The sequence below is a fragment of the Natator depressus genome, chromosome 24, assembly GCF_965152275.1.
Source record: "Natator depressus isolate rNatDep1 chromosome 24, rNatDep2.hap1, whole genome shotgun sequence".
Lineage (NCBI taxonomy): Eukaryota > Metazoa > Chordata > Testudines > Cheloniidae > Natator > Natator depressus.
The window spans coordinates 15286980-15427643 of NC_134257.1; the positions used below are offsets into that span (position 1 = coordinate 15286980).

Sequence of the window (140664 nt, forward strand, 5' to 3'; positions counted from 1 at the left end):
ACTCCGTCACTGAGGCCTGTGTGACCTGGGGCAAATCCTGCATCTCACGGGGCCTCGGTTCCCACCCGGGCAACATGGGAATAAATAACTCTGCCGGAGTCGGAGTGTGAGCGCCTAGGGCACCTGGGGACCCTGATCTCGGCCGGGGTCCGGGCAGCACCCGGCACCTGGGGACCCTGATCTCGGCCGGGGTCTGGGCAGCACCCGGCACCTGGGGACCCTGATCTCGGCCGGGGTCCGGGCAGCACCCGGCACCTGGGGACCCTGATCTCGGCCGGGGTCTGGGCAGAGCCTGCTGGGCTCAGAAGCAAGGGCGGCTGACTGGAGCAGTTGGGGCTGCAGGTTGGGATTGAGGGGCACCGGCAGAGCTGGGGGTGTCTCTAGATTGGGGGAGCCCCACTGGGGATGGGAGTGGGGCTGAGACTTTGTGGCCCAAGTTGGGAAGCTTTCTTCAGCCTGTTGGATGAAGTGCCCCCCCTCCCCGGCTGCCAGAGGGCCCCACCCAAGGCCCTTTGAGCCCAGGGGAAGGAGCCGCACAATGGTGCTAACCAGGCGCCAACTGGGCTGTGATCGACACCCCATGGGGCTGGACAGGTGGGAGGGGCTGGGCCCCACCATTGTCCGGAGGGTTTATGGCCCCTCAGCTCTGTCTGTCTGCACCCAGCCCCAGTGCAGCTCCCACAGACTGCGGGCTGTGCCCCAGCTCAGCCAGGTCCCAGCCCAGGGGCCAACAGGACCCACAGGTGAGGGGCTGCAGGTGTTGGCAGTTTGCAAAGGGGGCGGGGGCTGGAATCCTGTGAAGCTTCCTGGCCTGTTTGTGGATCACTGCAGACCCAGCCCCAGAGCCTCAGGGGGTCTTCAGATTGGGGGTTGGGGACTGTGAGCTGGCCGGGAAAGAGATCAGCACCCCGCAGGCTGAGAGCTGAGCTGGCCCTTTAGACACCGGGCAAATCCAGGCCTGGGCTGCAGTGGGCTGGGGGGGCACCATCGGAGCTGTGGGTGGGGGGAGCCCAGGGCTGGGCTAGCAGGGGGCTGCGGGTTGGGAGTGAGGGGCACCAGCTGAGCAGTGTGGAGAGCCCAGGGCTGCGTTCCCTACCTCTGCCCCACGCCATCCCCGCTACTGGGGCTTGTTCAGCAGTTCCCCCCTTGCAGAGCAGGGCTGGGCGGAGCGAGGCCTCTGGAGGTGCCGCCAGGACTCGGGGGTGTGGGGGTCTCGTCCCACAGGGGCAGGATGCTGTTTGAGGAGCTCGACCCCCGGCATGGCCTGTGGGATGAGGATGGCGAGAGCAGCGAGTCGGAGGAGGAAGAAGCCTTGGGGTCGGACTGGGCAGAGGACAGGGGCTGGTGAGAGCTGGGGTTGGAGGAGACGGGAGGGGGGGGGCGCTGCTGAGAGCTGGGTTTGGAGGAGATGGGGGCTGGGGGGCAGTAGGATGTGGGCAGCGGGGGGTGGGACAGATGGTCCATGAAGCTGAGCAGGTCTCTTCTCCCACCCACAGGCTGCAAGAGGAGCCCAGGGTGGGTCACGGCCTCCCCCATCCATGTAACAAGTCTACGAGGCCTCAGCCATGTCGCCGGCAGCTCTTCTCCCCCTGCAGGCCCTGGCCCCACAACCCTGCCCCAGGCCAGGGCTCGCTCCCTGGCTGGGCAGGTAGGTTGGCAGCAGAGGGCGTCGGGGTTGATAGATACCAGGCATGTGGGGCTTGTCTCACCCAGTCCATGTCTGTGCTGTGGGGAGCGGGGCGTGGGCACAGAAGGGGGTTCTGTGCTGGGGGGCTCAGTAGGGGTCACGGTGCTGTGGGGAGCAAGGGCTCCGTAGGAGTCACAGTGCTGCGGGGAGTGGGGTGGGGGGCTCCGTAGTGGTCACGGTGCTGTGTGGAGCGAGGGCTCCATAGGGGTCACGGTGCTGCGGGGAGCGGAGCGAGGGCTCGGTAGGGGGCGCTCTCCCCTTGCGGTCAGTGCTGGCCCCAGTGCAGCACTCGAGGGAGCTATGCAGTGGAGTGGGGGGCTCTCCCTGCAGACCCATCGTCGCCTCCAGGGCGAGGCGAGAGACCCCTGCATAAACGGTTGCCGGCCTCCACCCCAGAGGCAGCCGCATCCCAGCGCTGGGCTAGAACTGCCAGGCCAGGGAAGTGATCTGTACCGACGGGTATTTATCAGGTTCCTGAGCATCCACCGGCGCTCATGGGGAATCCCCCCTGTTTCAAGGGCACCTTTCTGGAGCTGGGCTGAATCGTGAGCCGCCAGGCACTGATCTCTGGGCTCCCCCAGCTGGGCTGGCACGACTGGCACCAAACCCGACAGCGTCTGCGACCCCGGCTGCCTACGAGAGCTCCTGGGAGCCGGGGACGGTAACTGAGGAGATCTGTGAATAAGGGAGAGTCAGAAACAGGGCTTTGCAGCTCATGGGCCCAGCTGGGGGCTGCGGGTCGGGAGTGAGGGGCTCCGGCAGAGCTGGGGTGTGGGGAGCCCAGGGCTGGGACAGCAGGGGGCTCTGGGTCGGAATGAGGGGCGCTGGTAAAGCTGGGAGGGGAGCCCAGGCCTGGGGTAGCAAGATCTGTGGGTCAGGAGTGAGGGGCACCAGCAGAGTTGGGTGTGGGGAGCCCAGGGCTGGGACAGGGGGCTGCAGGTCAGGAGTGGGGGGGCACCAGCAGAGCTGGGGGGAGCCCAGGGCTGGACTAGCAGGGGCTGCAGGTCGGGAGTGAGGGGCACCGGCAGAGCTGGGGGGCTGCTTGTCCTGATCTCTCTGCTCTCCCCTCTGCAGGGTCACTCGCTCTCCACCCGGACGCTCTCCCATCCCTCCTTCTACCCCTACTATGCGGCTTTGTCTCGCGCCACACCAGGGACCCATCCAGTGCCCCATGGGGACCGGCCCCAGGGCTCTGGCCTGCAGGGGGGCCCAGCCATTGGATCAGGTAAGAGTCCAAGTGGGGTATGCGGGGGGAAGGGAATCTCCCTCTCTGTGGCTGGTTCAGCCCTGGGCCCTGTGGGGAAGGGCAGGGTTCTGTGCGGGAGGGGGAGACACCCTCCCCCCGCCCACGGTCTCACCTTCCCCTTCTCTGCTCCAGGTCTCCTGCTTCCCATTAGTTCCAGTGAATTCTTCTACACGGATCCCCTGATGCCCCCAGGGCACCGGGTCTACAACTACCTCTCCCACCCCTCCCAGCAGGTACGGTGCCCCCAGGGGGAGGCAGGGCACAGCGGGTGGGTCCCTTCTCCCCAGCGTTGGCCAAAATGGTGGCTTGGATGTCTTAAGACCCCATAATGTCATGTGGCAGGCAGTTCTGCAGGCTAGTTCTAAACATTATCCTGCCCCAGGAGTTACACAGGGTTAAATCCCAATAACAGCAGGTGGCTGGGACTTCCCCTGCTGCAATGAGTTCCACAGGTTAGCATCATGCAGCAGGCACATCTGCAGCTTAACCATAATAGTAGACTGCTCAAGTGGCTCCCATGGGTTAAATTCCTTTACTAGTAATGTGGCAGGGAGTTCCACAGGTTAACCCTACTAATAGCTTCCGCTAGAGTGTTCTGTGGTTGAACCCTCAGTCATGTTGTGTGGCATGCAGCTCCACAGGCTAACCCTCAGGGGTGTCGGTAGTTAACCCTCCCCACAATATCATGTGGCAGGGAGTTCTGCACGTAACTTTCCCCCCTTCAGCCAGGTAAATAACCTCCCTCTTGTCTGTTCCCTCCAGGTCTGTCAGAGTCTCCGTCTCAGCACCCCAGACCCCATCATGTCGGTCCGTGAGGCTTCTCCTCCTCCCTGCTTCCTGCCCCGCAGTGGCATGAAGTGGCTCTCGCAGGCAGAGTACAACGCGGTCAATGCCCTGCTGGAGCTGCCATATGAGGAGCCGGCCTGCAACCCTGGGGAGGGCTCGCCCAGAACCCAGCTCCTCCTGTCAGCCGTGGAACCGGAGTATGGCCGGGTGGTCACCCAGGAGGCCGCTAATGTCCTGCTCAGCCTGCACAGCTCCCCAGACACACTGGGGGAGCTTCTGGGGGGCCCTGAACCCCCAGCACTTCCCCATGGCCTTGGGTCTGTCATGCTAGGGGCCTTCTTCCCCCACGGGGCTGCAGGGGAACCAGCACTTTAATTCTCGCACCCCCTTTCCCCAGTGATGGTCAGTTCCAAAGGTCAGGGCTACCAGTAACGTGGCGGGGAATCCCAAAGGCCATCCCTCCCCCTAATGACATTCCTCAGAGTTTTTTACCTAAGTTAAACCTGAGCCGCCACATGTAGCAGGGGGTTCCACTGGCTAAGTCCTAGTTGCCTCAGCAAGTTTTCCATAGGCTAAAATGCATCCTAATATCCTGTGGCAGGGAGTTCAGCAGGTTATCCTGGCTATTTGCCTGCCCAATGGTCTGTCCAAGGTTTACAGCCCAGTCAAACATCATGTAGCAGGGAACGCCCAAGACCATGTGGCAGGAAGTCTCTCAGACCATCAGCCTGCCTTTGGGAGTTTTCTGTGGGTTAATCCCAGTCATATATCCTTTGGCAGGGAGTCCCACAGTTTACCCCTTGATTACCTGTCTCAGGAATTAAATCCCTGATATAATATCTTTGGGTACTTCAGTTTAACTCTGCTACCATCCTAAAGCAGGGAGTCCTGCTGGTTCACCATACCATGGGTTAAACCTCTGCAACATCCTGTGGCAGGGAGTTCCACAGGTAAACCCAGCTGGCAACCTGGCAAAGGGCTTTTTCAACAGGCCCATGCCATTGTTACCCTGCAGCAGGTAGTTCTACAGGTTGACACACCCGCTGGGTGTCATTTGGCCATGTGTGGAAGAGCCAGGTTTGACGATGTGAAGGGACAATTTTGTGCCTCTTTGCTGTGGAACAGTGTTGTCAAGTGTGGACTTATTTGTAACTTTTTCTGTTCAGTTTCTTTCGTGTTAATAAATGAGAGTTCCAGGGGGACGTAAAACCCAATGTGCTACGTCTTTAAATCCAGTTCAGATCCAGCCCCAGGGAGGGGAACTGGCTGGCCCAGGGGAGCAGGGAATGGGACACGGGGCCTTTCCCCTCTAGGGGTATCGGCTCCCCTCCAGCCGCAGGACGGGGGACTGGCTGGCTCGGGAGGCTCAGAGGATCTAGCCCAGTTAGCAGCCTCCCCTCCCTGCTGCCCTGAAGTGTCACAATCCTCAGTGCTGGGGGTGGGGGGAATTCAACATTTTCTTCCTGACCCCTGGAGCATGAGGGTGAATCCCCCTCCCCAGCTACAAGGACTCGGGGACAGGGCTCCACCTCCCAAGGCTCTTTATTGCAATTGGTCCAGAAGGGGGGGGGTCTCATCCAGCCAGCGCCCAGCTCGGGGTCCTGGCTGGCTCAGGGGTCCTTGTCAACACTGGGCAGGTCGCCGCCTCTCCTGGCACCGTAGCCTCCTCCCCATCTTCTCCATCACGGCGTCCAGAAGGTGCAGCACATCAGCCAGCGCAGCATCGCCAGAGCCCGTGGGCCTGTGTTCATCTGCCTTGGGTGTGACCTGGGGCTGGGGAGGAGACAAAAATGGGGGGGAAGGGAGCTATGGATCAGCCCCTGCAGGCTCCCAATCCCTGGGATTGAACCTCTATGTGGAGGGCAGATGGACAGCTTAACCCCAAAAGCAACCAGGCTGAGCCCTGTCCAATCCCAGCACTATCATGTGGTGGGTAGTCCCACAGGTTAACCCCAATAATAAACGACTAGCAGGGAGTTTGTATAATCAGTGTGGCACCCCATCACACCATTCCCCCTCCCCATGGGCACTAAACTCCCCCACTTCTCAACAGGCCAAGGGCATGTACTCCAGGCTTGCAACAAGGAATTCCCTGTGTTAATTCCTTTTATAAGCCAGTAGCAGGGTGTCCCCAAATATATCCCACAGCCAGGACCTCCATTTAGCCATACTAATAGCCCAGTGGCAGGGAGTTTCGCAGGTCAACCATCCCACTAACCCTCTGCCAGGTAGTCCCACAGGTTAACCCCACTAATTACCAAGTGGTAGGCAGCTGTGTAGGAGAAACCCTCTAATGGCAGGGAGTCCCACAGGTTAACCCTCTAATAACCCACTGGCAGGGAGTCCCACAGGTTAACCATCTAATAATCCAGTGGCAGGGAGTCCCACAGGTTAACCCCACTAATGACCAAGTTTAAGGCCCGGCAGGTCTCCAGGCACCTCCATGCTGCCACCCAATGGCAGCTGTAACCAGGTCGTGCTCCACGGCCCATGACCCGTTACAGACACAGACCATGGGAAGTCCCGCCTCAAGGGATCTGACAGGCAGCAGCCTTCTGGCTCCTGATTGGCTCCCCGTCCTATGTACACCCCAGGGGGGTTCCAGAAAGGGTGCAGGGAACAGTGTGGGTCTGCTGTAGCCATCACAACCATCCCTGCTCCTGAACTGGCTTTGACCTTGTATCCTGACCTGGACCCGAAAACCTGCCTCGAACTCTGACCCTGGATATCGACCCCGGCCTGGAACCTGCCTATGACTCTGCTGCTATTCCCAGCCTCAAGCTGGACCCTGCTGCCCTTGTCGGGATGCTGCCACCAAGTGGCAGGGAGTCCGGCAGGAGACCCCCTCCAGGAGGCCAGTGACAGGAAGCCCCACAGGTTAACCTCGTACTGTCAGACCACTGGCAGGGAGTCTTGTAGGTTAATCCTACTAATAATCCAATGGCAGGGAGTCCCACAGAGAACAGCTCCACTAACAATCCAGTGGCAGGGAGTCCCACAGGGTAAACTCCACTAACAATCCAGTGGCTGGGAGTCCCATGGGCTCACCCAGTTAAACTCAGTCCCTGACTTACTTTCTCTGGAGAGCGGCCCCACCGGGGGAGCAGGATTGTGATGGTCAGGGCACCCAGTACCAGGGTGAGGGCCAGGGGCCAATAGGCCAGGCCAGGCCAGCCCAGGGCCCCTGCTGCTATCCCCAGGGCCGGCTGGGATTGCAGAGGGGTCTCCCCTGGGTCTGGCTCCATCCCCACTTGGTACCACGTGGGACGCTGCCCATGGGTCCCGCCCCATAGACCCCACCACTGAACACTCAGCAGCAGGCAGAGCTCCCCTTGGCCCATGGCTCAGCCACCCACACCCGGGACCAGGACCCGAAGTGTCGGTTCCGAGCCAGCTTCTGGAACCTCCAGTTGCTCAGTGATACGCAAACAGCAGTGACCTCAATGGCAAGGGGGGGGGGGGGGCTGCGGGTCAGGATTGAGGGGCACGAGAGGAGCTGGGGGCCGGGGAGCCTGGGGCCGGGCGAGCAGGGTCCTGCGGGTCGGGACTGAGGGGCACTGGGGGACAGGGAGCCAGGGGACGGGCGAGCAGGGGGCTGCGGGTCGGGACTGAGGGGCACTGTGGGGGGGAGGAACCCCTGGCCAAGCCCAGCCACTTGGTTCTAGGGCTGTTCAAGTCCCCTAACAGTTTTCACTCCGTCTGAGACCTTCTCTAGGGCCCCCCCACCGGATCTCTCTAATGCAAGGTCAGGGGATCCACACTCGCACAGTCAGAAACTCGATTGCAAAAAAACCATGAAGGTTTTTCTCTTCAGGAATCTTTCTAAGCAACATCCCATCTTCTCTCTGCTCTGCAGAAGCATTGCTCCGTGCAGCCGTGACAAACTCCTTCTAAGTTTCACTTACACCCAGAATCACCTCTGGCCCATTAAGACTTTCACATAATCCCCTTTCCGGCAAGCTGCTGAACTCCATGGTCAAAGGCTTGGAGGTGGCACGCTCTTTCCCTCTGCGGCATCCCTCCCTGGCAGTAGGCAGGGTACCACGCCCAAGCTTGGGAACACTTCTTTCCTGATGTTCAGCCCGGTCCAGAACCACCTCTGGGACAATGGACAAATCCCAGTGTAAGGGGACTGTTGCCCCCTTACTAACAGTCAATGGGCGTGTTTTAGTTGCTAGCCCCCAGTACTAAAAAGGGGGAAGGGTCGATGGGGAATCAGGACCCTGAGGCTGACAGCCCCCAGGAACAATGGGGAGAGGCCAATGCTCCAGGTCAGCCTGAATGACAGGGCGGGCGAGCAGGCTAATCAGGGAGTCAGGAGGCCAGGGAGGTCCTGTCCTCCGTGTGAGCTGGATTTGCCTGGGTCAGACAGAGTGGGGCTGAGCTAAGGAGAAAGCAGGGGCCCAAGCTGAGCTGGGGAGCAGAGCTGGGCCAGCCCCAGAGAGAGCAGACCCTGTCCTGGGAGCAGAGCTTCAGCCCCAAAGGCAGAGGCCCAGCCCAGAGAGAGCAGACTTGCCCTGGGAGCAGAGCTGCAGCAACCAGAGCCAGAGGGGCCAGAGAAGCAGCCCAGGAAGCAGGTCAGTGCTGCGAGCAGAGTCACAGAAGCAGCCTGCAGAGCAGACTTGCCCCGGGAGCAGAGCTGCAGCAACCAGAGCCAGAGGGGCCAGAGAAGCAGCCCAGGGAGCTGGAGGCAGGAGCAGCAGCAGAGACCGAGCGGTGCAGCTGGGGCTGGAGCCGTCCGGAGCTGGGTGCGGTGAGCAGCGGGGGAGAGCGAGGGGGACCCTGGGCAGCGGGCCCAGCACAGGGAGACACCTCAGCCAAGAGGCTCTGCAGGCCAGGCTTGGATCGTAACCCCGACAGGGCGGGGGCGACACTGGGAAGAAGGGTCCTGCCACTTAGCACCTGAGAGCGTGTGGCCACCACCAGAGCAAGTGTCCAACCCACAGCATCCCTGCAGCACAGCCAGGGCCTGAGCAGGAGGCCTGGGACTTACAAGGAACAGACTGTGAACTGCCCTGACGTTCCAGAGACACTGTTTGTGATGTTCCCTGCCACAGAGCGGGGTGATGTGTTTCCTTTAACCTTTCCCATTATTCCTTATTCTTTTTAAAATTAATTGTTGATTAAATAATTTGCATTTGCTTTAACTTGTATGTAATGGTCAGTGGGTCAGAGAAGTGCCCAGTGCAGAGAGAGTACCCCGGAGTGGGGACACCCTAGCCCCTGTCCTAGGTGACCACAGCAGGGTTGAGGGTCGAGCCCCCCAGGAATCCTGGGCCCAGCCTTGTTGGGGTTACGAGGACTCTGCCAGACAGGAGAGTGGAAGGGGAGTCCTCAAGGGCAGGGAGGCCACTGGGTAAAGGAAGCGGGGGCAAGGACTCAGGTCCTTTCGCTAGCCCACTTCACCGTGGTAGTGCAGAAGCCAGGAAAATTCCCCACAAGAGCGGGACTATTCCCCCGCTTACACCAGCATAAGCTGGGAGGGTCCTTCCCAGACAAAGGGCTGGAGGTTCACTCTCCTTCTTCAGCAGGGACACTGCGATTTGCAACAGGCCACCAACTGGAAACAGTCTATCCCTCAACAGATAAGCTGGTGTTTTCCACAAACAGCGGCTCCTCGCACTGAATTACTTTAAGCAAAACACTTCTACTTTGTTCAGGCTCGTTTTTACAAACTTCACTTGCCAACAATTCATCACTCACCAAAAATCTACCCTTTCCTTCCTCAGTTAGGGCTTTAACCTAGACACAGACAACTGCTTAGAGCCAGACACGCCCTCCACCTTCACAAATCTCCCTGTTACTAACAGATAACATAGCAAGTTCCCATTCATACTCTCTCTGGGACTGGGTTATCACATTAACTTGACTGAACATAGCTTTAATATCACTCCCAATACAAAGATCTGTAGGCAATAACTTCCTTGCACCAGCTATAACTTTATGTTTAACGCTGTTCCATTCAAGGTGGATTCTGACTAAAGGAACACACAGTAAACTCATAGTAAACTCATAGAGGAGTTCACGCTCTTATCTGGTAACTAATCTTCCTCTCTGACAAGATCTGCTTTAACTAGAGTGATGTTAGAAGCTGTAACTTGCCCTAAAAAGCTTTTACCATTGACTTTTACACTCTTTAGGAATTTTCTCTTATAACCCCCATAAGTAGCACTGGCCCACAGGTTACCTCCTTCAGATCTTACAGTAACAGCATTTACATAAAAGATGGCAGTGTTGGGGGATATTTGGTTACCCTCTTTCTGGTCAAAGTTCTTTAGCAGATTTTTCAGTTAACACCTGGACTCGCTACAGCCTCAGTTATGGAGTAATTTCTTCCAAACCCTCAGGGATTCATAGATATAATGAACAAAATGACAAAGAAACTTTAATAACAAAAGGGATACCATACATTGAGCTCAAAGACAAGGGACATGGGATTCTTTAAAGAAAAGAACAAGAATGTTCCTGTTTAGCTGTTCATTTATGGTCCATTGTGAGAACCAAAACCAGAAATATGTCACCCAAGGACGCCCCCTCCACCAGGAACTTCCAGGCTTTCCCAATTGCTACCCATAGTGGGACAAATCTGGAGCAATCCTAAACAGGGACAGAATCAGGACAGCAGGTTGCAAGAAACCCACTGAACCCCCTTTCTCAGCTCCAACGTCAGCAGAGATTTCAGGGTATTTTAGTGTAATTTACTGATTTACAGAACGTTCCTGAGGCTTGTTTCCTTGAACAGAGCTGGTCACACCCCTGAACAACACAGTTATACTGACCTAATTTCCTAGCAGAGACCTGACCTATGTACCTTTGTGGATCTAGGCCAAATTGCCTATGGGCAAGTCCCTCTTGAAGAGGCCTTGACTAAAGCACCAAGAAGTGGATCTCTCTGGGACTCTACTTAAAATACTGTTTTCTTTTCCTGCGTCAGCCTCTGGACTTTTTAACTTGAGGAAACTTCTAATGCAAAGCATGAACTCAAAAGACGGCCTGCTCATTACCCAGCTTTCTGTGCAGCTGCTCTGCAACAGAAAGAAAACTCAGAAAAGATTTGATTGCTCAGGGGGGAAAAGGAAGCTTGAACACCCACAACGTGCTTGAATACACAGTCCCCTGAATGACGGTCCGTGCAGCTCCTGAATGGAGTGACTGGAACTCTGTATTGGGGCAGTCTCATGGGGCACGCTTATACATCAGTGACTCACCCCTAGACATCAGCACCTCTTGCTATGGCCATTTGGAATATGGGAGAGGGAATTTAATGTCATTTTTTCCAACCTTTGCAGTTTGGGTAGTTGAACTATCGTGTTCAGGAAGGGCAGGGACAGCTTGGCAGGATTGTGTGGCCACAACCTTAGCAAAGCTTTTTCCTGAAAGACAGCACAAGCCCGAGAGAGTAGAAGAAATACATCGCCTAGTAATGCCCACACTCCCAGCGTCTGAACATTCAGGCTTTTTTCTAGAAGTGGTTTGGTCAGTGAGGAATCAAATGCCCTGGTTCTATCCAAGCCGTTCTCAACAAGACAATAATAGCACATCAGAATGAGAGGAACGCCAAGCAGAAAATAACTTTACGTGGATTGAACAGTGTTTGTTTACTATCAATATGAGGACATCTTCTACCTTGGACTGATTATTTAATCATCAAAAAAGAAACAGACCCAATTTGTGCAAAGTGTGATTTGTAAAGACTTTTAAATGGCTCCACTTTTGATGATCTACTGCATCACATGAATGATACTGTCACTTTCAACAGCATTTATTAAGCTCACGGTCACGCTCCTATATGTCTGTCATTTTCTGTTCCCTTTGCCTTCATTCCACCACACCTGGGTCCCTATCTATCAGGGTCTGACCCTAGAGGCTGCTAGAGTCCTCCTTGATCATAGAGAAGAGTGAAAAACAGGCTACCCAAGCCATAGGGCAAGGAAATGGCCTTTTCCATCTCAATCATTCCCTTTTCTCTATGGTTTGACAGTACAAAGATTGTAGCATTTAAGGTCACAGAGACGGCCCAGTAGAACGTCTGCAGGATGACAATAGTCTTCCAGGGTCATAATGACTGGGGTGTGTGAGGCTAGAGGGAGTGAATATAACCAACTGGGGAAAAGGCCGGGGGGAAGCCCATGACCGCCTTCCAAAATTGCAACTAGGAAATTAAAAGGAAATAAACAAGGAATAAATATGCTTCATTTACAATAAGTAAAAGTTAGGCTTCAAAGGAGCGGAGAGGGAAGTTCCATAACCAGTCTCACTGTCAGTAACACTTTAAAAAACTCCCTCGCCTCTCTCATGCTCTTTTCTTCTCCCTTTTCTTTCATTTGATTCAGTTTTACACCCCATTGTCTCTGGCCCTTGTTTTCCATCCCTGTTTATTTCCCTGCATTCCCCTCAGTCTTCTCTGTTCCCGATCACAGACCACTCCACCTCACCTTGCCAGTTCTCTCCCCTGAGTTTATCTTCTCACCTCTTGCTGCCCGCTGAGCTCGATGGCTTTGCTTTCACTCTTCACTTCAGCCTCCCTCCACCTCCCCCTTGCGTCTCTGTTTATTTCCTTTATTTTTCTTTTCCCTTCCAGAAAACCCCAAACTCTTTCCCACCCTAGCATCCCTTTCCTTGAGGGCATGGAGGTCACACGCTTCAGTCACTGGGTCTCCTTCTCCCAGGCTCCCTGCTGGTGCGGAGCCTCCATCTTTCCCCCAAGGACCCAAACCCTAATTAATTAATTAACTCTGCGTCCCTGCCACCTCCACAGCTTCCTGTCCCTTGCCCAGCTATTAATTCTGCCCCCAGCCCCCACATCACTTCTGCCTCCTGTCCCTCCATCCGTTCTGACCCCGCCGCCCCCACATCTGCCCCTTGGGGCCCATCTGCTCCTCCTGCAGCTCCAGGGGTTCTTCACCCCCCCCTCTTCCCATCCCTGGGGCTGCAGGGGGGTGTGGTGGGGGGAGGAGTTCCCAGGTGTCACAGAGATGAGGTATCAGGGGTTGGGTAGACACGATTCCTCCAGGGTCATAAAGATGAGGCAGGAAGCTAGACAACTGAGAGTCCTCCAGGGTCATAGATACTAGGATGATGGTGGCTAGAGAAGCCCTTTTTTTTTTTAATTCCCAGAGGGCAACTCCCCCAATATCTCAGTGACCCAGTCTGACCCAGGATCCCCAGAGTCCTCCTGGACCATAGAGGACAGTGACAAACAGGCGGGACAATCCATGGCGCAATGAGATTGATTTTTCTGCCTCAAGCACTCCCTGATCTCTGTGGTTTGACAGTCCGGACCTGAGACCCCAGGAGCCTTCAGGAAGACTGGTGTCCTCCAGGGTCATGGAGACTAGTATGTGTGAGGCTAGAGAGGCCGATACACCGTGGAATATTCCCCCTATGTCTCAGGGACACAGTCTGAACTGGGTTTCCAACCCCACTGAGAGCCAGGGGCGGATTCTCTCCCCATTGAAAGATGCTGGTGGGAAAGTAAAGATCGGAGTCTCGTTATCAGCGTCGAAAAATGTCACCTGCCCACATTCATAGTCCAGTGAAACCCGGATCCTCCTGGGGACCCAGCTCAGGGGCAGGGGGGTCACAGGGGAGGTGAGAGCCTGGTACTGACCCCACCAACACTGCTCCACTGCCCAGATCCCGCCCTCAGGGTTATAACTGATCCCTTCCTTCCTCTTCACAGACTCTCTGGCCGCCCCCACAGCCCAAAACAATCCATCCCCCACCTCCACCTCCCAGGAGTGTATCCCTGAGGTGAATCCCTCATAGCCCAGCACACAGGGATCAGCGTCAAATCTCTCAGGATTGTCGGGCAGATCCTGCCATGTGTCTCCCCATCTCACACTTTTCCGATCCTCAGACAGGACGAGTTCAGGATGAGCCGTATCTGGATCCAGGGTCACATTCGCTGGAGAGAGAGAGAATCAGAGCGTTAAAAGCAGAGCTCAGCCCTGGAGGAGTCTGGGACCATGTCTTACCGTCCCCAGCCGACCCGTTCTGGCTGGGACATTCCAGGATCCCTGGAAGCTGCCTCGGCCCTGGGGACCTGAGATGTCACTTCAGTTCCTCAGCCTGTATAATGGAAACCACTTCTGTACCTTCTACTTTGGTTATAGAGGCTGCAGCTTTTAATTAGGAGGGTCCAGAGGAGGCAGGTACCAACTTGGCACCCCAGAGGGAAGTTCCCTCCCCTAAATGCATCCTCCACTCCCAGGCCAGGGAGCAGAGACGAAAACGCAGCACTGGGAAGGGAGCCAATGAATGAAGGTCAGTGAGCAGGAAGTGGCGTTAGGTGGGGCAGTCCCTTTCCCTGCCCAGAGAGAAGAGAGGTCTGGAAGTGGCAGGATTAGAGAAACAAAAAGAAAAGGTTTCAGAGTAGCAGCCGTGTTAGTCTGTATTCGCAAAAAGAAAAGGCGGACTTGTGGCACCTTAGAGATGAACACATTTATTTGAGCATAAGCTTTCGTGAGCTACAGCTCACTTCATCGGATGCATTCAGTGGAAAATACAGTGGGGAGATTTATATACACAGAGAACATGAAACAATGGGTGTTACCATACACACTGTAAGGAGAGTGATCACTTAAGATGAGCTATTACCAGCAGGAGAGCGGGGGGGGGGGGGCGGGGGGGGAACCTTTTGCAGTGATAATCAAGGTGGGCCATTTCCAGCAGTTGACAAGAATGTCTGAGAAACAGTAGGGGGTGGTGGGGGGGAATAAACATGGGGAAATAGTTTTACTTTGTGTAATGACCCATCCACTCCCAGTCTCTATTCAAGCCTAAGTCAATTGTATCCAGTTTGCAAATTAATTCTAATTCAGCAGTCTCTCCTTGGAGTCTGTTTTTGAAGTCTTTTTGTTGAAGAATTGTCACTTTTAGGTCTGTAATCGAGTGATCAGAGGCTCGTTCACCTGCACATTCCCTCATACTGGGAATGAGGGGCGATTAGCAGGTTATCTCAAGTGCTTATATACAAATGCACAAAGCCTTGGAAACAAGCAGGGAGAACTGGAGGTCCTGGTGATGTCAAGGAACTATGACGTGATTGGAATAACAGAGACTTGGTGGGATAACTCATATGACTGGAGTACAGTCATGGATGGTTATAAACTGTTCAGGAAGGACAGGCAGGGCAGAAAAGGTGGGGGAGTAGCACTGTATGTAAGGGAGCAGTATGACTGCTCAGAGCTCCGGTACGAAACTGTGGAAAAACCTGAGTGTCTCTGGATTAAGTTTAGAAGTGTGAGCAACAAGAGTGATGTAGTGGTGGGAGTCTGCTATAGACCACCGGACCAGGCGGATGAGGTGGATGAGGCTTTCTTCCGGCAACTCACGGAAGCTACTAGATCGCATGCCCTGATTCTCATGGGTGACTTTAATTTTCCTGATATCTGCTGGGAGAGCAATACAGCGGTGCATAGACAATCCAGGAAGTTTTTGGAAAGCGTAGGGGACAATTTCCTGGCGCAAGTGCTAGGGGAGCCAACTGGGGGGGCGCTTTTCTTGACCTGCTGCTCACAAACCGGGTAGAATTAGTGGGGGAAGCAAAAGTGGATGGGAATCTGGGAGGCAGTGACCATGAGTTGGTTGAGTTCAGGATCCTGACGCAGGGAAGAAAGGTAAGCAGCAGGATACGGACCCTGGACTTCAGGAAAGCAGACTTCGACTCCCTCAGGGAACAGATGGCCAGGATCCCCTGGGGGACTAACATGAAGGGGAAGGGAGTCCAGGAGAGCTGGCTGTATTTCAAGGAATCCCTGTTGAGGTTACAGGGACAAACCATCCCGATGAGTCGAAAGAATAGTAAATATGGCAGGCGACCAGCTTGGCTTAATGGTGAAATCCTAGCGGATCTTAAACATAAAAAAGAAGCTTACAAGAAGTGGAAGGTTGGACATATGACCAGGGAAGAGTATAAAAATATTGCTCGGGCATGTAGGAAAGATATCAGGAGGGCCAAATCACACCTGGAGCTGCAGCTAGCAAGAGATGTCAAGAGTAACAAGAAGGGTTTCTTCAGGTATGTTGGCAACAAGAAGAAAGCCAAGGAAAGTGTGGGCCCCTTACTGAATGAGGGAGGCAACCTAGTGACAGAGGATGTGGAAAAAGCTAATGTACTCAATGCTTTTTTTGCCTCTGTTTTCACTAACAAGGTCAGCTCCCAGACTGCTGCGCTGGGCATCACAGAATGGGGAAGAGATGGCCAGCCCTCTGTGGAGATAGAGGTGGTTAGGGACTATTTAGAAAAGCTGGACGTGCACAAGTCCATGGGGCCGGACGAGTTACATCCGAGAGTGCTGAAGGAATTGGCGGCTGTGATTGCAGAACCCTTGGCCATTATCTTTGAAAACTCGTGGCGAACGGGGGAAGTCCCGGATGACTGGAAAAAGGCTAATGTAGTGCCCATCTTTAAAAAAGGGAAGAAGGAGGATCCTGGGAACTACAGGCCAGTCAGCCTCACCTCAGTCCCTGGAAAAATCATGGAGCAGGTCCTCAAAGAATCAATCCTGAAGCACTTACATGAGAGGAAAGTGATCAGGAACAGTCAGCATGGATTCACCAAGGGAAGGTCATGCCTGACTAATCTAATCGCCTTTTATGATGAGATTACTGGTTCTGTGGATGAAGGGAAAGCAGTGGATGTATTGTTTCTTGACTTTAGCAAAGCTTTTGACACGGTCTCCCACAGTATTCTTGTCAGCAAGTTAAGGAAGTATGGGCTGGATGAATGCACTATAAGGTGGGTAGAAAGTTGGCTAGATTGTCGGGCTCAACGGGTAGTGATCAATGGCTCCATGTCTAGTTGGCAGCCGGTGTCAAGTGGAGTGCCCCAGGGGTCGGTCCTGGGGCCGGTTTTGTTCAATATCTTCATAAATGATCTGGAGGATGGTGTGGATTGCACTCTCAGCAAATTTGCAGATGATACTAAACTGGGAGGAGTGGTAGATACGCTGGAGGGGAGGGATAGGATACAGAAGGACCTAGACAAATTGGAGGATTGGGCCAAAAGAAATCTGATGAGGTTCAATAAGGATAAGTGCAGGGTCCTGCACTTAGGATGGAAGAATCCAATGCACCGCTACAGACTAGGGACCGAATGGCTAGGCAGCAGTTCTGCGGAAAAGGACCTAGGGGTGACAGTGGACGAGAAGCTGGATATGAGTCAACAGTGTGCCCTTGTTGCCAAGAAGGCCAATGGCATTTTGGGATGTATAAGTAGGGGCATAGCGAGCAGATCGAGGGACGTGATCGTTCCCCTCTATTCGACACTGGTGAGGCCTCATCTGGAGTACTGTGTCCAGTTTTGGGCCCCACACTACAAGAAGGATGTGGAGAAATTGGAGAGAGTCCAGCGAAGGGCAACAAAAATGATTAGGGGTCTAGAGCACATGACTTATGAAGAGAGGCTGAGGGAGCTGGGATTGTTTAGTCTGCAGAAGAGAAGAATGAGGGGGGATTTGATAGCTGCTTTCAACTACCTGAAAGGGGGTTCCAAAGAGGATGGCTCTAGACTGTTCTCAATGGTAGCAGATGACAGAACGAGGAGTAATGGTCTCAAGTTGCAATGGGGGAGGTTTAGATTGGATATTAGGAAAAACTTTTTCACTAAGAGGGTGGTGAAACACTGGAATGCGTTACCTAGGGAGGTGGTAGAATCTCCTTCCTTAGAGGTTTTTAAGGTCAGGCTTGACAAAGCCCTGGCTGGGATGATTTAACTGGGAATTGGTCCTGCTTCGAGCAGGGGGTTGGACTAGATGACCTTCTGGGGTCCCTTCCAACCCTGATATTCTATGATTCTATGATTCTATGATCTACCAATGTGATCTATACCATCATGTGCCAGCAATGCCCCTCTGCCATGTACATTGGCCAAACTGGACAGTCTCTACGTAAAACAATAAACGGACACAAATCAGACGTCAAGAATTATAACATTCAAAAACCAGTCAAAGAACACTTCAATCTCTCTGATCACTCAATTACAGACCTAAAAGTGGCAATACTTCAACAAAAAAACTTCAAAAACAGACTCCAACGAGAGATTGCTGAATTGGAATTAATTTGCAAACTGGATACAATTAACTAGGTTTGAATAGAGACTGGGAGTGGATAGGTCATTACACAAAGTAAAACTATTTCCCCATGTTTATTTCCCCCCCTATACCCCCCACTATTCCTCAGACGTTCTTGTCAACTGCTGGAAATGGCCCACCTTGATTATCAGTACAAAAGGTCGTCCCCCCTTCCCTCCCAGCCCGCTCTCCTGCTGGTAATAGCTCATCTTAAGTGATCACTCTCCTTACAGTGTGTATGGTAACACCCATTGTTTCATGTTCTCTGTGTATATAAATCTCCCCACTGTATTTTCCACTGAATGCATCCGATGAAGTGAGCTGTAGCTCACGAAAGCTTATGCTCAAATAAATGTGTTAGTCTCTAAGGTGCCACAAGTCCTCCTTTTCTTTTTGCGAATACAGACTAACACGGCTGCTACTCTGAAACCTGTCATTAGAGAGACAGCATCTCCCCAGTCCACAAAGCAGCTTCAATGAGAAAGCCAAGTCCTGCCCAAAGGAAAGGTGGGATGCTGGAGAAGAGCCATGGGGTGAGTCTCTCCCCCAGGTGAAAAGGGGAAGGATGTGACAGCCATGAGGAGAGAGATTTCTCTACTGATCGCCCGGTTGGATCATATTAAAGAAGTTCTGTATTAAAATCACAAATGAGTTTGATTCCCCATAGTTTAAATTCCAGGGTATTACTAATTAAGAGGTCTCTTGGTTTTTGGTACTGTTTCTCTCCCTCTGTGTGTGAAACTTGCAAGCTGCTAATTGTGTTAGTACATTCTAAGACAGAGTCTGTTCTCAAAGCAATTCACAGAGAGAGAGACTCAAAGCAACAGAAACAGCACTCAGAGACTCCCCGCCCTTTTGTTGTATTAACAATTGTGATTAAAATAGAGATAGAGGATGTATGTGGATGGATGCTTGGTGTGGATAATAACTGAATGATCAGGGAGGTGCCAGCCTAAGAATCCAGTGTCCATCGGCTGAAGAAGGCGTCAAGTGGAAATAACCAGAGGACCCCTGGAGGGCAGACTGGAATCCACCCAACAGCCTCAAGAATGGGAGAACCAAAGAACAAGATAACGTCTAGCAGCAGGGAGCCGTCAGGAATGTGCTATCTGCTGATTGATTCAGCAACAGCATGATGAAGCAATTTGCATAGATGGCATAGGAAGAAATTCCTATAAAAATAGACTCTAAAAAGTGAGAACTTTGGGGTCTGATTCTGCAAACCAACTTCCAGGAGCATCAGATGAGCATCTGACAAGGCCCTGCTCCCTCCTCATGTCCAGGCCACCCGGCCAGTGGCTTGGCATGAGCAACTCTAAGGCTGGTAACTATGATAACAACTTTGCAGAACCTGTGTGTGTGTGTGTGTGTATGAATGAATGACTGTGTGAATAAATATGAGATTGAATGGAATGTTATAGCTGTAATTAACTGCTTACTATGATTCTTTCTGTATTCACAATAAATGTGGTATTTTGCCTTTTTCCCTTTAATAAGATCCTGTTGGTTTTTATTTTATTGGTACAACATTTTGGTGGAGAATTGCGAAAGGGGGAATATTGGTAAAAAACCTCAGTTATTGTAAATATTGGTGTGCACACCGCCAGCTCTAGTGAGCTAGGCATTTCTATTAGGTTAACCAGATCTGCTGGCCTCCGAGAAGGTAGCAGGGGACCTGCTGGCCTCCGAGAAGGTAGCAGGGGACCTGCTGGCCTCCGAGAAGGTAGCAGGAAAAACAGATTAAACCAGACCTGCTGGCCTCCGAGAAGGTAGCAGGGGACCTGCTGGCCTCCGAGACGGTAGCAGGGAAAACAGACTAAACCAGACCTGCTGGCCTCCGAGAAGGTAGCAGGGGACCTGCTGGCCTCCGAGAAGGTAGCAGGGGAGAACAGGTTAACCGGACCTGCTGGCCTCCGAGAAGGTAGCAGGGAGAAATAGGTTAACCAGACCTGCTGGCCTCCAGGAAGGTAGCAGGGGACCTGCTGGCCTCCGGGAAGGTAGCAGGGGAAAAACGCATAGATTAAGCTATGATTTCAGAATCTAGGCTGTGTCACTTGCTAAGTAATACCAGCAGTGACAAAGAGATTGAAATATCCATGTTAAGATGTTTAAAAGAAAACAGGGTAAGCCAGTACCAGAGGGAGGAATGGAGTCAGAAGGAACTCCAACCTCACCTTTTGTTAAAGAAATTACACCTTTTAAACAAATCCTTCAAAAATTTGGGCACAGTCCTTGGACTAAACAAGCCCTAGCTGATGTCTGCACTATTTCGGACCTAGAGGATAGATTGGCTCAGTATATCCTCATATACAAACCCTTCTAGTGCTGCCAAAAGAGATGCAGCAGCAATTTGGTTGTTGTGGGAGGCATGTAAGGATTCTTCCCTCCACTTGTCTTCATGTAAAGAAGAAAAGGCACAAACGGAAAAGGGAGCAGACAATTGGAAGGTGCTGGCTACAAATACCCAAAGCCAGCTGAAAATAGTGAAAGAGGCACTCCAGGAATACAAAAAGAGTGAAAAAGTTAACTCTGCAGAGGCTGGAGGGAATTAAGCAGCTAAACTTTGTGAAAATGTTAAAAAGGAAAAGTGTTAGAGAAAGAGCATTCTTGGTTTCTTTGCAGCCATTCTGAAAGAAAAATGGGCCCTTTTCCAAAGGAATGTCTGTAAATTAGCCAGGCAAAAATAAACTATCTGATTAAAATCATTTGACTGGACAATTTAGTCAAATTTGCTAAAAGAACATAAGAGGATTCTATTGGAACTTAGCTGCCTCAAATGTATAAAGGGAATGTAAGATGTAAAAAAACCAGAGCAGTGTGGAAGGGATGTTAAAGAAAATGTGTATGTATCTATCTCTGTGTGTGTAAATATGTAAAGTTCTAAGGACCAGTTGGTTTTGTTTTTGTTTTAAATAATGCCACTAAAAATCCATTTGACTCTTTAATTCAAAGTTACAAAACTGACAGACCTTTTTGCTAGACACAGGTAATTAGTGTTGTTTGGCTTTGGGATTTGGCATTTAACCCTTAAAAGGTAACTCAATGCTTTACAAAATTTAAAATGTTTTTAAGTTGTGGCTGCAGCAGGGCAGTCAAAATCAGGAGAATATAAAAAAAAAAATTCTGGATTCTTTTTGTTTGTTTGTTTTTTTGTTTGTTTGTTTTTGTAACAAAATAGCAGATGAGAGTTGTAGTAAAAAAAAAAAAAATTAAAAAAAGACAGTGCCCCTCTGAAGCAACAGCAGGGGTGAGGTGCACAAAACAAAAAGAAGCAATGTTAGAAACACTGAGTCTTAAAATGGCTCTGAGTAATCAGACTGTCACTTTGATAAAGGTACATGAAACCTCTGTAAGCAAAAAAAGAAATAGTGACACCTTATGTAAAAATGGATCTGGATAATGTTATAGAAGTTAAACTATGGAAGGAATGTGCATTTGCCCCAGAACATGTGCAGGGTATATTGTAGAAGGGGCAAAAGAAATGCAAACATATCATGCTACTTAATTAAAATGCTATTCGGGCTCCAAAGGGAGCCACAATAGGTTGGGTTTTCTTTTTCAGATTGCTGTGTGTTTTGGAAGCAGAAGTTAAAAGTAATCAAAACTCTGGTGAAAGTTGATGGTGTCCCTTTTAAGATAGAGTCTCTGAGCTGCTGATGGCTTTAAATCCAAAAGCAGGAAGCTTCTGTGAAAATGCAAATGACCTAAATGATAAAGGAAGGAAAGAACTAGCAGCACAAAGGAGCTGCAGATAAAGGACATACCTGGTCAGCAAACAAATTGTCTAAATAAAAGGCATGGGATAACAAGATAATTTTAATAAATTTAATGATAATAAGTATCCCTGTAACAACGTATAGTGTGTATGATTTTTGGAAAAACCCTTTAAGGTCGTATGGTAATGATGCTTCTCAGTTATTACCTGTAAATAAAACTTAAAGCTTAACACAGCAGGAAAAACATTATAAACTTGGTCTTCTGTATAAGAAGGAAAACTCAGGGATTTAATGACTAAACAGTGGGATAATTTTCCCATAATCCTTAAAAGATAAAAGCCATTGAAACCTGGCCTGCCTATAGAACAAAAACAGAAAAATGTGGGGGCAATTCCTCTGTTTTGCCTGCAATCAGCAACGGTATTTGTAAAAGAAATATTTTAAGCAATAATCTGCCACCCCAAAAGGGGTAGAAACATGTTCTTTTTGTCTTTCAGAAAATCAGGAAAAGCTAATGCCAGCTGAAAAGCAACCCAATACCATGAATCTACTGTCACAATAGAAATTGTGTTTTGTGTTCTATGTTTTGTCTTGTGTTTTGTCTTGTTGCTAGCACTGTTGTGTGTTTAAAAAAAAAAAAATACTGAAGACCTGCAGGAACTTAAAAATAAATTAAGTTTTCTGTCCCAGCTACAGGACAGCCTGATACAAAAACAAGTACATGCCAATGTAGACTTGGTCCAAATTGGTCTGGGTAACCTAAAAGGCCAATGGAATCTTTGGTAATGGCTTAATAATTTTATTAAGATAATGTTGAAATAAGAAACGGTACAGAGTTCAAGCATAGAAGTTTCTGGTTGTCAGGGGATAAGGTACAGATTATCAAGGGGTGTAAAATTCGATTTAGGAGCTGGTGGAGTAAGGATCACATAATAATCTGCAATCTCCCCGACTGGGGGTAAAAGTTTAACCGGTCAGAGTACAGACATTGAGATATGGGGTAAGTTATCCACACAATACTACCACATGGCTTATCCATAAGAAAAAATATATATATATTAGAAATAGGAAACTACACAGCCGTAGCTCTGGGATGCACTGAAATGCAGATACTTGCACTAGCTACTTTGGAACATGAAATGTTCTGGGTCATACTGGGAAATATTAAGGGTTTGATGCATTTGTTAAAAAAGAAAGAGATCATTGTTTGACACTTATCAATATGAATGGATGCAATATGTTTCCAGTATTGTAAAACCAGACTTGTTAATGGGAGAAATTGTTGTCAAAATTGCACACCAACAGTCCCTGGAGGCAAAGGTATTGAAGGTTAACCCACTCCCCATATTACACGTGGGATCCTTCTGGCTACCCTGGACCTCGAGCCAGTGGGCTGGGGAGGGAGGGAAGCTATTGGACACTAGAGGTTGTACCGAATGGACTCCTCAAAAGTGGGTGTGACTCACCTTGCCTGTTGCCCCTGAACCTTGTAGTAAAGATACATCACTAGGATCGTGTATGTGGCATGAATTGGAATCACAAACTCAAATTGCCTCACAGTACCTTCTCTTGAATAGGCTACATAGAAAGTGACACTGACGATTATAAATCTTAGTGTCAAAAGGGGGATTATGTTGGATCATATTAAAGAAGTTCTGTATTAAAATCACAAATGAGTTTGATTCCCCATAGTTTAAATTCCAGGGTATTACTAATTAAGAGGTCTCTTGGTTTTTGGTACTGTTTCTCTCCCTCTGTGTGTGAAACTTGCAAGCTGCTAATTGCGTTAGTACATTCTAAGACAGAGTCTGTTCTCAAAGCAATTCACAGAGAGAGAGACTCAAAGCAACAGAAACAGCACTCAGAGACTCCCCGCCCTTTTGTTGTATTAACAATTGTGATTAAAATAGAGATAGAGGATGTATGTGGATGGATGCTTGGTGTGGATAATAACTGAATGATCAGGGAGGTGCCAGCCTAAGAATCCAGTGTCCATCGGCTGAAGAAGGCATCAAGTGGAAATAACCAGAGGACCCCTGGAGGGCAGACTGGAATCCACCCAACAGCCTCAAGAATGGGAGAACCAAAGAACAAGATAACATCTAGCAGCAGGGAGCCGTCAGGAATGTGCCATCTGCTGATTGATTCAGCAACAGCATGATGAAGCAATTTGCATAGACTGGCATAGGAAGAAATTCCTATAAAAATAGACTCTAAGAAGTGAGAACTTTGGGGTCTGATTCTGCAAACCAACTTCCAGGAGCATCAGATGAGCATCTGACAAGGCCCTGCTCCCTCCTCATGTCCAGGCCACCTGGCCAGTGGCTTGGCATGAGCAACTCTAAGGCTGGTAACTATGATAACAACTTTGCAGAACCTGTGTGTGTGTGTGTGTGTGTATGAATGAATGACTGTGTGAATAAATATGAGATTGAATGGAATGTTATAGCTGTAACTAACTGCTTACTATGATTCTTTCTGTATTCACAATAAATGTGGTATTTTGCCTTTTTCCCTTTAATAAGATCCTGCTGGTTTTTATTTTATTGGTACAAAAGCCCTGAACGTAATATTAGACAGAAACGTCAATGTCAGTACAAATGACCAGGCCACAATTAAGAAGGTTCGGATGCTGGCCAATGAGAGAGTCTGGTTATTGGTGCGTGGGAGAGTTGTTTTCATGGAAATTTTCAGTTAATCGAAGGAAAGTCTCCACCAGAGCTTACCCTTTGGCTGAGCACCCAGAGATCCCCCCTTCCCTGCTCTAGCTCAGATGGCAAAGAATCTGGAGGGGAAAAGGGTGGAAGAGATTAGGTACATGGTCTCTGAAAACACCATTTTGGGGATCTGCCTCTCCCTCCTAAGTGAATCACAGAATCATAGAATATCAGGGTTGGAAGAGACCTCAGGAGGTCATCTAGTCCCAACCTCCTGCTCAAAGCACGACCAACCCCAACTAAATCATCCCAGCCAGGGCTTTGTCAAGCTGGGCCTTAAAAACTTTTAAGGATGGCGATTCCACCACCGCCCTAGGTAACCCATTCCAGTGCTTCACCACCCTCCTAGTGAAATAGTGTTTCCTAATATCCAACCTAGACCTCCCCACGGCAACTTGAGACCATTGCTCCTTGTTCTGTCATCTGCCACCATGGAGAACAGCCAAGCTCCATCCTCCTTGGAACCCCTCTTCATGTAGTTTAAGGCTGCTATCAAATCCCCTGCACTCTTCTCTTCTGCAGACTAAATAATGCCAGTTCCCTCAGCCTCTCCTCGTAAATCAGGTGCCCCAGCCCCCTAATCATTTTTGTTGCCTTCCGCTGGACTGTCTCCAATTTGTCCACATCCTTTCTGTAGTGGGGGGCCCAAAACTGGACGCAATACTCCAGATGTGGCCTCACCAGTGCTGAATAGAGGGGAATAGTCACTTCCCTCGATCTGCTGGCAATGCTCCTACTCATGCCGCCCAATATGCCATTAGCCTTCTTGGAAACAAGGGCACACCGTTGACTCATATCCAGCTTCTCGTCCACTGTAATCCCCAGGTCCTTTTCTGCAAAACCGCCGCTTAGCCAGTCAGTCCTCAAACTGTAGTGGTATATGGGATTTTTCCTTCCTATGTGCAGGACTCTGCACTTGCCCTTGTTGAACCTCATCAGATTTCTTTTGACCCAATCCTCCAGTTTCTCTAGGTCACTCTGGGCCATATCCCTACCCTCCAGCATATCTACCTCTCCCCCCAGTTTAGTGTCATCCGCGAACTTTTCGAGGGTGCAATCCATACTATCATCCAGATCACGAGTGTGTGTGTGTGTGTGTGTTTGCTTGCTGAGGAAGTATCCGAGCGTGTGTTTGCTGGGAGGGCAGTGAGAGAGCCTGAGTGAGTGTCTGATTGGCTGCTAGCCTGCAGGGGGCGGGCATTAGGGTGTCTGTCTGTTTGCGTCAGGGAAGCCTGGCTATTTAAAAATAGCCAGAGCCTCGCGAACTAGCTGAGCGGCAGCGAACCAGCTGAGCAGCGGGGACAGCAGAGCAGCTCACAGCAGGAGTTTGCCTGGGAGTTCGCCTGGAGTGAGCCCAGGGAGGCTTACATCTTGCAAACGTCTCTGAGGACGCTCATAGTAGGTAGGTGATATGGAAGGGGGGGGTTCAGCTGTTGTGACCTGCACTGGATGTGCCATGTTTGTCTTTCTTCCACAGGACAGAAGCGGCTTTGTCTGTACAAAGTGCAAGCTGGTCTCCATATTGGAAGAGAAGATTGAAGGTCTGGAACAACAGATAACGACCCTGCGTTGCATACGAGAAACTGAGGATTTTCTGGACAAAACACAGGATAGGCTTCTAGGGGCACAAAGCTCTAAAGATATAGAGCAGGTGGCACAGAGGAGCCAAGAGGCCAGTGAGGAAGCTTGGCAACATGTGACCTCCAGAAGAGGTAAGCGGAATGTCCGGGTTCCAGTAACACAGACACAGGTAACTAACCGCTTTCATGTTCTCTCCACAGGTACCATTGCGGAGAGTGGACCAGATGATATGTCTGGGGGGAGAAAGCAGAAGGAGACTCCGCTGGTTGGAAGGCATGAGATGCGATGTCCTGAGGTTGGGGGTTCCACGACCACCACTCCCAAGAGGAGAAGGCGGGTGGTGGTGGTCGGGGACTCTCTCCTCCGGGGGACTGAGTCATCTATCTGCCGCCCTGACCGGGAAAACCGAGAAGTCTGCTGCTTGCCAGGGGCTAAGATTCGTGATGTGACGGAGAGACTGCCGAGACTCATCAAGCCCTCGGATCGCTACCCCTTCCTGCTTCTCCACGTGGGCACCAATGATACTGCCAAGAATGACCTTGAGCGGATCACTGCGGACTACGTGGCTCTGGGAAGAAGGATAAAGGAGTTGGAGGCGCAAGTGGTCTTCTCGTCCATCCTCCCCGTGGAAGGAAAAGGCCTGGGTAGGGACCGTCGAATCGTGGAAGTCAACGAATGGCTACGCAGGTGGTGTCGGAGAGAAGGCTTTGGATTCTTTGACCATGGGATGGTGTTCCATGAAGGAGGAGTGCTGGGCAGAGACGGGCTCCATCTTACGAAGAGAGGGAAGAGCATCTTTGCCAGCAGGCTGGCTAACCTAGTGAGGAGGGCTTTAAACTAGGTTCACCGGGGGAAGGAGACCAAAGCCCTGAGGTAAGTGGGAAAGCGGGATACCGGGAGGAAGCACAGGCAGGAATGTCTGTGAGGGGAGGGCTCCTGCCTCATACTGGGAATGAGGGGCGATCAACAGGTTATCTCAAGTGCTTATATACAAATGCACAAAGCCTTGGAAACAAGCAGGGAGAACTGGAGGTCCTGGTGATGTCAAGGAACTATGACGTGATTGGAATAACAGAGACTTGGTGGGATAACTCACATGACTGGAGTACAGTCATGGATGGTTATAAACTGTTCAGGAAGGACAGGCAGGGCAGAAAAGGTGGGGGAGTAGCACTGTATGTAAGGGAGCAGTATGACTGCTCAGAGCTCCGGTACGAAACTGTGGAAAAACCTGAGTGTCTCTGGATTAAGTTTAGAAGTGTGAGCAACAAGAGTGATGTAGTGGTGGGAGTCTGCTATAGACCACCGGACCAGGGGGATGAGGTGGATGAGGCTTTCTTCCGGCAACTCACGGAAGCTACTAGATCGCATGCCCTGATTCTCATGGGTGACTTTAATTTTCCTGATATCTGCTGGGAGAGCAATACAGCGGTGCATAGACAATCCAGGAAGATTTTGGAAAGCGTAGGGGACAATTTTCTGGCGCAAGTGCTAGGGGAGCCAACTAGGGGGGGCGCTTTTCTTGACCTGCTGCTCACAAACCGGGTAGAATTAGTGGGGGAAGCAAAAGTGGATGGGAATCTGGGAGGCAGTGACCATGAGTTGGTTGAGTTCAGGATCCTGACGCAGGGAAGAAAGGTAAGCAGCAGGATACGGACCCTGGACTTCAGGAAAGCAGACTTCGACTCCCTCAGGGAACGGATGGCCAGGATCCCCTGGGGGACTATCATGAAGGGGAAGGGAGTCCAGGAGAGCTGGCTGTATTTCAAGGAATCCCTGTTGAGGTTACAGGGACAAACCATCCCGATGAGTCGAAAGAATAGTAAACATGGCAAGCGACCAGCTTGGCTTAATGGTGAAATCCTAGCGGATCTTAAACATAAAAAAGAAGCTTACAAGAAGTGGAAGGTTGGACATATGACCAGGGAAGAGTATAAAAATATTGCTCGGGCATGTAGGAAAGATATAAGGAGGGCCAAATCGCACCTGGAGCTGCAGCTAGCAAGAGATGTCAAGAGTAACAAGAAGGGTTTCTTCAGGTATGTTGGCAACAAGAAGAAAGCCAAGGAAAGTGTGGGCCCCTTACTGAATGAGGGAGGCAACCTAGTGACAGAGGATGTGGAAAAAGCTAATGTACTCAATGCTTTTTTTGCCTCTGTTTTCACTAACAAGGTCAGCTCCCAGACTGCTGCGCTGGGCATCACAGAATGGGGAAGAGATGGCCAGCCCTCTGTGGAGATAGAGGTGGTTAGGGACTATTTAGAAAAGCTGGACGTGCACAAGTCCATGGGGCCGGACGAGTTACATCCGAGAGTGCTGAAGGAATTGGCGGCTGTGATTGCAGAGCCCTTGGCCATTATCTTTGAAAACTCGTGGCGAACGGGGGAAGTCCCGGATGACTGGAAAAAGGCTAATGTAGTGCCAATCTTTAAAAAAGGGAAGAAGGAGGATCCTGGGAACTACAGGCCGGTCAGCCTCACCTCAGTCCCTGGAAAAATCATGGAGCAGGTCCTCAAAGAATCAATCCTGAAGCACTTACATGAGAGGAAAGTGATCAGGAACAGTCAGCATGGATTCACCAAGGGAAGGTCATGCCTGACTAATCTAATCGCCTTTTATGATGAGATTACTGGTTCTGTGGATGAAGGGAAAGCAGTGGATGTATTGTTTCTTGACTTTAGCAAAGCTTTTGACACGGTCTCCCACAGTATTCTTGTCAGCAAGTTAAAGAAGTATGGGCTGGATGAATGCACTATAAGGTGGGTAGAAAGCTGGCTAGATTGTCGGGCTCAACGGGTAGTGATCAATGGCTCCATGTCTAGTTGGCAGCCGGTGTCAAGTGGAGTGCCCCAGGGGTCGGTCCTGGGGCCGGTTTTGTTCAATATCTTCATAAATGATCTGGAGGATGGTGTGGATTGCACTCTCAGCAAATTTGCAGATGATACTAAACTGGGAGGAGTGGTAGATACGCTGGAGGGGAGGGATAGGATACAGAAGGACCTAGACAAATTGGAGGATTGGGCCAAAAGAAATCTGATGAGGTTCAATAAGGATAAGTGCAGGGTCCTGCACTTAGGATGGAAGAATCCAATGCACCGCTACAGACTAGGGACCGAATGGCTAGGCAGCAGTTCTGCGGAAAAGGACCTAGGGGTGACAGTGGACGAGAAGCTGGATATGAGTCAACAGTGTGCCCTTGTTGCCAAGAAGGCCAATGGCATTTTGGGATGTATAAGTAGGGGCATAGCCAGCAGATCGAGGGATGTGATCGTTCCCCTCTATTCGACACTGGTGAGGCCTCATCTGGAGTACTGTGTCCAGTTTTGGGCCCCACACTACAAGAAGGATGTGGATAAATTGGAGAGAGTCCAGCGAAGGGCAACAAAAATGATTAGGGGTCTAGAGCACATGACTTATGAGGAGAGGCTGAGGGAGCTGGGATTGTTTAGTCTGCAGAAGAGAAGAATGAGGGGGGATTTGATAGCTGCTTTCAACTACCTGAAAGGGGGTTCCAAAGAGGATGGCTCTAGACTGTTCTCAATGGTAGCAGATGACAGAACGAGGAGTAATGGTCTCAAGTTGCAATGGGGGAGGTTTAGATTGGATATTAGGAAAAACTTTTTCACTAAGAGGGTGGTGAAACACTGGAATGCGTTACCTAGGGAGGTGGTAGAATCTCCTTCCTTAGAGGTTTTTAAGGTCAGGCTTGACAAAGCCCTGGCTGGGATGATTTAACTGGGAATTGGTCCTGCTTCGAGCAGGGGGTTGGACTAGATGACCTTCTGGGGTCCCTTCCAACCCTGATATTCTATGATTCTATCATTAATGAAGATGTTGAACAAAACCGGCCCTAGGACCCACCCCTGGGGCACTTCGCTTGATACTCGCTGCCAATTGGACATCGAGCCATTGATCACTACCTGTTGAGCTCGACAATCTACCAGCTTTCTATCCACCTTATAGTCCATTCATCCAATCCATACTTTTTTAACTTGCTGGCAAGAATACTGTGGGAGACCGTATCTAAAGGTTTGCTAAAGTCAAGATATATCACATCCACTGCTTTCCCCATATCCACAGAGCCCGTTCTCTCATCATAGAAGGCAATCATGTTGGTCAGGCATGACTTGCCCTTGGTGAATCCATGCTGACTGTTCCTGATCACTTTCCTCTCCTCCAAGTGCTTCAAAATGGATTCCCTGAGGACCTGCTCCATGATTTTTCCAGGGACTGAGGTGAGGCTGACCGGTCTGTAGTTCCCCGGGTTCTCCTTCTTCCCTTTTTTAAAGATGGGCACTACATTAGCCTTTTTCCAGTCGTCCGGGACCTCCCCCGATCACCACACGTTTTCAAAGATAATGGCCAATGGCTCTGCAATCACATCAGCCAGCTCTCTCAGCACCCTCGGACGCATTTCATCCAGCCCCATGGACTTGTGCATGTCCAGCGTTTCTAATTAGTCCTTAACCTGTTCTTTCTCCACAGAGGGCTGCTCACCTCCTCCCCATACTGTGTTGCCCAGTGCAGCAGTCTGGGAGCTGATCTTGTCTGTGAAGACCGAGGCAAAAAAAAGCATTGAGTATTTCAGCTTTGTCCACATCCTCTGTCACTAGGTTGCCTTCCCCCATTCAGTAAGGGGCCCACACTTTCCTTGACCACCTTCTTGTTGCTAACATACCTGTAGAAACCCTTCTTGTTACCCTTCACATCCCTTGCTAGCTGCAACTCCAGTTGTACTTTGGCATTCCTGATTACACCCCTGCATGCTCGAGCAATATTTTCATACTCCTCCCTAGTCATCTGTCCAAGTTTCCACTTCTTGTAAGCTTCCTTTTTGTGTTTATGCTCACTGAAGACTTCTCTGTTAAGCCAAGCTGGTCGCCTGCCATATTTGCAATTCTTTCTGCACATCGGGATGGTTTGTTCCTGCACCCTTAATAAGGCTTCTTTAAAATACAGACAGCTCTCCTGGACTCCTTTCCCCCTCATATTAGCCTCCCAGGGGATTCTGCCCATCAGTTCCCTGTAGGAGTCTAAGTCTGCTTTTCTGAAGTCCAGGGACCGTATTCTGCTGCTCTCCTTTCTTCCTTTTGTGAGGATCCTGAACTCAACCATCTTGTGGTCACTGCTGCCCAGGTTGCCACCCACTTCTATTTCCCCTACCAATTCTTCCGTGTTTGTGAGCAGCAGGTCAAGAGAAGCACAGCCCACAGTTGGTTCCTCCAGCACTTGCACCAGGAAGTTGTCCCCAACACTCTCCAAAACTTCCTGGATTGTCTGTGCACTGCTGTATTGCTCTCCCAGCAGATGGCAGGGTGACTGAAGTCCCCCATGAGAACCAGGGCCTGTCATGTGGAAACTCCTGTTGTTGTCTGAAGAAAGCCTCGTCTACCTCATCCTCCTGGTCTGGTGGCCTATAGCACATGCCCACCACGACATCACCCTTGTTGCTCTCGCCTCTAAACTTAACCCAAAGACTTTCAACAGGCTTTTCTCCAGTTTCATACTGGCACTCTGGGCAATCAGACTGCTCTCTTACATACAATGCAACTCCTCCACCTTTTCCCCCGACCTGTCCTTCCTGAACAGCTTATACCATCCACGACAGTGCTCCAGTCATGTGAGTTACCCCACCAAGTCTCTGTTATTCCAATCACATCATAGTTCCTTGACTGTGCCAGGACTTCCAGTTCTCCCAGCTTGTTTCCCAGGCTTCTTGCATTCATTACAGGCACCTAAGATAACTAGCTGATTGCCCTGCTTTCTCAGTATGAATCAGGAGGCCTCCCCTGTTGCACCCTCCTCCTAGTGTTTCCTCCTGGTATCCCACTTCCCCACTTACCTCTGGGCTTAGGTCTCCATTCCCTGGCAAACCTAGTTTGAAGCCCTCCTAACTAGGTTAGCAAGCCTGCCTGAGAAGATGCTCTTCCCTCTCTTTGTTACATGGATCCCATCTCTTCCTAGCAATCCTTCTTCCTGGAACAACATCCCATGGTCGAAGAATCCAAAGCCCTCTCTCCGACACCACCTGCATAACCATGCATTTACCTCCACAATTGGACGGTCCTTACCTAGGCCTTTTCCTTCTCCAGGGCAGATGGACGAGAACATGACTTGTGCCTCAAACTCCTTTATCCTTCTTCCCAGAGCCATGTAGTCTGCAGTGACCCACTCAAGGTTATTCTTGGCAGTATCATTGGTGCCCACGTGGAGAAGAAGGAAGGGGTAGAGGTCCGAGGGCTTGATCAGTCTCGGCAGACAATTGGTCACATCCTGAATTCTAGCTCCAGGCAAGCAGCACGCTGCTCGAGTCTCCCGGTCTGGACGGCAGATGGATGACTCCGTCCCCCTTAGGAGGGAGTCCCCGACCACCACCACCCGTCCTCCTCTTGGGAGTGGTGGTCAGCGATCTCCCATCCCTAGGACAATGCATCCCATGCCCTCTGTTCGATGGGGTCTCCTTCTGATCCATTCCCTCTGATAACTCTTCCAAATCGTTCTCTGCCATAGTACCTGTGCAGACAGCCTGAAAATGTTTCCTTACCTCTATCTGCATTGCAGGTACATGGGTTCTCTTCTTTCTTCTTCTGGAGGTCACATGCTGCCAGTTTTCTTCCCCGTTCTGCACTGCTCTCTCTGATTCTTCAGCATGCTGTGCCTGCAGTGCCAAACGCTGGCTTCTCTCCAGAAAATCTTCATTTTCTCTGATGCAACTCAGGGTCGATACTTGGTACTTGAGTGCATGAGGCCAAGCAGAGATGCCCAGACAGTTCCTCCCCCTGGCTGCTGGAGCTGCTACGGTGGCTTCAGAAACTGCCTCTCTCCCTGGTTCCCGGCTGCATCTTCCTGCTGGGGCTGCTTCTCTCTCAGGATTAGAGGAAGGTCAAAACCTGAAGTTGCAGGGAGGGGAGTAAGAGGAGGGAGCCAACAGATATAAACCCCAGGGGAAAGCATGTGCTGAGCCCGTCCTGGCAGCTCTTCTCACTAGCCTGGGAGAAGTGAAGGGAAGGATATTAGAGAAGAACCTCTCAAGGCCAGAGAGTGGTGAAGAGGAGGTGGCCTTGGGAGGGGTAGCTCCTTCCCCAGCCGAGAGAGAAGGGAGGAGGTACCAGCATCAGAGGGAGAAGTGAGCAGTTCAAAGGGGAGAGCTCAGCCCAGCCCTGCTGAAAAGAAAGGTAGGAATGTTGGTGAGGAGCAACGGGAGAGAGCCCCACCCTCACTCAGGGGAAAGAAGAAGAATGTGGCAACCCTCTCAACTGAATATTTCAAAGGCATGTGGATGTGCCTGGAAAAGCCAGGGTCAGCGTTAAGGCCCTTTGTGTGTAGGCGAGAGAGTATTTCTCTTCATCGGCATGGGCATGAACTCAGCACCCATGCTAGAGTCAGGATTGTTTGTTTGACATTTGCTTGGGATCTCTTCACTATTTCATGTTTGTATTTTTAGTTTTAGGGGGAGTGTCGTGGTCAGGGTTGGTTTCATTGGGAACTTGAGCTACGAGTTCATGAAAATGTTTTCATGGGATTTTCCTCTTCATTTAAAGATAATCTCCATGTGAAATCTCACCTGGTCTGTCTGATCCCAGGGATTTCCCTCTTTTTACCTCCAGTTCAGAGCGCAGCATGTCTGGAGGGGGAAAGGATAAAAGAGATGAGATTTCACGCTGTTCTCTTTATAGTGACATCCCCATTCTTAACTGACATAACTTTGTTTTAATTACACGAGAGAAAAATTTGGAGAGACAGAGACACTCCCAGATCTTTAATAAAAGCTAATCTGAAACATTCTATTTTCTCTTTCGTTCAGGCATCTCAAATCAACTGAACCAATGTCCATTAACCCTCAAAAACACCCAAGGATATATTATGTGGAAGATAGATTTCCTGTTCACTCATCCTCCAGACCCCAGTTGGGTTGTCTCATTCTCCTTTTGCATGTTGTCATAACCTAGGCCCAGATCCTGCAAAGAGTTTAGCATGACAGAACAAGGAGCAGTGGTCTCAAGTTGCAGTGGGGGAGGTCTAGGTTGGATATTAGGAAACACTGTTTCACTAGGAGGCTGGTGAAGCACTGGAATGGGTTACCTAGGGAGGTGGTGGAATCTCCATCCTTCAAGGTTTTCAAGGCCCGGCTTGACAAAGCCCTGGCTGGGATAATTTAGTTGGGGTTGGTCCTGCTTTGAGCAGGGGGTTGGACTAAATGACCTCCTGAGGTCTCTTCCAACCCTAATCGTCTATGATTCTATGAACGCAACTTTACACTCCTGGGCTCACTGGACATTAATGAGATTTTGCAGGCTTAGGGCCCTGAATTGCAAGCTCTTTGGATCAATTTACTCGGTATCTGTACAGAGCTCAGCACAGTGGGGCCCTCATCCTCCTTAGATGTAAAAATGAATAATAATAAAATCATTTTATAGCTGTGGAAACTGAGGCAGGGAGAGGGTTGGCTCAATGGGCCTGATTCACCCCGTGTTGGTAAAGTGATGGGGGACGCAGCTTGTGGTTCCCCTATTCAGTAGCTGCAGGGGCTGGTGCAGACTTTGGCACAGGCTAGGGAAGCCTTGTGGTCCAGCCCGAGTGGCGTTGCCAGGGAGCAGAGTATCAAAGGCACAGCTTTACCCTGGTCACACCCCTCTATCCCTGCTCCACCCTGCCCTCAGCAACCCCACTCTGTTCCCACCCACCCAGCAAGGAACGCTCCTTGAGCACGAGAGGCTCCTGTCCTGGAGTGATTCACCCGCCCTGTAGTTGGGAGAGAGAAACTGAGGCACCCGGATCTTGCCATATTTTCATCTAAATGATTTTACCAAAGCTCATCAAGTGAATCAAACTGAGACATCCTGTTGCCTGGGTCCCTACTACATACGGTCAGTTTCTCTACTTTCTGTTTTTTATTAAATAGATACACACTGGAATAACGAACCAACTGGCTAACTCCACCCACAGTCCCAGAGACACACTCCGATTTCTCCTCCTAGATTCCTTCTTGGTACCTTTGAACTTCTTCATAGTCTCTGGTAGAGCAAAATTTTTCTGGGAGAAATCGCTGAATCTCTTTTCCAGCTCAGCAGAAAGCCCCACTGGCTGCTGGAACTTCCCCATCTCACACCTGGAAAGAGAGAATTTCACATTATACTATTTCATTTACTGATTCGTTATCATCCCTTTCTAGTGGAAGTTGCTGCTCTGAAGGACCTGGAGTTAGAATTCCTCTGCTTCTCCCAGCCTCAGAGCAGGGGCAGCACAGGCCAAAGGCCCCATTAATATTCTTCAACTCTAGCCTGCAGAGAGCAGATCTGAGGATAAAAGAGGAATCGAGTCTCCAGGGCCAGTTCTCTCCTTGACTTCTATGCACTAATACTGGTATGTTCCCATATTTCTTGCACTGAGTGTTATGGGATCTTTCTTCCAGGCAGTAGACTGAGACCTCAGCTCCACGGAAATCAGCTCATTCCACACAGAACTCCAAATGGTCCTCGGGTGCGAAAGAATCTTGATTCCTGCTGATCAGGGCATGATTGTACCCCGTGCCGTGGAGGTGAAAGGCCCATATTCTACCCCCAGAATCCTGAGGCAGCCAGTCCCCAGGGATGTATCATATCTAGGAAATCCTTTAGGTCAGTCTTTCCCACTGACTAGACAGTTCCAGAGTCTTGTATAGAAGGATAGAACCTCAGGATTAAGTTCATCGCAGAGACTTGTATGCAAAATGTGACCCTGCCACACACATTTTGCTGGAGAACTTTGGGGAGATGTGTTGTTAACATGGTCTCCAAGCCCTTTCCCAGCACTGTGAAGCACAACGGGGAGTGAGTGAGAGCCACGTACCTGCTCAAGGTGCGTCTGACATCCTAGAGGGAAGAGAGAGAGAGAGAGAAAACAATCTCAGTCCCTCATGGCGCACCCTGGGGTACTCAGGAAAGGGATTTTGCAGCTCAGGGGAAAAGAGGCACTGCCCTGGCCCCAGGGCCGTGCATTGGCTGATTTAATGTAATCTCTAACATAAATGAATCTGTAACCCTTGCAAGAGCAACAATAATTCACATTTCATGAATGCGCACACTGAGTTACACCGTGATCTCTGACTGCTGGACACCAGTGCCCATGAGTCAGGAGTTGTGTTGGGCTTTGGGATAGTTTTAACTCAGTCTCACCTGCAGGAATTCACTCGCTGGCTTCTGACACTTCCCCTCCATCTCACTAATCAGGTCACTGAGACAGGAAATCCCCTCAGAGAGTTTAGTGACATTTTCATTCTGTATCTTCACAATCTCCTTTTCCAGGTTTTCCAGCTGGGCCAGCAGACGTCGCTCTTGTTCCTCCAGGAAGTTCCTCAGCTGCTGAAATTCAGCCACAATCTTCTGCCTCTCGGTTTGTGTCTGTAGCTGTGTTTTTAGAAAAGGAAGGGACATAGAGGGAGCCTAGGGTCCTTTCACATAGTGCTGAGTGAGAGAGAATTTCTTTACAAACTCTGTGATGGCTGACACGTCACTAACACTGCAGTTACTAAGGAGAGGATTTTCTAAACCTTCCCATTTGTTCCTAATATCTCTTAATGGGATATTTCCATGTCTGACATCAGTGGCGCTGGAACAATTTCTAGAGTGGGGGTGTTGAGCTGCGTCCCCCCTTGTCCCTGTTGGCTGGGACCACAGCTGGGGGCGGCTGCAGAGCTCCAGGCACGGGGCCGGCGGCCGGGATCCCGGGTGGCAGCGGGGCCCCCGGGCTCGGGCTGGTGGCCGGGACTCCGGTGTGGGGCGCAAAGCCTAGGGGTGCTGCAGCACCCTCTGCACCCCTACTTCCTGCACCTATGTCTGACATGGGCAGGACAGTGTGTTATCAGAGGCCTACGTCAATCCTGATCCAGAGCAGCAGGAGGCAGGACTCAGCCCTACATTAACAGAGATGCCAGGGGAGAAAAAAGAATGAAACAACTCAACAATATGAGAAATGCCTGCAGGCGGCAGACAGCCTGCCTGGGATCTAGTCAGTTCAGCTGGGGGGGGAGATTTATGAAAGCCACAAGGGCTAGAAAATTAACTCATTAATTTGGAATGGGAGCTTAGAGTCTGAGGCATATGAGTCGGTCCTGATCCTGGGAAAGGACTTCTCAGGCCCTGTGTATGTATGTATGAGTGCACACACACGAATCCAACACAGCAATCCATGGTCATGGAGCAACGCACACTAGCCCGCACTCCCCAAGGCCACAGAGCAATAGGCCTACAAACACACCTCCCATCGCAAGTCCCTGCGGGGTTAATAGCAGCGGGCACCTACCAGGTACTCCTGGCTTTTCCCCTCGCCAGTCACTTTAAATCCCAGCAGCTTCTCTCTCTCTTCCCTCAGAGTCTCCAAATGGGCCTGAATCTTTCCCTGGAGAAACTGAAATAAGTTGGCTGGTTCCATTCCGAGGGTTGAGAGCATGTGTGTAGTGTGTGTGTGTTGAGAGCATGTGTGTAGTGGGTGTTTTTTCACCCAATGCTCAGTCGGTGACTGTTGGCCTGTAGCAGGGCACTCACCCTCTCCTGTGAAAGGCTAGGCTGATTGGGGAAAGCAGCCACAGCTGAGGCCATGACCCAATCTGGCCACACCTGGCCCTATAAAAGGGAGGTGAGCCGGGCATTGAGGCAATCTCTCTCTAGCTCTGGAGAGAACGGCCAGCTCCAGCTCCAGCTCCAGCTCCAGCTCCAGCTCCAGCTCCAGCTCCAGCTCCAGCTCCAGCTCCAGCTCCAGCTCCAGCTCCCCTGACTGCAGGCCTTGTGCAAAGCCTACTGGGGATGCAGAGGGGCAGCCCGGGGATAGGCAGAGGCAGCTTGTCCTACCCCATTGCCAATGATGAGTAGCTATTACAGACTACGGTCTGCCCCAGTGAGCGGGGCTAGATGATGCCTGGCAGTAGCCACTGAGGCAAGGTGGGTTTAGAGGTTGGGGGGTCCCCTGGGAGGGGAGACCCAGACTGTAGGTTACTGCTGGGGCAGAACCCTGAGGTAAAGGGGCACTGGGGTCCAGGAGGGACATGGGGGTCTTGAGGCAGGTGAGCCACTGGCCTGCTGAGGGTGCTCTGGGCTGGACAAGAACTAATTCCCAAAATGACCAGCAGGAGGTGCTGTGCCAGTGAGTCTCAACCTTGCTACATGGCCTTACTAGGTTTATGACATCAGGGACACCAAGGAAATGAATTCTCATTCATGGAGACTGGGAGTGTTTTATATTCAGTCAGTTTAGAATTATTTGGCCTGACTTAAATCAGTGGAGAAAGCTGGAGACACAGGGTGGTGAATCAAAAATCAATTTTTTTAGACAGTTTAACTAACAAAGTGTGATTCTAACCCTGGTGGCTTCTGGGGTTTGTAATACGGTCTGGGTTGCTCCCAGGAGCCCAGCTCCCTCTGAATTTCAGCCCTGAACCCCTGGGGATTGGACAGGTCTAAGCACTAGGGCAAAGCCCACTAGCCGTGGTGATTTGTGTTGTGAGAAGTTGGTCTATGGTGTCCCAAACCCTTTCATTCGCAGTGGCCTCTGGGGAGCTGTCTGGACCCCCTTTCTGTGTGAATGCCAGTTACTTGGGGTCCACACAACATTTAGCACTGCGATCTCCTCTAGTACGGCCGGCAGCTGAATGTAATCACTCATGGGGCAACACGGGAACGTAGAATCCCAGTGGGAAACTTCATCTCACTGCTGGGCCTGGGGCCTTTAGCAAGGAGTCTTTTCCCTCTTAATGGCTGCACTTTGTCACTGCTTAGCGCTGCTGGGGAGGCAGCACGGCCTTGTGATTAGGGCCCTGGTTTGGGCCTGAGGAAAGCTGGGTTCTGTTCACAGCTCTGCCGGTGACCCTGGGCAAGTCCCTGCTTCTGTTTCCCCTCCCATTCTTGGCTGTCTTGTCTGGTTAGGCTTTAAACTGCTTAGGGCAGGGATTGTCCCTTGCTGTGTTTTGTGCGGGGGCCCAGCACAGTCAAGGTCGGGTCTTGTTTGGGGTCTGCAGGGGCTGCTGGGACGCAAAGAACAGCGATAATGCAGATGACAATACACATCAGTTATAAAAACAGCAGCTTGTAACTTCCCCTGCTCCAATCTGAGGACAACATGCCGATGAAGATCGGGCTGCAGCTTCTGTGACTTAAACCTCTTGGATCCTTTCGCCTGTTCATTTGAGGGGAAAGTTGCCTTATTTCCCCAGTGGGAAGTGGTTTGGAAATGGTGTCAGAAACGTTGCCCACATCCAGCCTCTTGGCTTTACAGCGTATAAGGGTGCAGTTACAGCAAAGGCTGTCAGGGAGAGAGATTGCGTCTGACCCGTAAATTGGGTTGAAATTACCCTGTCATTAAAATTCAATTTGAATGAATTAGACCGGCCAGTGCTTCCCTACCTTGTACTCCTGGGCAGCCTCCTCTATGGGCACTACCGTGTGAGCTCTGTGAGCCCGGGATCTGTCGCACACCACGCAGATCCGGGTTTGGTCCTCTTCACAGAACAGTTTGAGAGGCTCCCGGTGCTCGCCACACGCGCTCTCCCCTCCTGCATCCTTCATCACCCGTAGACTCAGCCGTTTGGCTAGTTCGAGGACATTCGCCAGGGGCCGGTTTGGCCTCAGGTTTCTCTGCTGAGTGGTTTCTCTGCACTGAGGACAGGGGAAGCTTGTATCCCGACCCTCCCAGCACTGGTTGATGCAGGCTCGGCAGAAACTGTGCCCACAGTCTATAACCACTGGGTCTTTAAAATACTTCCCACAGATGGGGCAGCTAGCTTCATCCTGGAGACGGTTCACGGGGTTCTCTGCGGCCATGGCTCCCTCTGGACACTGCTACTGGGTTAGTTTCACTTTCCCGAGCTCAGAAATCCACCCTGCTCGGAGCAGCAACTGGGCGTCTCCCTGCTCAGGACTGACTCATGCTGTTTGCGGAGCTGGAACGAGTCCAACGGTAACATAAATGCCCCATGATCCAAATGGATCCCTCCTGCTTCCTTCAGGATTCGGGCTGATCCGTCCCTTCCAACGCACAGACTCTCTGGCCACCCTCGCAGCCCGGTATTCACCCCCACCCCACCCTAGGAATGTCTCTCCGAGGTGAATCCTGCACAGGCCAGCACACGGGGACCAAATCTCTCAGGATTGCTGGGCAGATCTTGCATGTCTCACACTTTTCCAAGGGAGTGCTGGCCTCTCCCCAGTGACCCTGGGGATCTGTCCATCTGACCCAGACCCTTTCTCGGCGCTTCCCATGTCTCTTGGGATTGGGAGAGAGCCATCCAAAAAACCCCACCATGTTTCAGTAAGGGGCCAACATCCCCCTTGACATGAGCACAGCGAGTGTCAGCTAAAACCAGCAGTCACTTTTGACAAATGAGGCCAGGATGATTCACTACGTAATTCCATGGTTGTCCACCTATGTTCAAAGGAGCAGTTGCTTGGAGTGTGTGTTGAACTGGCAGGTTACTCTGGGTGGGATTCACAAAGGGATTTAGGTGCTGAGCCTCCATTGAAATCCATGGTAGTTAGTTGCCTAAATACCTTTGTGAATCCCACGCTCAAGTGCCTGATCAGATCATTGTCTCCACAGAGACGCTGTGGACTTGTTTAAGAATGAAAAGCTTTTTGTTTGTTTTGAAGAACAGACTTTAAAAAAAAAAAAAATTCTGAAAAATTGTCAGCAGTATCACGATTTTCTTTTGTGAGCATTTTGATCAACTCTGTTCTAGAAATTGTACCAATGTCCCCACTCAAAAAATCGTTTTTTTCTGATAGAAAAGCTTTGGCAACCATTTTGATAGAACATCAATGAAAATTGTGGGGGAAATGTCATGAAAACAATAAATTGGGTGTATTTGGAACTCTGCAAAATAAATTCAGCGTTGACATTTTGAAATCTTTCACAAAGCAGCTTTCCTTTGCTCTGACCAGCTCTTTCCTGCCTCTTCTTTACAAATCCTGGCTTTTCATTAGAAAGCTCACAGCTTGGAAAGCAGCTGTAAAAAGAGAAAACAGCTCTTGTGAATGAGCAAGTGCCCAGGAGGCTCCAGCAAGTGCTCAGTGGGACCAAGAGTGGCCTGTACCTGAGCCATACTATCATAGCTGCATAATATGGTGGTTGCATGAATAATGTAAAGGACGACTGACAAAGAACAAGAAAATCACACTTATTCAAGTTTCAGAGTAGCAGCCGTGTTAGTCTGTATTCGCAAAAAGAAAAGGAGGACTTGTGGCACCTTAGAGACTAACCAATTTATTTGAGCATGAGCTTTTGTGAGCTACAGCATCCGATGAAGTGAGCTGTAGCTCACGAAAGCTCATGCTCAAATAAATTGGTTAGTCTCTAAGGTGCCACAAGTCCTCCTTTTCTTTTCACTGTTATTCAAATTCACATGTTGAAAACATGGCACTGGACCATGGGGATTTTCTACCTTGTAGCTCTGGGCAGCCTCCCTTAATGGGATGGGAGAGCGCTGTCCCTGGGTCTCTAGCACTTGCACATAGCAGGGCCTGAGCCTTTCCACAGAGGAATTTGAAAGCTGCTTTGTGGTTTCACACCCTTTTGCCTCCTCCTGGCTTTCTCACTGATTGGCTGGATTGTTCAGCTCTGTCAACCCTGGTGGCCATGTCATTCAAGAATCATAGAAGATTAGGGTTGGAAGAGACCTCAGGAGGTCATCTAGTCCAACCCCCTGCTCCACGCAGGACCAACACCCACTAAATCATCCCAGCCAGGTTTTTGTTAGGGGTGGCTTAATTATGTCAGGGGAGACAGCTCACCTGCCAGCACTGAGTGGCTACACGGGAGACCTCACAGCTGGGCCGCTGTAAGATCTGTAGTGTAGGCAGAGCCCCAGTGTTTGTTGCTTTTGTCTGCATGCCAAATGGATTGCAGGATTGCCCTTCTCTGCTGCAGTTAGCTGTTTCTGGGCAACTCCCTGTGTTAATGTATCAGTTCTAGGTGTTAACACACTCTCTTGGTTTTTCACTTTGAAATTCTTTTTTATCTGCTCCCCTGCAGTCTACCTGCAGCTGTCTCTTAAGGTGCTCTGTTAACCGGACCGTTTTCTCCTTCATCTGATTTACCAGTCTGGTGAAAATATTGTTTGCTACTTCTCCCTCCTGGTCACTTTGTGATTCCGAATGTCTGCATTGCAGGACCCATTCCAATCCTTCCATGTTCCATTTTTTAATTTTTGCTTGGGCCATCATTTTCCATTTCTGTTCCCATTCTTCAGACACTATATCAGCACTGGAAGCCTGTTACCCAACAAGATTTCTAACAGGGGATGTCACTTCTCTTTTATTGCAGATTTTCTACTGCTGTTTCCAATTTTCTATTCTGTTCCTCTGATTGCTGTAACATATATCTCGGGACTGCTTGCTGCCCAGCTAGGAGGGCGGGAACTTTCCAGGGCTCTGTTGATGCTCTTCTGTCTTTTAATTCTTGTTTGTTTGTTCCTGTTACTTACCTTGTCAATTTTGTGGCATGTTGTCTTAACCATTGAACAGGCCTGATGGCCAGAGTTTGCAATATTGTACATTTCTTACTTATTATTTTTCAAGGCTACAGTCTCTGCCCTGGTCTTAGCGATTCCGGTCTGTTTCTTCCCCACTTTGGTTTTTAAACTCATATGGACTGGGTTTTTTTAGTTACCCAGCACATCCAAAACTGATCAAACTTTGTGGGGATTTGAGCTAGGAAATCCCCTAATCCCTTCCCTTCATCGTTTTCTGTCATGTTAGATTGCAACCCCTACAACAGTCAGCTTGTCACTTATTGTATCAGAGGTCAGGATCACCAGTGCTGTTAAGTGCTGAGGGCTGGAATGTTATTGCCAAGTAACACCATTCAGGGGCTGCTTTGAGCTATTACAGCTGCTCAGTGTTTCTGTTCCTGGAACTCCAATGTTGTTAACACGAGGATAGAATGTGGCTTGCTAATTTGGCAGACCTCAATGTTATTCATAAAGAATGACCACAGGCACAGTTTGGTGACGAAGGCACTTAGCCAGGTTTTTTGCCCACAAGGCCCAGTACTACTGCCCTGACTCTGTGGTTACAGGCACACTAACACATGAGTGCCCATTGGCAAGGATCGGCTCAGTCAGCAGCAGGAGTCTGCTATCCCCAAGGCCACACAAAGGGTTAAGGCGAGGTACACCGACATTTATAGACTGAGACAAACAATTTACGTGTTTTCATGACATCTGCTTGTTACCTCCCCTTGTATCGTGCTCCAGGTGTCTGAGGCAAAACATCCCTGTTCATCATTTCTGTCAAACCCACTTATCTAGTGTTAGGTCAGGATGCTCCTGGGCTAATCTTTTGAAGTATGTTCATGCCCAGTATCTGTTGCTTCTTAGGAGTGCCTGTGTTTTAGCAACTCTAATAGTACCTTTACCAAGGTCATGCATCGGACGGTGAACTTTTAAGCATCTGTTTTAATCCGTGGCCTGACTTTGATTCCTGGTATGGCCTGACTTTGCTGACTCTGGTTCAGGACTCAGATCTTTCATCAGGCCCTGTGCTCCAGGCTGTCTTTCTCTCCTACAAATGGTTTACGTATTCTTGTGGACCAGGATTGTGTGTAAATTCTCTAGGGAGGAGATGTGACAGATGTGAGACCTGGGTGTTCAAAGGACTACATTGAAAATGTGCCAGACAGGAATTAACTTTTGGGACAATAAATGTAAACTGGATTTCCTGGGGAATCCCTAGAGAAAGGTTTGTGCAAATCTCCCAACTCCAGTTATGCAGAAACCCAGCATTATGAAGCTATGCCTTAAGGAGAGGATGATTGTCTGCTGATCAGCTGTGCCCAGAGGCTGGAGATCAAAGACCTAGGCTGATCTGCTTAGTCTCTGTTGTAACCATGGGGTTACCAGTTTTGGGGTTTGAAGGACTGACACATACCAGAGCCCAAGGTTGGATTTGGGGTGATCGCTCGTAAGCTTTTTAGCATGTGTGTTGCATCTTTTATTGTTTTTAGTGTTTTCTCTGTAATGCTTTCACCTTAAGAATAAATGCTCTTGCTTATAAAGAGCTGGGTGTTAACTTATAACTGCAGGCAGTGCTTGTGGAGAGAAAGCAAAGTGCAGATGCTGGATATCGCAGTGTAGGCAGGCAACCGTGCAGCCTTACAGATTTCCTGGTCAGGAGAGAGTGAGATGTGAGTCTCTGCCCAAAAGAGATGGGGTCTGGCAGCCTAAAGTGGGTCCTTGTATGTGCTCCTCCAAGGGCCCCTATTCCCACCAATCCCCTTGCCACTCACCCCCATGTCTCCCTCACAGAAGTCCCTCTCCTCTCCCCCTGTTCCGACCTACTCTTCCACCTCTAATCACGAGCATTTGCTTGTGTAATTTATTTTCTTTTCAAAAGAATTGTTTCAGCGTCTTTCAAATATTCTGCTGTGTTCAGATTACATTTCCCCAAAATAACCTTCCCCACCTTTGATAGGGGCAGATTGGAGCAAAATGGCAGCTATTTTTATGTCAGATTTCTCCTCTGGGTTGGATTTGAGCTCTCAGTGCCTGGGGTGAATCTCACATTCAAATACCTTAACAGAGATCAGACAGGAACTACATGAAGATGGGGTTACGGTGAAGAGCAGATATCAGTGTCTGAGGGTAAAATACAGCAATAGAATGTTTGTGATTATCGCTCAGCAAAAGCCTTAAACCCCAGGAAATTCAGAGTTAAGGTTACATTTCAGAGCAATCCAATCCTGCCAGGGCATGAAGTGTACACTTAAGGCACTCAAAAAACCCTTAACTCTGCCCGGTAGTGACACTAGGTGATACCACAGGATTGTGATTAAAGAATTTTAGTGTGTGGGCCCCAGATGAGACTAAACAGATTTGTTAGACACAATAGGTGTTTTCCCTCTCAGGGTGCCACCTGCACTGGGCTGTTCCTCTTATTGTCAATGGCCCAGCAGCAAGGAGGCAAATACAATTCTATCAGTTATAAGGTGTCCATTTCAGATTTCAGGGCAGTGTCTGTTTGTTCTGCACTGAGGCCCAGATCCAAGGAGAGGCTGAGCTGTGGCTCCGTTTTGATTTGTGCATGTTCAGCAGCTCCCAGAATTGGGTCCAAAGCAGGGCTTAAATTCGTAGGGAGTATTTCCCGGAGTGCCTCCCGTGTCCCCCCCGCATGCCCTCTCCGCTGCAACATTCTATAACACGGTGACAGGTTGGGTCACAGAAACCCCCTTGGGGGGCTGCCACCTGATGTGCGGAAACTACCTCTGAACCTGTTTTCCCTGCCAGCGTGGGACTTCAGTGCCCTGCCTGGTTGTGCCAGACACGCCAACCTGCTACAAACAAAGACCCAGATCTGAACCATGTCCCCCCAAAAGCTGCAGGCTTAACTGAAAACAGCTTAAGAAGTGCTCCTGTCTCCAGCACTCAGATACCCAACTCACAATGGGGTCCAAACCCCAAATAAATCCATTTTATCCTGTATAAAGCTTATACAGGGTAAACTCATAAATTGATTGCCCTCTATAACACTGATAGAGAGAGAGAGGAACAGCAGTTTGCCCCCCACCCCCACTCCCCAGTATGAATACTTACCCTGGGTTAATTAATAAGTAAAAAGTGATTTTATTAAGTACAGAAAGTAGGATTTAAGTGGTTCCAAGTAATAGGCAGAACAAAGTGAATTACCAAGCAAAATAAAATAAAACACACAAGTCTAAGCCTAATACAGTAAGAAAACTGAATACAAATAAAATCTCACCCTCAGATGTTTCAAGCAGCTTCTTTCACAGACTGGACGCCTTCCTAGTCTGGGCACAATCCTTTACCCGGTACAGCCCTTGCTCCAGCTCAGGTGGTAGCTAGGGGATTTCTCATGACTGCAGCCCCCTCTGTTCTGTTCCACCCCCTTATATAGCTTTTGCATAAGGCGGGAATCCTTTGTCCCTCTCTGCGGTCCCACCCCCTGCTTCTAAATGGAAAAGTACCAGGTTAAAGATGGATTCCAGTTCGGGTGACATGATCACATGTCACTGTAAGACTTCATTACTCACTTGCCAGCACACAGGTATACAGGAAGACTTACAAGTAAAACAGAGCCATCTACAGTCAATTGTTCTAGTCGATGGGAGCCATCAAGATTCCAAACCACCATTCATAGAATACCAGGGTTGGAAGGGACCTCAGGAGGCCATCTAGTCCAACCCCCTGCTCAAAGCAGGACCAATCCCAAATGGCTCCCTCAAGGATTGAACTCACAACCCTGGGTTTAGCAGGCCAATGCTCAAACCACTGAGCTATCCCTCCCCCCATTAATGGCCCAACTTTGCTTAACTACACTAGGACCTCAGAGTTATATTTCAAGTTTCAGATCCAAGAGGGACACATTTATACAAATGCGATGACCACGCTCCGTAGATTATAAGCTTTGTAATGATACCTTGCAAGAGACTTTTTGCATGAAGCACACTCCAGTTACAGTGTATTCACACTCATTAGCATATTTTGATAAAATCATATAGAGTGCAACGTCACAAACCCCTCCGGGTGGGGTGGGGGGGGGGTTTGAGAATATTTACTGGAGCTCTGCTCCAGGCAGCTCTGGCTGAATTTAAGCCTGGAAAATATTTCCATATTTCCTCGTCCTGTTGTAAAAGCGTTGCCACGGGCCGTGGGGGAGGGGCAGGTGCTGTTTGCAGCCCAGTCCTTGAGCTATTTGTAGCTCATGACAGGGACAGGTAAGCGCTGGGGATTTCATAAATACCTTAATAGTTCTTGGAGAGTTTTCATCTCGCAGTCCCATAAAACACTCACCAGTACACCTTGGCCACCTCCTGAGAGTCGTGGGATGGGAAGGTCTCTGTGCTTCCAGATTTGCCTCTGGGCTGAAATCGCCCTGTGTGGGTCTCCGCCTGAAGTTCCCTCCCTGGATAATTTGGGGAGGAGGCAGAGACGTTCCCTAGAAAGGGTTGTTTTCCCCTGGGGACGGATGATGAGCAGGGTCACATCCTCACTGACACAGCAGCCTGCGCGGACCATGGGAACTCTGGCTGTGCCTGAATGCCAGGGGGCGAGTGCCGGAGACGAGGGGCCAGGGGGAGCAAGAGGGGTACTCGGGGGGGGGGGGGTGAGAAATACAGAGGGGCCAAGAGAGAGACAGAAACACAGAATGAATCAGTGACTGAAACACAAAGTTCTCCCAACCCAGATCTGCTCCTCACAGGTGTTCGGTGGGACAGGGCAGTTCCATGGCCTCATGGGCAGCACTCTGGACTCTGAATCCAGTGTCCTGCATTGACGCCTTTGGATTGTTTTAATTTCATTGTTATTTTGTGGCCTTGTTTGGCTTAACTTGGACTTTGCTGAAATGGATTGACATTTTCATTTCATTTAGTTTTTCCCTTTATGTCGCTCTCTCGTCTGTCCATTTCAGGAATTATTATCCAATGGGCAGCAGCAAGAACTGACACAGACCTTGTTCACACCGTACTGCGGCGTGGTAAGGAACACACCTGGAGCTGGAATGGCAGCAGTAGACAATGAGCGACAGGGGGAGGTTGTTTTTCTCAAATCACACAAGGGCGCCCCTGTAGCTCGCTGTACATTCCAGCCTCCCTGTGGCTGTCCTGACCAGCTGGGCTGTGGGACTGTCATCACTCATTTTAATAACAATGTGATTGTAACAGAATAGGATTGAAATTAAACCAGTGGCAGCAGGGAAAGGGAAACCTGAGGGAGGTCCCAGGAATCAAACCCAGTGTGACATTCTATACCTTGGGGGGGGGGCTCTTGTGACCCCCCCATATTCCTCATCTGTTTATAATGGTGATATTGCATACAAAGCATGCCATGTGAGGTGTCAGGGAAAAGGTTATGATCGGCTGAAAGTCACTGTTTTATCTAAATATGTATATCAGTGCATATGAAGTTATGAGATTGTGTTGTATGGTGTGCCCTTGTTGCCAAGAAGGCAAACGCCATATTGGGATGCATTAGTAGGAGCATTGCCAGCAGATCGAGGGACGTGATTATTCCCCTCTGTTTGGCACTGGTGTGGCCACATCTGGAGTTTTGCATCCAGTTCCCCCTCTACAGAAGGGATGTGGACAAATTGGAGAGAGTCCAGCGGAGGGCAACAAAAATGATTAGGGGACTGGAACACATGAGTTATGAGGAGAAGCTGAGGGAACTGGGATTGTTTAGTCTGCGGAAGACCAGAGTGAGGGGGGATTTGATAGCTGCTTTCAACTACCTGAAAGGGGTCTCCAAAGAGGATGGATCTAGACTGTTCTCAGTGGGGGCAGATGACAGAACGAGGAGTAATGGTCTCAAGTTGCAGTGGGGGAGGTTTAGGTTGGATATTAGGAAAAACTTTTTCACTAGGAGGGTGGTGAAGCACTGGAATGCGTTACCTAGGGAGGTGGTGGAATCTCCTTCCTTGGAAGTTTTTAAGGTCAGGCTTGACAAAGCCCTGGCTGGGATGATTTAGTTGGGGATTGGTCCTGCTTTGAGCAGGGGGTTGGACTAGATGACCTCCTGAGGTCCCTTCCAACCCTGATATTCTATGAACACTATGCGGTCCCACCAGTCTGTGCTTGTTTCCCAGGCCCAGAATTGGCATTCCATGGCATGAGCCTGACCCATTGCCACCAGGATGGCCAAACTGCCGGGGCCCGTGCTTTGAGAGAAGTCTGTGTCCGTGTCCTCATCACTCTCATCGCTGCGCTGCCGTCGCCTCCTCGCCTGCTTTTGCAGGTTCTGGTTCTGCGTATACTGCAGGATAACGCACGAGGTGTTTACAATGCTCATAACTGCCGTGGTGATCTGAGCGGGCTCCACGCTTGCCGTGGTATGGTGTCTGCAGGAGAGCAGAGTTGCAGGGGAAGCGGTGGTTGGATGACCAGTTTTGCAGACGTACTGCACCGTCTGCTGCCAGGACACAACAGCTGAGCGGGCTGCAGGCTTGCCGTGGCATGGCGAGACAAGAGCAGCCGAGCAGAGCTGCAGCGGAAGCGGCCCTGCGAGACCACCAGGAGAGCAGAGTGCCAGTGGAAGCAGTGGATGACAATGGCCATATAGAGGACCTGCAAGGTGGATTCGTAGCATCAGGAGAGCGGAAGAGCAGAGTGCCAGCAGAAGCGGTCATTCGATGATGACGGTTTGCAGTCCTACTGCACTGTCTGCTGAAAGCAGTATGGCGCCTGCCTGGAAAAAAGGTGCAAAACGATTGTCTGCCATTGCTTTCAAGGCGGGAGGGGCGACGGATGACATGTACCCGAAACCACCCACGACAATGTTTTTTTGCCCCATCAGGCACTGGGAGCTTAACCCAGAATTCCAATGGGCGGTGGAGACTGCAGGAACTGTGGGACAGCTACCCACAGTGCAACGCTCCGAAAGTCGATGCTAGCCACAGTACTATGGACGCACTCCACCGACTTAGTGCGCTTAGTGGGGACACACACAATGTTGGACTCCGAGGCAGGAGTTTTGCTCATGGTCAGATGTGTTTGAGTCATGGTTATGGTGTTTTCCCAAATTAATGCCAATTTTCCACCCCCTTTTTTATTAAAAGGTTTCTCTGCTGTACACAGGCTCAGTGCTCGTGAGTGGGGAAGTACTGTCTCTTAGATGCGCCCAGGGGTGGTGGTTAATTTTCCCAGATCACTGGGTGGGGGCTTGAGCTGGTTCTGTGCTTTGTTGTTAAGAGGGACTCCTGGTTTTTGAGCCCAGCCCTTGTTGGTGCCGACTCCACCTGGTTACAGAATCATGAACTCTTATTTCATGGTCACCTTCACCCAAGCTGCCTTCCACCTTCAGATTCTCAACCAGTTCCTCCCTGTTTGTCAGAATCAAACCCCAAACAGCCTCTCCCCTAGTCACTTTCTCCACCTCCCGTAATAAAAAAACTCGTCTCCAGCAGAGCAGGTCCCATGGGAACCGGAGCTTCCACAGCCAATCACGTCTCACTTGCCCTTTCCTCTGCAGACACAGAGTCAGCTCAGCCCAGAGAAGCTGGGCTCTGCACCATGAGGCTTCCCCAGGAACGGCTCCCAGATGGGCCAAGACCCCCTAAGGGACAAACCCCTGCAGCCCCTTGTCCTCATTCATATCTCCTGTCCTTGGGGATCTTGTGAGGGCTGTAGGGCAAGAGCCCTGTTCCTGCTGGCTTTAGGAGAGAGGTGGCTGGAGGCATCTGGACATCAGGAAACCTGGAGGAAGAGCAGGGGCATATTCCCACCAGTCACTGCTGCTCCAAGGGAAATACGCTCTGTGCATCCCCCCCAACTAGCCACCAGGAGTCACTGCTGCTCCCATGGTAGGGTGGGGTGGGGGGAGGACACACTCTGTGCATTACCCCGACTGGCCACCAGGTGTCACTGCTGCTCCGAGGCTGACATGCTGCAGGATGGTGTGAATCGGAGCAGGGTCAGTTCCAAGGGTCAGATTTCCAGACGTGTGCAGGGCACAGCAGCCCCCATCAGGAACAAAGAGGATTTCTCCGTCCCCCCTGGGGAACAAGGGGAGCGGCTGGATGCTGGGGGGGTTGGAGAATCCTGTGGGAATCGTGCATCTCATGAGTGTGGTGTGGCCGCCCCAGTGGCCGAATGCGTCCCTGCTGTGCGCAGCGCGGCTGGGCCGAGTCCTCCCCTCCCAGAGCATCTGCCCCAGCGAGGGACCAGGCTCAGCTCCGAGCTGGCTGGAACAGCTCGTTCCCTGCCTTGTGCCTGGCGCAGCTCGCACTCAGCAGCACGGGCACAGAGGTACAGTGTCCCCCCGACAGCCAGTGCGTTCTGGGACTCCAGACGAATGTGTCCCTTAGAGCCCAGCACCATCACCGGGAGCAGGGGCTTTGGGGTAAGTCCCATGTGCAGAGCACTGCATCATGGGAAGGAGTCAGTCAGCGGGATGGGCTGAACCATGACTGCCCGGTGGCTCCTCGCCCATCCTGGGAACCAGCTTCCAGGGCCTGGCACTGGGGGCATTGGGCCTGCGCTGGAGACACCATCCCACGTGTCGCTACCAATCCTGTGACCAGCTGTGACAGCTGCAGTGTGGGGATCCCAGGTGCTGGGAGCAGGACACCAGCCCCGAATGTTCAGAAATTGCAAGTCAGACCCAAAACATCATGAGATTTTTTACAAAACCCACAAGTTTGGTCCAAAAATCATGAGATATTTTTGAGAAGCTGACACTGTGGGTTTTGGTTTCTGAACATCCCCTGCCCCGGTGCGTGTGTGTCAGAGACAATGACTGTGCCCGGCTCTCCCCGACGTACAGAGTAGGTGACTCTGACTCTCGTGGCTGCTGGGTAGAAAGGAGCTTCTAGCTTCTCCCCAGACCCCCACATGATAATTAATTAATTTTCTGTTCCCTGCCCAGCCCCACAGCTGCCCCTCCCCGAGACCAGCCATTAATTGCACACCCCCAGCCCCACATCGGCTCTGCCCCCCAAATCCCACTGCTGCTCCTCCTGCAGCTCTCGGGGGGGGGGGTCTTGTCCCCTCTCCCCCTCCCCTACCCAAACACTCCTCTGCCTCCTGAGGGGAGGGGGAGAGAGCTGCCTGTCTCCCGCAGCAGCTCTGATTGGCTGCCCTTCCCCAGGAGGTGGGGCAGTGGGTATTTCTGATGGAGCAACAGTGACACCTGGTGGCCAGTCTGGGTAACGTTTCCTTCATTAGAACAGCAGTCTTCAGAGTAACAGCCGTGTTAGTCTGTATTCGCAAAAAGAAAAGGAGGACTTGTGGCACCTTAGAGACTAACCAATTTATTTGAGCATAAGCTTTCGTGAGCCACAGCTCACTTCATCAGATGCATACTGTGGAAAGTGTAGAAGATCTTTTTATATACACACAAAGCATGAAAAAATACCTCCTCCCACCCCCCTCTCCTGCTTCTAATAGCTTATCTAAAGTGACCACTCTCCTTACAATGTGTATGATAATCAAGGTGGGACATTTCCAGCACAAATCCAGAGTTTAACAAGAACGTCTGGGGGGGGGGGGGGGGAGGTAGGAAAAAACAAGGGGAAATAGGTTACCTTGCATAATGACTTAGCCACTCCCAGTCTCTATTCAAGCCTAAATTAATTGTATCAAATTAGCAAATGAATTCCAATTCAACAGTTTCTCGCTGGAGTCTGGATTTGAAGTTTTTTTGTTGTAATATCACAACATTTCCAGCACAAATCCAGAGTTTAACAAGAACATCGGGGCGGGGGGGAGAGCTCAGTGGTTTAAGCATTGGCCTGCTAAACCCAGCGTTGTGAGTTCAATCCTTGAGGGGGCCATTTAGGGATCTGGGGCAAAAAAAAAAAAATTGGGGATTGGTCCTGCTTTGAGCAGGGGGTTGGACTAGATGATCTCCTGAGGTCCCTTCCAGCCCTGAGATTCTATGATTCTAACTTTCATGTCTGTAATCGCATGACCAGAGAGATTGAAGTGTTCTCCGACTGGTTTATGAATGTTATAATTCTTGACATCTGATTTGTGTCCATTTACTCTTTTACGTAGAGACTGTCCAGTTTGACCAATGTACATGGCAGAGGGGCATTGCTGGCAGATGATGGCATATATCACATTGGTGGATGTGCAGGTGACAGTGACACCCAGTGTCTAATTAGGGTAATGCACAGAGTGTATTTTCTAGGTGGAACAGCAGGGACTGTGCATTGCATGTTACTGCTGCTTCTTTAGGTAATAATATCTGAATGTAGAGCGGGAGCGCTGGGAGCCAGGACTCCTGGTTTCCATTGTGAGCTCGATGTCTGCAGCTGTTGTGCAATCTTGAGCAAGTCACTTATTTTCTCTGTGCTGTGAAAGGGGGAATCCTGCTCCTTTGAGGTCTGTGGCACAAATCCCGCCAGCTCCACTGGGAGCAGCGCTGTGCCCGAGAGGCCGACAGGGTTAATTCGTATGTAGAAGGCTCTGTGGTGAAAGGCTCAGGAGAGAAGAGTTCATTATTAGGCAGGAATTATGGGGCTGTGGGAGCAAGACAAACAGTTCACAAGACGGTGAGAAATCGTGTGTGAGGGGAGGGGACCTTAATTTTGTCTTATGATTGAAGAACAAACCTGAGTATGCGACCGGGAGATTCTTCCCCTGAGACTCAGGCCGGTTTCTCTGATTCCCAGACCAGCCTGGATTCTCTCCAAGGTCCGATCCCGACCTCATCCCCCGGGGATCCGAGCACTCTCCGGTCGGGTGTTAACTGAGGTGACTGACGTCTGTCAGGTGTGATTCGGTGCCTCTCATCCTCTCTCTGCGCTGTGCGTGCAGTGGGGTGGTTTGTTCTGGGGGGTGTCACGGGCTGGCCGGCCCTTTGAGGCAAGCCAAGCTCAGCCTGCCCTGTGAGCTGGCAGCTAGCCCCCCACTGGTGGTGACAGGGCGACTTAATGATAATTAGTGACCCCAGCTGGGCCAGGGCCAGGAGAAGACGATACAAGGGAGGGGGAACCCAGTTAGGGGCAGACCCAGGGGGGAGGAGTGGGAGCCCTGGGGTCTGAAGTCCATGAGAGAGGCAGGTACCAGAGGGAGCTCTCTGCTGGCTTCTGCTGGAGGGCAAAGGGACTGAGTGAGGCCGTAGCTCATTTACATATCAAGTGTGGATGGTTTGGGAACATCGGGGTTAAATGTGGCTACGTTTTGTACTTGGGCTGATACTCTGGAGGGTTCCCTGGTGGGAACCAGCTGGGCAAAGCCTGAACAGTGACTGAGTTCAGGGTCTATGTTCACCTAAAGACTCTGGTGCAGGCTCCCTGTCCTAACTGCTGAAATCATCCTAAGAGCCCCAGAACGGTGGAGTGGTGGCAGCGTTAGGTTTAAGGTCCAATGGACGTGTCCCCACACAGGTTTACAACCACTTCAGACATCATCAGAGCAGGACGTGGGTAGAGCCCCAGGGACCCTGATTCTCCTGCAGCTACAGACTGTGAGCGAGGGGCTGGGAGGCAGAACAAACTGGATCAGCCGCTCAGGGGCCAATTGGTCGGGGCTGTGACAGGTGCGCCCGGAGACAGTAGCTGGGGGAAGGTGTTGAACTGTAAACATTTGTCCCAGCTCACCCCGTTCTTCCCCAGGAGCCGCGCCTGTTTGGACTCGCTGTGGGCTACATTGGCACAAGCCAAGCCGCAGACCAAGCTGCCCACGGCTGGCATCACAGGGCTAAAAGGGGAAGTTGTTCTGACCCTGTTACCCCAAGTCAGCTGCCTCCAGGGTCCACTGCGAGCTTCAGCGAGCCAAGAAACGGCTTCTTCTGATAATGCCCCAAGAGAACGCTCCATACAGAGACCTGACACCAGCTATTGCTGCTGCTCTAGAGGAGCTGGTTGATTCTCTGCTCTAAGCACCAGCCCCCAGGGGTTAGCCTCCCTGCATGATGGGAGAACCCCCATGGGGCCTCAGGCTCATTAGTTCTAGCAGTGTCTACCCTGGAGCTTTGGTTGGCTGGATGTGGGGAAAGCCCCAGCAGGCTGATTGGGAGTCCTGGTTCCCACCCCCCTCCAGCAGACCCCACTCCCTTCAACACCCTCAGCTGGGGATGGAACCCCGGGGCCCTGACTCTGACTCGCCGCCTTTCACCGCTCTCCCTGCACTGTCCGGTTCCGCAAGGGAAGAAGCCTGGAGCCTCCTCCATGGAGACTGGATGGGCTCCGAGGGAGGCTGGCGGAAGCAATTGCCCTGGGCAAGGACAGTTGCAGGTGCTCGCAGGCGGGGCCCGGGGCCTGGCCAGGGCTTGCTGGATCTTTCTGTCCCACATGACTGAAGAGGAAACCAGGACTTGGAAACCAGCCAGACTTGATTTCCTGGAAACCACGTGGGGAACTAGAAGCAGCCCCCCAACCCCCCTCCCCCGGGTGTGGCCTCCCTTAGCGGTCTGCAGCGTTTTCATCTTCCAGCAGCCTCCTGCGAGCCGAGAGATCCTGCTCACCCCCTTCCCCCAAGAGCAGCGAGGGCGGCTTTTGCAAGCGTGCGGCTTTTGCGAGCGTGCAGCGAACGCGCTAGGGCCTCCTGGGGAGCAGGCTGGTGGCCCCGGGGGAAAGCAGCTGTTCCGAGCAGCCGCACACTGTACCTGTGTAACACTGACAGACCCTGGTCAGCCACAGGCAGGATCGAACCTGGGACCTCTGGAGCTTAGTGCATCAGCTTCTACTGCGTGAGCTAAAAGCTAACGGGCTCTTAGCTAAGGCTGTAGAGCAAACTCAATACTCTCTGTCTCTCGCCATGGTCTTGGTGCTACTAGATGGGACCGAACACCACACCCACAAGCTGTGTAGGTTACACCTGCACCTCTTCTGCCCACATGCCCTGCCCCACCGGTGGCTCCCTGCAGTCTCTCTCCTCATCTCCTTTTCACTCAGACGTCCTTCCCTCCTCGGCGGTCCCCCTTCCGCCCTCCCCGGGGCCCCCTCGTGGGCGTCCGCGGGCCGCCTCAGGCCGCACAAGTCTTTGAACCACCGCCTTCCCCGGGCCGCGAGGCTCGCGGAGAGCTCTAGGTACCTGGCTCCTGGGTGAGGGAAACGGTTCCGATCCCTCTGGGGCGTCCCCCCCCGCCGCCCCTTCCCGCCTACCGGGGTAGGCGGGTTGAGCGACGGACGGACGGCACGTGGAGTAGTGCCCGGCACCCGCCAGCTGGCTCCACGTTACCTCGGGGGGGCATCGTCCCAGAGGGCGCGCCGGGAAGCCGCTGCCACGGCCTCGCCCCACTCCCAGGGATCCGGGGTTTCCCTCTGTTCCCGGCGTGCCTGGGAGGGCAGACGTGATTGGGGCCACCGCCGTGTTTTTGCATCCACCCCGCGTGCGCCATCCCGGCCGCGCACCCCGACGTCGGGCTCCCCGTCCAGGGTCGGTCGCCCACGGCCCGGTCCCCCGTCCTTCCCCACGCCGCTGAAGCGCACGCGGAGGGACGGTCCCAGCGACCGGGGGCAGACCGCACGGGCGGGCAGCCTCTCCGAAGAGGGCAGGCGGCTCGGGTACGCGCACGGAGGGGATGGGCGCGATGGTGGCCCGGCAGCAGACCGGCGCGGATGGAGGAGACCCCCTCTGCCGACCTCGGTCCCGGCCGGCCCCTCCCAGCCGCCTGGGGGGGGGAGGCGCGGGGCAAGCGCGGAGGGGGCGCCCTGCCCTCCCTGCGCCCGGGACCCCGCCGCCGGGGTCCCATCCTGCACGCGGGGAGGCGTCCGAGGCCTCGGTCGTGAAAGCTGCGACGCCGTCGGGGGACCCCGAGCCGGCCGACCGCAACCCCCGTTAATGATCCTTCCGCAGGTTCACCTACGGAAACCTTGTTACAACTTTTACTTCCTCTAGATAGTCAAGTTCGACCGTCTTCTCCGTAGTCAAGGTTGCTCTTAATTAGTATGATTTTGAGTTCTTAGGGGAGGATCTGCAGCTGTTTCTTTCTCGTCCCTTTGGCTCAACTCCTTATCTCGTCCTTGGGGCGTATGCCTTTGCTTTAGGGTCGTCAATCTGCCATCCGAGTGATTGATCATAAAGTTGGTGCCTCTTGACTCCTCCCCTCCCTTCTTGACCATCCAGCCCAGCTGTCCTGGCTCAGTTAATTACCATACACTCTTCACTCACACCAAACTGTAAATAAGGCAATGACACCTCCTGGGCGTGGTGCTCTGTCCTGTTTGGTGGCACCAAGATCACTGAGAGAGAGAGAAAATGAGCCCAGAGGTCCCAGGTTCAATCTCGCCTGCTGACAACTGGGGTCTGTCGGCTTTACACCAACTCTGACTTTCTCTCCTAACGGAAGCTTTAGAAGCAGAGAGCCAAGCAACGTCCACTCCTTCGCTCTGCCAGGACAGCAGACACGCCGCTGCAGATGAGATCTCCCTTTACCACCCCCTCTCTGATTCATAGCCCGGACGTCCCCAGTCTGAGCTGGCTATGGGGGGCCGGGATTGCCCCCATGGCGCACTGCTCTGGTTTGCATCATGGCTCTCTTGGAGCCCACGGCAGCTGCCAAGTGGGTAACACACTTGATAGGTAAGAAACATTAAACATGAAGCAGTTATGCCAACCGAACCAAAGTCAGGCCAATAAAGGTTGCTGGGAAAGTCCCTGAAGGAGATAAGTAGAATGAAAGAATGCTTGTTTACGTTGCAGGGAGTAAGAAAAGAAGGGAGGCCTGCATTCCTGCATTTTTGTACCAGATGTTCTGGGAACAGTTTGGTGAGGTACGGGGGGGGGGGTTGGGGAGGGCACTGTTTTACACTCCCTGTTCTTGTGTTATCTCTGTTTTTAACTCCTCGTCTCCTGGCTGACACCCATACCGATAAGAAAGTTAGTGAAGCATTACGATTTGCTAAAAGTTATCTACAATAAGGGGGTAGAAGTGCATGCATAATAGAGAGAGAGGATTTTAACTAACATGAGGGGGGTGGGCTGCTTTATGAATAAATCTGTGACGCAACGGGACTGTCTATAAAAACCTATTTGTTTTACTTAGCAGCTGCTGGTTCTCTTTGGAGACGGGCTGCTGTCTATTGTTGTGTGCACTCTTCAATAAAGAGCTTTGTGTTCGGACCTTGCTGGTGTTGCCTGTCTCTCTGCGGTCAGACAACGAACCGTGCCGTCTGGGGTTCGAGTCCTCGACACCCTGATGTACTTTGCACACCCTCTACCACAGCAGTGCCCCTGTACGTCACCACCGCTGGCCTCTGCCGGGCGGGGGAGCCACCCTGAGAAGGAGGGACCCTGCAGCTGGGAAGGAGGGACTGTGGGACAGCCAGGATTCTTTAATTGACTGCACTCTTTTATTAAAAAAATTACGTCCAAGCAGATCTGAGATTCCCAATTCTTCATCAACAGTGAGAGACAGTCCCTGCCCCAGCTGAGATCAGGGCCCCGTTGTGCTGGGCACGGCTGAGACGCAGCGAGAGACAGTCCTGTTCTGAATCGCTCGCAGTGCAAAGAGAGAAGACAAAGGCCGCGCGGGTCAGCAGAGAAGGGAGGGGGTTTCCCCAATGTCCATATGACAGAACTGGCAAGAGGACGCGGCCTCTCTGACTCCCGGCCCAGTGCTGTACCTACTGGACTCCTGGATATAGGGGGCCTGCTCCAGCTCCTTCCCTGGCTCCGGGCAGCCCCTCGCTGCCTGATGTTAAGGAAAAATCATGAGAGCGGCTGAAAACCCGGAGATTTTAAAAAAGAATCCAGGCGGGGCCAGGCCTAGTAGCTTCCTGGCATCTGGGCCTCCAGGGCCTGCCCTGCCCTGCGTTTCTCCACACTGGCGGGGCCACAAGCCTGGGTAGCCAGGAGTTTCCCATCCTCCTGAGACTCCGGGCACCGGGGATGGAAGCCAGAACTGTCACAATGAAGATACAAGAGACGCCCTCGGCTCCGCCGCACCGAACTCGCCCTGCGCGGCTGTCAGCTTCAAGTAGGGTAACCAGATGTTCTGATTTTATAGGGACAGTCCCGATATTCGGGGTTTTTTCTTATATAGGCTCCTATTACCTCCCATCCCCTGTCCTGATTTTTCACACTTGCTGTCTGGTCACCCTAGCTTCAAGGGATTTCGGCTCCTGATTTCTGTCAGTTCCAAAGGGAGTTAGGAGCTGAAATACCTCTGAAGGTCGGAGCCCTTTTTTCAGTAGCGAAGGCAACGCTGCTGGGTGCTTTGGGAGTCACCCTCCAGCGCTTTCGAGAGGCAGGAAAGAACTCGCTGTGGCTAGTCTGTGGTGCTTTGTTCTTTCCTCTTTCTGCGCTGAAACGTGCTCAAAACATGCCTGAGCTGGAGACACAAAAGCTGCCGGCTTTCTTATGAGGCCTGGGACCTTCCTGGCTTTGCCTGGGCGCTTTCAGTGCATTGAAATCAGGAAGAGCAGCGGGAAAACATTTTTTAATGTATAAATAGGGCCATCGGACTGGCCAGACAGGCTCAGCCCAGAGGCCCTTTGCGCTGTGTCCTGCCTCTGTTAGTGACGGTACCTGATGTTTCAGTAGCAGGTTAGGGAGAGTCTGACTCGGGGTCAGTTCCTTCCTGACAGCCGAGAGTTAGAGGTTGGTTCATGCCATGGAGCATAAGAGTGTTTAATCTTTTCAAACTTAAAAAAAAATTCTTCTCTAATGTCATTCTGGCTCTCCTCATTAGCCATATAAATGTCAGATCCCTTTTCTGGGTCTTGCTGGGTTCTTGCCTCAGCAAGATCATGTGGCAGTGAGTTCCACAGACAAATTCTGGGATTATATGAAACAACATGCCCTCTACTCCATTTCCAAGGGGCTGCCTCTCAGTTCCATTGCACACCCCCTTGTCCTTGCACTTGGGATCCAGGTGGGGAACCGCTTTCACCCCCTCGCTCGCGCTCTCTGCTTTGTTTCCCAGCCCTGCGATGCTCTCCCTGTTCTTCAGCACAGAGAGCGAAAGGGAGAGGCTCGTGCGCGCCAGCCAGTCGCTGCTCGACTCCCTGCAAGGATGCATCTCGGCCACCCGCGCGCTGCTCTGCATCCTCACCCAGCACCTTGACACCAGCGTGCCCCTCAACCCGGTGGGGGGCGACGTCGGTGTGGGGGAGAACCTGGAGCGCCTGCTACAGGCGGCACAGGAGATGCACGCAGGAGCAGACGGACAGACACGTGCAGAAGAACACCAGCCGGGACCTGTACGCCCGCATGGCCTCCCCCCACACCTCGCTGCAGGAGAAGGGGGCCATTGTCCGGGACTTCCACCAGGCCACCCTGGGGATCTTCGGCAGCGTGGGTGGCCCCGTGGTGGCCGTGCTGCTGCGGAACGCCAGCCTCTCCGAGCGGCTGGAGGCGGCTCTGCAGGAGGCGGAGGCCTCCCCGGTGCTGCGCCTGCCGATGGACGCCCTGCGCCGGAGCAGTGAGGAGATCGCCAGGGCCGTGTCTGCTTGTGCCGCCCCTGGGGGCCCAGCTGGGGAAACGGCTGCAGGGCCCCCCGAGAACGGCCCCTTCTCCGGGACCGGTGTGGTGCAGAGCCTGGGCGACTACCTGCCCGATGCCCTCACGGGGCGCTGTGCTAGGAACGCCCTGGCAGCAGCCGCCGGGCACCTGGAGGAGGCGCTCCGGGCTCTGGCACCGGCCTGCAAGTCTTTCCAGTTGGCGGCTGCCGCAGCTGAGGTCTACGTGGCCCTGATCACGGAGCAGCAGCCGGGAACGGGAGAGGGGCTGGGCCAGAATCCTCCCGGCGTCGCCCACTGAGCTGAGCAGGCAAAGCCATGACAGCGCCCCCCTCGGCGTGGCACACGCACCGGCAGGCTCCGCCCTGGGCTCTGCGCTGGTTAACGAGCCCGGCACAGCCCAGCATGTGGGGCTGGCAGCCAGGAACCACAGCAAATAAAGGGACCCGAGCAAAACCGTGGGCCTGAGTCTTAGTGGTTTGTCCCGGCTGGCGTGCTGGCCCACCCGCCTTCGAACCAGACTCCCCTCCCGGCCCCTGGTGTAAATCAGGAGTGACTCGGGGGTGGGGGCGATTCCCCTCTCTGATGTAAATTAGGAGTAACTCCATGGGTGTCAAGGGGCTGATTCCCCCTCCCTCTGGTGTAAAGCAGGAATAACTCCCTTGGACTCAATGGGGCTGATTCCACCTCACTCACCCTGGTGTAACTCCAGGAGGTCAATAGGGCCAATTCCCCTCTGTGATGTAAATCCAGAGTAACTCCATAGGTGTCAAGATGCCATTTCCCCCTCCCCGGTGTAAACTAGGAGTAACTCCACTGGAGTCAATGGGCCCGATTCCCTCTTACTCACCCTGGTGTAAATCAGGAGTAATGCAAAAAATGCCATTTTCAAAAACGATTTTTGGGTTCAACTAAAACAAAAACATTCGAGGTTTTGGTTAGAAATCGGGAAGAAAGGCAGCGAATATTCTCCTGCCACGTTTAAAATACTGAAACCTGCTGGGTTTTAACCGGAAAACAAAAACCTGAGCCACAAATATTCCGGTTCCTGCTTTTTCTGCCCTTTTTTTTTTTTTTTTTTTGGTGGGGGGAGGGGCACTGAAAAAACAAAATTTTCCAAACCCGTTTTTGGTAAAAAAATGGTTCTGGAGGGGAGGGGGGTGGGTCAAAAGTTGGTGATTTGGTGTTTTTTAAAACTTCCCTTTTTTTTTTTTTAAACAAATGAAAAAAGTTTGAAAACCGTCACCTGATTTTTCTTTTTACGTCGAAAAGGACCCATTGGTCCCAGCTTTGGTTCCCGTTTTCTCCCAGGTTTTGCAAACCGCCTCGGTTCACGTGCAAACAGGGAGCCCAGATGTCCGGACATCAGGGGCTTGGTGTCAGCCAGGCAACTAAACCTCCCCCTCCCCCCAAAACAAGTGTCCCGTTGTTCACACTCCATCCCTGGTCCCCGTCCTGCCAAGCACAAACACGACCTGCCAACGGCCCCGTTGAACTGATCCCCGCAATGGGCTCTCCAAAGACCCCAGCTCCCCGTGTCAGGTGGGGGGTCCTGGGGCTGGAGAGCGGGTCCCAAGTCCCAGCCCCCCACCTCTGCACAAAGCCAACTCTCCCTCCTCGGGGGGCAGGGTCGACTCCTGGCTCCCCTGCCCCATAACAAGAGCACTGCACGGGCCTAACGCAGGCCAAGTCCGGCTCAGACCCTCCAATGGGGGTTACACAGACCCCTCCCGCCCCTTGGCTTGACCCACAACGACTGTCCCCCACCAACGCAGCCCCCAACCCTGCCTTGCACTCCGTGCACTGGCAGCTCCCCCTGCTGGGCCCGTTCTGTGGTTTCAGCCCCAGGCCAGGCGTTCACATGGCATCCGCTTCAAGCAGCTCCTGGTTTGGGTGCCCACTGCCCTCGCTCCGGGCTCCAGCCTTCTGCCCCCACTTCTGCCAGCATTTCCTCCCCAAATTTCCCTCGCTGCCCACATCCCGCTCCCCAAATCTCCTCCTCTCCTCCCGTCCCACTCCCCAAATCTCCTATGCTGCCCCCTCCCCACCCACCCCGCCCTGCTCTCCTTCCGCTCATTGGGTCAACCCCCCCATCATTTTTGAGTTTGGCCAACGGCGGTGGGGGGGTGTGATGGGGGGAAGGATTAAGAAGATCCTGGCGCACCCGCCATTTATTTAAGTTTTTGGAAACTAATATTTTTAATGGAACACCCACCATTTGAACCCAAAATGTCCCCATTGCCAAATGGTTGAAGCCATCATTTAAATATCTATGTATCTATCTATCCCCATACACTCCCTCTACCTATCTATCTATCTATCTATCTATCTATCTGTCTATCTAAAGTTTGACCCACAAGTGTTCTTGGTCCAGTTTTTCGCTCTGTGTGCCAGGGGGCGACCTGTGGCCTATTCTGGGACCTCCTACCCCCCCAAGGCTGGGCAGACTCAGGAGTCCAGCCCCACAGGGCAGCCAGGGGCGGGTGTGAGTCTGAGCTCATTCCCCAGCGGGGGATGGTCAGGTCTGGGCATTGACCCGGCCCGTGGCGCTTTGCCTGGGCTGGACCAGACCCACCCGCCCTACAGCAGGCCAGCCCCCATTAGGGTCTCACTGTGTCACCGGGGAAGCCACGCGGCTTCACCATCTCTTGGGACCGAACCTCAGCGCCTCCAGCCCCCTCCCTCCAGCAACTCCGCCTTAGTTGGGCATCTGAGGGAGACGTGCACCCCCAAAGGGGGCACTGCCCCCCCAGCATCTGCTGGGGCTCTCAGCCAGCGGGGGAAGGGCAGGAGGGTTTGTTAGGTGGCTGCACCCAGCATGGCCAGTCCTCGGTCAGCCCAGAGAGCCGGAAGCTACAGCCTGGGCCATGGGCAGCTCCGAGCCCCAGCCAAGTGTGTCCGCCCTTGGCTCCCGCTCTTCCAGCTGGCTTCCTGCAAGGGGGGGGTCACCCTGGGCGTTAGTTGCTAGGTCAGAAATGTCCCGGCAGGTTGGCTTTGCCATTGTCTTCATGGACTCGCCAGTGACACTGGCCCCAAGTCGAGACAGCCAGGGATCAGCACCCCTGGGTGGCAGCCTGCCCGAGAGAAAACAGCCCCTAGGGGCCAGCGCAGCACATATGGGAAACTGAGGCACACACGGTCTTCATACAAAGTAGTGCAGACACTTTCCACTGCGCTACTCCATGCAGGTACAACCTGAGACTCACAGGAAACATGCGTGAGCAGAGCTCCCTTGACTGCTGGCTGGCATGGACACAACCATGGGACTGAGTAACTCCCCCGCCCCCACGTGTCTTGGGTGTGAGGGAACACACACACACACACACACACACACACAGAGCAGGGCTTGTCCCCTCTAACACACACTCACACAGCAACTCTATGTCCAAAGGGTTCCTATGTCACTGTGCATCAGATAAGCGCCTCCCCCCCAGAGATTCCCCTCATGTGACTGGGGTATGTGTCCCAGCCTGCCGGGTGAAGTGGTGTCCAATGGTTATAGCAGGGGGGCTGGGAGCCAGGACACCTGGGTTCTGTCCCAGCTCTGGGAGGAGAGGGGAGTGGGGTCTAGTGCTTAGAGTAGGAGACTGTGTGCCAGGACTCACCGCAGCTGGAGGGTTTTCGGCAGTTCTGCCAGGGTCATTACACGTTTGCAGGCCCATCTTCCAGTCCCTGCCCGGCCCCACTCACCCTAATGTGTGGCAATGAGGAGGCACCAGGCACATGATGGTTGCGGGAAAGGAGAGGGGAGGAGATCTGAGGCCCAGGATCAGGACCCAAGCCCATGTGTCCACCCCTGGCTTGTTGGCTCTGGGCCATGGCCCAGCCCCTCACCCACGTTCCCTGCCATTCCCCTGCGCTGGACCCACAGCTTGAAGTCTTGGGATTTCCCAGCCTGGCCCCAGGTGCTCCGTGCGCTGATTGGAGTCACCCTGGGGTAAATCAGGAGTAATGCAATGGGAGCCAATTCCCCTCTTCCTCACCTGGGGGTAAATCATTTCTGTAGTTCTTCTCAGAACACTCCCCAATTTATCCAATGTCCTGTTTGATGCGTGGCTCCCCCCCAGAGCCAGGCACAGTCTCCAGTCAGGGTCTCCCCCATGCTGTATCCAGAGGGGACCCCACCTCCCAGCTCCTACTCTCTAATCCCCTGCTTCTCCGGCCCAGGGCCGCACTTGATCTCTCACTCCGGTGCAGTGGGTTCCTGTGGCGCACTAGGGAGCAGGGCAGATGGCCCTGGGAATGTTGCAGGGCAGTTTTACTGGGACTGTCTGCATTGGGGATGGGATAGCAGGAAATGACTTTACTTGGGGGACGATACCTGAGCCTGTAACCTGAGCCAGGAGGGGGGTTGGGGCCAGCTGACACCTTTTCTGGGAAACTGGACAAAGGCTGGAGGAGGAGCCTGGGGGAGGGCTGGGTGAGACAGCTGGAGTGGGTTTCAGTTTGGAGCAGTCTGGGGACCTGACTGAGGGGTCCTGTTTGTACCTACAAGCTCTGTTTGGACTGTGTTCCTGTCGTCTAATAAACCTTCTGTTTTACTGGCTGGCTGAGAGTCATGGTGAATCGCAGGAAGTGGGGGTACAGGGCCCTGACTCCCCCATACTCCGTGACAGTTCCACCAGAATCTCCGGGTCCTCCCCGAATTGCTGCTTTCCAGGCTACAGCCCCCCACATGAAAATTGAAAGGTGGATAAGGAATTGGTTAAAGGAGAGACTACAGCGGGTCCTACTGAAAGGTGAACTGTCAGGCTGAAAGGAAGTTACTAGTGGAGTTCCTCAGGGATCAGTTTTGGGACTAATCTTATTTAATCTTTTTATTACTGACCTCAGCACAAAAAGTGGGAATGTGCTAATCAAGTTTGTGGATGATACAAAGCTGGGAGGTATTGCCAACTTAGAGAAGGACGGGGATATCATACAGGAGGATCTGGATGACCTTGTAAACTGGAGTAATAGTAATAGGATGAAATTTAATAGTGAGATGTGTAAGGTCATGCATTTAGGGATTAATAACAAGAATTTTAGTTATAAGCTAGGGACGCATCAATTAGAAGTAACGGAGGAGGAGAAGGACCTTGGAGTATTGGTTTACCACAGGATGACTATGAGCCGCCAATGTGATATGGCCGTGAAAAAAGCTAATGTGGTCTTGGGATGCATCAGGCGAGGTATTTCCAGTAGAGATAAGGAGTTTTTAGTACCGTTATACAAGGCACTGGTGAGACCTCACCTGGAATACTGGGTGCAGTTCTGGTCTCCCATGTTTAAGAAGGATAAATTCAAACTCGAACAGGTACAGAGAAGGGCTACTAGGATGATCCGAGGAATGGAAAACCTGTCTTATGAAAGGAGACTCAAGGACCTTGGCTTGTTTAGCCTATCCAAAAGAAGGCTGAGGGGAGATATGATTACTCTCTATAAATATATCAGAGGGATAAATACCAGAGAGGGAGAGGAATTATTTAAGCTCAGTACCAATGTGGACACAAGAACAAATTGATATAAAGTGTCCATCAGGAAGTTTAGACTTGAAATTAGGTGAAGGTTTCTAACCATCAGAGGCATGAAGTTCTGGAACAGCCTTCCAAGGGAAGCAGTGGGGGCAAAAGACCTATCTGGCTTCAAGATTAAACTCGATAAGTTTATGGAGGAGAAGGTATGATGGGATAACATGATTTTGGCGATTAATTGATCTTTAACTATTCATGGTAAATAGGCCCAATGGCCTGTGATGGGATGTTAGATGGGGTGGGATCTGAGCTACTACAGAGAATTCTTTCCTGGGTATCTGGCTGGTGTATCTTGCCCACATGCTCAGGGTTCAGCTGATCACCATATTTGGGGTCGGGAAGGAATTTTCCTCCAGGGCAAATTGGCAGAGGCTCTGGGGGTTTTTCGCCTTCCTCTGCAGCATGGGGCACGGATCACTTGCTGGAGGATTCTCTGCACCTTGAAGTCTTTAAACCATGATTTGAGGACTTCAATAGCTCAGACATAGGTGAGAGGTTTATCGCAGGAGTGGGTGGGTGAGATTCAGTGGCCTGCGTTGTGCACGAGGTCAGACTAGATGATCATAATGGTCCCTTCTGACCTTAATATCTATGAATCTATGAAACTCCTACCCACCTGAATCGTGTCCCCCTGTTAGCCAGTGCACTGCGCACTCATGGTGCGTTGATTCTTGAAAATCCAGTGATTTGTCCCATGTCACAAGAGGAGTCGGTGGCGGATTCGAACCCAGATCTCCTGGATCTCTAAACGCGAGGCTGGCTGTTATCAAGAGTCTGTAGCACAAGAAGGGATGTTATTGACTTACGTTCATGGGCAGCGCCAGGGCCGTCCTTAGGATTTATGGGGCCTTACATAGTATTATTAAACTGGTGCTCCTATGCCCAATGGCAGCCCGGGCTCGCAGCCTGGGTGGGGGACGAGGCAGCAAAGGATACCGAGCCGCCCACCCTGCCTCACGGCAGCGGAGAGTCACAGTTCCCTGCCGTTCCATCCGTTTCTCCCATCAGCTCCCGTCCCCCCCCGCCGGCTCCTCATCCACCCCTTTCCTGCCAGATAGATGGACAACGAGTTTCCATTGCTTTACTTCTGACTATTTGATGAACTAGTTTTAAGAGAACCCTCCAGCAAAATCAGAACCTTCGTGAGATACCAAACCCTTTGTGATGCCTAAAATCTTTGGAAACATATTTTTTAAAAAAAGAACAGGAGGACTTGTGGCACCTTAGAGACTAACCAATTTATTTGAGCATAAGCTTTCGTGAGCTACAGCTCACTTCATCGGATGCATTCAGTGGAAAATACAGTGGGGAGATTTATATACACACAGTACATGAAAAAATGGGTGTTACCATACACGCTGTAAGGAGAGTGATCACTTAAGGTGAGCTATTACCAGCAGGAGAGCGGGGGCAGGGAAGGGGAAGGGGGAAGAAAACCTTTTGTAGTGATAATCAAGGTGGGCCATTTCCAGCAGTTGACAAGAACGTCTGAGGAACAGTGGCGGGGGGGGGGAATAAATATGGGGAAATAGTTTTACTTTGTGTAATGACTCATCCACTCCCAGTCTCTATTCAAGCCTAAGTTAATTGTATCCAGTTTGCAAATTAATTCCAATTCAGCAGTCTCTCGTTGGAGTCTGTTTTTGAAGTCTTTTTATTGTAATGTTGCGACTTTTAGGTCAGAGATCGAGTGACCAGAGAGATTGAAGTGTTCTCCGACTGGTTTATGAATGTTATAATTCTTGACGTCTGATTTGTGTCCATTTATTCTTTTACGTAGCGACTGTCCAGTTTGACCAATGTACATGACAGATTTCAGACGGCTGCTACTCTGAAACCTGTCATATTTTTTAAAGTTGGTGATATTTCATAAACATGTCTATTGTTCTGGAGATCACACAAAGTAAATTAGGGTTCCCTTTTTCTAAAAACAGTGAACGTTGTTATGAACACCTGAAACCTCTGTGACTGACTAATTGAAAATAATGTCTTTGTTTCAGTGAGGTAAATGTGTAGTCATCGGGAATGATTAATTTCTGAAGGCTTAAGAGTACATTTAAAATATAAAATCAGCTTAGAAAAACTGATTGAGACAATGTGAAACAGAGAAGAGCTGCATCATGTATTCCATAATATCTAATGTTGTATTCAGCAAGACAGCTGACTTGCCCTTACGACAAAGTTTTTGCAAATAAATTTCTGACAAACTTCAGGGCATATCAAAAAACCCGAGACTGACGTTTTTTATTCCCAAGTTTAGTGCTTTTAATTAGGTACCTTCTGCCTGTCCAGTCTTCCCCTTCTGGCATGCCGTGGGAAACATGCTCCATTTTCTTGAGAAAGAAATGGCAGAAGAGTGTTTTTTTCAAATGTCATTTCCTTCATTTGGGTTCAGGAATTTGACTGGAAGGGGGTGATCAGGAAGGGGGAGGGAAGAGAGGAGGGAGACAGTGGGGAGAGGGCGGGGCCTGGGCAGAGTGGGGGCGGGGTCTGGGGCGGAGCAGGAGTGGAGTATGGGCGGGGCCAGAGGTGGGCTGGGGAGCTAACATCCCCAAGTGACAGTTTCACCCACCGCCCATGACAGCAGGTAAGAGCAGCTCGGCTCCCGCACACCCAGTGCGCGCTCCAGTCTGCTTAGGAAGGGCCCGTATTCACGGAGCCAAATGCATCGGTGCTGCACATTCTGCCTGAGGGAGAGGGTACGGGGGTCTCTGCGGGGAGCTGTGACTCTCCACTGCCATGAGGCGGGCCGGGCGGCTCGCTATCCTTTACTGCCTTGTCCCTCCCCCCCGGGCTGTGAGCCCGGGCTGCCATCGGGCATAGGGGCACCAGTTTAACAATACTGCGTAGGGCCCCATAAATCCTAAGGACGTCCCTGCTGAAGATGTTGCATCCAGCAGGGCAGCCAGTGGAGAGGAGTGGTGAGTGAGTGCCTGGACAGCAGAGTGAGAAAGGGGCCTCTTTACCCCAGCCCCTGGGTGGGAGGTGAACTCTGCAGATGCACCTCTGAACTCTGGGGCTGCACTGACCAAGGACAGCAACTGTGAGTGGGGTGCAGAGAAGGGACAGGCAGGTTAAAGGGACTTTTGGGTTGCTGAACTTGAGGGAAAAGGACACCGGCCAACCCACTTGGGGGTGGGTCTTTTGCTCATGGTTTATGTGCATGAACTCTGTTTGTGGTGTTTTCCCAAATTAATGCCAAGTTACTTCCTCCTTTTATTTAAAAGTTTCTTTGCTACACTCAGACTCTGTGCTTGCGAGTGGGGAAGTATTGCCTCTTAAAGGCGCCCAGGGGGTGGTGTGTAATTGTCCCAGGTCACTGGGTGGGGACTCGAGCCATTTTTGTGTTGTATTGTTGAAAAGGAACCCCTAGATACTGAGCCCAGCCCTTTTTGCTGCCAACTCTGACTGGCAGGAGGGTTACATCTATTCACAGCTGCAGAGTGAATCATTCTGTCCTCAGCAATTGCAGGTCCTCTTCTCTTCTTCCCGGGGCAGCCTGGTAACCCCTTCCTCAGCCTTCTTCCAAGTAGAGCATAGACCTGAAACCCTGAACTCTCTGCCCCCACCCCGTGTCTGGTGCACAAAGAGAAACATGGGGAATTGGTCCCCTGGCAATCTGTCTCCTGCTTAGGAAGACCTGAGGCAATCAGGCACTGGGCTGATTCTCAGGCATAGAATCGTAGGACTGGAGGGACCTCAAGCGGTCATGTAGTCCAGTCCCCTGCACCCACGGCAGGACTAAGTATTATCTAGACCATCCCTGGCAGGAACTTGTCTAACCTGATCTTGAAAACCTCCAAAGCCCCTCTGCCAAGTACATTGGCCAGACCAGACAATCTCTACGCAAAAGAATAAATGGACACAAATCCGACGTCAAGAATTATAACATTCAAAACCCAGTTGGAGAACACTTCAACCTCCCTGGACACTCAATAACAGACTTAAAAGTGGCAATTCTTCAACAAAAAAAAATTCAAAAACAGAATCCAACAAGAAACTGCAGTTCATTTGCAAACTGGACACCATGAAATTAGGCCTGAAAAAAGATTGGGAGTGGATCATAGAATATCAGGGTTGGAAGGGACCGGAGGTCATCTAGACCAATCCCCAACTCAAAGCAGGACCACTCCCCAAATGGCCCCTTTAAGGATTGAACTCACAACCCTGGGTTTAGTAGGCCAATGCATAAACCACTGAGCTATCCCTCCCCCTAATAAATAGGTCACTACAAAAACTAAATTTCCCCATGCTAATTTCCCCCACGGTTACTCACACCTTCTTGTCAACTGTTTGAAATGGGCCACCCTGATTACCACTACAAAAGTGATTTTTTTTCTCCTGTTGATAATATCCCACTTTAATTGAATTGTCTTGTTAGAACTGACCCCACACTTGGAAAGGCAACTCCCGTCTTTTCATGCACTATCTATATATATCTTCCTACTATATTTTCCACTCCATGCATTCGATGAAGTGGGTTTTAGCCCACGAAAGCTTATGCCCAACCAAATTTGTTAGTCTCTAAGGTGCCAAAAGTCCTCCTCATTGTTTTTTCCAGTGATGGAGATTCCACAGCCTCCCTGGGCAAAGTATTCCAGTGATTAACCACCCTCACAGGAAGGTTTTCCAAATGTTCAGTCTAAACCGCCCTTGCTGCAATTTAAGCTCATTTCTCCTTGTTCTATCCTCAGAGGTTCAGAAGAACAATTTTTCTCCCTCCTCCTTGTAACAACCTTTTATGTACTTGAAAACTGTTATCATGTCCCCTCTCAGTCTTCTCTTCTCAACACTGAACAATCCCAGTGTTTTCAATCTTCCCTCATAGCTCATGTTTTTTTTCTTGCTCTTCTCTGGACTTGCTCCAATTTCTTCACATCTTTCCTGAAATGTGGGGCCCAGAACTGGACACAATACTCCATTTGCGGCCTAATCAGTGCAGAGTAGAGCGGAAGAATTACGTCTCAGGTCTTGCTTACAACATGCCTGCTAACAGATCCCAGAATGACATTTGCTTGTTTTGCAACACTGTTAACTCACCTTTAACTTGTGATCCACTAGAACCCCCAGATCCCTTTCCGCAGTACTCCTTCCTAGGCAGTCATTTCTCATTTTGTGTGTGTGCAACGGATTGATCCTTCCTAAGTGGAGCACTTTGCGTTTGTCCTTATTGAATTTCATCCTGGTTACTTCAGACCATTTCTCCAGTTTCTCCAGGTCATTTTGAATTTTAATTCTATCCTCCAAAGCACTTGCAACCCCTCCCAGCTTGGTATCACACAGAATACACAAAGTGTATAAATGTACTCTCCATGCAATTATCTAAATCATTGTTGAAGATATTGAACACAGGGAACAGAACCATGTTGTGTCGTCATTTGCACCAGTGCAAAAAGGGTCTGGCTGTTAAACCCCAACTGGAGACTAAATTCTTAAATTGCTCCGGTCAGATTTTCGTTTTATTCCTGAGCTGGAGTTTGAGCTACTGCTGCAGAGTTTATACACTGACTTGCTTGTTGAGGCTGAGCTTAGGACTGGCCAAGTGTCTGGGAATCACTGACACTGCTTAGACTAGCCTGGGGCATGCGGACTGTAGTTGCATTGAGCTCTGATAGTGGTTGGTTCATATGATGCTATAAACCACTTTTTTGCAACAGATTTACTGTATTCTGCAATCAGGAACTGTAGTGAGGCCTTATTGGAAATCCTGGGACTTCTAAAGGCCCCTCCCCCAGCCTAGCAGGAGGGACCACTGGACCCAGGAACCAAATGAAGACGGGGGACAGCTAAGGAATAACTGGGACAGGAGTGAAGGTCATAGGTTCAAAACTAGGGGTACAGAGGGGTACACCGAACAGAGAACCCCGGACAGCTCCCACTGCTCCTCAAAGCTGTCAAGGGAGCCAGCGGATGCCACCCAGAGGAACTCTGCCCAGATGTATGAGACCAGGGAGGAATGGAAATAGGCCACACAGTCATGGAGCACCCCTCGTCTAGCATCCTCCTCCTGGTATTGTAGATGGTGCCTTTAGCCAGGGCCAGGAAGAGGTTGACAAGGAGGAGCCGGAACAGGGGCTGCAACCAGGCACATTCAAGATAGGCTTGCACCAGGGTCTCCCTCACGACGCAGAAGGGGCAGGACTCGGGAATGGGGGTGAACCGCGCCAGGTGGACGCACGTGCTCATGGCTCCATGAAGGCGGAATAGAAGCTGGCCCTGGCAGGCCGTGGGACCAAGGTGGAATAAAGGCTGGCCCAGCGGGGCTCCTCACCCTCGACAGGTGGTAAATAGTCCCGCAATTTGGTATCGGGGCGGGACACGAGGGTGAGGAAATGCAGAGGGTAGAGCATGAGCATGTGCAGTTGGTCTCTGGGCACGGTCCGGAACCAAACCGGCTTCAGGGTGCGCAGCCGGCTTGGAGTGTGGGAGCGGGGAGGCCGGGGGTGGTGGTGGTCATGGAACAGGGGCTGAATAAAAAGGTCCGGAGGGCCCAGGGTAAGGGGTGGGTGGGGAACACCCTTGCGCAGGGCCCCCTGCAGGAAGACGAGAGAAACGCGTGACAAGGCAGCCCCCTGGTGTAAGTGCAGGGGGGTCGGAAGGGTGAAAAGCCCCATGAGCTGACCGAGCACACAGGGATCCACCCAGTCCCCTCTGTCGTAGTCCAGGAGCTCTCCGACCCTGGTGGTTTCTGCCAGGACCAATCTCCGGTGCATCAGGTTAATTGAGAAATCGCAAAGTGACTGGCGCAGCCCCATCGTCTTGGTCCCTAAACCGGATGGGACGGTCCGCTTCTGCATCGACTTTAAGAGGGTCAGTAATATTTGAAAATGTGAGGCCTACCCAATGCCGCAGATTGATGTACTACCAGACTGCCTGGGGGACGCACAGTCCATCAGTACCCTGGACCTCACAAAGGGGTATTGGCAACTCCCCCTAAGTCTGAGCTCTCGGGAGAAGATTGCCTTTGCTACCCCCACCAGGTGGTATCAATTCACCCGAATGCCTTTAGGTCTTCATGGGGCACCAGCCACCTTCCAGAGATTGATGGATCGGGTCCTACAGCAACACAAATCATTTGTGGCTGCGTACCTTGACAATGTGATAATTTACAGCCGCTGTTGGGAGGACCACCTCAACCAGGTCACCACCGTCCTACGGGCCCTGCGGGATGCCGGGTTGATGGCCAACCCCAAGAAATGAAAAATTGTCTGGCAAGAGGCATGAACTGGTGCTCTTCAGCCCTGACTTTGACAGGGAGTTCCTGTTACAGACTGATGAGTCAGAGGTGGGCCTGGGGGCAGTCCTTTCACAGGAGGTAGATGGGGAGGAACACCCTATATTATATATCAGCCGTAAACTGTTCCCCCGAGAGTGAAATTATGTGGTGGTTGAGAAGGAAGCACTGGCCGTCAAGTGGGCCATGGACACCTTATTATATTATCTTGTAGGCAGCCCCTTCGTACTAGTAACTGACCACTCATCTCTGAAGTGGCTACAAACAGCAAAGGAGACAAACCCTCGGATTATGCGGTGGTACCTAACCCTGAAACCTTATGCCTTCACCATTCAGCATTGACCATAGAATCATAGAAGATTAGGGTTGGAAGAGACCTCAGGAGGTATCTAGTCCAATCCCCTGCTCAAGGCAGGACCAATCCCCAACTAAATCATCCCAGCCAGGGCTTTGTCAAGCCTGACCTTCACCACCCTCCTAGTGAAAAAGTTTTTCCTAATATCCAACCTAGACCTCCCCCACTGCAAACATTGCTCCTTGTTCTGTCATCTGCCACCACTGAGAACAGCCGAGCTCCATCCTCTTTGGAACCCCCCTCCAGGTAGTTGAAGGCTGCTATCAAATCCCCTCTCACTCTTGTCTTCTGCAGACTAAATAACCCCAGTACCTTCAGCCTCTCCTTGTAAGTCATGAGCCTCAGCCCCCTGATCATTTTTGTTGCCCTCCAATTTGTTGCCCACTGGACTCTCTCCAATTTATCCACATCCCTTCTGCAGTGGGAGGACTAAAACTGGACACAATACTCCAGGTGTGGCCTCACCAGTGCTAAATAGAGGGGGAAAATCACTTCCCTTGATCTGCTGGCAACATTCCTATAAATACAGCCCAATATGCCGTTGGCCTTCTTGACAACAACAAGGGCACACTGCTGACTCATATCCAGCTTTTCATCACTGTAATCCCCAGGTCCTTTTCTGCAGAACTGCTGCTTAGCCAGTCGGTCCCCAGCTTGTAGCGGTGCATGGGATTTTTCCTTCCTAAGTGCAGGACTCTGCACTTGTCCTTGTTGAACCTCAACAGATGTCTTTTGGCCCAATCCTCCAATTTGTCTAAGTCACTCTGGACCCTATCCCTACCCTCCAGCGTACCTACCTCTTCCCTGAGCTTAGTGTGATCTGCAAACTTGCTGAGGGTGCAATTCATCCCATCATCCAGATCATTAATAAAGATGTTGAACAAAACTGGCCCCAGGACCGACCCCGGGTACCGGCTGCCAACTAGTCACTACCCATTGAGCCGACGATCTAGCCAGCTTTCTATCCACCTTTATAGTCCATTCATCCAGCCCATACTTCTTTAACTTGCTGGCAAGAATACTGTGGGAGACCGTATCAAAAGCTTTGCTAAAGTCAAAATATATCACGGCCATTGCTTTCACCATATCCACAGAGCCAGTTATCTCACCTTCCTCTCCTCCAAGCGCTTCAAATTGGATTCCTTGAGGGCCCACTCCATGATTTTGCCAGGGACTGAAGTGAGGCTGACCGGTCTGTAGTTCCCCGGGTTCTCTTTCTTCCCTTTTTTCTTCCAGACAGAGCTGTGTGCCAATGTGATCAACTTTGGCTGGTGTAGGGTTACAAATCACGTCAGTGCAGGGGTCATGAAATGTTGTTATCCTTATTGTGTGAGCAAAGGGCAGCAGAACTGTGCTTCGCCTGTCCAGATTGAGGGGGCCCCGAGCGTGTCCGGTCTCTGCACTGTGTGTCTGTGCCCTGCACTGAGCGTGTGTGCCGTCTGCACTCTGTGTCTCTGCCATGCACCAGTGTGTGCATGTAGGTGTGTATGTTAGGGTGAGCAGACAGCAAGTGTGAAAAATCGGGACCGGGGTGGGGGGGAATAGGAGCCTATATAAGAAAAAGACCCAAAAATTGGGACTGTCCCTACTGGTCACCCTAGTGTATGTGCATATTTCCCTGCTGCCCCATGCTGGAGGGGCTGAGTTCTGCTCTCTCTCGCTCGCTCGCTCTGTGGGTATGGGGGGTGTGTGTGTGTGTGTGTGTGTGTGTTATAAGTACACACTGTCACCCCCTGACTGCATTGTGACATTTAGGGCTGTGTGTCCACCTGGAAATGTGCTGAGGGGGGGCAGGTATCTCGGCTCCACTCTGCCCCACCCCTATTACCTCCCCACCCCCCAGCCGGCTGGGGTGAGGCCCTGCCCTGCTTCCTAGCCAGCTGCTGCTTTCACTTTCCCCACTCGCTGGAGCCAGAGCTGGAGGAAGGCAGCAGGAGAGAGCCGGGGGCCCAGCCAAAGGCAGGCAGGGGAGGCCCCGCACAGAGAGGGGGCGGCAGGAAGAGGGGGAGCGAGGCGCCCACAGACGGTGACAGCAGCTGAGACACTGCGGGCGGGACGGGGTGAGCCGTGTGCCCACAGATTGCTGCCCCTTCCCGGAGACCATCAACCTCCCCTGAGCGCAGCCCACCCTTGGGGACGGTAAGAGATTCCCCCTGCTAGGGATTTTCCTCCCCATCCTCAAATTCCTCTCCCCTCCCTCCTGTGAGTTCCTGGGGAACACCTGGCCCCTGGGCCCCCTTCGCGCCTCCCCCGGTGTGGCTGCAGTTTGGGGCTGTGTTTGGGGCAGCTGCTAAGCCGCCCTGCAGAGGAACTCATGCTGGGGACGATGTCCGGCCTGTGGCCCGCGGGGGGTCGGATTAGGTGGCCCCCAGGACAGTCCCCTTCCGGCTCTGCAGTCGATGAATCTGCGTTTTTCACCTGCAAAAGCTGTGGCTGAAAAGACTGGGCCCGGCTCTGGTTCCTCAGACTCTATCTTGGCATCAGTAGAAATAGCTGGGCCTCAATGCCGGTGTCCTCTGTTCCTGTGCGCCGAGCTGGGATGGGGTCCGAGAAAGCTGTGTGCTCCCCGTCTTCCTGCCAGGCCTTTCGGGTGAGCGAGAGCAGCTGCAGGGCTCCCCACGGCTCCTCTGACCTAGAGAGCAGCCAAGAGAGAAGGCTGGGTCTGAGCATGGCTCTGCCTATTCACAGGTGACATATTGTCCCCGTCAGCAGCAGTGCGCTGGGCTGGCTCGAAAATCTCCCCGCTCATTTCCAGGAGTTCATGGGAGCTGAGATCTTGTGAAAATTCTCACCTGTGGGGCTGCGCAGTGCTCAGATAATGGGGGCCCTGATCTCAGCCAGGGCCTGTGCAGCTCCTGGCACAATGGGGTCCCTGGTCTCGGTCGGGGTTCCTATGCACTACTATGCTACAAATAATAAATAATGATTAAAACCAAACAACTCCTGTTTTTTCCACACAGCCCCTGCCTCATTCAGTGCACAGGTCTGATACGTAAGGGGCAGAGTTAAGGTTGCATGGGCCACCATAAATGTGCCTTTTCCTAACTTTTGAGGGCTTGACACTGCGCTGTTGGCGCAGGATTTTCTGGACATAGCCTTAACTAGGAGCTGAAATGTTCAATCATAGAATCATAGAATATCAGGGTTGGAAGGGACCTCAGGAGGTCATCTAGTCCAACCCCCTGCTCAACGCAGGACCGATCCCCAATCAAATCATCCCAGCCAGGGCTTTGTCAAGCCTGACCTTAAAAACTTGTAAGGAAGGAGGTTCCACCACCTCCCTAGGTAACGCATTCCAGTGTTTCACCACCCTCCTAGTGAAAAAGTTTTTCCTAATATCCAACCTAAACCTCCCCCACTGCAACTTGTGACCATTACTCCTTGTTCTGTTATCTGCTACCACTGAGAACAGTCTAGATCCATCCTCCTTGGAACCCCCTTTTAGGCAGTTGAAAGCAGCTATCAAATCCCCCCTCATTCTTCTCTTCGGTAGACTAAACAATCCCATTTCCCTCAGCCTCTCCTCATAAGTCACGTGTTCCAGTCCCCTAATCATTTTTGTTGCCCTCTGCTGGACTCTTTCCAATTTTTCCACATCCTTCTTGTAGTGTTGGGCCCAAAACTGGACACAGTACTCCAGATGAGGCCTCACCAATGTCGAATAGAGGTCCTTCTAATGTTTCTTCTTCTCTGCCGCAGACTGAGCGCCATGGCTCTCGATGAGTTCAAAGCCGCTGTCTATGAAGGGAGGCTGACAGATGCGATTTCTAATGTGCAGCAGAGACCGCTGGAGTCGTTTAAGAGCCACACCCTCAGCATCGCCATCACGGGGGAGTCAGGCTCCGGAAAGTCTTCCCTCATCAACGCCATGCGGGGGCTATGTGCTAGTGATGAAGGCGCTGCTGAAACTGGGATGTTAGATACCATGAGGGAGCCGATGGTTTATCCAGATCCCATCCTTCCAGGTGTCACGCTCTGGGACCTGCCAGGGGTGGGGACATTCTATTTCCCTCTAGACACCTACTGTGAGCGGCTCAATTTGAGCCAATACGAGTTCTTCATCATCGTCGGCTCCCAGCGCTTCCGCTCCGACCACGCCAGGCTGGTCCGTGAGATCCAGAGAATGGGCAAGAGGTTCTACTTTGTGCGCTCCAAAGCCGACGTGGACCTGGATGCTTCCAGGAGGCAGCGTTCCTCCAGCTACAACCAGGAGAGGATCCTGCAGCAGATCAGGGAGGACTGCAGGAGAGGGGTAGCAGCTGAGGGAGTGGGCCACCCACAGGTTTTTGTCGTTTCGAGTAGGGAAACCAACTGCTACGATTTTCCCCTCCTGCGACAAACTTTGCAGATGGAGCTGCTGAGCCTGAAGAGACACGCCTTCCTGCTTAGCCTGCCTGCTGTCGCCTCGCCCATCATCAACCAGAAGAAAGCCGCCCTGAAGGGGGAGATTTGGAAAACAGCCCTTTTCTTATGTCTTCTCACTGCCATTCCTGTCCCAGGCCTCGCTTTCTTGTGCACCTTCTTTGGCTTCAGGAAACACCTGTTCCGACACTACAGCAGCTTTGGCGTGGACGACAGGTCCCTCTCTGCTCTCGCCCGGCAGGTTGGGGAGCCCGTGCGGGAGCTGACGGCTGTGATGACGTCCTTGGGAACGACCCCCATGATGGCTCTGAAGCTATTGTCGGATTCGGTGGGGGCCGCCGTGATGGTAGCGGAATATTCGTGGAAGCGCCTCCCCGTATTTGGTGCCATGGTGTCTGGAGGGGTGGCGCTGGTTACCACCTACTTCATGCTGCGGAAGTGTTTGGCCTCTGTAGCTGACGACACCCAGCAGGTTCTGAGCAAAGCTCTGGAGGCCGAACGGGAAAACACCATCTAGGATTTGCTGTTGCATTGGACGAGCCTGCTGCTGTCTAGAAGACACAGTCTTGGACTTCAAGCAGGAAAGATTCCTGCTTCTTCATCCAGGAGTTGCATGTGTAGGCCAAAAGCCTAATGGGAAGAAATTGTCTTAAGTAAAATTTTGCTTATTTTGCCTTATACTCCATTTTGCTAGCTTTGAATTAGTACGAAAAAATTATTCTGCGTTTATTTTTTGCTGATTGTGTTAACATTTGTTCTTCGAAAGATAGATGTTTTATGACTGTAATTACGTTATTTACTGTTTGATGTGAGTGAAGAATGTATGGTAATTAACTGAGCCAGGACAACTGGGCCGGATGGTCAAGAAGGGAGTGGAGGAGTCAAGAGGCACCAACTTTATGATAAATCACCTGGATGGCAGATTGACGACCCTAAAGCAAAGGCATACGCCCCAAGGACGAGATAAGGAGTTGAGCCAAAGGGACAAGAAAGAAATAGCTGCAGATCCTCCCGGTAACAACTCACAATAATGCTAATTAAGAGCAACCTTGTATACCTCGTGATTGACAGCTCTGGTGTAACACAGGTATGTCCATAGATTTGTATGGGAACTTATCACTATAAAGGAAGGGTGTATTGCCATGGGACTTCGGGTTCGTTCTGCATCAACCTCGGAGCTTCGAATGCATTCAACAGCCCAGCTCCCCTCCCTCATGTGCAGGTTCAGCTGGCCACTGGAACTGTCCGAGCAACACTAAGGACTAGTAACTGTAAGATTCAGCTGCAGAACCTTTTGGCTGTGTGTGTGTGTGTGTGAATGGAAGCACATGCTGATTTTAATACTTAAAATTGTACTCTCAATAAACACGGTGTATTGCCCACCATAAACCATCTGGGGCGTCGTTGCACACCAGTCAAAGCACCCATAATGAATGAGACAGACTCAGTGACAGCTCAGTGCTCCTGAGGTTTTACCCCACAAGGAATGAGGCAGCTTCCTTCTTCACATTCATACAACAAAAATAAAATTATACTGAATCCGGTTCTTTCAACTTAGGTCCCGCTGGGCTCCTCCTTCCCTTCGGTATCTGAGCACCTTACAAACATGAATGGACTGGATCCCCGCACTGGGGCAGATCAGCTGTCATTCCATTAGAGTCAACGGGGCCAGATCCCAGCTGGGGCCAATCAGCTGGAGCTCCATTGCAGCTTAGAAGCTGAAGGCCTTGTCCTCATGGGAAAGTTTTTCGGTACAACCTAAGGTGTGAATTTAAACCGATAGAATGACCCTGGTGTAACCTTGTGTGTGGACACTCTCACGCTGGCAGAAGAGTGGCTTTTTTCAGTTTCGTTTATGTCACTTGGGAGGGGGTTTAAGCTGAACCGGAGAATGTCACCATTCTACCGGCACAAGAGCGTCCACGGGGTAGGGGGTTAGAGCCGCGGACCCAATAAACCTGGCCTTTGAAGACAAGGCCCAAAAGCCTCATTAGAATCCTGCCCGGTGAATCGGGTCAGTTGCATTTAGCTGCAATGCTGGGGCAGTGGGTTTGCTGTGTGTGTGGTTTTCCATGCTGACCAGTATCGTCTTGTTGTTTCCTTGCTCGTTTTCTTGGCCTGTTTGTTGAATCTACCTATTGCCAATAGTCTTACACTGAGATTGAAAGCTCTTCTGGGAGGGCCTGTCTTTGTGTTATATCTTCGTACAGCGCCTGGCACAAGGGGGCCCTGGTTTCTATTTGCTACCGTAATACAAACAACTCACAATAATTGGCCCATAATATGGCCCATCGCCATATAAACAGGCTGACAGTCAATATCGATTCTAATCACGGCATCTTGCGATCACGTGACGCTTCATTGACTCATTCACTCCCTGCCACAGATCATGTTTAACGTAATAACGTTGTTAGATTCCACACCCGCCAGGCAGCGCGTATCCACGTTTACCTTCATTCACTAATCTCGGTATTTGTTGCCTTTGGGTTCACAGTCACCGCGCTGGTTTAATAAAGGTACATTGAACACACGCCGCTGCCTGCACCTTCCTGGGCATCTCTGCTCAGGCCTCCCGCCCAGGGTAAGTGGAGGGACCCAGGCTCCCCCCAGCTGCCAGCGCAGCTCTCCCCAGCCCGGCTCTGGGGGCTGCGGGTGGGAGGGGGTCGGAGCCGCAGGCTGGCCACAGAAAGGGCCAGGTGGGCAGCTGTGTGGAGCTGCCACGGACCCTCCACCTGCCTCCACCTGCCCTGGGTGGATTAGATGGGCCCCAGGGCAGTCCCCTTCCGGCTCTGCAGTCGACGAATCTGCGTTTTTCACCTGCAAAAGTTGTGTCTGAAAAGACTGGGCCCGGCTCTAGTTCCTCAGACTCTCCCTTGGCTTCAGTAGAAATAGCCAGGCCCCAATGCCGGTGTCCTCTGTTCCTGTGCGTGGAGCTGGGATGGGGTCCGAGAAAGCCGTGTGCTCCCCGTCTTCCTGCCAGGCCTTTCGGGCGAGCGAGAGCGGCTGCAGGGCTCCCCACGGCTCCTCTGACCTAGAGAGCAGCCAAGGGAGAAGGCTGGGTCTGAGCATGGCTCTGCCTATTCACAGGTGACATATTGTCCCCATCAGCAGCAGTGCGCTGGGCTGGCTCGAAAATCTCCCCGCTCATTTCCAGGAGTTCATGAGAGCTGAGATCTTCTGAAAATTCTCACCGGTGGGACTGTGCAGTGCTCAGATAATGGAGGCCCTGATCTCAGCCAGGGGCTGTGCAGCTCCTGGCATAATGGGGGCCCTGATCTTGGTCGGGGTCTGTGCAGCACCTGGCACGATGGGGCCCCGATCTCGGGAATCTGCCAATGGGAGCTGTGGGGGTGGCGCTTGCGGGCACGGTCAGCGCAGAGACACGCTCTCCCCCTCCCCCCAGGCACAAGCGGAGATGTGCCAGCAGCCAGCCGCTTCCGGGAGTGGCGTGGGGCTATTGCAGGCAGGCAGCCTGTCTGAGCCCTGCTGTGCCACCGGCCAGGAGCCACCTGTGGTAAGCGCCTCCTGGCCAGAGCCTGCACCTCGCACCCTCTACTGCACCCCAACACTCTGCTCCCTCCTGCACCAAACTCCCTCCCAGAGCCCACACCCCTCACTCTCTCTTGCACCCCAAGACCCTGCACCAGCCCAGAGCCCCTCCTGCACCCAAACTCCCTCTCAGACCCTGAACCCCCTCCTGCACCCCAATCCCTTACCCCAGCCCAGAGCTCCCTCCTGCACCAAACTCCCTCCCAGAGCCCACACCCCTCTGTGATGCTCTGTAACTCAGGTAACACCCGGCACCCCCATGTTCATCCTTGTAAAATAATTGTGTGGTATCCAATGCAAAGTTTGTCATGTCGGGTGTCTTTGGAAGGCTCACCATGTACTGAACATTGTTGTTACAGTGATGTTACAGGTTATAATTTCATGTATATAGTTATAAGGCTGAAAATGTATCCTCATGGATTAAAGCATGCCCAGACAAAAATTCTCCAAGAGCAGAGGGGCAGTTCACACCTCATCAGGACAGGCATGGGACAAACCCAGCCCAGCCTCACAGGAACAATGGACACTGGCCTAGGCAGCAACAACAGAATCTGTTAGACCCTCAAGGAAGTCACCCCCCTTCCTTTGGTCAGTTTGGATCTGCAATAAGGTAATGCTCCCCTGACTCTGAAGGGTGTGGGGGAAAGCCAATAGGGAAGAAAGAACATGATAAAAGGGAGAGATGTTTGCCATGCTCTTCCTCTCTCTTCCACCTACACCTACAGACACCACACCATGCGACTGAAGCACTGAGCAAAGGGAAGAGCCTGGCTAAAGAGCAAGCAGCCAGCCTGTGGTGAGAAGCATCTAAGTTTGTAAGGACATTGAAAGTGTTAAGATCAGCTTAGAATGCGTTTTGCTTTTATTTCATTTGACCAAATCTGACTTGTTATGCTTTGGCTTATAATCACTTAAAATCTATCTTTATATTTAGTAAATCTGGTTGTCTATTCTACCTGAAGCAGTGTGTTTGGTTTGAAGCGTGTCAAAGACTCCCCTTGGGATAACAAGCCTGGTACATATCAATTTCTTTGTTAAATTGACAAACTCATATAAGCTTCCAGCCTCCAGCAGGCATAACTGGACACTGCAAGACGGAGGTTCCCAGGGTTGTGTCTGGGACCAGAGATATTGGCTAGTGTCATTTGGTTGCAAGTACCTGGGAGCAGTTTACATGCCAGAGGCTGTGCGTGAACAGCCCAGGAGTGGGGGTTCTCACAGCAGAGCAGGGTAAGTCTGGCTCCCAGAGTCAAGGACTGGAGGGACCTAGCAGATCACCAGTCCGGATAATACCAGAGGGGAACTTCACACCCTCTCCAGCACCCCAATCCCCTGCCCCAGCCCAGAGTTCCCTCCTGCACCAAACTCCCTCCCAGAGCCCACACCCCTCACCCTCTCCTGCACCCCGACACTCTGCAGCAGCCCAGAGCTCTGTCCTGCACCCAAACTGCCTCCCAGACTCTGCAGCCCCTCCTGCACCCCAATCCCCTGCCCCCCTGCCCTGCACCAAACTCCTTCCCAGGAAAAAGACTTGTATACAGCGGCCCCACCAAATCTAGTAGCCCTGGGCTCACAGGAGAGTTAATCCGGCCCTGCCTATGCCCTGGTCCCTTACACCTCCCTACCCAGCAATCGAAGCTGCGCTCACTTCGGCTGGGTCAGGCTGCAGAGATGCTGGAGCAGCCCAGGCAGCCGATGGACCTTCCTGAATGTTTCGACTTGGCCAGCCTTGGACAACACACGGTGAGTGGGGAGCAGAGGGGGAGGGAAGAGGCTAGAATGCACCTGCCCCCCACCACTGAGATAGGCGCCCTGTGCTTGGGACTGTTGGTAAGACCGTCTGGATCAGGGGTGTGTGTCTTACATCCTAGATACTGTTGATGTATTAATTGCTGGCATCCCCAGGTTTATTCTATTGTCCCCGCTAATAATAAAGATTTCTTTGTTGAACTCCCAAGAGGTGCCGACTTCCCCAGTTCCCAAGGGGTTCTCGACCCCCACTCCGCCCCAGGCCCCACCCCCGCTCCAACCCTTCCCCCAAGCCCCCACCCCTGCCCTGCCTCTTCTCATCCCCGTGTCTCCCCCTCCTCCTGTATATCCGGAACGCCATTGGACAACTGATTGCAGCAGCTGGGAGGTGCTGGGAGGGAGGGGGAGGCGCTGATCCATGGGGCTGCCAATGGCTGCTAAACACCCACGATTTTTTCCATGGGTGCTCCAGCCCCAGAGCACCCACGGAGTCAGCGCCTATGGACCCTGCCTGGAGTCAATGCTTCAGTGGGGTGCCTTGACCATCACGGGTGCCCAGAGCGGCATACACAGGGCAGCACAGATACTTTCCTATGTTTCTGGGTGTGGCTCAAGTTGCTTTTAAGTTTGCAGAAGGAACCCCTTGGAAATTGAACCCCTTTCAGCTGCCAGCACTGGTGGAAGGGTTACACTGATATCCTTATAAACATCGACTCCCTTTCCAACATACAAAGATCCAGTCCAGACACCCAACCAGCAAGGCTGACACTTGGGTCCATTTTATGCCCTTTAATCCGTGTTTCCTAACTGCAATAAACCTCAGATGCACCAAGTGCCAGATCAAATTCCTTGGGCATTTATTAAAGGTTAAAAGCATTTCTATGGGGGAAGGGGGGAGTTGAATGATGATAAAGCCACAAGCAATGAGCACACATTGCAATTGAATCCACATTGCCCATTGCCTGCACAATAGACATGTGACCAGTTCCCCAGGAACCTGGAACTGGGGTACCGCTGAGCCCTCTGTCTTACCAACCTGGGCTCCCTCTCACACTGTGATGCTGTGACAAGCTGCAAACCCCTCCAGGTCCTTAACACAGCCATCCACAGGCAGGGACACACCCACCTGAGTTACTTGACTGCTTCTCCCAGCTACTCATGAACCATCAATAGGGAGGCTCCAGCCAATTCCCCCAGCTCTCCCCCTAGGACTCCAGGGCTGTACCGTCCTGCTCTGGTCAGAAGCCTGATCAGTGTAAGTTTATTACCCAGTCTGCCCCCCCTCGATGTGAAGAGGACATGCAACAGCTCTAGTTCCTGAGCAGATTCCCCCAAGCACTTTAGGCAAGACACACTCAGCCCTGGTCTACACTACGAGTTTAGGTCGAATTTAGCAGCGTTAGATCGATTTAACCCTGCACCCGTCCACATGACGAAGCCATTTTTGTCGACTTAATGGGCTCTTAAAATTGATTTCTGTACTCCTCTCCGACGAGGGGATTAGCGCTGAAATCAACATAGCTGGGTCGAATTTGGGGTAGCGTGGACGCAATTCGACGGTATTGGCCCCTGGGAGCTATCCCCCAGTGCTCCATTGTGACCACTCTGGACAGCACTCTGAACTCGGATGCACTGGCCAGGTACACAGGAAAAGCCCCGTGAACTTTTGAATTTAATTTTCTGTTTGGCCAGCATGGCAAGCTGATCAGCACAGGTGACCGTGCAGATCTCATCAGCAGAGGTGACCATGGAGTCCCAGAATCGCAAAAGAGCTCCAGCGTGGACCGACCGGGAGGTACTGGATCTGATCGCTGTATGGGGAGACGAATCCGTGCTGTTAGAACTCTGTTCCAAAAGACGAAATGCCAAAATATTTGAAAAAATCTCCAAGGGCATGAAGGACAGAGGCTATAACAGGGACCCGCAGCAGTGCCACGTGAAACTTAAGGAGCTCAGGCAAGCCTACCGAAAAACCCAAGAGGCAAACGCCCGCTTGGGGTCAGAGCCCCAGACATGCTGCTTCTAGTCAGCGGTACCGCACTGGAGATTAGGAAACCCGGCCTGTACCCCTGGCTCTGGGAGAGGAGGGTTGTTTCTTTGTAGTGATTAGAGATAACTCTAAAGGGTTGCACATTTTGTAACTTCTGCAGCCGAGCTCATTGCACCCCTCCATTCCCCCCACCTACTCCCTGTGTGCCACCCTCCCATCCCCCTCTATTTCTGGGGCTCCCTGCAGTGCCTTGCAATCTCCTCCCTGCACTGTGTGTCCCCCATCCCCTCTTGCCAGGGTTCCCCATTCTCCACCCATACCAGGGTCTATGTGTGCTCCCCCGTCCCACTACACTAGGGCCACCCATTCTCCATACTGTGCCTGGGTCTGTGTGTGTCTTCCCCAGCTCCAAAGTACCTTCCTTCCCCCCATAAGGCAAGGGAGGTTAGACAGCTGGTGCTTTCTCTTCCTTGCCTTGAGCAGGCTTTGAGGTGGCAGGAGTTTAGGAAGGAGGTAAGAATGAATGCATGGCCATCCCTAGACATTGTGGTGCCCTACACAGCCCCTCTGCTGGGGGGGAAGGGGGGGGAGAGCTGGCCCCAGGCATCCAAGGGGGGCCTGCGCCCAAGGTCTGTAGGGGGCAGGAGCAGGCTTGGGGCTTCGGGGGCAGGGGAGAAACCACCCCCCCAGTACGAGCCGGTGGAGCGGGTTGGGGCCGGGTCATTCCACTTCCTCCTGCCCAATGAGTGCAGGGAGGGCCCAACCCTGCACTCACAGGGTAGCGGGAAGTGGAGTGACCTGGCCCCAGCCCGCTCTGCTCTGCTCCCCTGGCTCTCAGCCTTGGGACTTGGGGGGTAGGGGAGAACTGCCCCCCAGCACTCACCGGCGGTGTCGCTGGGAGCCGGAGGAGTGGACCTGGCTGGGGCAGGGTCACTCCACTTCCCGCCTGACCCCTGCTGCAGTCCCCCAGGACATAGCTCAGGGGAAGGGATGGAGTGGGGGCAAGTCTTGTGTGGAGCAGGAGTGGGAAGAAGCGGCGTGGGGGCGGAGTAGGGTTAGGGGCTTTGGGGAAGGGGTAGAGTGGGGGAGGGACTGGGGCGGAGCAGGGGTGGGAAGAGGCAGCGTGGGGGTGGAGCAGGGGCGGGGGCAGCTTTCCTGGCCGGCTCAACCGGCCGGGGAATCGGGCTGGCCGCTGGAGCAGCACGCAGCTGCGTAGGGCACCAGGAAATTTGCGGCAATTTGGTGCCCCAAATTTCCTGGTGCCCTACACAGCTGCATAGTTTGCATATGGGTAAAGATGGCCCTGGATGAATGAAGCCTTCTCTCTCCAGCTGCCCTTGCTGGCTGAATATCTCTCCCTTGGGTCCCAACAGGGATAGTTTGTCATTTAGGGTGTTGACACATTACTCTATTGGAGGGATGAGCAGGGGTATTGTTACGCTGCAAGGTGCTAATGGCTGCTATTAAAATGAGAAAAGGAGTACTTGTGGCACCTTAGAGACTAACCAGTTTATTTGAGCATAAGCTTTCCTGAGCTACGAAAGCTTATGATCAAATAAATTGGTTAGTCTCTAAGGTGCCACAAGTCCTCCTTTTCTTTTTGCGAATACAGACTAACACGGCTGTTACTCTGAAACCTATTAAAATGAGAGTGACTCAATATGTCACCCATTTCCCCTTCTTTCAGTGTTCTGAATATCCCCCAAATCAATAGCGTTCTGGCCACTGATGCCTAGAACATGCCCTAAAATTCTGGAATCCATCAGATCCAGCATTCAAAATTTATCACATCCAATGCCAGACAGGGGTGTGGATCATTGGCTAAGGCTTGGCACTGGTACGCTTTCAAGAATTGGAGTTCCACCTGCTGTCTCCTGTCTTGGGCCACGTCTACACTACAGAGTGGAGTCCACTTAAGTTCCACTGACGATCATAAACTACGGTAATTACATCACTTGCGCATGCCCACACAATGCTCCTTATGCTGGCGGAGCACGTCCACAGTTGGTGCTTTAGCATCGACACAGAGAGCAGTGCACTGGGGGTAGCTATCCCACAGTGCAAATCGCCACTTTCTGTTTCTCAGCATTTTGGCAATGGATTGCAGTGTATCATAGGGATGGGCTTGTTGGGAGATATATATCCATGGGTATATATAATCCATATACTCACGTAATATGTTATAGGTCATTGAGGCCTAGTGTGGATGGAGTGTGCTTGACATGAGTATTTGCATTGCGTGTTGGCAACTGAACCAAGAACTTAAGGTTTCAAATGGTCAAGAATTGTTTGTGCAAAACAACTTTGTTATGTCCCTGGGAAAGAAGAATCAGCAGATAAGGAAATAACACCAGCTGGACTGCTATTCAAATGTATAAGGATTGGAAGAAATGGCACGCCTTGGATCATGGCAGCCTGCCCTGGACTGTCTCCTTAGAGTTGTGGGTGAAAGGCCCAGACAACAGAGACAGAAGATGAATGATGTCACGAAGTGGATTATAAATGCATGTTTGATGTGTTTGCAATTTGGAGTCTTTCATCGATCCAGAGTCCTGTTTGGATATTGGTGGGTAATGTTGGCTCCCCGCACCATGTCATTGAACTGAACCTCGACTGGCCATCAGGACTTCATTCTGATCTTCGGACTCTGGTGTAGTAGTTTGGGGTATGAATGTGGAGTGAGTGAGATTCATTTTGTAAGCAATAAAGAGCACTTAGAGTATTACATACCAACACTGTGTCTGGTATCTGCCTGCTCCCCCATCCCATAGGGAGACCCCTGTTGTGGGTCTAACAGTCTCACCATCTCATGATGTAGTTTACTCTGTCCCATCCTCCCAGGGGTTTCCAACTACATTCTGCGACATTTTTCAACTGCCCTTGTAAACTGTGCACCCACCATCTCTGCCTGAATGTATGGATCCTGCACGGCTCACCAGTCTTGTGATGAGCATTCTGAATAAAACGTGGCTGATCCTGCAGTATTTCATGAACTGAAAATCTGAAAGTAAAACTGTGGCACCTGCCCTCTGTGTGCCATGGAAAGAAACAATTCAAGATTAACGTTGGCATTCACGGAGCAGCTGCATACGGTAGACCATTGCTCCTGGACTCGGGAACGGCACTGAGTGGAGGGATCAGATCATGATGTGGGTCTGGGATGATGAGCAGTGGCTGCAGAACTTTCAGAAGCACAAAGCCACCTTCCTGGAACTGCATGCAGAGCTCGTCCCTGCCCTGTGGTGCCAGGACACCAGAATGAGAGCTGCCCTCATGGTGGAAAAGTGAGTGGTGATCACTTGGTGGAAGCTGGCAATTCCAGACTGCTACCGGTCAGTTGCAAATCAGTTTGGAATTGGGAAGTCCATCATGGGGGCTGTGGTGATGCAAGTGTGCAGGGCCATTCATTGCCTCCTGATATGAAGGACTGTGACTCTGGGTAACGCATGGGGAAATAGTGGAAAGCTTTGTGGCAATGGGATTCCCTAACTGCAGCGGGGCAATAGATGGCAGGTGTATCCCAGTTTTGGCCCCGACCATCTTGTGATGGAGTACATCAACAGAAATGGCTACTTCTTTATGATTCTGCAGGTGCTAGTGGATCACTGGGCGCATTTCACTGACATCAGTGCAGGGTGGTCAGGGAAGGTGCATGATGCACACATCTTCAGGAAGACTGGCCTGTATAGCAAGCTGCATGCAGGGACTTTCTTTCCAGAACAGAAGATTCGAATAGGGGATGTGGAAACGCCCACAGTGATCCTGGGAGACCCAGCCTACCCCTTACTCCTGTGGCTCATGAAGCCTTACACCAGGCATTTTCCAGCACCTGCATGATCCCCAGCCCGGCTTTCCCCCTCCTCGCCTCCCATCTCTCTGCCTTCCCAGCACACCCTGGGCCTGGTATCTGATTGTCAGAGGTTTACATTTAGCCACTCTCCACATTCTGGAAGGGCACCTCTGGGCCACCAAACTGCCACACTTATAAAGTTTTGGGAAGTTCATTTCCTTGGGGTTTTTTCAAAGATCATTTTCAGCCTGTGGAATAGGAGCAGTAATTTCACATGTGGGGGCAGATAGGGCTGAAAGGCCTTTGTCTTTGTAGCTAGGCTCACACTGAGAAACTCTGACTTTAGTCTGGGGAGCTAAAGCATTCCACCAATCGCTCTTTTGAGCTTTAAATGGTAAGTGTAGACATAGCCTAAGAGCCCATTCAGGGTGGAGTGGCCTGTTAACACCTCTGCAGTTATAGGACAAAAAGAGGTCACTGGGTTACAGATTGTTGCAGTAAGACATAAATCCAGTGCCTTTGTTCAATTCATGATTTTTAGTGTTTAGCAGAGTTATGAATTTATGCTCCCAAGAGCGTCTTTTGAAAGCGTTGTGCAGGTTTCCTTTGAAGTTGACTGATAGGTCAGATACAGAGTGATCACGTTGTGAAAAGTGTTCACCCCCAGGTGATAGGGTGTTTTTTTCTTGACTGACTCCCTGCTCTTCCTCCAGGTTTCCTGATGTCCAGATGCCTCCAGCCACCTCTCTCCTAAAGCCAGCAGGAACAGGGCTCTTGGCCTACAGCCCTCACAAGATCCCCAAGGACAGGAGATGTGAATGAGGACAAGGGGCTGCAGGGCTTTGTCCCTTTGGGAGTCTTGGCCCATCTGGGAGCTGTTGCTGGAGAAGCTTCATCGTGCAGAGCCCAACTTCTCTGGGCTGAGCTGACTCTGTGTCTGCAGAGGAAAGGGTGAGTGAGACGTGACTGGTTACAGAAGCTCAGGTTCCCATGGGAGAGTTACCTGCTCTGCTAGAGATTAGTTTTTTATTACGGGAGATGGAGAAAGTGACTAGGGGAGAGGCTGTTCTGGGTTTGATTCTGACAAACAGGGAGGAACTGGTTGAGAATCTGAAGGTGGAAAGCAGCTACTCCCCTCTCCCTCCCCCTCACAGGTGCTGTCCTTGGTCAGTGGAGACCCAGAATCCCGAGGTGCATTCTCATGAGATCACCTCCCACTCAGAGGGGAGTGGGAGAAACATCAAGCAACACTTGCACTGCTGATCACAATTGCCACTCCACCATCTTCTGCTGCCACTTCAGACTCTTGAGGTTCCACCCACGTGTCAGTGACTTGAGCTGTGAGTGGGGGTGTGACGGTGGACCCCATAAGGCTTTAGGGAAATATGCTTACAAATCATTCTGGATGTCCACCCAGAAGAGAAAGTCTATAAAAATCCCTGGGAGACCCCTCCATTTTGTCTTCAGCTGGCTCAAGAGATAGCCTCTCCACCCCCAAGGATACCTGAAAGAAACTGGAAAAAAGGACAGTAACTACGGGGGGGAGGGGCTTTACACAGGGTAAAACAGATTTATTTGGGGTTTGGACCCCATTGGAAGTTGAGCATCTGAGTGTTAGAGACAGGAACACTTCCTAAACCTCTTCCAGGTAAGCCTACAGCTGTTAGGGACGTGGTTCAGACCTGGGTCTGGGTTTGCAGCAGGCCAGCGAGTCTGGCTCAAACCAGGCAGGGCTCTGGAGTCCCAAGCTGGCAGGGCAGGAAAGCAGGGGCAGAAGTAGTCTTGGCATATCAATTGGCAACCCCAAGGGGCTTTCTGTGATCCAACCCATCACAGGGGGAACCTCCCTGCTAATACAGGCGGGCAGTCTCTTCCACAGCAGACCTAAGCAGCACTTAGACCCGACGATTGCTCATTTAACAAAACAAAACACTTTCAATGGAGCTTAGTTAGTTCTATCTTTAAACGGTGGAGAGGGGCGGGTTAATAGCACATGGGACTCGTCAGCAGAGCCCGGACCACCAGGCAACACGCCTGTCTCCACCTTCCCCACCCTCTCTCACTCTGCACTGGGCGCTGGCATCCCAACCCACTGCTTAGCGAGTTCAGTTCAGCTGAGGGGACCCCCTCAGTCCGGACAGGCGAAGCACAGTTCTGCTGCCCTTTGCTCACACAATAAGGATAACAACATTTCGTGACCCCTGCACTGACGTGATTTGTAACCCAACACCAGCCCAAGTTGATCACATTGGCACACAGCTCTGTCTGGAAGAAAAAAGGGAAGAAAGAGAACCTGGGGAACTACAGACCGGTCAGGCTCACTTCAGTCCCTGGCAAAATCATGGAGTGGGCCCTCAAGGAATCCATTCTGAAGCGCTTGGAGGAGAGGAAGATGAGATAACTGGCTCTGTGGGTATGGTGAAAGCAGTGGCCGTGATATATCTTGACTTTAGCAAAGCTTTTGATACGGTCTCCCACAGTATTCTTGCCAGCAAGTTAAAGAAGTATGGGCTGGATGAATGGACTATAAAGGTGGATAGAAAGCTGGCTAGATCGTCGGCTCAATGGGTAATGTTTAGTTGGCAGCCGGTACCCGGGGTCGGTCCTGGGGCCAGTTTTATTCAACATCTTTATTAATATCTGGATGATGGGATGAATTGCACCCTCAGCAAGTTCGCAGATCACACTAAACTCGGGGGAGAGGTAGATATGCTGGAGGGTAGGGATAGGATCCAGAGTGACTTAGACAAATTGGAGGATTGGGCCAAAAGAAATCTGATGAGGTTCAACAAGGACAAGTGCAGAGTCCTGCACTTAAGAAGGAAAAATCCCATGTACCGCTACAAGCTGGGGACCGACTGGCTAAGCAGCAGTTCTGCAGAAAAGGACCTGGGGATTACAGTGATGAAAAGCTGGATATGAGTCAGCAGTGTGCCCTTGTTGTTGTCAAGAAGGCCAACGGCATATTGGGCTGTATTTATAGGAATGTTGCCAGCAGATCGAGGGAAGTGATTTTCCCCCTCTATTTAGCACTGGTGAGGCCACACCTGGAGTATTGTGTCTAGTTTTGGTCCTCCCACTGCAGAAGGGATGTGGATAAATTGGAGAGAGTCCAGCGGAGGGCAACAAAGATGATTAGGGGGCTGGGGCACATGACTTAGAAGGAGAGGCTGAAGGTACTGGGGTTATTTAGTCTGCAGAAGAGAAGAGTGAGGGGGGATTTGATAGCAGCCTTCAACTACCTGGAGGGGGGTTCCAAAGAGGATGGAGCTCGACTGTTCTCAGTGGTGGCAGATGACAGAACAAGGAGCAATGGTCTCAAGTTGCAGTGGGGAGGTCTAGGTTGGATATTAGGAAAAACTTTTTCACTAGAAGGGTGGTGAAGCACTAGAATGGGTTACCTAGGCAGGAGGTGGAATCTCCATCCTTAGAGGTTTTTAAGGCCCATCTTGACAAAGCCCTGGCTGGGATGATTTAGTTGGTGTTGATCCTGCTTTGAGTAGGGGATTGGACTGGATAACCTCCTGAGGTCTCTTCCAACCCTAATCTTCTATGATTCTATGGTCAATATTGAACGGTGAAGGCATAAGGCTGCAGGGTTAGGTACCACCGCATAATCCGAGGTTTTGTCTCTTTTGCTGTTTGTAGCCACTTCAGAGATACGTGGTCAGTTACTAGTATGAAGGGGCCGCCTACAAGATAGTATAGTAAGGCGTCCACGGCCCACTTGATGGCCAATGCTTCCTTCTCAACCACCACATAACTTCGGGTGGTTGAGAAGGGAGAACAGCTTACGGCTGATATATAATATAGGGTGTTCTTCCCCACTTACCTCCTGTGAAAGGACTGCCCCCAGGCCCACCTCCGACTCATCGGTCTATAGCAGGAACTCCCTGTCAAAGTCAGGGCTGAAGAGCACCAGTTCATGCCTCTTGCCAGCCAATTTTGCATTTCTTGGGGTTGGCCATCAGCCCGGCATCCCGCAGGGCCCGTAGGACGGCGGTGACCTGGTTGAGGTGGTCCTCCCAACAGCAGCTGTAAATTATCACATTGTCAAGGTACATAGCCACAAAGGATTTGTGTAGCTGTAGGACCCGGTCCATCAATCTCTGGAAGGTGGCTGGTGCCCCATGAAGACCTAAAGGCATTCGGGTGAATTAATACCACCTGGTGGGGGTAGAAAAGGCAGTCTTCTCCCAAGAGCTCAGACTTAGGGGGAGTTGCCAATACCCCTTTGTGAGGTACAGGGTACTGATGGACTGTGCGTCCCCCAGGCAGTCTGGTAGTACATCAATCTGCGGCATTGGGTAGGCCTCACATTTTCAAATATTACTGACCCTCCTAAAGTCGATGCAGAAGCGGATCATCCCATCCGGTTTTGAGACCAAGACGATGGGGCTGCGCCAGTCACTTTGCGATTTCTCAATTACCCCGATGCGCCGGAGGTTGGTCCTGGCAGAAACCACCAGGGTCGGAGACCTCCTGGACTATGACAGGGGGGACTGGGTGGATCCCCGTGCTCTTGGTCGGCATATGGGGCTCTCCACCCTTCCGACCCCCCTGCACGTAGTCCAGGAGGTGGGGGCTGCCTTGTCACCCATTTCTCTCGTCTTCCTGCAGCGGGCCCTGCAAGAGGGCGTTCCCCATCCACCCCTTACCCCGGGCCCTCTGGACCTTTTTATTCAGCCCCTGTTCCATGACCATCACCACCCCTGGCCTCCCCGCTCCCACACTCCAAGCCGGCTGCACACCCTGAAGCCGGTTTGGTTCCGGACCGTGCCCAGAGACCAACTGCACATGCTCATGCTCCACACTCTGCATTTCCTCACCCTCGTGTCCCACCCAATATGCGGGACTATTTACCACCTGTCGAGGGTGAGGAGACCCCCTGGGCCAGCCTTTATTCCACCTTCATGGAGCCATAAGCACAGGCGTCCACCTGGTGCGGTTCACCCCCATATCCAAGGCCTGCCCTTTCTTTGTCGTGAGGGAGAACCTGGCGCAAGCCTATCTTGAATGTGCCAAGTTGCAGCCCCTATTCCATCTCAGTGGTTTGAGCATAGGCCTGCTAAACCCTGGGTTGTGAGTTCAATCCTTGAGGGAGCTATTTAGGGATCTGGTGCAAAAATTGGGGATTGGCCCTGCTTTGAGCAGGGGGTTGGACTAGATGACCTGCTGAGATCCCTTCCAACCCTGATATTCTATGATTTGATTCTATGAACCTCTTCCTGGCCCTGGCCAAAGGCACCATCTACAATATCAGCAGAAGGATGCTAGATGAGGGGGTGCTCCGTGTCTGTGTGGCTTATTTCCTTTCCTCCCTGGTCTCATACATCTGGGCAGAGTTCCTCTGAGTGGCATCTGCTAGCTCCCTTGACAGCTTTGAGGAGCAGTGGGCACTGTCCGGGGTTCTCTGCTCGGTGTACCCCTCTGTACCCCTAGTTTTGAACTTATGACCTTCACTCCTGTCCCTGTTATTCCTTAGCTGTCCCCCATCTTCATTTGGTTCTTGGGTCCAGTGGTCCCTCCTGCTAGGCTGGGGGAAGGGCCTTTAGAAGTTCCAGGATTTCCAATAAGGCCTCACTACTGTTCCTGATTGCGGAATACAGTCAATCTGTTGCAAAAAAGTGGTTTATAGCATCATATGAACCAACCACTGTCAGAGCTCAATGCAACTACAGACCACACGCCCCAGGTTAGTCTAAGCAGTGTCAGTGATTCCCAGACACTTGGCCAGTCCTAAGCTCAGCCTCAACAAGCAAATCAGTGTATAAACTCTGCAGCAGTAGCTCAAACTGCAGCTCAGGAATAAAACAAAAATGTGACAGGAGCAATTTAACAATTTAGTCTCCGGTTGGGGTTTAACAGCCAGATGCTTCCAAACCCTCCCAGGGTACAACTTTTCTTATTATTTGCACCAGGGCAGCGCCTACTGAGATATGGGTCCCATTGTGCCAGGCGCGGGAAAGACCCAGACTGAAATCAGGGCTCCCATTGTATGGGGCACGGTGCAGTCCCCATCAAAGATCTGGGACCCCACTGTGCCGAGCTCTGCACAGATCCTGCCCATATCGGGGCCCCCATTGTGCCGGCTGCTGCACGGGACCCTGACAGAGATCAAGGACCCAACCACATTGCACAGGCCTTGACTTAGATCAGGGTCATAGAATCATAGAATATCAGGGTTGGAAGGGACCTCAGGAGGTCATCTCGTCCAACCCCCTGCTCAAAGCAGGACTGATCCCCAATTAAATCATCCCAGCCAGGGCTTTGTCAAGCCAGGCCTTAAAACTTCTAAGGAAGGAGATTCCACCACCTCCCTAGGTAATGCATTCCAGTGTTTCACCACCCTCCTAGTGAAAAAGTTTTTCCTAATATCCAACCTAAATCTCCCCCACTGCAACTTGAGACCATTACTCCTTGTTCTGTCATCTGCTACCACTGAGAACAGTCTAGATCCATCCTCCTTGGAACCCCCTTTCAGGTAAGTTGAAAGCAGCTATCGAATCCCCCCTCATTCTTCTCTTCCGTAGACTAAACAATCCCAGTTCCCTCAGCCTCTCCTCATAAGTCATGTGTTCCAGTCCCCTAATAATTTTTGTTGCCCTCTGCTGGACGTTTTCCAGTTTTTCCACATCCTTCTTGTAGTGTGGGGCCCAAAACTGGACACAGTACTCCAAATGAGGCCTCACCAATGTCGAATAGAGGGGAACGATCACATCCCTCGATCTGCTGGCAATGCCCCTACTTACACATCCCAAAATGCCATTGGCCTTCTTGGCAACAAGGGCACACTGTTGAATCATATCCAGCTTCTCGTCCACTGTAACCCCTAGGTCCTTTTCTGAAGATATGTGCTATCATTGTATGTGAAGTTGTTAAGTATTGCTGGATGTGTTACTGAAATATGTTGTGAGGTTGGGAACACCCAGAATCAGCCTTTCAGGCACAACAATGATGTAGCTGGACAGCAGTTCATGGCTCGTCAACACCCACCAAGGAAAGAATCCACTATCCCAGAGACTGTATGCAATGGAGACTTCTCAAACAGATCACGTAAGCAATGGAGACTGCTTGACCTATGGGGACTAACTGACCCCCAAGTAGCAGCATAGATCTTTTCAGCAAGCTTCAAGAAACTATAAAGAGGGGAAGAGACATCATCACTTGGCCTCACTCCCCCCAATACTCAACACTTGGAAACATGTCTGGTGGACAAAGATTTTGAACTGCAGAGGTGGTCCCAAGCTGGAGGAGAGTCCCAGCCTACGTATTGAGGACCTGTTTGTACCATCTGTCGGGGGAAGACGCTGCTTGATTCAAATCCTGTTTAGTTTGTCCAGTGTAAACTGCAAGTTTATTTTTGTTGCTTAAGTAACCACCTTCGATCTCTACGCTTGCCACTTATAATCACTTAAAATCTATCTTTGTGTAGGTAATAAACCTCTTCTATATTTTACCAAAAACAGTGTGTTTTGGTTGAAATGCTTGGAAAATCTGCTCAGGTTACAAAGGGTGGTGCACGTCCAGTTTCCTTTGTAGAAGTGCTGAACTGGGTAATGAACTAACACTTGCCAGGCTTCTGACCAGGGCAAGACCATACAGCTGTGAGGAGCAAGGCTGGGAAGCTGGGGGTGGGGGAGCTGCTGGAACCTCGCCATTGTTGGTTCATGAGTGGCTGGGAGAAGCATTCATGGAACTCAGCTGGGTATTTCCCTGCCTATGGATGGCTGTGTCAGTGCAGTGCCTATCAGAGGTGTATAGCTTGACATCAGCATCACAGTGTGAGAGGCAGCCTAGGCTGGTGGGAAATAGGGGCTCAGCAGCCCCACACTTCATGTTGCAGACCGGGGACCTCATCACAGTAATATCTTTTATGGAACCATCTTCTGTTGCGGAGGGAGAGAAGCTTTCACGCGGCTGTTGGATGGACGCCAGGCTAAACAGCTCCAAATGCCGGTCCCTCGCCTGTGTTTCTATGCAAGAATTAAGGTCATCCAGAGTTTTCTTTACTGACTGAGAGCCAGGCCCGCTTCCTGGCTTTCTCCCATTTCTGGGAAAGGGGCAGCTCAGCCTGTTGCTTTCAGTTTCCATCAGAGTCAGATGGAAATGCAGGCTACAAACTGGCTCCTGAGACAGTCACAAGCTCCCTGTCAGTCAGATGGGACTGTCTGAAGGAGGAAAGATTCTCCATTGCCTGCACATGGCAAACTCATTCACACCAATGCAAAGCGTACAGCTCGACTGAGCCAGAATAGCAGTTCCCCCTCTATTTAGCACTGGTGAGGCCACACCTGGAGTATTGTGTCCAGTTTTAGTCCTCCCACTGCAGAAGGGATGTGGATAAATTGGAGAGAGTCCAGTGGGCAACAAATTGGAGGGCAACAAAAATGATCAGGGGGCTGAGGCTCATGACTTACAAGGAGAGGCTGAAGGTACTGGGGTTATTTAGTCTGCAGAAGACAAGAGTGAGAGGGGATTTGATAGCAGCCTTCAACTACCTGGAGGGGGGTTCCAAAGAGGATGGAGCTCGGCTGTTCTCAGTGGTGGCAGATGACAGAACAAGGAGCAATGTTTGCAGTGGGGGAGGTCTAGGTTGGATATTAGGAAAAACTTTTTCACTAGGAGGGTGGTGAAGGTCAGGCTTGACAAAGCCCTGGCTGGGATGATTTAGTTGGGGATTGGTCCTGCCTTGAGCAGGGGATTGGACTAGATACCTCCTGAGGTCTCTTCCAACCCTAATCTTCTATGATTCTATGGTCAATGCTGAATGGTGAAGGCATAAGGTTTCAGGGTTAGGTACCACCGCATAATCCGAGGGTTTGTCTCCTTTGCTGTTTGTAGCCACTTCAGAGATGAGTGGTCAGTTACTAGTACGAAGGGGCTGCCTACAAGATAATATAATAAGGTGTCCATGGCCCACTTGACGGCCAGTGCTTCCTTCTCAACCACCACATAATTTCACTCTCGGGGGAACAGTTTACGGCTGATATATAATATAGGGTGTTCCTCCCCATCTACCTCCTGTGAAAGGACTGCCCCCAGGCCCACCTCTGACTCATCAGTCTGTAACAGGAACTCCCTGTCAAAGTCAGGGCTGAAGAGCACCAGTTCATGCCTCTTGCCAGACAATTTTTCATTTCTTGGGGTTGGCCATCAACCCGGCATCCCGCAGGGCCCGTAGGACGGTGGTGACCTGGTTGAGGTGGTCCTCCCAACAGCGGCTGTAAATTATCACATTGTCAAGGTACGCAGCCACAAATGATTTGTGTTGCTGTAGGACCCGATCCATCAATCTCTGGAAGGTGGCTGGTGCCCCATGAAGACCTAAAGGCATTCGGGTGAATTGATACCACCTGGTGGGGGTAGCAAAGGCAATCTTCTCCCGAGAGCTCAGACTTAGGGGGAGTTGCCAATACCCCTTTGTGAGGTCCAGGGTACTGATGGACTGTGCGTCCCCCAGGCAGTCTGGTAGTACATCAATCTGCGGCATTGGGTAGGCCTCACATTTTCAAATATTACTGACCCTCTTAAAGTCGATGCAGAAGCGGACCGTCCCATCCGGTTTAGGGACCAAGACGATGGGGCTGCGCCAGTCACTTTGCGATTTCTCAATTAACCTGATGCACCGGAGATTGGTCCTGGCAGAAACCACCAGGGTCGGAGAGCTCCTGGACTACGACAGAGGGGACTGGGTGGATCCCTGTGTGCTCGGTCAGCTCATGGGGCTTTTCACCCTTCCGACCCCCCTGCACTTACACCAGGGGGCTGCCTTGTCACGCGTTTCTCTCGTCTTCCTGCAGGGGGCCCTGCGCAAGGGTGTTCCCCACCCACCCCTTACCCTGGGCCCTCCGGACCTTTTTATTCAGCCCCTGTTCCATGACCACCACCACCCCCGGCCTCCCCGCTCCCACACTCCAAGCCGGCTGCGCACCCTGAAGCCGGTTTGGTTCCGGACCGTGCCCAGAGACCAACTGCACATGCTCATGCTCTACCCTCTGCATTTCCTCACCCTCGTGTCCCGCCCCGATACCAAATTGCGGGACTATTTACCACCTGTCGAGGGTGAGGAGCCCCGCTGGGCCAGCCTTTATTCCACCTTGGTCCCACGGCCTGCCAGGGCCAGCTTCTATTCCGCCTTCATGGAGCCATGAGCACGTGCGTCCACCTGGCGCGGTTCACCCCCATTCCCGAGTCCTGCCCCTTCTGCGTCGTGAGGGAGACCCTGGTGCAAGCCTATCTTGAATGTGCCTGGTTGCAGCCCCTGTTCCGGCTCCTCCTTGTCAACCTCTTCCTGGCCCTGGCTAAAGGCACCATCTACAATACCAGGAGGAGGATGCTAGACGAGGGGTGCTCCATGACTGTGTGGCCTATTTCCATTCCTCCCTGGTCTCATACATCTGGGCAGAGTTCCTCTGGGTGGCATCCGCTGGCTCCCTTGACAGCTTTGAGGAGCAGTGGGAGCTGTCCGGGGTTCTCTGTTCGGTGTACCCCTCTGTACCCCTAGTTTTGAACCTATGACCTTCACTCCTGTCCCAGTTATTCCTTAGCTGTCCCCCGTCTTCATTTGGTTCCTGGGTCCAGTGGTCCCTCCTGCTAGGCTGGGGGAGGGGCCTTTAGAAGTCCCAGGATTTCCAATAAGGCCTCACTACAGTTCCTGATTGCAGAATACAGTAAATCTGTTGCAAAAAAGTGGTTTATAGCATCATATGAACCAACCACTATCAGAGCTCAATGCAACTACAGTCCGCATGCCCCAGGCTAGTCTAAGCAGTGTCAGTGATTCCCAGACACTTGGCCAGTCCTAAGCTCAGCCTCAACAAGCAAGTCAGTGTATAAACTCTGCAGCAGTAGCTCAAACTCCAGCTCAGGAATAAAACGAAAATCTGACCGGAGCAATTTAAGAATTTAGTCTCCAGTTGGGGTTTAACAGCCAGACCCTTTTTGCACTGGTGCAAATGACGACACAACATGGTTCTGTTCCCTGTGTTCAATATCTTCAACAATGATTTAGATAATTGCATGGAGAGTACATTTATACACTTTGTGTATTCTGTGTGATACCAAGCTGGGAGGGGTTGCAAGTGCTTTGGAGGATAGAATTAAAATTCAAAATGACCTGGAGAAACTGGAGAAATGGTCTGAAGTAACCAGGATGAAATTCAATAAGGACAAACGCAAAGTGCTCCACTTAGGAAGGATCAATCCGTTGCACACACACAAAATGAGAAATGACTGCCTAGGAAGGAGTACTGCGGAAAGGGATCTGGGGGTTCTAGGGTATCACAAGTTAAAGGTGAGTTAACAGTGTTGCAAAACAAGCAAACGTCATTCTGGGATCTGTTAGCAGGCGTGTCGTAAGCAAGACCTGAGAAGTAATTCTTCCGCTCTACTCTGCACTGATTAGGCCGCAAATGGAGTATTGTGTCCAGTTCTGGGCCCCACATTTCAGGAAAGATGTGGAGAAATTGGAGCAAGTCCAGAGAAGAGCAAGAAAAAAAACATGAGCTATGAGGGAAGATTGAAAACACTGGGATTGTTCAGTCTGGAGAAGAGAAGACTGAGAGGGGACATGATAACAGTTTTCAAGTACATAAAAGGTTGTTACAAGGAGGAGGGAGAAAAATTGTTCTTCTGAACCTCTGAGGATAGAACAAGGAGAAATGGGCTTAAATTGCAGCAAGGGCGGTTTAGACTGAACATTAGGAATCCCTTCCTGTCAGGGTGGTTAATCTCTTGAATAATTTGCCCAGGGAGGCTGTGGAATCTCCATCACTGGAAAAAACAATGAGGAGGACTTTTGGCACCTTAGAGACTAACAAATTTGGTTGGGCATAAGCTTTCGTGGGCTAAAACCCACTTCATCGAATGCATGGAGTGGAAAATATAGTAGGAAGATATATATAGATAGTGCATGAAAAGACGGGAGTTGCCTTACCAAGTGTGGGGTCAGTTCTAACAAGACAATTCAATTAAAGTGGGATATTATCAACAGGAGAAAAAATCACTTTTGTAGTGGTAATCAGGGTGGCCCATTTCAAACAGTTGACAAGAAGGTGTGAGTAACACTAGGGGGAAATTAGCATGGGGAAATTTAGTTTTTGTAGTGACCCATCCAGTAGTGGGAGGGATAACTCAGTGGTTTGTGCATTGGCCTACTAAACCCAGGGTTGTGAGTTCAATCCTTGAGGTGGCCATTTGGGGATTAGTCCTGCTTTGAGTAGGGGATTGGTCTAGATGACCTCCTGAGGTCCCTTCCAACCCTGATATTCTATGATCCACTCACAGTCTTTTTTCAGGCCTAATTTCATGGTGTCCAGTTTGCAAATGAACTCCAGTTCTGCAGTTTCTTGTTGGATTCTGTTTTTGAAGTTTGTTTGTTGAAGAATTGCCACTTTTAAGTCTGTTATTGAGTGTCCAGGGAGGTTGAAGTGTTCTCCAACTGGTTTTTGAATGTTATAATTCTTGACGTTGGATTTGTGTCCATTTATTCTTTTGCATAGAGATTGTCCGGTCTGGCCAATGTACATGGCAGAGGGGCATTGGAGGTTTTCAAGATCAGATTAGACAAACCCCTGCCAGGGATGGTCTAGATAATACTTAGTCTTGCCATGGGTGCAGGGGACTGGACTAGATGACCTCTTGAGGTCCCTCCAGTCCTACGATTCTATGATTCTATGGCTGAGAATCAGCCCAGTGCCTTATTGCCTCAGGTCTTCCAAAGCAGGAGACAGATTGCCAGGGGACCAATTCCCCATGTTTCTCTTTGTGCACCGGACACGGGGTGGGAGCAGAGAGTTCAGGGTTTCAGGTCTATGCTCTACTTGGAAGAAGGCTGAGGAAGGGGTTACCAGGCTGCCCTGGGGAGAAGAGAAGAGGACCTCCAATTGCTGAGGACAGAATGATTCACTCTGCAGCTGTGGATAGATGTAACCCTTCTGCCAGTCAGAATTGGCAGCAAAAAGGGCTGGGCTCAGTATCGAGGGGTTCCTTTTCAACAATACAACACAAAACTGGCTTGAGTCCCCACCCAGTGACCTGGGACAATTACACACCACCCCCTGGGCGCCTTGAAGAGGCAATACTTCCCCACTCGCAAGCGCAGAGTCTGAGTGTAGCAAAGAAACTTTTAATAAAAGGAGGGAAGTAACTTGGCATTAATTTGGGAAAACACCACAAACAGAGTTCATGCACATAAACCACGAGCAAAAGACCCACCCCCAAGTGGGTTGGCCAGTGTCCTTTTCCCTCAAGTTCAGCAACCCAAAAGTCCCTTCAACCTGCCTGTCCCTTCTCTGCACCCCACTCACAGTTGCTGTCCTTGGTCAGTGCAGCCCCAGAGTTCAGAGGTGCATCTGCAGAGTTCACCTCCCACCCAGGGGCTGGGGTAAAGAGGCCCCTTTCTCACTCTGCTGTCCAGGCACTCACTCACCACTCCTCTCCACTGGCTGCCCTGCTGGATGCAACATCTTCAGCAGGGACGTCCTTAGGATTTATGGGGCCCTACGCAGTATTGTTAAACTGGTGCCCCTATGCCCGACAGCAGCCCGGGCTCACAGCCCAGGGGGGGAGGGACAAGGCAGTAAAGGATAGCGAGCCGCCCGGCCCGCCTCATGGCAGCAGAGAGTCACAGTTCCCCGCAGAGACCCCCGTACCCTCTCCCTCAGGCAGAATGTGCAGCACCAACGCATTCGGCTCTGTGAATACGGGCCCTTCCTAAGCAGACTGGAGCGCGCACTGGGTGTGCGGGAGCCGACCCGTTCTTACCTGCTGTCATGGGCGGTGGGTGAAACTGTCACTCGGGGATGTTAGCTCCCCAGCCCACCTGTGGCCCCGCCCATACTCCACTCCTGCTCCGCCCCAGACCCCGCCCCCACTCTGCCCAGGCTCCGCCCTCTCCCCACTGTCTCCCTCCTCTCTTCCCTCTCCCTTCCTGATCACCCCCTTCCAGTCAAATTCCTGAATCCAAATGAAGGAAATGACATTTGAAAAAAACACTCTTCTGCCATTTCTTTCTCAAGAAAATGGAGCATGTTTCCCACCACATGCCAGAAGGTGAAGACTGGACAGGCAGAAGGTACCTAATTAAAAGCGCTAAAGTTGGGAATAAAAAATGTCAGGCACGGGTTTTTTGATATGCCCTCAAGTTTGTCAGAAATTTATTTGCAAAAACTTTGTCGTAAGGGCGAGTCAGCCGTCTTGCTGAATACAACGTTAAATATTATGGAATACATGATGCAGCTCTTCTCTGTTTCACATTGTCTCAATCAGTTTGTCTAAGCTGATTTTATATTTTAAATGTACTCTTAAGCCTTCAGAAATTAATCATTCCCGATGACTACACATTTACCTCACTGAAACAAAGACATTATTTTCAATTAATCAGTCACAGAGGTTTCAGGTGTTCATAACAACGTTCATTGCTTTTAGAAAAAGGGAACCCTAATTTACTTTGTGTGATCTCCAGAACAATAGACATGTTTATGAAATATCACCAACTTTAAAAAATATGTTTCCAAATGTAACCCTTCTGCCAGGCCAAGTTGATAGCAGCAAGGGCCGGGTTCAGTACACAGGGGTTCCCTCTCATCAAAGCAAATACAAAACTGGCTCGAGCCCCCACCCAGTGACCTGGGAAAATCTTACACACCCCCTGGGCGCCTCGAAGAGGCAATACTTCCCCTCTCGCAAGCACGGAGTCTCGGTGTAGTAGAGAATCTTTAATAACATGAGGTAAACGACATCAGCATTAAATTGGGAAAACACCACAACTAGTGTTCATTAACCAAACCATGAGCAAAGCCCCACCCCAGAAAATTGGGCCACATCCTTTCCCTCGGGTTCTTGAGTCCCAGAACCCAAATGTCTCTTGAGTCCAGCAATCCTCAAATCACCCAAAATCCAAAAGGTCCAGCCCCAGAGTTCAAAAGTTCATCTGCAGAGTGTTACTCCCCAGTCTGGCTAAAATGTGCCTGTGTGTGGGGGAAAGAGGTAAGGGGTACCTTACGTGTCCTGAAGCTGACTGCCCCACAGGGCTCTGCTCTGCTACGCTGTCTCACGAACGGCTCCGCTCCACCACGACCGGCTCCACTCTGCATAGCTCGCCGTCTCACGAACAGCTCTGCTCAGCTTGCCATCTCACGAACGGCTCCGCTCCACCACGACCGGCTCCGCTCGGCACAGCTCGCTGTCTCACGAACAGCTCGGCTCAGCTCGCCGTCTCACGAACACACCGCTGTCTCACGAACGGCTCCGCTCCACCACGACCGGCTCCCTCTGCACAGCTCGCCGTCTCACGAACAGCTCGGCTCAGCTCGCCGTCTCACGATCACACCGCTGTCTCACAAACGGCTCCACTCTGCACAGCTCGCCGTCCCACGAACAGCTCTGCTCAGCGTCTCGCGAACACACCGCTGTCCCACGAACAGCTCTGCTCAGCTAGCCGTCTCGCGAACGGCTCCGCTCTGCACAGCTCGCCGTCTCACGAACAGCACCACTGCACTCTAGATCTTCCGGCTCCCCACTACTTGACACAGTGCTCAGTGATTTCAGCTCATAGTAGTGGGGGCCTTAGTGCTGGTGCACCATAAGGCCAAAGTGAATGCAGCACAGTACCTGTAGCAAGACTCTTAATAGACCCAACATTAGCTCTGACATTCCACAGTGGAGAGAGACAGAGGTGCAATTGGTGCTTCAGGCCCTCACAAAGGGGCCCACACCACCAGGTACTAATACCTATCTCAAGTCTCTCTCCCTTCACAGAGTTTTGGAACCCATGTCCCTTGCCTAGCGAGTGCTACTCAGTTGATGGTGAGTCCCTCCATCATAACAAAAGGCCAAGTACAGTTCCAAGCACAGTTCCCATAATCAGGGTAATAACAATTTACTCTTCCCGCCCCAATAACAAAGACACTGGGGATCCCACAACAGCCAAAGTGACCATTTGGGCAGTTATGGCCTCATTCTAGGCGGGGTGGGTGTGCCTATGCAAATTGAGATCAGCCCCTGAAGTTCTTTTCCACTACTTGCCACACCTCACCACCAGATGTCAGGGTGGAGCCCATCCTGACTCTGCTTACACAAAGATTTTAGGCATCACAAAGGATTTGATATCTCAGGAAGGTTCTGATTTTGCTGGAGGGTTCTCTTAAAACTAGTTCATTCAATAGTCAGAAGTAAAGAAATGGAAACTCGTTGTCCATCTATCTGGCAGGAAAGGGGTGGACAAGGAGCCGGGGGGGTGGATGGGAGCTGATGGGAGAAACGGATGGAACGGCAGGGAACTATGATTCTCCGCTGCCGTGAGGAGGGCCGAGCGGGTCGGTATCCTTTGCTGCCTCGTCCCCCACCCAGGCTGCAAGCCCAGGCTGCCATTGGGCATAGGGGCACCAGTTTAATAAGAGGGGGACACGATTCATTTTGGTAGGAGTTTCATAGATTCATAGATATTAAGGTCAGAAGGGGCCATTATGATCATCTAGTCTGACCTCTTGCACAACGCAGGCCACCGAATCTCACCCACCCACTCCTGCGATAAACCTCTCTCCTAGTCCCCAACTCTAACCACTAGACCCCTCTCCTCCCAGAGCCAGGACAGAACCCAGTTATCCTGGCTCCCAGCCCCCCTGCTGTAACCATTGGATAGGATACAGAGGGCCCTAGACAAATTAGAGGATTGGGCCAAAAAAAATCTGATGAGGTTCAACAAGGGAGGGATAGCTCAGGGGTTTGAGCATTGGCCTGCTAAACTGAGGGTTGTGAGTTCAATCCTTGAGGGGGCCATTTAGGGATCTGGGGCAAAAATTCGGGATTGGTCCTGCTTTGAGCAGAGGGTTGGACTAGATGACCTCCTGAGGTCCCTTCCAACCCTGATATTCTATAATTCTACGGACAAGTGCAGAGTCCTGCACTGAAGACGGAAGAATCCCATGCACCGCTACAGACTAGGGACCGAATGGCTCGGCAGCAGTTCTGCAGAGAAGGACCTAGGGGTTACAGTGGATGAAAAGCTGGATATGAGTCAACAGTGTGCCCTTGTTGCCAAGAAGGCCAATGGCATTTTGGGATGTATAAGTAGGGACATTGCCAGCAGATCGAGGGACGTGATCGTTCCCCTCTATTCGACATTGGTGAGGCCTCATCTGGAGTACTGTGCCCCGTTTTGGGCCCCACACTACAAGAAGGATGTGGAAAAATTGGAGAGAGTCCAGCGAAGGGCAACAAAAATAATTAGGGGACTGGAACACATGACTTATGAGGAGAGGCTGAGGGAACTGGGATTGTTTAGTCTGCAGAAGAGAAGAATGAGGGGGGATTTGATAGCTGCTTTCAACTACCTGAAAGGGGGGTTCCAAAGAGGATGTATCTAGACTGTTCTCAGTGGTAGCGGATGACAGGACAAGGAGTAATGGTCTCAAGTTGCAGTGGGGGAGGTTTAGGTTGAATATTAGGAAAAACTTTTTCACTAGGAGGGTGGTGAAGCACTGGAATGCGTTACCTAGGGAGGTGGTGGAATCTCCTTCCTTGGAAGTTTTTAAGGTCAGGCTTGACAAAGCCCTGGCTGGGATGATTTAGTTGGGGATTGGTCCTGCTTTGAGCAGGGGGTTGGACTAGATACCTCCTGAGGTCCCTTCCAACCCTGATAGTCTGTGATTCATTGGACACCACTTCACCTGGCAGGCTGGGGCACATACCCCAGTCACATGAGGGGAATCTCCCGGGGTGGAGGCGCTTATCTGATGCACAGTGACATAAGAACCCTTTGGACATAGAGTTGCTCTGTGTGTGTGTGTGTGTGTGTGTGTGTGTGTGTGTGTGTGTGTGTGTGTGTTGGAGGAGACAAGCCCTGCTCTGTGTGTGTGTGTGTGTGTGTTCCCTCACACCCAAGACACGTGTGGGCGGGGGAGTTACTCAGTCCCATGGTTGTGTCCATGCCAGCCGGCAGTCGTGGGAGCTCTGCTCACGCATGTTTCCTGTGAGTCTCAGGTTGCACCTGTATGGAGTAGGGCAGTGGAAAGTGTCTGCACTACTTTGTATGAAGACCGTGTGTGCCTCAGTTTCCCATATGTGCTGCGCTGGCCCCTAGGGGCTGGAAAAGGGCTGTTTTCTCTCGGGCAGGCTGCCACCCAGAGGATCCCTGGCTGTCTCGATTTTGGGCCAGTGTCACTGGCGAGTCCATGAAGACAATGGCAAAGCCAACCCGCCGGGACATTTCTGACCTAGCAACTAACGCCCAGGGTGACCCCCCCTTGCAGGAAGCCAGTTGGAAGAGCGGGAGCCAAGGGCGGACACACTTGGCTGGGGCTCGGAGCTGCCCATGGCCCAGGCTGTAGTTTCCGGCTGTCTGGGCTGACCAAGGACTGGCCATGCTGGGTGCAGCCACCTGAGAAACCTGCCTGCCCTTCCCCCACCAGCTGGGAGCCCCAGCAGATGCTGGGGGGGCAGTGCCCCCTTTGTGTGTTCACGTCTCCCTCAGGTGCCCATCTCAAGTGGAGTCGCTGGAGGGAGGGGGCTGGAGGTGCTGAGGTTCGGCCCCAGGAGACGGTGAAGCTGCGTGGCTTCCCCGGTGACACAGCGAGACCCTAATGGTGCTGGCCTGCTGTAGGACGGGTGGGTTCTGATCCAGCCCAGGCAAAGCGCCCCGGCCCGGGTCAATGCACAGACCTGAACATCCCCCACTGGGGAATGAGCTCAGACTCACACCCGCCCCTGGCTGCCCTGTGGGGCTGGACTCCTGAATCTGCCCAGCCTGGGGGGGTAGGAGGTCCCAGAATAGGCCACAGGTCGCCCTCCGGCACACAGAGTGAAAAACTGGACCAAGAACACTTGTGGGTCAAACTTCAGATTTCTGGTTAGATAGATAGATAGATAGATAGATAGATAGAAGGAGGGAGTGTATGGGGATAGATAGATAGAGGGAGGGAGGGTATGCGGATAGATAGATACATAGATATTTAAATGATGGCTTCAACCACTTGGCAACGGGGACATTTTGGGTTTAAATGGTGGGTGTTCCATTAAAAATATGTTTCCAAAAACTTAAATAAATGGCGGGTGGGCCAGGATCTTCTTAATCCTTCCCCCCACCCCACCGCCACTGGCCAAACACAAAAATGATGGGGGTGTTGACCCAACAAGCGGAAGGAGAGCAGGACGGGGTGTGTGGGGAGCGGGCAGCCTGGGAGATTTGGGGAGCGGGACAGGGGGAGAGGAGATTTGGGGAGAGGGACGGGGGGCAGCATGGGAGATTTGGGGAGTGGGACGGGGGGCAGCGCGGGAGATTTGGGGAGGAAATGCTGGCAGAATTGGGGGCAGAAGGCTGGAGCCCAGAGCGAGGGCAGTGGGCACCCGAACCAGGAGCTGCTTGAAGCGGATGCCATGTAAACGCCTGGCCTGGGGCTGAAACCACAGAACAGGCCCAGCAGGGCGAGCTGCCAGCGCATGGAGTGCAAGGCAGGGTGGGGGGCTGCGTTGGTGGGGAAGAGTCTTTGTGGGTCAAGCCAAGGGGCGGGCGGGGTCTGTGTAACCCCCACTGGAGGGCCCGAGCCGGGCTTGGCCTGCGTTAGGCCCGTGCAATGCTATTGTTACGGGGCAGGGGAGCCAGGAGTCCACACTGCCCCCTGTGGAGTTTTAAAAAACCCCAAAAGGGAAGTTTTAAAAACCCCAAATCACCAACTTTCAACCCACCCTCCTCCCCTCCTGACCTGTTTTTCTTTTACCAAAAACGGGTTTGGAAAATTTTGTTTTTTTGTTTTTTCACTGCCCCTCCCCGCACCAAAAAAAAAAAAAAAAAAAAGGCGGGAAAAGCAGGAACCAGAACATTTGTGGCTCAGGTTTTTGTTTTCCGGTTAAAACCCAGCAGGTTTCAGTTTTTGAACGTGGCAGGAGAATATTCGCTGCCTTTCTTCCCTATTTCTAACCAAAACCTCGAATGTTTTTGTTTTAGTGGAACCCAAAAATCGTTTTCGAAAATGGCATTTTTTGCATTACTCCTGATTTACACCACGGTGAGTGCGGGGGCATCGGGCCCATTGACTCCAGTGGAGTTACTCCTGATTTACACCAAGATGAGTGAGGGGGCATCAGGCCCATTGACTCCAGTGGAGTTACTCCTGATTTACACCAGGGTGAGTGAGGGGGCATCGGGCCCATTGACTCCAGTGGAGTTACTCCTGGTTTACACCGGGGGGGAATGGCATCTTGACACCCATGGAGTTACTCTGGTTTTACATCACAGAGGGGGAATTGGCCCCATTGACCCCCTGGAGTTACACCAGATTAAAACCAGGGTGAGTGAGGTGGAATCAGCCCCATTGAGTCCAAGGGAGTTATTCCTGCTTTACACCAGGGGGAGGGGGAATCAGCCCCTTGACACCCATGGAGTTACTCCTGATTTACATCAGAGAGGGGAATCGCCCCCACCCCCGAGTCACTCCTGATTTACACCAGGGGCCGGGAGGGGAGTCTGGTTCGAAGGCGGGTGGGCCAGCACGACAGCTGGGACAAACCACTAAGACTCGGGCCCGCGGTTTTGCTCGGGTCCCTTTATTTGCTGTGGTTCCCGGCTGCCAGCCCCACATGCTGGGCTGTGCCGGGCTCGTTAACCAGCGCAGAGCCCAGGGCGGAGCCTGCCGGTGCGTGTGCCACGCCGAGGGGGGCGCTGTCATGGCTTTGCCTGCTCAGCTCCGTGGGCGACGCCGGGAGGATTCTGGCCCAGCCCCTCTCCCGTTCCCGGCTGCTGATCCGTGATCAGGGCCACGTAGACCTCAGCCGCAGCAGCCGCCAACTGGAAAGACTTGCAGGCCGGTGCCAGAGCCCGGAGCGCCTCCTCCAGGTGCCCGGCAGCTGCTGCCAGGGCGTTCCTAGCCCGGCGCCCCGTGAGGGCATCGGGCAGGTAGTCGCCCAGGCTCTGCATCACGCCAGTCCCGGAGAAGGGGCCGTTCTCGGGGGGCCCTGCAGCCGTTTCCCCAGCTGGGCCCCCAGGGGCGACACAAGCAGACACGGCCCTGGCGATCTCCTCACTGCTCCGGCGCAGGGCGTCCATCGGCAGGCGCAGCACCGGGGAGGCCTCCGCCTCCCGCAGAGCCGCCTCCAGCCGCTCGGGGAGGCCGGCGTTCCGCAGCAGCACAGCCACCACGGGGCCACCGACACTGCCGAAGATCCCCAGGGTGGCCTGGTGGAAGTCCCGGACAATGGCCCCCTTCTCCTGCAGCGAGGTGTGGGGGGAGGCCATGCGGGCGTACAGTTCCCGGCTGCTGTTCTTCCACACATGTCTGTCCGTCTGCTCCACCACCGCGTGAATGTCCCACGCCGCCCGCAGCGGGCGCTCCAGGTTCTCCCCCACACCGACGTCGCCCCCCACCGGGTTGAGGGGCACGCTGGTGTCAAGGTGCTGGTTGAGGATGCAGAGCAGCGCCGTGGGTGGCCAAGATGCATCCTTGCAGGGAGTCGAGCAGGGACTGGCCAGCGCGCACGAGCCTCTCCCTTTTGCTCTCTGTGCCGGAGAACAGGGAGAGCAACGCAGGGCTGGGAAACAAAGCAGAGAGCGCGAGCGAGGGGGTGAAAGCGGTTCCCCACCTGGATCCCAAGTGCAAGGACAAGGGGGTGTGCAATGGAACTGAGAGGCAGCCCCTTGGAAATGGAGTAGAGGGAATGTTGTTTCATATAATCCCAGAATTTGTCTGTGGAACTCACTGCCACATGATCTTGCTGAGGCAAGAGCCCAGCAAGACCCAGAAAGGGATCTGACATTTATATGGCTAATGAGGAGAGCCAGAATGACATTAGAGAAGAATTTTTTTTTTAAGTTTGAAAAGATTAAACACTCTCATGCTCCATGGCATGAACCAACCTCTAACTCTCGGCTGTCAGGAAGGAACTGACCCTGAGTCAGACTCTCCCTAACCTGCTACTGAAACATCAGGTACCATCACTAACAGAGGCAGGACACAGCGCAAAGGGCCTCTGGGCTGAGCCTGTCTGGCCAGTCCGATGGCCCTATTTATACATTAAAAAATGTTTTCCCGCTGCTCTTCCTGATTTCAATGCACTGAAAGCGCCCAGGCAAAGCCAGGAAGGTCCCAGGCCTCATAAGAAAGCCGGCAGCTTTTGTGTCTCCAGCTCAGGCATGTTTTGAGCACGTTTCAGCACAGAGAGAGGAAAGAACAAAGCACCACACACTTGACACAGCGAGTTCTTTTCTGCCGCTCAAAAGTGGTGAGTGCGATTCCCAAAGCACCCAGCAGCGTTGCCTTTGCTACTGAAAGAAGGGCCCCGACCTTCAGAGGTATTTCAGCTCCTAACTCCCTTTGGAACTGACAGAAATCAGGAGCCGAAATCCCTTGAAGCTAGGGTGACCAGACAGCAAGTGTGAAAAATCAGGACAGGGGATGGGGGGTAATAGGAGCCTACATAAGAAAAAACCCCAAATATCGGGACTGTTCCTATAAAATCGGAACATCTGGTCACCCTACTTGAAGCTGACAGCCGCGCAGGGCGAGTTCGGTGCGGCGGAGCCAAGGGCGTCTCTTGTATCTTCATTGTGACAGTTCTGGCTTCCATTCCCGGCGCCCGGAGTCTCTGAAGGATGGGGAACTCCTGGCTACCTGGGCTTGTGGCCCCGCCAGTGTGGAGAATCACAGGGCAGGGCAGGCCCTGGAGGCCCAGACGCCAGGAAGCTACTAGGCCTGGCCCCACCTGGATTCTTTCTTAAAATCTCTGGGTTTTCAGCCACTTTCATGTTTTTTCCTTAACCTCAGGCAGCGAGGGGCTGCCCGGAGCCAGGGAAGGAGTTGGAGCAGACCCCACTATATCCAGGAGTCCAGTAGGTACGGCACTGGGCCGGGAGTCAGATCGGCCGGGTCCTCTTGCCAGTTCTGTCATATGGACATTGGGGAAACCCCCTCCTTTCTCTGCTGAGTGCTGACCCGCCCGGCCTTTGTCTCTCTTCTCTCTTTGCACTGTGAGCGATTCAGGACAGGACTGTCTCTTGCTGTGTCTCAGCCGTGCCCAGCACAACGAGGCCCTGATCTCAGCTGGTGCAGGGACTGTCTCTCACTGTTGATGAAGAATTGGGAATCTCAGATCTGCTTGGACATAATTTTTTTTTTTTTTTTTTAAATAAAAGAGTGCAGTCAATTAAAGAATCCTGGCTGTCCCACAGTCCCTCATTCCCAGCTGCAGGGTCCGTCCTTCTCAGGGTGACTCCCCCGCCCGGCAGAGGCCAGCGGTGGTGACGTACAGGGGCACTGCTGTGGTAGGGGGTGTGCAAAGTACATCAGTGTGTTACCCACTTGGCAGCTGCCGTGGGCCCCAAGAGAGCCATGATGCAAACTGGAGCAGTGCGCCATGGGGGCAATCCCGGCCCTCCACAGCCAGCTCAGACTGGGGGGTCCTGGCAAAGCCCTCTGCAGCCAGCCCACACTGGGGAGGTCCGGGCAGCCGCTTACGCGCTGGCTATGAATCAGAGAGAGGGTGGTAAAGGGAGATCTCACCTGCAGCGGCGTGTCTGCTGTCCTGGCAGGGGGAAGGAGTGGACATTGCTTGGCTCTCTGCTTCTAAAGCTTCCGTTAGGAGAGAAAGTCAGAGTTGGTGTAACGCCGACAGACCCCAGTTGTCAGCAGGCGAGATTGAACCTGGGACCTCTGGGCTTATTTTCTCTCTCTCTCTCAGTGGTCTCGGTGCCACTAGACGGGACAGAGCACCACGGCTGGCATCACAGGGCTAAAAGGGGAAGTTGTTCTGACCCTGTTACCCCAAGTCAGCTGCCTCCAGGGTCAACTGCGAGCTTCAGCGAGCCAAGAAGCGGCTTCTTCTGATAATGCCCCAAGGGAACGCTCCATACAGAGACCTGACACCAGCTATTGCTGCTGCTCTAGAGGAGCTGGTTGATTCTCTGCTCTAAGCACCAGCCCCCACTCCCCTCCCAGAGCTGGGGAGAGAGCCCAGGAGTCCTGGTTCCCACCCCCCTCCAGCAGACCCCACTCCCTGCTACACCCTCAGCTGGGGATGGAACCCCGGGGCCCTGACTCTGACTCGCCGCCTTTCACCGCTCTCCCTGCACTGTCCGGTTCCGCGAGGGAAGAAGCCTGGAGCCTCCCTCCATGGAGACTGGATGGGCTCCGAGGGGCACTGGCGGAAGCAATTGCCCTGGGCAAGGACAGCTGCAGGTGCTCGCAGGCGGGGCCTGGGGCCTGGCCGGGGCTTGCTGGATCTTTCTGTCCCGCATGACTGAAGAGGAAACCAGGACTTGGAAACCAGCCAGACTTGATTTCCTGGAAACCACGTGGGGAACTAGAAGCAGCCCCCCAACCCCCCTCCCCCGGGTGTGGCCTCCCTTAGCGGTCTGCAGCGTTTTTATCTTCCAGCAGCCTCCTGCGAGCCGAGAGATCCTGCTCACCCCCTTCCCCCAAGAGCAGCGAGGGCGGCTTTTGCAAGCGTGCGGCTTTTGCGAGCGTGCAGCGAACGCGCTAGGGCCTCCTGGGGAGCAGGCTGGTGGCCCCGGGGGAAAGCAGCTGTTCCGAGCAGCCGCACACTGTACCTGTGTAACACTGACAGACCCTGGTCAGCCACAGGCAGGATCGAACCTGGGACCTCTGGAGCTTAGTGCATCAGCTTCTACTGCGTGAGCTAAAAGCTAACGGGCTCTTAGCTAAGGCTGTAGAGCAAACTCAATACTCTCTGTCTCTCGCCGTGGTCTTGGTGCTACTAGATGGGACCGAACACCACACCCACAAGCTGTGTAGGTTACACCTGCACCTCTTCTGCCCACATGCCCTGCCCCACTGGTGGCTCCCTGCAGTCTCTCTCCTCTTCTCCTTTTCACTCCACCTCCCTCTTCTCCGAAGTTAGGATCCCCCTTGGACCGTCCCCTTTCCCTCTCCTCCCTTCCGCAACAGGGATCAGCAGCAGACCCGGGCTGGGAGGAGGGAGCGGGACACACACCACCCGGCTGGGGAGGAGGAAAAGTTAACGAAAAATAAAAGAAGGTGGCGTTTGCTTTTCCTGCCCATTCACAATATTCAGGTATCAACAGGAGGAACAGGATGCATCTGAAGAAGTGAGTTTTTAACCCACGAAAGCTTATGCCCAAATAAATCTGTTCGTCTTTAAGGTGCCACCGGACTCCTTCTTCTTTTTGTGGATACAGACTAACACGGCTACCCCCGATACTTAACAGAAGGACACTGACACGAAAACAAAAATACACAACAGTTCCTGGAGCAGAAAAGCAGCAATCAGGGCTGCAGAATGCAAGGGAGGGAGAGGCCTCTTAGCTGGGGAGGAAGATGGATTTGCACTCGACAAGGCTGGAGTAGCTGAAAACTTTTATTTAGAGAAAAGGGACGTGTTTTTTTTTTCTTGTGGATCCAAGTATCTCCAGGGCTGTCTCTTAAATGAGGGAGAGTTCTAAACAGTGCAGAGCTGAGTGGGATTTTAAAGGTCCCTTCAAGAATGCAGCACCTTCTTCCTCCCCCGTGGGAAAGACTTTTAAAAACAGCCTTAAATAATCCAAAACAAGAGCCCCCTGTTGAAGCATTGTTGAAACTGCCTGCTGAGTTATACCCAGTACGATCCCACGGAGCCGTGTGTGGCAACCAGGGGTGTAAATCAGGGCAGAAGAAAAGACCTGGTGCCTGAATATAATTCCTTTTCTTATTAAACTGCATGTCCCAAGCACCTCTTCACTTGTCAGGATGAGAGGGAAATGCTCGATTTTAGGGAGAAGGAAAGGCCATTTGGGAGTTGATGGCCCAGAGCCGTGGCAGGCAGGGGCCTGGATGAGGGCTGGACTCAGCCATTGGTATCAGCCATTTCTTTTTTGTCACTCAAATGGATTTTGGGTCATGGCTGACATCCCAGCCCTTGTGTAAAAGGCTTCCCTGTGGCCTTTTGACATGCACACAGAGGTATCTCACTGCCAAGTCCCTGTCCTAAGAGGGGAGGGGAGGGGGAAGGCTGCTGGGTGATCTCCCACCTCCATGCAGCCAGTGGCCTGTGCTTGCCACTGCCATGCTGGAGCCTCCACATTTATTTATTGACAAAATTTGCAGATTTTTGCAGATTTTAAAATATTGTGCACAGAATTTAATTTTTTGGTGCTGAATTCCCTCAAGAATATGGGGTGCTGGGCAGTTCAGGGGGTGTCTGTGAAAGGGGTGCTAGGAAGTGGGGGTGTGCCTGTGGGTGGTAGATTGCTGGGCATAGGGATCTGTGGTGGAGATCTCTGGATGAGGGGTGACTGGGCATGGGGGTTGCTGGGCATAAGGGGGTGGGGGTACTGGGCAGGGGGGCGCTGTGGCGGGGCAGGCTGGTGGTGCAGGGCTGGGTTTGGGGGTGCAGGCGGGAGGGAAGTGCAGAGGTTAGGGGTGAAGGCGGCACAATTAAACTGTTTTTAATAAAGTGCATGTGGCAAGTTTCCAGTACTGTCAGCTTATGTTTGTGTTGCTAAGAGCAAGTCGGGCACAGGGGGGGCAGAAGTTTACTAATACTGCGTCGGGCCCCATAAATCCTAAGGACGGCCCTGGGTACAAGAACACATCGGCCCCTCGTAAGAGAAGGATTGGATGGCAGGACAATGGGTGAGGAGGTTTTGTCCGAACTAGCTGGTACCAGGAGAAGGGTGGTAATTAACAACATCTGGAGTGTGATACGTAACTCGATTGTATCAATATAGAAAAGGAGAAGTCCTTGAGGTGCATCTTTGTACTGGCTCAGAGGACAGTGTCCTGGTGTCCTGTCTGAGCCTTTACCTTGGGATGGGCACACATGTGTTAGTGTCCCTGTGACCCACTGGACAGGGCACTATTCTGTGCTTTGCTGACAGTAAACCCGGCTGAGCACCTTTGCCACCGAACCGAGCCTGTGGGCTCTTTATGAAAAACACCCAGGCCTGCGGAATCGGGAGCTTCCTTCCCTCCTCGTGCCGCCGACACAGGAACTCCAGGAACAGCAGCGCTGAGCAGCCGTAAGAAATGTAACCCCCTGAACCACGCTCCACAGCCCCTGAACCACTCTCCACAGCCCCTTAACCACGCTCCGCAGCCCCTGAACCACGCTCCGCAGCCCCTGAACCACTCTCCACAGCCCCTTAACCACGCTCCGCAGCCCCTGAACCACGCTCCGCAGCCCCTTCCCACCACTAGGAAATGAGAGTGGAATGGCAGCGACACCACAGCTAAGGGGATGGCAGAGTTTTCTCTTTGCTAGCAGTGTGAAGCCTTTATTTGTAGGAAGTTTTGTTAAAGTGGCCAATTGCTGCTCTGGGATGATCCCTCGTACCCAGAACTGTGATTTAAACAGCTGCGGCTGGTTTCATACTCTTTGTTTATTATTTTGCGTGGAGCTCGGTTTCCCAGCTCCAGCCCATCTTTGCTCAGACTGACCCACCATGTCTGGATTGCAACTGTGCTAACGAAGAGGGGTTAGCTCATGTGATGGATCAGACACACGAATAATGGCTTTATGTGGATCTGTTTCCTTGTGTCTCCGTAGCGATCCTCACTCCATAATCCATGTTTGTAGCCTTTGGCGTTGTAACTGCCAGCTTTATAGGAATCATTTTACTGGAATAACCCTTAGCATTTAAGCAGCAGTTGACATATTCATGGCACTTTACAAGCATTAATCAGTGACAGTGTAGAAATGTACACTGTGCATTAAGAGCCTGTGTGTGCGAGTGTTGCTGCTTTGAGAAACTCACACCTCTCCCAGTGTCACTGATGACCCTGGGTGCCATCACATGGGCAGAAAAGAGTCTGTCCAGTGGCACACACGTATGTACTGAGCATTCAGGAAAGGTGCTGCTCTGCCAGCCCATTGGGACGGCAGGAATTTTCCCGACTAGGAGCTGGGCTGAGACTCTCCAACTCATTGCTCCCAGCCCCTGCCCCAAAGAGCTTCCTGACTCCAGAACCCAGACAGACAGAGCTGGACAGAGAAACTGCAACAGGCAAACCACCGACAGGACACGTCAGGAGCACGGAACTTGGTGTTTCTGTTCCCAAACCCATCGATCCTCGCTCCCCTCTGCCCTGTGCCTGGCTAAGCTATAACTGTAAGATCCAGCTTATAAGATCCAGGGGCATGCTAGCATTCAGCATGCTAACTGGAGGAGGAGGAAGACGGCTGTGGGACACAGTGGAGGGGGTTGGTTGTCATTACCAGACTGAGGGACTCTAACACCTGTGCTTCTGGGGCGGTGGGAGCCTTTGCTGCTGTGGGGGGCCAGGGGAGAGGCGTGGAGCCCCCCCCAGCTCAGCTGCCCCCCTCCACACTTTCCACCACCGCCACCCCCTCCACCAACCCAGCTAACCATGGGCACCTGCCGCTCGCCCCTCGACGGGGCCGCTTGCTCCCCCTCCACGACCATCTGGGACTGTACCTAGCAGCAAGCAAGGAGCAGAGGACCTGGGCATACGGGTGGTGTTGACCTCCGTCCCGCCCTTCCTCCCCAATGCTGCCCTGTTACCTGCCCTCTCCACCCTGGGGAAGCCCATTTCCGTCATCAGCCCTCTCCCGCTGGGCTGTAAGGACCCCGCCCTCCTCCACGTTCTGTCCTTCCGCCGGCAGGTGCAAATCCAAGGGCCGCCGGGGGCACGTGACAGGATGGCGCTCGAGGGGTCCTTCCTGGTGCCCTACTAGGGGGCCCATTACTGGGTGCACTATTCGACGAGGGAGGCCTGGTGCTTCCTCTGCCGGGCGATGGGGCACGTCCGGAGGGACTGCCCCCTGGCCCGGCACAGAGGGGCATCCGGGACCCCCGAGCCCCGGGAGGGTGCCGGCCCTGTTATTGCCGGTGACCCTGGAGGCCCGGGTACCACTGCCGACACCTCTCCTCCTCCTGCCGTAACGCCCGCTCGGGCCACAGGGACAGCCCCCCCGTCGCGCCCAGACGAGCGGGCGGGTCTCAGCTCAGATAGCCGCCCTGAGCCCTGGAACCGTCACCCTCACCCCTGGCCCTGCCGACCGGCCCTCCCCCTCCACCTCAGAGGGCTGGGTACTCATCCGGGGGAAGCGGGGCGCCCGCAAATCGCGGCCTCGATCCCCCCCGGAAAGATGCTGTGGGGGGCTGACGCTGCTACATCTTCCACCACGCCCCTGGAAGGAGCCCAGCAGGAGGCGCTGGCCGTGGAAGCCATGGCAGCAGATGGGGGCAGTACCGCCCCCCTCACGGAGCGCCCCCCAAGGAGGCCTCTGCAGGAGTTCTCCTGGCCCCTTTACCACCTCTGCCCCCCGCCACCGCCGCTGCCGGGGCAATTGTTGCCCCGGTTACTGGGGGGGAGGACTCTGGGGCTGTGGGAACTGATTTTACATCAATTATGGAGGACATCGAGGCCCTGGGTCTGACCCCGGTCACCCAGGGGGAGGACGACCCCCCACCAGTGGGCCTCGATCTTGGCGGCGATTTAGTCCCACCGCCCCCTCCTCCTCCCTGCTCCTCACCCCAAGCTGTCACCCCCGCTCTGTCCTTGGAGCACCCCTGGCCCTCCCTATCTGCCCGGCCACGGATGTCACCTTGTCCGAGGCCGCCGAGCCCCTCGGGGCGACAGCTGATGCTGAGCGCCTGGGCCCCAAGCCTATGGGTGCACCATCCACCACCCGGCCAGAGCGGCCAGTCTCCCCTCCGGAGGGGGGCCCCACTGAAGACTCCACCAGGCCTGACGCTGTGTCTGCGGGTGGCGCGCTTGTCGCGATGCCCGTGCCCGGCACCGGTGAAGGCCCCCTTCCCGCCCCCATCCCCTCAGCCCCATACCCCGGTAGAGAGGAGCCGCACCCCAGCAGCTCGGATGCTGGGGACCGAAAACCCATCTCTGTCCCTGCTTCCTCCCCATCCCTGTCCCCGCTCCCTATCGTGTCCCCTCTCCTGCCCCGGCCTCCGCCCCAGATCCTGCTCCGCTTTAGTCCCTGCCGCTGATCCCGCTCCCAACCCTTCTCCTGCCCTAGTCCCTGCTCCTGCTCCAATCCCTGCCCCTGATCCCGCTCCTGGCCCCGCTCCTGCCCCCAATGCATTGACAGCCCCTCTCCTCTCCGCTTCCCATGCTGCTGCCACCTCTGCGGTTGTCTCGTTTCCGCTGCCCACGGACAACCCTCAGGGGGCAGTTTTCATGTCTCCCCTTCCCGACATTGTGGGGGCTGCACTATTCCCTCCGCCGACCCCTCCCTTGCCGGGGACGGGGACGGGCTGCACGGAGCAGCCGCACCGGGGCTCGGCCCCTTGTTTGCCCGTCTCTGCAGGCCACGAGGTTCTCTCAGGGGCCCCTCCGGAGGACAGCAGCGGGTGGGTGCCATGTCCCCCTCTGCACTGAGGGATGAGCTGCGCCACTTCCTAACAGACACCCGTGGCTCGAAGGGCAAGGTGCAGCTCGCCCTCCAGCACTGGGGAGACTTCCATCGCGTCCTCCGGGCCGTGAAGGCCCTTTTGGGGGAGGGGAGAGGGACCGGGAGGCAGAACATCGCGGCCTACCAGCGGGCCCACAAGTTCCGCAACTCCCTATTGACCTTTGGGGTCGAAAGCGGGTTGTTGCAGGGCCCGCTGGAGGCTGTTATCATCCTGCCCATGAGGATTCGCCCCAGCCTCCCTATGAAATTTACCATCTTGGCTACATTAAACACCCGGGACTGTAGGGTGGGTCTCCGCAGGAGCCAGGTGCTCTCCTTCCTTCGGGAAGGGCGGTACTCTGTGATCTTCTTGCAAGAGACCCACACAGCCCCAGCCGTCGAGGCTAGCTGGAGGCTGGAGTGAGGGGACGGGGTTTATTTCAGCCACGTCAGAGCCCATTCGGCTGGGGTGGCCACCCTGTTCTCCCCCGAGCTACGGCCCGAGGTGCTGGGGGTCGCCAAGGTCAGGCCAGGCCGCCTGCTGCACGTCCGGGACCACGCAGAGGAACTGGCGTTGAACTTAGTCAACGTCTATGCCCCGAACAAGGGCCTGGACCGGGTGCGTTTCTTTCGGCAGGCGTCGGCCTTCCTCGGCACTCTGGATCCTCATGAGTGTGTCCCCATTTACTAACCGGACTCCCCCACACTCCGTGACAACTACAGTGCCTGAGAACAGTAGGGATGTTTTGTCAAAGCCAGTCAGGTCGTAACGTCTCCAGAGCAGCACCGCCACCTGCAGAAGTTGGCATTCATTGGCTCAAAGTGGATTCTCCAGGGACTAAAAGACAAAGAAAGAATTTTGGAATAAATAACCTGAGTTTTAACTGACTCTGGGCCTTCTTTTGGATCCAGAAAATGGATAGGACCTCCAATCCAAGGGTTCCCCAATCCTTAGGGAAGGGCTGCAAGGACTGGGCCTTCTGAGGCCCATAAGACACAGTGCTTATTCTAAGTTTCAGAGTAACAGCTGTGTTAGTCTGTATTCGCAAAAAGAAAAGGAGTTCTTGTGGCACCTTAGAGACTAACCAATTTATTTGAGCATAAGCTTTCGTGAGTAGCTCAAATAAATTGGTTAGTCTCTAAGGTGCCACAAGTACTCCTTTTCTTAGTGCTTATTCTGAGCAAAAGTTGTTATGAATTTGTGACCCCAGAGAAACCCGTGGGTGGGGTTTGAAGGGCTGCTCACCAGCCAGAGCTCAGCTCTTGTTGGAGTTTGGAGGATCTCTGATGAGCTTATTGGCATGTGTGTAGGATTTTTATTGTTTTTAATATGGTTTATCTGTATTGTATTTAGCTTAAGAATAAATGTGCCTGCTGAGAAAGAGCTGAGTGGTAACATATCTGTGGCAATTACACTGTTTACCGTCTCTGAAGAAGAAGCAAACAGGCCAGCTCCCGCAGTCTTTCTTGTGGGGGCAGGGAGGAGTTTTGCAGCCGATCTGTGACTTGTTACCTTCACTTTCGATATTAATCAGAACAATATCTCTGGTCAGTATACAAGGAGGAGACGTGTGTGTGTGCCTGTGTGTCAAGATATCACAGCTGGAGACTGGCCCATCTGTTCTACTTCAATAAAGCTCAGAAGAACTGAAGTGTTTCGGGACTAACGGTGAGAGATTCTTTTCTGGGTTGCGGCTTGTTAATCCATAGGTGCAACCAGGAGGGGAGGAGGGTGTAGTGGGGGGTGACATGCCTTCCACAGTTTAGTAGGGGGCACTGTGCTGCAAGGAGCAGGTCAGGGGCTAATTGGGCGGTGCTGTGTTTCTGGGAGTGGGGTAGGGTCTCAGTAGGGGGTGCTGTGCTGCAAGGAGAGGTTGGTGGACTCACAGGGGGCGCAGTGCCCCAGGGAACGTGGCAGGAGGCTTAGCTGGGAGCACTGGTCTGCAGGTAGCCAGCTGGCATGTTAATCAGGGGAGCTGGGCTGCAGGGAGAAGGGTGGTGGGCATCAGTTATGGGCATCATGTTGCATGGAGTGAGATGAGGGCTCAGTAGGGGGTGCTGTTCTGCAAGAAGCTGGGCGGGGGGCTCAGTCTGGGGTGCCTGCTGTGGGGTGGGGTGCTCAGTACGGGTGCCATGCTGCAGGGAGGCAGGGCTGAGAAGAAGTTTGGGAAGGTCAGGAGGGGGCGCTGTGGTGCAGGGAGGTGGGCAGGGATAGATTAAGCAGCAAAAACCTTCATTAACACAGAGAAAAGGTGCCCAATGATACCTTGGGCCCTTCCAGAATGTCAAGTTCAGCAAAACTCAAATGTCTGAAGACCATGAAATGCAGAGTTAAGGTAAATGCTTTATCTTAGCTCTGCCCCCACCCCTCTGTGCTGCCAATAGCCACTGGGACTTGTCCGTGTGAACTCCAGCTGCAGTCACTGTATGAGGTGTAGTTCTCCTGAATGAGGGAAGAATAATCAGGAGCCGATTAGGAGAATTGTGATTGTGATCTGAGGAGATCTGGGTCTGATTCCCCCAGGAGGCTGATCAAAGGAACAAGGTGCCCAAGGCCCCTGGAGGTTCCAGTCTGCATCGTTTCCGTACAGAATCGAGCAGGCTGGGTCAGTAGCAGGGCATTGGAATTTGCCTAAAACCAAGCAGGGTCAGCCTGTGACAGCATCAACAGCAGCAGCCGCTCCAGCTCGTCTAAACTAACTGTCCCACTTTCCCCCAAAAGGACAATTCATACCATCTCCGACGCCATCCTACAGACTGGCAAGCAGGGGTTTCTTCATAAAAGACAGGGAATGAATGAGGGAGACTGTGAAAATGAAAGTCCCACTTTATACTGTTGTCTCTTGGGGCCATGGGGTTCACCATTATTTGCAGGGCTATTTGCATTGGGAGGAGAAATCGAAGACACAAGTCAGGTCTGTTCTTGGTGTGATCCTGTTTATTTACACAGAGCGCACACACAGTTGTGGTTTCTGAACACAGCAGAAACAGTCACAGGCAGTTTCCTCGCTCCAAAATCCCCGTGCCTGCCCTCCAGTGGGCTCTGTGCCCAAGAAACTCTGTCCCTCTGCTTCCTCTAAGAGATGGTCTACACTGCAGAGTTAGGTCGACCTAATTACATCGCTCAGGGCTGTGAAAAATTTCACATCCAGCCAACCAAAGCTCCAGGGTAGACACTGCTGGAACTAATGAGCCTGAGGCCCCATGGGGGTTCTCCCATCATGCACACAGGATCTCAGGAAGGGAGAAAAATGGCCCTGCCTTCTTCCAAGCCTCTGATAGTCACCCAGTCCCCTCTCCCACCCACTCTGGCTCTCCTGGAAGCTCTAGGAAGAGATTCCTGCTCTAGATCAAAGGTGGGAAGAAGGGCTAGAGATTCTGTAGTGAGCAGAAGGCTTGAGGGGTCTGGAGTTCTTCCTCCCTTCCCTGTGGACTCGCTGAGCTCTGCAGGGTGGGGAAAGCCCCAGCAGGCTGATTGGGAGCCATTACCCATTCCAAGCACTTCATGGGAATCTTCTTCTTTCTCTAAGGAAATTCTTTGGCTTCCTGTTGGGAAAATACTAATCCTTTTCTGGGATTTCACGTGTCACATGTTGTGTGGGCCCTTCCATCCCCAGAAAACCAGAGGAGGTGTCTCTCCTGGCATTCCTATGGGGGCAGAATTAAGATTATGTGCTTGAGCTGAGTGGAAAGTGTCACCTTAACTTCACCTTTCCCATTTCCTGCCCAAACTTCCACTGGCCTCACTCATGTGAGCTAATGTCTATCTTCTGTCTAAACTAACCGTACATGGAATATCTCACTGTCTTTTTGCAGGCAGACTGAGCAGTGCACTGGATCTGCCATGGCTGGGTTAGATGCTAAAGAGCTTCCCAAGATACCTGAAGAGGATATAGAAGCACTGAAGGCTGCTCTTGGGACAGGAAACCTCATCGAAGCAGCTGTTAAAGTGAAAGAGACTCTGGAGATGGCTGATAAAATCACTCTGGACATCGCTGTCACGGGGGAGTCAGGCTCTGGAAAATCATCCTTTGTCAACGCCATCCGGGGCCTGGGGGATACAGATGACCATGCTGCTGCGATAGGGGTCACTGAAACGACAGTGGTGCCCACTGCTTACCCACATCCTACATACCCAAATGTAATAGTCTGGGATCTGCCAGGGATCGATACCCCAACATTTAAACCAGACACGTACCTCGAGCAGGTGAAGTTCAGCCGCTATGACTTTTTCATCATCATCTCCAGCCCCCGCTTCACATGCCACGACATTAGCCTCGCCCAGGAGATCCAGAGACAGGGGAAGAAATTTTACTTTGTGCGCTCCAAGGTGGACCAGGATTTGGCAAATGAGAAAAAACTGTATGATGAGAGGGGAATCCTGGAGAAGAGCAGTGCTTCCACGAAAAGGCCACATCAGTACAGTGAGAGTGCGATCCTCGATGCCATCAGAGAGAACTGCATCAAAGGCCTGAAAAAAGCAGGGGTGGCCTCCCCACGGGTTTTTCTTGTCTCTAGATGGGACTTGGGCAAGTACGATTTTCCCACATTGCAGGAAACGCTTGTGGATGAGCTCCCCAGTCACAAGAGACTCGCTCTTCTACGATCCCTGTCCCATGTTTCGAAAGAAACCGTGGAGAAGAAAAAAGAACAACTGCAAACGCAGATATGGCTGAAAAGTCTGGCGTCATGTGGAGTCGCTGCTATTCCTCTCCCGGGTCTCTCCACTGTTTGTGATCTCGTCATACTGGTGACGTCCCTAAAAGGGTTCTGCAGGGACTTCGGCCTTGATGAAAAGTCTCTCGCTGCACTTGCTAGACAGAATAACAAGCCCATTGCAGAGCTGAAGGCCGTTATACAGTCCCCACTGAGTGAGGCAGTAACAAACGATCTTGTAATGAAGCTACTGACCAAGTGCGTAGCTGCGGCAGTGCAATATTCAACAATTTTATTAAAATATATACCTGTGGTAGGTTCCATGGTAGCTGCAGCAGTTTCGCTCCCTACCACATACTTCCTGCTGCAGAGTTTCCTGGATGATGTTGCTGCTGACGCTCTACGAGTGCTGGAGGTGGTTATGGAGGGAGCCGTTTCAAACCCAGAGAAAAACTCCCGCAGCCCCTAAAAGGAAGAAACGTCAGGACGTGGCTGAAAGGATCCAAGTAAAGACCCTGTCCCCGCCGGAGCTCGGAGCTCAGCGCTCTGGGAAGTCTCATGAAAATGCTGCCTTTCTGCATCAGGGGGGAAACTTCACCATAACTGAGCTCTGAGCCCCATTTCCACTGAGCTCCCCCACCTACTGTAAAAATGACGTCATATTGAATTTAATTCAGCCATAAAAGGGGTGCGGGATCCTGACTGACACTGTTCTTTGTGTTTTCTTTATTTCACCAGCGAATGAGGCCAAGTTGTGATAAAGCTCCCCCAGGGTCCCCAGTGCCTTACGCTCTCTGCAGGGGAGCTCAGGGAATGGTTATTTCAGGCCCCAGCCGATAGCAGGGCCAGAGCAGAGCCCATCTAACACTTCACTAGGAAACGACAGGGAGCGACACCAACTTCTTGGTTCCTGTTGCCCTGAAATTGCAGCCTTGGCAGGCGCCACGTTGGCTATGTGGGTAAATTCACTCAGAGACAATCATAAAAACTCTAAATTTTGAAATGACAGAATCATAGAATCTCAGGGTTGGAAGGGACCTCAGGAAGTCATCTAGTCCAGCCCACTGCTCAAAGCAGGACCAACCCCAACTAAATCATCCCAGCCAAGGCTTGGCTGCCGACCCCCCCGTGCCAACTCCTCCCTCGTCACTGCAAGGCCCAAGGCAAATGAAACAGGCTTTTTAGCACAGACACTTTTGCACTTTCCCCCAGGCTGCCCCTGTCCGGGGAGGAGCTGCCTGTAACCTCCCATAGAGCCCCCGGACTGACCTCCTGCAAACGCCTCCTTCAGCATCACCCCTGCCATGGACCCTCCGGGTAACTCAACAATGGCCCGCAGCTGGAGCTCTGGGAGCGCTGCTCATTGCGTTATCCCAACCCTCTCCCTGCTCCCTTGTGCTCCCCTGTCTGCCTGGAGCACCCACCTGCTGGGTCTAGACTTAGATTGTCAGCTCCCGGGGGCAGGGCCCATCCTTTTGTTCTCTGTCTGTACAGCACCTAGCGCAACAGGGCTGTCTCCTGACAGGAGTCCTAGGTTCTCCTTTGAGACAATAATAGATTAAGAAATGCGTAGAATGATCACTGTAATTCTGTCCCTATGCTCATAGGTTTAACCAGCCCCTTATGCAAAGGTAGATTTATCCAGGGAAGCACCTGGGTCTGGCTGTGCTAGTAATCCTGTGAATGGCCCTGGATTTAAATGGAGAAGGGTTCAAGATGTGTCTGGCTGATAAACCCATGTTGGATGCTTGATAATTACCTAGCTGAGTGGCAGCTGTCACTTATACTCTGGGCTGTGCTCCCATTCATGGCTGGGGAGTTGGTGTGGAGAGAGGCTTCCATGTTTGATGCTGAGTTTATGGACATCTATTGCTCCTTGATTTGCTATTCTCAGTGTGAGCCGATTATGTAGTTTATTACAAGAGCCGATGATTGAACAATTCATTTGAGCAATTGGAGACTCCGATACATTGCAGCTGGGTTGGCCACTTGTATAGCCAGTGCGTCAGCCTCTGCCTTCCCTCCATGACCCATTGATTTGTTGCTTTTGTTCTCATAATGATTCACGGTCCGGTTCTGCTCCCCTTTCACACCCCCAGAACGGGCCGCTCTTGTCTTCTACAAATGATTTAATATTTCAATGATAATACACTTGCGTTTAATCTGGACTAAGAGCCCGTGTCTCTGAATTTCGCCATTGCTAAAGGCCCATGGTTTAAGGGCATTGCTGTGACTAGACAGGAGCTCTTCCCTCCAAGTGTCACTAATTGGGGGTTTAACGAGGGGGGAGGAATGCATCCGTAGGGTGTTTGTGAGGAGAAGAAGCAAAACCCTGAACCAACAGCGTCGCCAGCAACAAGGGTCAGGTCTTTACCTTGGGGGATTCTCTACAGTTTCTTCACTGTGACTCGAGCCCCCACCCAGTAATCTGGGAACCTGTATCCCCTCTGGGCACCTTTGCTGGCCAAATCTGCACCCACTCGCCAGCACAGTCAAAAGAGGGTTAAACAGAAGAACTTTGCTGGCGGAGGAAAGAGGAAGGAGGGGTGAGCTGGGACAAACGTTTACAGTTCAACACCTTCCCCCAGCTACTGTCTCAGGGCGCATCTGTCACAGCCCCAACCAATGGGCCCCTGAGCAGCTGATCCAGTTTGTTCTGCCTCCCAGCCCCTCGCTCACAGTCTGTAGCTGCAGGAGAATCAGGGTCCCTGGGGCTCTACCCCCGTCCTGCTCTGATGATGTCAGAAGTGGGTTTAAACCTGTGCGGGGACACGTCCATTGGACCTTAAACCTAACGCTGCCACCGCTCCGCCGTTCTGGGGCTCTTAGGATGATTTCAGCAGCTACGACAGGGAGCCTGCCCCAGAGTCTTTAGGTGAACGTAGACCCTGAACCCAGTCACTGTTCAGGCTTTGCCCAGCTGGTTCCCACCAGGGAACCCTCCAGAGTATCAGCCCAAGTACAAAACGTAGCCACATTTAACCCCGATGTCCCCAAACCATCCACACTTGATATGTAAACGAGCTACGGCCTCACTCAGTCCCTTTGCCCTCCAGCAGAAGCCAGCAGAGAGCTCCCTCTGGTACCTGCCTCTCTCATGGACTTCGGGCCCCAGGGCTCCCACTGCTCCCTCCTGGGTCTGCCCCTAACTGGGTTCCCCCTCCCTTGTATCGTCTTTTCCTGGCCCTGGCCCAGCTGGGGTCACTAATTATCATTAAGTCGCCCTGTCACCACCAGTGGGGGACTAGCTGCCAGCTCACAGGCCAGGCTGAGCTTGGCTTGCCTCAAAGGGCCGGCCAACCTGTGACACCCCCCAGAACAAACCACCCCACTGCAAGCACAGCGCAGAGAGAGGATGAGAGGCACCGAATCACACGTGACAGACGTCAGTCACCTCAGTTAGCACCCGACCGGAGAGTGCTCGGACCCCCGGGGGATGAGGTTGGGATCGGACCTTGGAGAGAGTCCAGGCTGGTCTGGGAATCACAGAAACCGGCTTGAGTCTCAGGGGAAGAATCTCCCGGTCGCGTACTCAGGTTTGTTCTTCAATCATAAGACAAAATTAAGGTCCCCTCCCCTCACACACGATTTCTCACTGTCTTGTGAACTGTTTGTCTTGCTCCCACAGCCCCATAATTCCTGCCTAATAATGAACTCTTCTCCCCTGAGCCTTTCACCACAGAGCCTTCTACATACGAATTAACCCTGTCAGCCTCTCGGGCGCAGCGCTGCTCCCAGTGGAGCTCGCGGGATTTGTGCCACAGACCTCAAAGGAGCAGGATTCCCCCTTTCACAGCGGGAAAGTGCAGCACAGAGAAAATAAGTGACTTGCTCAAGATTGCACAACAGCTGCAGACATCGAGCTCACAATGGAAACCAGGAGTCCTGGCTCCCTGTGCTCCCGCTCTACATTCAGACTTTATTACTTAATGAAGCAGCAGTAACATGCAATGCACAGTCCCTGCTGTTCCACCTAGAAAATACACTCTGTGCATTACCCTAATTAGCCACCAGGAGACACTGCTGTGCTAATAAAGGAAACGTTACCCAGACTGGCCACCAGGTGTCACTGTTGCTCCATCAGAAATACCCACTGCCCCACCTCCTGGGGAAGGGCAGCCAATCAGAGCTGCTGCGGGAGACAGGCAGCTCTCTCCCCCTCCCCTCAGGAGGCAGAGGAGTGTTTGGGTAGGGGAGGGGGAGAGGGGACAAGACCCCCCCCGAGAGCTGCAGGAGGAGCAGCAGTGGGATTTGGGGGGCAGAGCCGATGTGGGGCTGGGGGTGTGCAATTAATGGCTGGTCTCGGGGAGGGGCAGCTGTGGGGCTGGGCAGGGAACAGAAAATTAATTAATTATCATGTGGGGGTCTGGGGAGAAGCTAGAAGCTCCTTTCTACCCAGCAGCCACGAGAGTCAGAGTCACCTACTCTGTACGTCGGGGAGAGCCGGGCACAGTCATTGTCTCTGACACACACGCACCGGGGCAGGGGATGTTCAGAAACCAAAACCCACAGTGTCAACTTTTCAAAAATATCTCATGATTTTTGGCCCAAACTTGTGGGTTTTGGGAAAAAATCTCATGATGTTTTGGGTCTGACTTGCAATTTCTGAACATTCGGGGCTGGTGTCCTGCTCCCAGCACCTGGGACCCCACACTGCAGCTGTCACAACTGGTCACAGGATTGGTAGCGACACGTGGGATGGTGTCTCCAGCGCAGGCCCAGCGCCCCCAGTGCCAGGCCCTGGAAGCTGGTTCCCAGGATGGGCGAGGAGCCACCGGGCAGTCATGGTTCAGCCCGTCCTGCTGCCTGACTCCTTCCCATGATGCAGTGCTCTGCACATGGGACTTACCCCAAAGCCCCTGCTCCCGGTGATGGTGCTGGGCTCTAAGGGACACATTCGTCTGGAGTCCCAGAACGCACTGGCTGTCGGGGGGACACTGTACCTCTGTGCCCGTGCTGCTGAGTGCGAGCTGCGCCAGGCACAAGGCAGGGAACGAGCTGTTCCAGCCAGCTCGGAGCTGAGCCTGGTCCCTCGCTGGGGCAGATGCTCTGGGAGGGGAGGACTCGGCCCAGCCGCGCTGCGCACAGCAGGGACGCATTCGGCCACTGGGGCGGCCACACCACACTCACGAGATGCACGATTCCCACAGGATTCTCCAACCCCCCCAGCATCCAGCAGCTCCCCTTGTTCCCCAGGGGGGACGGAGAAATCCTCTTTGTTCCTGATGGGGGCTGCTGTGCCCTGCACACGTCTGGAAATCTGACCCTTGGAACTGACCCTGCTCCGATTCACACCATCCTGCAGCATGTCAGCCTCGGAGCAGCAGTGACACCTGGTGGCCAGTCCGGGTAATGCACAGAGTGTGTCCTCCCCCCACCCCTCCCGACCATGGGAGCAGCAGTGACACCTGGTGGCTAGTTGGGGGGATGCACAGAGCGTATTTCCCATGGAGCCCCAGTGACTGGTGGGAATAGGTCCCTGCTCTTCCTCCAGGATTCCTGATGTCCAGATGCCTCCAGCCACCTCTCTCCTAAAGCCAGCAGGAACAGGGCTCTTGGCCTACAGCCCTCACAAGATCCCCAAGGACAGGAGATGTGAATGAGGACAAGGGGCTGCAGGGCTTTGTCCCTTAGGGAGTCTTGGCCCATCTGGGAGCCGTTGCTGGAGAAGCTTCATCGTGCAGAGCCCAACTTCTCTGGACTGAGCTGACTCTGTGTCCGCAGAGGAAAGGGCAAGTGAGACGTGACTGGTTACAGAAGCTCAGGTTCCCATGGGACCTGCTCTGCTGGAGACGAGTTTTTTATTACAGGAGGTGGAGAAAGTGACTAGGGGAGAGGCTGTTCTAGGTTTGATTCTGACAAACAGGGACGAACTGATTGAGAATCTGAAGGTGGAAAGCAGCTACTCCCCTCTCCCTGCCCCTCACAGGGGCAGTCCTTGGTCAGTGGAGACCCAGAGTCCCGAGGAGCATTCTCATGAGATCACCTCCCACTCAGAGGGGAGGGGGGAGAAAAATCAAGCAACACTTTCACTGCTGATCACAGTTGCCACTCCACCATCTTCTGCTGCCACTTCAGTCTCTTGAGGTTCCACCCAGGCGTCAGTGACTCCAGCTGTGAGTGGGGGTGTGACGGTGGACCCCATAAGGCTTTAGGGAAATGTGCTTACAAATGTATATATATGACATAACTGGAATATGTTTTATGCTACATATGCCATGTAACATATCTCTGTAAAGCTTATGATCTACTGAATACATGCCTCCAATTTGTATGCATGTATCATTTTTGTGTTCAAAGTTATGAATATTGGCTGTATACTTGCTTGATTTCTAAGTAGCCTTAGTAAAAGTATTTGGTCAGCTTTCTGAGAAAAGACTATTCTCACTAAGTGCCCAATCAAGAACCACTTGAGCCAACAATGAATTTGGAGACGCCAATCCACACCTGAGCTTTCCCAGGAATGTGGCTTGGCTGGTAAGGAATTGAGTCTTGCAGGGACATGTGACTTGCCCATGTGACTCCAAAACTCCATTTTGTAACAGGATTCTACACAGGGGGAGGGAGGGGTGTCCACCCAGAAGAGAAAGTCTATAAAAATCCCTGGGAGACCCCTCCATTTTGTCTTCAGCTGGCTCAAGAGATAGCCTCTCCACCCCCAAGGATACCTGAAAGAAACTGGAACAAAGGACAGTAGCTATGGGGGGTGGGGGGTGGGAGGGGTGAGTGATTGCTGGACCCAGACTAAAGGGAGACTAGTCTGTAAAAGGAAGCACTGGAACATCACTGAGGGTGAGTTTTACCTGTATTCAGTTTTACTACTGTAGTAGACGTAGATTTGCATGTTTTATTTTATTTTACTTGGTAATTCACTTTGTTCTGTCTGTTACTACTTGGAACCACTTAAATCCTACTTTCTGTATTTAGTAAAATCACTTTTTACTTATTAATTAACCCGCAGTATGTATTAGTACCGGGGGGAGGGGGGGTAGCTGTGCATATCTCTCTATCAGTGTTATAGAGGGCGAACAATCTATGATTTTACCCTGTATAAGCTTTACACAGGGTAAAACAGATTTATTTGGGGTTTGGACCCCATTGGAAGTTGAGCATCTGAGTGTTAAAGACAGGAACACTTCCTAAGCTGCTTCCAGGTAAGCCTACAGCTGTTAGGGGACATGGTTCAGACCTGGGTCTGGGTTTGCAGCAGGCTAGCGAGTCTGACTCAAACCAGGCAGGGCTCTGGAGTCCCAAGCTGGCAGGGCAGGAAAGCAGGGGCAGAAGTAGTCTTGGCACATCAATTGGCAACCCCAAGGGGCTTTCTGTGATCCAACCCATCACAGGGGGAACCTCCCTGCTAATACAGGCGGGCAGTCTCTTCCACAGCAGACCTAAGCAGCACTTAGACCCGACGATTGCTCATTTAACAAAACAAAACACTTTCAATGGAGCTTAGTTAGTTCTATCTTTAAACGGTGGAGAGGGGCGGGTTAATAGCACATGGGACTCGTCAGCAGAGCCCGCACCACCAGGCAACACGCCTGTCTCCACCTTCCCCACCCTCTCTCTCTCTGCTCTGGGAGCTGGCATCCCAACCCACTGCTTAGCGAGTTCAGTTCAGCTGAGGGGACCCCCTCAGTCCGGACAGGCGAAGCACAGTTCTGCTGCCCTTTGCTCACACAATAAGGATAACAACATTTCATGACCCCTGCACTGACGTGATTTGTAACCCAACACCAGCCCAAGTTGATCACATTGGCACACAGCTCTGTCTGGAAGAAAAAAGGGAAAAAGAGAACCCAGGAACTACAGACTGGTCAGCCTCACTTCAGTCCCTGGCAAAATCATGGAGTGGGCCCTCAAGGAATCCATTTTGAAGCGCTTGGAGGAGAGGAAGATGAGATAACTGGCTCTGTGGATATGGTGAAAGCAGTGGCCGTGATATATCTTGACTTTAGCAAAGCTTTTGATACGGTCTCCCACAGTATTCTTGCCAGCAGGTTAAAGAAGTATGGGCTGGATGAATGGACTATAAAGGTGGATAGAAAGCTGGCTAGATCGTCAGCTCAATGGCTAGTGTCTAGTTGGCAGCCGGTACCCGGGGTCGGTCCTGGGGCCGGTTTTGTTCAACATCTTTATTAATGATCTGGATGATGGGATGAATTGCACCCTCAGTAAGTTCGCGGATCAAGCTAAGCTCGGGGGAGAGGTAGATACCCTGGAGGGGAGGGATAGGGTCCAGAGTGACTTAGACAAATTGGAGGATTGGGCCAAAAGACATCTGTTGAGGTTCAACAAGGACAAGTGCAGAGTCCTACACTTAGGAAGGAAAAATCCCATGCACCACTAAAGGCTGGGGTCCGACTGGCTAAGCAGCAGTTCTGCAGAAAAGGACCTGGGGATTACAGTGATGAGAAGCTGTATATGAGTCAGAGGTGTGCCCTTGTTGCCAAGAAGGCCAACGGCATATTGGGCTGTATTTATAGGAATGTTGCCAGCAGATCGAGGGAAGTGATTTTTCCCCTTTATTTGGCACTGGTGAGGCCACACCTAGAATCATAGAATCACGAATATCAGGGTTGGAAGGGACCTCAGGAGGTCATCTAGCCCAACTCCCTGCTCAAAGCAGGACCAATCCCCAATTAAATCATCCCAGCCAGGGCTTTGTCAAGCCTGACCTTAAAAACTTCCAAGGAAGGAGATTCCACCACCTCCCTAGGTAACGCATTCCAGTGTTTCACCACCCTCCTAGTGAAAAAGTTTTTCCTAATATCCAACCTAAATCTCCCCCACTGCAACTTGAGACCATTACTCCTTGTCCTGTCCTCTTCTACCACTGAGAACAGTCTAGATCCATCCTCTTTGGAACCACCTTTCAGGTAGTTGAAAGCAGCTATCAAATCCCCCCTCATTCTTCTCTTCGGCAGACTAAACAATCCCAGTTCCCTCAGCCTCTCCTCATAAGTCATGTGTTCCCGTCCCCTAATCATTTTTTGTTGCCCTCTGCTGGACTCTCTCCAATTTTTCCACATCCTTCTTGTAGTGTGGGGTCCAAAACTGGACACAGTACTCTAGATGAGGCCTTACCAATGTCGAATAGAGGGAAACGATCACGTCCCTCGATCTGCTGGCAATGCCCCTACTTATACATCCCAAAATGCCGTTGGACTTCTTGGCAACAAGGCCACACTGTTGACTCATATCCAGCTTCTTGTCCACTGTAACCCCTACATCCTTTTCTGCAGAACTGCTGCCGAGCCATTCGGTCCCTAGTCTGTAGCGGTGCATTGGATTCTTCCGTCCTAAGTGCAGGACTCTGCACTTGTCCTTGTTGAACCTCATCAGATTTCTTTTGGCCCAATCCTCCAATTTGTCTAGGTCCCTCTGTATCCTATCCCTACCCTCCAGCTTATTTACCTCTCCTCCCAGTTTAGTGTCATCTGCAAACTTGCTGAGGGTGCAATCCACACCACCCTCCAGATCATTTATGAAGATATTGAACAAAACCAGTCCCAGGACCGACCTTGGGGCACTCCGTTTGATACTGGCTGCCAACTGGACATGGAGCCATTGATCACTACCCGTTGAGCCTGACAATCTAGCCAGCTTTCTATCCATCCTCTTATAGTCCATTCATCCAGCCCATACTTCTTTAACTTGCTGGCAAGAATACTGTGGGAGACCGTGTCAAAAGCTTTGCTAAAGTCAAGGAACAACACGTCCACTGCTTTCCCTTCATCCCCAGAACCAGTTATCTCTTCATAGAAGGCAATTAGATTAGTCAGGCATGACTTGCCCTTGGTGAATCCATGCTGACTGTTCCTGATCACTTTCCTCTCATCTAAGTGCTTCAGAATTGATTCCCTGAGGACCTGCTCCATGATTTTTCCGGGGACTGAGGTGAGGCTGACTGGCCTGTAGTTCCCAGGATCCTCCTTCTTCCCTTTTTTAAAGATAGGCACTACATTAGCCTTTTTCCAGTCGTCCGGGACTTCTCCGGATCGCCATGAGTTTTCAAAGATAATGGACAATGGCTCCACAATCACATCCGCCAACTCCTTTAGCACTCTCGGACGCAGCACATCCGGCCCCATGGACTTGTGCTCGTCCAGCTTTTCTAAATAGTCCTGAACCACTTCTTTCTCCACAGAGGGCTCGTCACCTCCTCCCCATGCTGTGCTGCCCAGTGCAGTAGTCTGGGAGCTGACCTTGTTCGTGAAGACAGAGGCAAAAAAAGCATTGAGTACATTAGCTTTTTCCACGTCCTCTGTCACTAGGTTGCCTCCCTCATTCAGTAAGGGGCCCACACTTTCCTTGGCTTTCTTCTTGTTGCTAACATACCTGAAGAAACCCTTCTTCTTACTCTTAACATCTCTTGCTAGCTGCAACTCCAGATGTGATTTGGCCTTCCTGATTTCACTCCTGCATGCCCGAGCAATATTTTTATACTCATCCCTGGTCATTTGTCCAATCTTCCACTTCTTGTAAGCTTCTTTTTTGTGTTTAAGATCAGCAAGGATTTCACTGTTAAGCCAAGCTTGTCGCCTGCCATATTTACTATTCTTTCTACACATCGGGATGGTTTGTCCTTGTAACCTCAATAAGGATTTGAAGGGGTCATGCAGGGTTCATGCACCTGAAAACATCCAGGGCACACCCTGAGTGTTGTGTAGGAGCAGAGCACACACTGCTCCTTCCAAGGACATGGACCATGGGAAGTCGCCCAGAGGACATGAACCGTGGGAAGCTTCCTTGGACTGGGCTCAAGGCCTGAGAGCAAGGACTTTAGTAGATAGAAATTGGTAAATAAGAATATTAATCAAAGTCATATTATTTCCTTTGTTGTTTCCTTTTGCGGTTGGAGTATGTAATGCGCATGAGTGGAGAGAGAATAAAAGAGAAGGTGGAAAGCCGACCCGGCGGACCTTCCCGCTTGCTTGCTAAAAGCTTTGTTTGTCTTGCATTTGAACCACAACAAGGATTCTTTAAAATAAAGCCAGCTCTCCTGGACTCCTTTCCCCCTCATGTTATTCTCCCGGGGGATCTTGCCCATCAGTTCCCTGAGGGAGTCAAAGTCTGCTTTTCTGAAGTCCAGGGTCTGTATTCTGCTGCTTTCCTTTCCTCCTTGTGTCAGGATCCTGAACTCTACCATCTCATGGTCACTGCCTCCCAGGTTCCCATCCACTTTTGCTTCCCCTGCTAATTCTTCCCGGTTTGTGAGCAGCAGGTCAAGAAGAGCTCTGCCCCTGGTTGGTTCCTCCAGCACCTGCACCAGGAAATTGTCCCCTACATTTTCCAAAAACTTCCTGGATTGTCTGTGCACCACTGTATTGCTGTATTGCTCTCCCGGCAGATATCAGGGTGATTGAAGTCTCCCATGAGAACCAGGGCGTGCGATCTAGTAGCTTCTGTGAGTTACCTGGAGTATTGCATCCAGTTTTGGTCCTCCCGCCGCAGAAGAGAAGTGGATAAATTGGAGAGAGGCCAGTGGAAGGCAACAAAAATGATCAGGGGGCTAGGGCACATGACTTAAAAGGAGAGGCTGAGGGAACTGGGGTTATTTAGTCTGCAGAAGAGAAGAGTGAGGGGGGATTTGATGGCAGCCTTCAACTACCTGAAGGGGGGTTCCAAAGAGGATGGAGCTCGGCTGTTCTCAGTGGTGGCAGATGATAGAACAAGGAGCAATGGTCTCAAGTTGCAGTGCGGAGGTCTAGGTTGGATATTAGGAAAAACTTTTTCACTAGGAGGGTGGTGAAGGTCAGGCTTGACAAAGCCCTGGCTGAGATGATTTAGTTGGGGATTGGTCCTGCCTTGAGCAGGGGATTGGACTAGATACCTCCTGAGGTCTCTTCCAATCCTAATCGTCTATGATTCCATGGTCAATGCCAAATGGTGAAGGCATAAGGCTGCAGGGTTAGGTACCACCGCATAATTAGAGGGTTTGTCTCCTTTGCTGTTTGTAGCCACTTCAGAGTTGCGTGGTCAATTACTAGTACGAAGGGGCTGCCTACACGATAATATAGTAAGGCGTCCATGGCCCACTTGACGGCCAGTGCTTCCTTCTCAATCACCACATAATTTCGCTCTCAGGGGAACAGTTTACAGCTGATATATAATATAGGGTGTTCTTCCCCATTTACCTCCTGTGAAAGGACTGCCCCCAGGCCCACCTCCGATGCATTGGTCTGTAGCAGGAACTCCCTGTCAAAGTCAGGGCTGAAGAGCACCAGTTCATGCCTCTTGCCAGCCAATTTTGCATTTCTTGGGGTTGGCCATCAGGCCGGCATCCCACAGGGCCCGTTAGACGGCGGTGACCTGGTTGAGGTGGTCTTCCCAACAGCAGCTGTAAATTATCACGTCGTCAAGGTACGTAGCCACAAAGGATTTGTGTTGCTGTAGGACCCGATCCATCAATCTCTGGAAGGTGGCTGGTGCCCCATGAAGACCTAAAGGCATTCAGGTGAATTGATACCACCTGGTGGGGGTAGCAAAGGCAGTCTTCTCCCGAGAGCTCAGACTTAGGGGGAGTTGCCAATACCCCTTTGTGAGGTCCAGGGTACTGATGGACTGTGCGTCCCCCAGGCAGTCTGGTAGTACATCAATCTGCGGCATTGGGTAGGCCTCACATTTTGAAATATTACTGACCCTCCTAAAGTCGATGCAGAAGCGGACCGTCCCATCCGGTTTAGGGACCAAGACGATGGGGCTGCGCCAGTCACTTTGTGATTTCTCAGTTACCCTGATGCACCGGAGATTGGTCCTGGCAGAAACCACCAGGGTCGGAGAGCTCCTGGACTACGACAGAGGGGACTGGGTGGATCCCCGTGTGCTCGGTCAGCTCATGGGGCTTTTCACCCTTCCGACCCCCCTGCACTTACACCAGGGGGCTGCCTTGTCACGCGTTTCTCTCGTCTTCCTGCAGGGGGCCCTGCGCAAGGGTGTTCCCCACCCACCCCTTACCCTGGGCCCTCCGGACCTTTTTATTAAGCCCCTGTTCCATGACCACCACCACCCCCGGCCTCCCCGCTCCCACACTCCAAGCCGGCTGCGCACCCTGAAGCCAGTTTGGTTCCGGACTGTGCCCAGAGACCAACTGCACATGCTCATGCTCCACACTCTGCATTTTCTCACCCTCGTGTCCCGCCCCGATACCAAATTGCGGAACTATTTACCACCTGTCGAGGGTGAGGAGCCCCGCTGGGCCAGTCTTTATTCCACCTTGGTCCCATGGCCTGCCAGTGCCAGCTTCTATTCCGCCTTCATGGAGCCATGAGCACGGGTGTCCACCTGGCGTGGTTCACCCCCATACCCGAGTCCTGCCCCTTCTGCGTCGTGAGGGAGACCCTGGTGCAAGCCTATCTTGAATGTGCCTGGTTGCAGCCCCTATTCCGGCTCCTCCTCGTCAACCTCTTCCTGGCCCTGGCCAAAGGCACCATCTACAATACCAGGAGGAGGATGCTAGACGAGGGGTGCTCCGTGACTGTGTGGCCTATTTCCATTCCTCCCTGGTCTCATACATCTGGGCAGAGTTCCTCTGGGTGGCATCCGCTGGCTCCCTTGACAGCTTTGAGGAGCAGTGGGAGCTGTCCGGGGTTCTCTGTTCAGTGTACCCCTCTGTACCCCTAGTTTTGAACCTATGACCTTCACTCCTGTCCCTGTTATTCCTTAGTTGTCCCCCGTCTTTATTTGGTTCCTGGGTCCAGTGGTCCCTCCTGCTCGGCTGGGGGAGGGGCCTTTAGAAGTCCCAGGATTTCCAATAAGGCCTCACTACAGTTACTGATTGCAGAATACAGTAAATTTGTTGCAAAAAAGTGGTTTATAGCATCAAATGAACCAACCACTATCAGAATTCAATGCAACTACAGTCCACGCACGCCCCAGGCTAGTCTAAGCAGTGTCAGTAATTCCCAGACACCTGGCCAACCCTAAGCTCAGCCTCAACAAGCAAGTCAGTGTATAAACTCTGCAGCAGTAGCTCAAACTGCAGCTCAGGAATAAAACAAAAATCTGACAGGAGCAATTTAAGAATTTAGTCTCCAGTTGGGGTTTAACAGCCAGATGCTTCCAAACCCTCCCAGGGTACAACTTTTATTATTATTTGCACCTGGGCAGCACCTACTGAGATATGGGTCCCATGGTGCTAGGCGCGGGACAGACCCAGACTGAGATCAGGGCTCCCATTGTATGGGGCATGGTGCATACCCATCCGAGATCTGGGACCCCATTGTGCCGAGCTCTGCACAGATCCTGCCAATATCAGGGCACCCATTGTGCCCGCTGCTGCACAGGACCCTGACAGAGATCAAGGACCAACCACATTGCACAGGTCTTGACTTAGATCAGGGTCCTTGCTGGGTGTTGCACAGACACAGAGTGAGGTTCAAAAGGGATTTTTCTTAATGCCAGGTGTGACACTCTCTACCTCAGAGCAGCACCCTGGAACCCTCATATTCACCTCTGACATATCATTGTGATGTGTTTTGTACACAGTCTGCCTTGTGAGGTATCTTTTTTAAAATTCTTGCTCCGTTGAACATTAATCTCCTGTTGGATTATATGTGCTATGATTGTATGTGAAGTTGTGAAGTATTGCTGGATGTGTTACTGAAATATGTTGTGAGGTTGGGGACACCCACAACCAGCCTTTCAGGCACAACAATGGAGTAGCCGGACAGCTGTTCATGGCTCATCAACACCCACCAAGGAAAGAATCCACTATCCCAAAGACTGTACGCAATGGAGACTTCTCAGAGAGATCACGTAAGCAATGGAAACTGCTTGACCCATGGGGACTGACTGACCCCCATGTAGCAGCATAGATCTTTTCAGTAAGCTGCAAGAAACTATAAAGAGGGGAAGAGAATCATCACTTGGCCTCACTCCCCCCACTACTCAACACTTGGAAACATGTCTGGTGGACAAAGATTTTGAACTGGGCGGGGGGTCCAAAGCTGGAGGAGAGTCCCAGCCTATGTATTGTAACAGGTTTCAGAGTAGCAGCCGTGTTAGTCTGTATCTGCAAAAAGAAAAGGAGTACTTGTGGCACCTTAGAGACTAACAAATTTATTTGAGGATAAGCTTTCGTGAGCTACAGCTCACTTCATCGGATGCATTCAGTGGAAAATACAGTGGGGAGATTTATATACACAGAGAACATGAAACAATGGGTGTTACCATACACACTGTAACCAGAGTGATCAGGTAAGGTGAGCTATTACCAGCAGGAGAATGGGGAGAAAAAACTTTTGTAGTGATAATCAAGGTGGGCCATTTCCAGCAGTTGACAAGTACGTGTGAGGAACGGGGGGTGGGGGGGGGGAAGGGGGGAATAAACATGGGGAAATTGTTTTACTTTGTGTAATGACACATCCACTCCCAGTCTTTATTCAAGCCTAAATTAATTGTATCCAGTTTGCAAATTAATTCCAATTCTCTTGTTGGAGTCTGTTTCTGAAGTTTTTTTGTTGAAGAATTGCCATTTTGGGGTCTGTAATTGCGTGACCAGAGAGATTGAAGTGTTCTCCGACTGGTTTTTGAATGTTATAATTCTTGACATCTGATTTGTGTCCATTTATTCTTTTACGTAGAGACTGTCCAGTTTGGCCAATGTACATGGCAGAGGGGCATTGCTGGCACATGATGGCATATATCACATTGGTAGATTTGCAGGTGAACGAGCCTCTGATAGTGTGGCTGATGTGATTAGTGAAAAACTTTTTCACTAGGAGGGTAGCCTTCAGCAGGTGGGTACTGTAGTTGTAAGAACGCTTGATAGAGATCTTGTAGGTGTTTGTCTCTGTCTGAGGGGTTGGAGCAAATGCGGTTGTATCATAGAGCTTGGCTGTAGACAATGGATCATGTGATGTGGTCTGGATGAAAGCTGGAGGCATGCAGGTAGGCATAGCGGTCAGTAGATTTCCAGTATAGGGTGGTGTTTATGTGACCATCGCTTATTAGCACCGTAGTGTCCAGGAAGTGGATCTCTTGTGTGGACTGGTCCAGGCTGAGGTTGATGGTGGGATGGAAATTGTTGAAATCATGGTGGAATTCCTCAAGGGCTTCTTTTCCATGGGTCCAGATGATGAAGATGTCATCAATATAGCGCAAGTAGAGTAGGGGCATGAGGGGACGAGAGCTGAGGAAACGTTGTTCTAAGTCAGCCATAAAAACGTTGGCATCCTGTGGGGCCATGCGGGTACGCATAGCTTTGAAGGTATACATTGTCCCCAAATGTGAAATAGTTATGGGTGAGGACAAAGTCACCAAGTTCAGCCACCAGGCTAGCCGTGACATTATCAGGGATAGTGTTCCTGATGGCTTGTAGTCCACCTTTGTGTGGAATGTTGGTGTAGAGGGCTTCTACATCCATAGTGGCCAGGAGGGTGTTTTCAGGAAGACCACCGAGGGATTGTAGTTTCCTCAGGAAGTAGTTGTGTCTCGAAGATAGCTGGGAGTGCTGGTAGCGTAGGACCTGAGGAGGGAGTCTACTTAGCCAGACAATCCTGCTGTCAGGGTGCCAATGCCTGAGACGATGGGGCGTCCAGGATTTCCAGGTTTATGGATCTTGGGTAGCAGATAGAATGCCCCAGGTCGGGGATCCAGGGGTCTGTCTGTGCGGATTTGATCTTGTGCTTTTTCAGGGAGTTTCTTGAGCAAATGGTGTAGTTTCTTTTGGTAACTCTCAGTGGGATCAGAGGGTAATGGCCTGTAGAAAGTGGTGTTGGAGAGCTGCCGAGCAGCCTCTTGTTCATATTCCGACCTATTCATGATGACAACAGCACCTCCTTTGTCAGCCTTTTCGATTATGATGTCAGAGTCGTTTCTGAGGCTGTGGATGGCATTGTGTTCTGCACGGCTGAGGTTATGGGGCAAGTGATGCTGCTTTTCCACAAGTTCAGCCCGTGCACGTCGGCGGAAGCACTCGATGTAGAAGTCCAGTCTGCTGTTTCGACCTTCAGGAGGAGTCCACCCAGAATCCTCCTTTTTGTAGTGTTGCTAGGGAGGTCTCTGTGGGTTAGTATGTTGTTCGGAGGTGTGTTGGAAATAGTCCTTGAGTCGGAGACGTCGAAAATAGGATTCTAGGTCACCACAGAACTGTATCACGTTCGTGGGGGTGGAGGGGCAGGAGAGGCCCCGAGATAGGACAGATTCTTCTGCTGGGCTAAGAGTCTAGTTGGATAGATTAACAATATTGCTGGGTGGGTTAAGGGAATCACTGTTGTGGCCCCTTGTGGCATGCAGTAGTTTAGATAATTTAGTGTCCTTTTTCTTTTGTAGAGAAGCAAAGTGTGTGTTGTAAATGGCTTGTCTAGTTTTTGTAAAGTCCAGCCACGAGGAAGTTTGTGTGGAAGGTTGGTTTTTTACGAGAGTTTCCAGTTTTGAGAGCTCATTCTTAATCGTTCCCTGTTTGCTGTAGAGGATGTTGATCAGGTGGTTCCGCCGTTTCTTTGAGAGCGTGTGGCACATTGGATGCATACAGTGGAAAATAAAGTGGGGAGATTTATATTTTCCACTGA

At 52.0% G+C, this 140664-nt stretch overlaps 5 protein-coding genes and 1 long non-coding RNA gene across 8 annotated transcripts; 4 read left to right on the top strand and 2 right to left on the bottom strand.

The window, feature by feature from the left end:
• Positions 1 to 2892: 2892 nt before the first annotated feature.
• On the top strand, positions 2893 to 3784 carry LOC141977266 (uncharacterized). The gene is made up of 3 exons (XR_012636191.1): positions 2893 to 2912; positions 3066 to 3166; positions 3696 to 3784. It is a non-coding gene; the product is annotated as an uncharacterized LOC141977266 (long non-coding RNA).
• An 8948-nt stretch (positions 3785 to 12732) lies between these two features.
• LOC141977258 (zinc finger protein RFP-like) lies at positions 12733 to 39598 on the bottom strand. Its single transcript, XM_074938648.1, has 7 exons — positions 39182 to 39598; positions 37089 to 37184; positions 35963 to 36193; positions 35637 to 35659; positions 34802 to 34917; positions 33373 to 33432; positions 12733 to 13626 (listed from the first exon to the last, which is right to left on the bottom strand). The coding sequence occupies exons 1-7, from the start codon at positions 39596 to 39598 to the stop codon at positions 13109 to 13111; spliced, it is 1461 nt and encodes a 486-aa protein (XP_074794749.1). The 3' UTR covers positions 12733 to 13108.
• A 17100-nt stretch (positions 39599 to 56698) lies between these two features.
• Positions 56699 to 60075, top strand: LOC141977184 (uncharacterized). Of its 2 annotated transcripts, none has more exons than XM_074938543.1 (4): positions 56699 to 56753; positions 56874 to 56944; positions 57217 to 58149; positions 59098 to 60075. In XM_074938543.1, exons 3-4 carry the CDS (start codon positions 58062 to 58064, stop codon positions 59931 to 59933), a joined length of 924 nt encoding a protein of 307 aa, XP_074794644.1. In that variant the 5' UTR covers positions 56699 to 56753; positions 56874 to 56944; positions 57217 to 58061; the 3' UTR covers positions 59934 to 60075. The 2 variants fall into 2 exon arrangements, with proteins under 2 accessions (XP_074794644.1, XP_074794645.1); XM_074938544.1 differs by having other exon boundaries at positions 59125 to 60075.
• Positions 60076 to 74762: 14687 nt separating this feature from the next.
• On the top strand, positions 74763 to 78407 carry LOC141977326 (interferon-inducible GTPase 5-like). The gene is made up of 2 exons (XM_074938749.1): positions 74763 to 74873; positions 76434 to 78407. The coding sequence occupies exon 2, from the start codon at positions 76444 to 76446 to the stop codon at positions 77611 to 77613; it is 1170 nt and encodes a 389-aa protein (XP_074794850.1). The 5' UTR covers positions 74763 to 74873; positions 76434 to 76443; the 3' UTR covers positions 77614 to 78407.
• A 30135-nt stretch (positions 78408 to 108542) lies between these two features.
• LOC141977327 (uncharacterized) lies at positions 108543 to 112089 on the bottom strand. The gene is made up of 2 exons (XM_074938750.1): positions 111667 to 112089; positions 108543 to 109699 (listed from the first exon to the last, which is right to left on the bottom strand). Exons 1-2 carry the CDS (start codon positions 111710 to 111712, stop codon positions 108837 to 108839), a joined length of 909 nt encoding a protein of 302 aa, XP_074794851.1. The 5' UTR covers positions 111713 to 112089; the 3' UTR covers positions 108543 to 108836.
• Positions 112090 to 119912: 7823 nt separating this feature from the next.
• LOC141977325 (interferon-inducible GTPase 5-like) lies at positions 119913 to 123780 on the top strand. Of its 2 annotated transcripts, none has more exons than XM_074938747.1 (2): positions 119913 to 120161; positions 122309 to 123780. In XM_074938747.1, the coding sequence occupies exon 2, from the start codon at positions 122337 to 122339 to the stop codon at positions 123615 to 123617; it is 1281 nt and encodes a 426-aa protein (XP_074794848.1). In that variant the 5' UTR covers positions 119913 to 120161; positions 122309 to 122336; the 3' UTR covers positions 123618 to 123780. The 2 variants fall into 2 exon arrangements, with proteins under 2 accessions (XP_074794848.1, XP_074794849.1); XM_074938748.1 differs by having other exon boundaries at positions 122313 to 123780.
• The last annotated feature ends 16884 nt before the right edge of the window (positions 123781 to 140664 follow it).

Bases quoted from the DNA above. Each gene is read 5' to 3' on its own strand.
- LOC141977258 (XM_074938648.1), bottom strand. From the start codon at position 39,598: ATGGCCGCAGAGAACCCCGTGAACCGTCTCCAGGATGAAGCTAGCTGC. The intron at 34,918-35,636 runs GTACGTGGCTCT...CTCTCTTTCCAG, and splicing joins GTCAGACGCACCTTGAGCAG to GTGTGAGATGGGGAAGTTCC. The intron at 13,627-33,372 runs GTGAGATTTCAC...CTCTCTCTCCAG, and splicing joins CCTGGGATCAGACAGACCAG to CGAATGTGACCCTGGATCCA.
- LOC141977184 (XM_074938543.1), top strand. From the start codon at position 58,062: ATGGAAGCCAGAACTGTCACAATGAAGATACAAGAGACGCCCTCGGCT. The intron at 58,150-59,097 runs GTAGGGTAACCA...TTTGTTTCCCAG, and splicing joins TGCGCGGCTGTCAGCTTCAA to CCCTGCGATGCTCTCCCTGT.
- LOC141977326 (XM_074938749.1), top strand. From the start codon at position 76,444: ATGGCTCTCGATGAGTTCAAAGCCGCTGTCTATGAAGGGAGGCTGACA.
- LOC141977327 (XM_074938750.1), bottom strand. From the start codon at position 111,712: ATGTCCACTCCTTCCCCCTGCCAGGACAGCAGACACGCCGCTGCAG. The intron at 109,700-111,666 runs GTGAGATCTCCC...TTTGTTTCCCAG, and splicing joins CAGCAGACACGCCGCTGCAG to CCCTGCGTTGCTCTCCCTGT.
- LOC141977325 (XM_074938747.1), top strand. From the start codon at position 122,337: ATGGCTGGGTTAGATGCTAAAGAGCTTCCCAAGATACCTGAAGAGGAT.